Genomic DNA, 140,874 nt, shown 5'->3' with positions numbered 1-140,874 from the left:
TGGGCGGGGTATAAATAATAAATTATTATTATTATTATAAATGTCCTTGTCTGACAGCTGTGCACCCTCTCTTCCCCAGACGTTTACTCACCGTGAAACAGGTGCGAGGGAACCGTAGGCCCTCCAAATACTGCCTGAGCTACAACTCCCAAGAACCCCAGCACGTATGGCCAGGGCTGGAGAACAGTTGTAGTTCAACTGTGAAGCCCGAGGGCGGGGCCTGTATTTATTCCAGATCTCTGGGTTCTGTGATGAAAGCCATTGTGATGCAGTGGTTGACTAGCACCTTGGAAAACCAGGGTTGAAATACTCACATGGCCATGAAGCTTAGCTCAGCGCTGGTGACCTTGGGCCACTCGCTGCCTCTCAGCTAGAATCATAGAATTGTAGAGTTGGAAATGACCCCCGAGGGCCATCTAGTCCAACCCCCTGAAACGCAGGCATCTTGCCCACAGCCATCCCTGGGCTGGGCTTGAACCACCAACCTTCTGGTTACACACACTGACCCACACAGTGCACTGACTTAATGTTGTGGAGATGAAATGAGGAGGGTGGGCGCCTTGGAGAAAAAGGCGGGATATAAAACAAATAAGTAAATTATAGGTGCTTTATAAATTACCTATACTGAGCAAACAGAACGAGGGGGAGAGACGTGTAACCCAGAAGCAGCAGAAGTCACAGCGCCTGCAACATTTCCGTGCAAGTTGTGTTGGTCATAAGTGATGCTGCAATGTCAATTAACGCACCACCGCAAAATTAAGCGAGTCCCAGAACCATCTCCATTTTAGCAATTCAACCTGCTGGCTGGCAGTCCAGATGCCTTGCTTTGAAAGCTATGAATTTCTGAGCACGCCGTTCTCATCTTTCCGTTCCTCTCTGTCGTGCACATACACGCACACAAGGTGACCTGGATTGCTGCAGCTTCAAAAGTTGTTAATTCACACAAAAGTGTCAGTGGGGAAGAGAACAAAGGCGCATTCTCTCCCCTGCTGGCTCCCCTCAGAAAGGTGGCCCATCCTTCCTAAATGCCTCATTTGTTCACTCATTTGCTATTTTTGGCCCCTCACTGCTCCTTTAAGATAAAAGGGCTGGCAAATCCCAAGCTATCAAATGCGTACCTGGCAAGGGAAGCTGTGTAACTGCAGCTTCAGGGCTGCGTAAGACACAGAGTACACTTAAAACACACGGATTCCCCTGAATAATCCCAGGAACTGCAATTCCCAGTGCTAAAATTCCCAGTGTTCTTCGTGGGGGGAAGCAGTGTGCTTTAATACGCAAAAGCCTTTGACTGTGTCGACCACAGCAAACTATGGCAAGTTCTCAAAGAAATGGGAGTGCCTGATCACCTCATCTGTCTCCTGAGAAATCTCTATGTGGGACAAGAAGCTACAGTTAGAACTGGATATGGAACAACTGATTGGTTCAAAATTGGGAAAGGAGGACGACAAGGCAGTATATTGTCTCCCTGCTTATTTAACTTATATGCAGAATTCATCATGCGAAAGGCTGGGCTGGATGAATCCCAAGCTGGAATTAAGATTGCCGGAAGAAATGTCAATAACTCCAGATATGCAGATGACACAACCTTGATGGCAGAAAGTGAGGAGGAATTAAAGAACCTTTTAATGAGGGTGAAAGAGGAGAGCGCAAAATATGGTCTGAAGCTCAACATCCAAAAAACGAAGATCATGGCTACTGGTCCCACCACCTCCTGGGAAATAGAAGGGGAAGAAATGGAGGCAGTGAGAGATTTTACTTTCTTGGGCTCCGTGATCACTGCAGATGGTGACAGCAGTCACGAAATTAAAAGACACCTGCTTCTTGGGAGAAAAGCAATCTTAAAAAGTAGAGACATCACCTTGCCGACAAAGGTCTGTATAGTTAAAGCTATGGTTTTCCCAGTAGTGATGTATGGAAGTGAGAGCTGGACCATAAAGAAGGCTGATTGCAGAAGAATGGATGCTTTTGAATTCTGGTGCTGGAGGAGACTCTGGAGAGCCCCATGGACTGCAAGAAGATCCAACCTCTCCATTCTGAAGGAAATCAGCCCTGAGTGCTCACTGGAAGGACAGATCCTGAAGCTGAGGCTCCAAGACTTTGGCCACCTCATGAGAAGAGAAGACTCCCTGGAAAAGACCCTGATGTTGGGAAAGATGGAGGGCAGAAGGAGAAGGGGACGACAGAGGACGAGATGGTGGGACAGTGTTCTCGAAGCTGCCAGCATGAGTCTGACCAAACTGCAGGAGGCAGTGGAAGAAAGGAGTGCCTAGCGTGCTCTGGTCCAGGGGGTCACGAAGAGGCGGACACGACTAAATGATTAAACAACAACAAAATTCCCAGTGTTCTTTAGGGGGAAGCAGTGTGCTTTAAAGGGCATGGTGTGTATGCAAAGCAAGGGCCAGACCACCCGGCCCTCAGGAGGTCCCTCCTTACCTTGAACCTTTGCAGCTCTTTCTTGGAAATGGCATAGGACACCTGCGAGGAGTTTGGGGAGGCGGCCATCAGCTCGGCAGCCCACAGCCAGTCCTGGAAGCGGAAGAGCAAGTCTTGGAAGGCTTTCTGGAGTTGCCATGCCTGCTCCTCTCTGGTACAGGGAGAGGAATCGATCCGTCAATACACGAAACCAAGGCAGACTCTGGGAAGGAGGACCACCCCACCAACCACCTGCCAGAACTCCCATCTTGAATTTAAAAACATTTATACAGGGCGAGGCTTTTAAAAGAGACTCACCCTGTATACTCTGTATCCACGGGGCCTCTTTTAAAGGACTCACCCTGTAAATAGCTTTTTTTTAAAAAAAAACACCTCTAACTGTTATTTCAATTACTGTGGGAGGGAGTTCCACAGGTTAACTCTGTGTCAATCTTCCAACATTCAGCTTCGTTGCGCGTTAAGAGAGAGGGATAAAACCTCTTCTCTGTCCATTTTCTCTATCCTGCCATGCATAATATTATGAAATTCTGTCCTGTCACCTCCTGCTCTCCTTTTCTCTAAACTAAAAATATCCAAACACTGCAACCATTCTTCATATCAGCTAGTTCTCACCTGGCCTCCTCGCTGGCCCAAATAGGACTAACTTAGCCAGGTAGCCCTGGTGATCATCTAATGTTTATTGGATGGATTTCCCCCCTAAATTGATTTCTGAATTCTGAATTTATTGTTATTCACGTTTCATGCTGTTTTTTGTTGCATCAATTAAGTGTTTTAAATTTGTTGTTCACCACCCTGAGCCCAGTTTTCTGAACCGGGAAGGGCGGGGTATAAATAAAAAAATATTTTTTTTATTATTATTATAAAGAAATAAATGTTAAGTTTGCTTCCAGGTGGGCAAGGAAGCCTCTTTTGAGGGGCTGTGGGTCTTCACCCAAAGGCCTAGCCTAGTGCGCTAACCAAAAACAGGGAGATTTATTCAAGAGCTCACCTGATGCGTTTTTCCACGGACACCGTGGAAAGGTCGCAAGCAGCCATCTCTGGCACCAGCTGCTCTCCACGGAGCGTGGCACATCCGTGGCAGTTGCTGAAATCAAGGGGCATTTCCTGCCTCCAGCCAATTCTCTGCATCCCCAGCCCAGAGTTTTGGTGTGATGGCTTCAGTTGACTATCTCTGTGGCGGAGGATGCGTCAGCCCCGTCCGAGAGTTTGCAGATGGCGCGGGAAACAATGAATGCCACATGGCGGCCTGTCGGTTCGTGGAGTGAGTTCAGGATCTGCCTGCCAACTCTTTCTGAGAAGGAGCACAGTTAAATTTTAGAGAACGAAAGGAAAAGAGAGAAATTAGCCGTTGCAGATCTCGAGGAAGGGGGAACATCAACATCTATCTGAAGAAAAGACAAAGGGGTCAAATCCAATTTCTGACAGGCTTAGCCCAGGGATGGGGGAGCCGCAAGATAGGACTCTGGGCATGTGCAGAGTGCATTTACCTAAGCATCACCACGCTAAGAAATAAAAACTCTGAGGGCGAGGGCAAAGGCCTATTTATTGCAGAGAGATAAAATTCAGACACTGCAAAGAGTAACCTTCCTCATCCAAGTTTCCTTCTCCTTTAGTTTATCGCTTAGGTAGCCAAGTTCATAACGACATATCTGCTTCTAAGCAAATAAACACAGGGAGGTTTATTGCTCAGGGAACCCATTAATTAGTATTATCTTAAAGTCTGCTGAGAATTTCCCGCATCACCTACTGTGCACCATCAGTGATATAAAAGGAGATCAGTAACAGAGGCTCATGCAGTCCAGATTGGAAAATTTTCAGATGAGATTGATGGAAGTGAAGAAATTGTATAAAATGTTAAAATATGTTTAATTACTGTTGAAAATGATATGTTGAAAATTAACAAAAAAATTATATATATATAAAAAGAACTAGATGATTCTAGTCCCTTCCAACTCTACGATTCTCCACTCCACCCCCATTTTGATCATTTTGGTCGCCCTTTTCTGAGCTTTTGCCAACAAGACAATATCCCTTTGAGCAGAACTCTGCAAAGCACAGCAAAAATGGCAATCAAGGCAGGAAGAAGAGCAGAAAAAGAAATGTCAGGTTTAGCAAGAAAGCTGCAAAGCCAGATTACACACACACACACACACACACACACACACACACACACACACACACTTCTTCTGTGGTGGTTTTCACAATTAACGTATACTGCTCTGAGGTGCTGGATTGAGGGCGGGAGGGATGGCATTTCAAACTGGCATCCAAGAAAGAAAGAAAGAAAGAAAGAAAGAAAGAAAGAAAGAAAGAAAGAAAAGGACTCAGTCCTTTTGTTAGAAGGAAAAGACCAAGTGGGTTTTGTTGCGAAGGTAGCAATTTAGCCAAGATTCGCAAGAGGCAGGAAAATCACTGTCTGAGCAGAGGCTGTTAAAAGAAAAGAACAGGAGGGGGAACGATAGAAGCATAGAATTGGGGAGTTGAAAAGGGAACCCAAATGGTTATTTGGTCCAACACCCTGCAGTGCAGGAATCACAGCTGAAGAATCCCTGACACATGGCTTAGCCAGGATTTTTGTTTGGGGGGGGGCAGGCCTTTTGTTAGCAGAACGTTTCCAAGCACAATTCAAAGTGTTGGCGCTGACCTTTAAAGCCCTAAACGGCCTCGGTCCAGTATACCTGAAGGAGCGTCTCCACCCCCATCATTCTGCCCGGACGCTGAAGTCCAGCTCCGAGGGCAGTGAGGGAACTGCCAGAGGACCTTCGGAGCTGGAACTCGGTGTCCAGGCAGAATGATGGGGCTGGAGACGCTCATTCAGATATACTGGACTGAGGCCATTTAGGGCTTTCAAGGTCAACACCAACACTTTGAATTGTGCTTGGAAATGTCCTGAGAGCCAATGTAGGTCTTTCAAGACTGGTGTTATGTGGTCCTGGCGGCCACTCCCAGTCCCCAGTCTAGCTGCCACATTCTGGATTAGTTGCAGTTTCCAGGTCACCTTCAAAGGTAGCCCCACGTAGAGCGCATTGCAGTAGTCCAAGCGGGAGATAACCAGAGCTTGCACCACTCTGGCAAGACAGTCTGCGGGCAGGGAGGGTCTCATCCTGCATACCAGCCTGAGGTCTGCAATTGTCAGATAGGTTTGAGATCACCCTGGCCGCTCCCTCTCTCTTTAGGCCTGCCCAAAATTTAATACAACTTCCCTATATAGATCCAGACAATTGGTACAACTAGCTCAGTCTTGTCTACTGGCAGCTGCTCTTCAGGGCTTGAGACCGTGGTTCTCTCTCTGACCTACCTGGGTGTGCTGCTAAGTTTTGAAGCTGGGACATTCTGCATGCATTATGCTTGATAGCACTGAGCAACAGCCATTGCTCTCAACATAAACAGGAAGCTACAACATCAACCCCTCAGGGATGCCCAACACATCTGAAAACCAGGCTCCGTCAATTTCTCCTAATCTTTAGTAAGAAAGAAAGAAAGAAGATACTTTGCCCATTCTCAAAGGTACTTTTGTCCTTATGATTAGCCCTGGAAAAAAAGAATTAACGCCTAACAAAATTAAGCTCCACCTGGCTCTCTTTACCTCCCAAAAGGCCACGGAAATGGTTGGGAACAATGCCAGCCTCCTTCCCTTTTATGCTCAGGCCAGAAGATGCCCCCCTCTCTGTGCCCTGCCTTATCAGCCCTTGTGACTTTTTCAAATATTGCAAATATTCTCACTGCAGCTAAAACAAACACCGTGTTTCCCTGATGGCCCTTGCAGAATTATTGCGGCACCAAAGCAAGCACAGCGGCAGCTTCCCTTGGGTCGTCTGCGGCGTCCCCTGCCAAAAGACTTGGCAAACACGTATCGGTGTACGCAGAGGTTTGCTTGGCTTCTCTTTTGGCACGTAGCTGAGGCCAGGCACCTTGCAAAGGGGCTGGCCAGGGCGCTCCAGCCAGGGATCTGTTATCCAGAGTTTGTGGGGTGCAACAGTAAACAGGACAGTGGCTCTAAGCATACACAGAATTCATTCTTTCCCCCACAGGTGTCCACGCCTGCCTGGGATCAGGGAGCACAGAATCCGTGCCAAAAGCTGTGGTCTCTAGGTAGATCGGAGGCATCTCGTTTTCCAAAATTGAGTGTCCAAGCTACTGAAGGTGCCAGAGGAAATACCGTATATGGTTTGATTAGCCAGAGTGAGAAAAAGGCATTCCTCAAAGTTGAAACGGCACCACAGACACACAGGCAGGAAACTCTCTTCAAATATAGGGCTTTGGTCCAGCTAGCTTAGTGTTGTCTACACTGACCGCAAGCAGCTCTTCAGGGTTTCAGAGTGTCTCTGGACAATGTTTTGCTGTGGTTCTTCTGCATGAAAACTTTTGCACATGGTGCTGTTGCCGTCAAAATGCGAGCCTGCATTCCTCATCCACCTTTAATCTTGATGCAACCTTTCTGGTGAAAATCCGCTCCTATAAAAATAAACCTCTTGCCAAAATGACTTTGCAAACTATCCCCGGTAACTGTGTGCCGTGTCGATCCCATAATTTAGCAGCAAGAGAGAGTGTGCCACACCTGCAGGACTGCTGTCTGCGATTTCACATAGGTCAAACAGCCACCAAGAAGTCCAACAAACATATTGTTCTAGCATATTTTGATTTCCCAAGATGGAACAGGTTGTGTCTCTCTGCCTCACCCCATCATTGTAGTTTTCCAAACTGGTCCCAGTCCCCTCACTAGGCACAGTAGTTAGATACACCCCCAATATTTGCATGCTTTCAAATGGCAGAAATTGATCAAAGGTTCGGGTTTTGTCTGTTTCTCCAGACCTACACAAACCTCCAGTACTATGGCTCAGCTTTAGAAACTGCTTTCAGGAACGCCAGCATGCCAATACCTGAGATTGTGAGATAGCCCACAAGCATGCACAGAGTGTGATTCATTTGCCATTGAGTAAACACTGCCTCTCTATAATTATCTGACATTTTGAGAAGCGTGCTTCTCCCCCCCCCCAAAAAAAAAAGCTGAAGGAACTGCAAGAAGCAAATAATTTAATACCCAAAATTTAATAAAACACAAATTGCTGCTCCTTTATTATTTTCATTGCCTATTTACTCTTAATGCACTGAAACCAAAACAGCCCCAAATGTGCTCTTAAGGTGCCATCCTACTAGCCTGATTCGGACTCCTTAATAAACTGCATTTCACATCATCCAATCCAGCAATTTAGGCTGCAATCCTCACCCCGCTTCCCTGAGAGGTGAGAGCAAGCTGCGTTGAATTCAACAGGATTTCCTCCCAAGTAGACGCGGCTGGGCTTGCACTGTAAGACTGCAGTCTGACATCATGCAAACCGAGACTGAAACGCTGCCAAGTTTTAGGGCACTTCACTCTCACCCTGACAGCAATTTAAGGAGCAGGTAGAAGGTTTCACTTCACGCCGGGGGCCAATAAGCCTCAGCCTGGAAAGCTGGCACGGGCAGGTGGCGACTTACCTGAACTGCCTTTCTAGAGAGTCACGCAAAGCAGCCCAGCTCAGCGATCCCCGCCAGATCGAAACCCAGTGTCTGCGGGAAGCTTGGAGGCTGCATCGACAGCCTGACCTTTTGCATTTCTCCCGCGCGCCTGTCAATCATTAAACAGGTGTCCTAGCGCGGTTGCCACATCACCCAGAGAGGGGGACGCGCAACAGGCGCAGCTGACTCCATCCTTTCCTCTGCAGGGCGCGCACACCTTGATGGATGGAGACCTAGAAGCGACGCGGTGAGAAAGGGGATGGACTTTGCAAGCGAAGGGTTGAAAAGGGCAACCCCAAAATCGTCTGCCCCAAACCTCTGCCGCTCCTCCTCCTACTTCCGCCCTCCCTCCTCAACAGGTGAGCTGTGTTCTCTCTCTCTGCAGATACCTGCACAAAGAGAAACCAGGAGCAGGGAGGGTTGCCAGGTAATTTGATTCTCCAACGGTAACACGGGGGTGTGGGGAGGGAGCCCAACCCATCGGTGCACTCCCTCGGACAAGCCAGGTGCTTCTTCTCCCTTTGCAACGAACAAAAAATAAAGCACACACTCTGCGCCGTGCAAACAAGGGCTGCAGTGACCAAGGAAGAGGCGAGAGAGAGGGAATAAAGTACATCTTCACGCAGCAAATAAGGAGAAATGGTGGCCTTCTCTTCCCCATTCATGTGAATGGCTGTACAAAGAAGATGAGGCAAATCTGTGGAGGAGGAAGCTATCAGTGACTGCCAAGGGACCTGCCTAAGCTAGATGGCTTCCAGGCAAAATTTCTAAGATCTCTGCTGCAGGTACCCAACTGTGCCCCCAACTCCATGTGTCTGTCAGAAGCTGGTGAAAGCCTAACAACTTTGGGTGGCCCTCATGGCCATTCACTTAATCAAATCTGGCCCTCTTTGGAAAAAAGTTTGGACACCACTGTGCAGCATTGCGCATTAAATGCATGGCGTTAAAAGTGGCTTGGGACTGGAAGGGAAGAAAGCAGAGAGAGCCAACCTTAGGTGCAGCCAGAGCCAGTGACATCCCATCTTCCTCCTTGTACCAGGGCAACCCTGAGGAGGAAGTTCACAGCCAGTGCCACCCCCTGGACTGGAACCAGGCAGCTGGGGACCAGGGCTGGGTGAGCTGGGGTGGAGCAGTGCCAAATTTCCTCCAAAGGACCAGCCTCCACTGACAACAGTACAATTAACGCACAACAGCAGAAACACGCAATAAAATATTGGGCAACCGAGGCCAGTAAATGCTTGTTTGAATAAAACTGTTTTTAACTGCTAGCAAAGGCAGAATAAATAAATAGGCACCTTTTCGTTTGTGTACATTTTAAAGGCCTCCTAGTCTAGTGCACTTTAACCCACAGCCCAGATGCAGAAGGCAACAAAGTCATAGGTGCACGGTGGCTCCTTGTTTTGCCAGACAGGATAAGCCGCATGAACAGTATGCCATAAACTTAATCAAGTGGAATAATCAACGTCGTGAAGTTATGAACCAGGATGGAACTGGCTGTTTCCATTTCTTGATAGCAAACAACACCAGACCATAGGATATCAGAAGGAAGTGACCTGGAAATGGGCATTTTCTGCTGTTGCCCCTGCACTGTGGAAGGTCCTTTTCGCTACCACATTTGAAGCATTGCCCAACAATTGCATCAGACCTCTTGTAAAGACGGCGTATCTTTTGCCCAGGCTTTCCCTGACACATAATATTGAACCCTGTTATTAGTGAATTCCTGTTTTTATGCTGTAACTGTTTAAAACACTGTTTCATTGTCCATGTCTTCTCTTTTTGCATATAGTTTGGAGATTTCAAAATATTAAGCAGCTTAGAAATGTGTTTAATTAGTAAACAGGCTCTCTCAGGAGCCCACCCTGTTTATTCCCACAAAACCTTGCACACAGTTGCCTCAGACGCTGTTGCATCTGCTGCAGATTTTGCAATGGCCCCGTTGTGTCCCAGTCGCACCACAAGATGCTTTGAATCCGGACAGCTTTGTTTTGAATGCAAGGCAACAGTCCATACAGAAATATATGTATTTTTAATTCATTGTATGTTGAAAAACGCCCCAAATTTTAAGCCTTTGAAGTTCTCTGGTTTCCTACGTGTACAAAAATGTACAGCTGCAGAAGCCCTACTGGTTCTTCTCCCCTCAAGACAAGCCCCAGAAGCAAAGGGCTGGTGGCCATTGGAGCTGGTAGGGCAGAAGCCAGGGAGACGGACAGTAGGGGGAGCCAGAGTCAATGACAGGCAGAGCCAACTCCTTCTAGGCTTGGCCCCATCCTCCTCCCTGCTCAGTTCTACAAGGGCAACACTGAGGCTAAGGAAGAAGAATCTGATAGGCATTGCTCCCATGGACTGGACGTAATAAAGAACTGAGGCAGGTGGGGCCTGGTGGAGGGCAAGCTGAGGTTACTGGGGCCCAATCCATCCCCATGGACCTGCTTCCTTTTCTTATGGGTTCCCTATCAGAATCCTTTGAGTAGGGGTTTTGGTGTGGGTTGCCACAAACGAAGACGAGGCCAGTAGCTCAGCCTTGGCCAAATAACATTGAAAGCCCATAATATTCAGGTGACGTCCTTCCGATCGCTGTTTCATGGGCCCAACAAACATGTCCAACCTAAACCTCTTTTATTACAGTATTTCTATTGATTGCACCTGGCCAAATTGCAGCCCCGACACATTCACGGTCCTGGCAATGGAAGGTATTAACGTCTGATGATTCTCTGTGTTTTTATATTATGCTGGAATGGCTGGGGCAACAAAGTCAGATGGGCGGGGTGTAAGTAATAAATTATTATTATTATGGAAGACTTTGAAACGCTTGACTCTCCTAGCTTGCCAGGCTGGTACAATAATATTTACCCATAACTGGACAAAAAATTACCCATAACATACGCCTATTAAAAGGGAATTTCTTATTTGGTGGAACTTTATTTTGTATTCCAGTGCATCAGACATACAGTTCTCTAGGTCAGCAGTATATCTGGATGTTGTAAGATTTCCTCCTTTGTCTCATTGTAGATGGACTTTCTCTTTTCTTCTACTGTTTTATCTCAGTAACCTCTTCACCCCATAGCTATCTTTAAATCTGACTTCACATTTATTTTTCGCCACTTGACTGCGATGTGCTGAAGTCAGCCTTGCAAACGATGCTTTGACATGCCCCGACGGAAGACTGGAAATGTACCCTGGGATTCAGGGCATCTTTGGAGTGCTAAGTTCAGGCACAATAGTGTGGATTTAGTCTTTGGGGCAAAACACAAGGAGCTCATTTGATCTCAAAGGTTTTCAGAACCACAAGGGTTTTGCAAGAACCACACACAAAACCTTTATGACGTTAGCACATGCCCGGCAAGTCATTTATTTTAATGTCCCAGCTTCAAAGCTAGCACTTCCTCATAAAATATTTCCAAGAGTGGAAATGTGCCTTACTTGAAACGGTCTTTTGAGCCAGAACTAGCATGGATAAGGAGCAATGTAGGGCAACATGTTAAAACCAGGAGATGGAAACCTATCCAATAGCCCAGATTTGCAGTTCTACAGGCCAGGCACTGGACTTCTGTCCTGTATAGCAGGGCCAGGATAGATCTCCCTCACTGCTTGCTTGTAAGTCACCTGGCACCACAATGTTTGCACCCTTGCGGTTTGCAATCAGACCATGAAAGCAAAAAGACCCTTTGCAAGCCCTCACTATGACATGATCCTTGTGGGCTTGCAAAGTGCAGGGCTTTGCAGGCCCCGGCAATCAGTTGACCGTCAGTGCCTGCAAACTCCCTTGTGGCATCCATCAGCATCTTTATCTGCCTCCGGGTCTGGTCCTGACCGGATGGATACTAGAATCAGCAAGGGATACCCACATGACCTGAAGGTGCTGCTGTGCAATGCCAGGTCAATGATTCATAAGACCACTGCCATCCATGACTTGATCATGGATGGAGGATTTGACCTGGCATGTGTAACAGAGACTTGGTTGGATGAAGCAGATGGGCCTGTCCTTGCCGCTGCTTGTCCACCAGGTTTCTCTAATGCACAGCAACCCAGGTCATGTGGGCGGGGAGGGGGGGTTGCAGTGATTTTTAGGAAGTCATTAGTTTGCACCAGGCGTCCTATTGGGAAGACCCAGTTTTCTGAGTGCATGTTCTGGAAGTTGGGCAATAGGGGCAGTACAGGATTCCTTTTGGTGTACCGACCTCCCCGCTGCGCCAAGGATTCCCTGCCCGAGCTGCTTCAGGTCGTGGCGGATGTTCTCCTGGAGACACCTAGCTTGGTCGTCCTAGGGGATTTTAACATCCATGCCGACACGACCTTACAAGGGGCCGCTCGGGACTTCGTGGAAAGCATGGCCTCCATGGGGCTGTCCCTGAATAAGTCTGGCCCAACCCATAGCCGTGGACATGCCTTGGACCTGGTGTTTACCTCTATGGATGTTGGTGATCTGACACTAAGTAAAAGCGAAACGAAAGAAGTGCCATGGTCAGATCACTTCCTGGTGCAACTGGACTTCTCTGCGACCCATCCCCTCTGCAGGGAGGTGGGACCAATTCGGATGGTCCGCCCCCGCCACTTAATGGATCCAAATGGTTTCCAGAGAGTGGTAGGGGATGCTTTATCCCATGTTGATGGCCTTTCAGCTGATTCCCTGGTGGCCCGCTGGAATGTGGAGTTAACCAGGGCTATTGACTGTTTGGCTCCGAAGCGCCCTCTCCGATTGCATGGAGCCCGGACAGCCCCGTGGTTTTCCACGGATCTGAGGGCAATGAAACAATCGTTGAGACGGCTAGAGCGCCGGTGGCGGATAACTCATTCCGAATCTGACCGGACACAGGTTAGAGCTCAACGTCGAGCCTACCAAGTGGCGATAGCGACGGCGAAGAAGAATTTCTTCACCGCCTCTATTGCATCTGCAGAAAACAGCAGCAGGAGACTTTTTCAGGTGGTTCACAATTTAGCGGAACCACCTGCAACATCAGGGCCCAGTACGGGCCACATGTTCTCCTGCAATGATTTTGCAAAGTTTTTTGCAGATAAAATCGCTCAGATTCGGGAAGAAGTAGACTCCACCGTGGGAGCAGGGCCGGGGCGGGAGAGTGCTAGAGTTCTGTCTAGTCAAGTTGAGTGGGATCAATTCCAATCTGTTACCTCCGAGGATGTGGACAGGCTGCTTGGACGAGTGAAACCAACCACCTGTCTCCTGGATCCTTGCCCATCCTGGCTTATAAAAGCTAGCCGGGAAGGACTGGGCGATGGGCTTCGTGGGGTGGTGAATGCTTCCCTCCGTGAGGGAGCCTTCCCAGACCCGCTGAAAGAGGCGGTTATTAAACCGCTTCTTAAAAAACCATCTTTAGATGCGGCCACGATGGCCAACTATCGCCCAGTCTCAAATCTTCCATTCCTGGGCAAGGTGATTGAGCGAGCGGTTGCCGAACAACTCCAGGCACGCCTGGAAGAAGCGGACCATTTGGATCCCTTCCAGTCGGGATTCAGGCCTCATCATGGGACTGAAACTGCCTTGGTCGCACTGGTTGATGATCTCCGGCGGGCTAGGGACAAAGGTGAGAGCTGTTTCCTAGTTCTGCTGGATCTCTCAGCGGCGTTCGATACCATCGACCATAGCATCCTTCTGGACCGTCTTGAGGGGCTGGGAGCTGGGGGCACTGTTATACAGTGGTTCCGCTCCTTCCTCCTGGGCCGTGTTCAGAAAGTGGTGGTGGGGGATGAGTGTTCAGACCCCTGGGCTCTCACTTGTGGGGTGCCTCAGGGTTCTGTCCTCTCCCCCATGCTTTTCAACATCTACATGCGGCCGCTGGGAGAGATCATCAGGAGGTTTGGGCTGGGTGTTCATCAGTATGCGGATGATACCCAGCTCTACCTCTCTTTTAAATCAGAACCAGTGAAGGCAGTGAAGGTCCTGTGTGAGTGTCTGGAGGCGGTTGGAGGATGGATGGCGGCTAACAGATTGAGGTTGAATCCTGACAAGACAGAAGTACTGTTTTTGGGGGACAGGAGGCGGGCAGGTGTGGAGGATTCCCTGGTCCTGAATGGGGTAACTGTGCCCCTGAAGGACCAGGTGCGCAGCCTGGGAGTCATTTTGGACTCACAGCTGTCCATGGAGGCACAGGTTAAATCTGTGTCCAGGGCGGCTGTTTACCAGCTCCATCTGGTACGTAGGCTGAGACCCTATCTGCCTGCGGACTGTCTCGCCAGAGTGGTGCATGCTTTGGTTATCTCCCGCTTGGACTACTGCAATGCACTCTACGTGGGGCTACCTTTGAAGGTGACTCGGAAACTACAACTAATCCAGAATGCGGCAGCTAGACTGGTGACTGGGAGCGGCCGCCGAGACCATATAACACCGGTCTTGAAAGACCTGCATTGGCTCCCAGTACGTTTCCGAGCACAATTCAAAGTGTTGGTGCTGACCTTTAAAGCCCTAAACGGCCTCGGTCCAGTATACCTGAAGGAGCGTCTCCACCCCCATCATTCTGCCCGGACGCTGAGGTCCAGCGCCGAGGGCCTTCTGGCGGTTCCCTCATTGCGAGAAGCAAAGCTACAGGGAACCAGGCAGAGGGCCTTCTCGGTAGTGGCGCCCGCCCTGTGGAACGCCCTTCCAGCAGATGTCAAAGCGATAAACAACTACCTGACATTCAGGAGACATCTTAAGGCAGCCCTGTTCAGGGAAGTTTTTAACGTGTGATATTTTATTGTATTTTTGGTTTTTATGGAAGCCGCCCAGAGTGGCTGGGGAGGCCCAGCCAGATGGGCGGGGTATAAATAATAAATTATTATTATTATTATTATTATTTATCTGTAGGACAGGTGGGCATGGCTTGACAGAAGCAGCCTTGTGGGCCAAACAGGGAGGTCTGGAGGCCTAAGGACATGCCCACAGAGCAAGCCAGAGGCTCTCTGCCATGGCTATGTGGGCATGTGAGTCAAACCCAGGCATCCAGTCTCCTGCTAGCAAAGTCAGACACGGTTCTTTGCTGGGAAGAGAATGAGGATGGCCTGACTTTCTGGCTTTGCTGGAAGGACAAGCATCTATTCCATCTGCCAGGCCACATTGCACGCTGCGTGTTATAGAACATGTTACGCACCAGAGCGCAGCCTCATCCTCTCCTCTGCCTCCAGGCCTTACTATTCTCGTCTCTCTCTTCACTCCCCCCCCCCGCCCCCGCTTAATAGCTCATGCAAATTTGCAGTCTACAGCGGCTGCTCTTTCTCTCCTGCAATTCACAGTCTTTCTCTGTGTTAAGATTCACTCTCTCAAACATCAGAAAAGGAGGTCAAGCATGGACTACAACACTTCGGACTACAAGGAGGAATACTCTTCCATGCTAAAGAAACAAAGAACCACCACAAACTCTCTGTACGCAGAAACATTCCTTGCATCCCAGGGGGAGAGAGAGAGAGAGAGAGAGAGAAAGAGAGAGAGAGAAGTCTAGGCTAGAACCCTTCTCCCTGAGATGCTGGTTCTCTGCATGCAGGGAGCTGCTTGTGGACAGAAAAGCGTTCCAGTGCGTGGGCCACCACAATGCAAAACGGTCACTTCCGTCTGCCCAGGAAAATAGAGGTTTTCAGCACTTTGGGGACGTGACGGATGGTGAGCGACACCCGTGTCCCCCGCTGCAACGAGTCCCCAAGTTCAGCATCACACATGTCTGCGTTGGCCACTTTCTCTGTGACAGTGTCCTCTGCAACCGGGCGGATGCCGTGAAGGTAATGGCAGTACATGTCCTCCCGCAAGACCAAGAGGCTACGAGGCTTCAGTAGCAAGGACATGAAGTGGCGCTGATCTTCAGTCTGAGGGATGGGCCCCTGGAAAGGGAAACAAAAACCCTTAGCTGTGATGTTTCCGAGCTCAATCCAAAGTGCTGGTGCTGACCTTGAAAGCCCTAAACGGCCTCAGCCCAGTATACCTGAAGGAGTGTCTCCACACCCATCGTTCAGCCTGGACACTGAGGTCCAGCGCCAAGGGCCTTCTGGCGGTTTCCTCGATGTGAGGAGCCAAGTTACAGGAAACCAGGCAGAGGGCCTTCTCGGTGGTGGCACCCGCCCTGTGGAACGCCCTCCCACCAGATGTCAAAGAGAAGAACAACTACTAGACTTTCAGAAGACATCTGAAGGCAGCCCTGTTTAGGGAAGCTTTTAATGTTTAATAGGTTATTGTATTTTAATATTCTGTTGGAAGTCGCTCAGAGTGGCTGGGGAAACCCAGCCAGATGGGCGGGGCATAAATAATAAATTATTATTATTATTATTATTATTATTATTATTATTAAGATGTGCGCAGCCTGAGAGCAATACATTTTCGCATGCAGGCAGAAATGGAAGTGTGCTTTTTATAGCAGTGCTCATCAAATTATTGTGCCACACAACTCCATCCCCTGGGTTTGCCGCTTGGGGGATCCCCCCCCCGCATATCCCGATATATCTGTTGCTTCTTACTGCTAAATGGTACCCAAATTCCATGCACCCACATTTCCAAAATATGCCCAAGCAAAGTCAGTAGCATTGCAATTGCCTGGTGACACCTGTAAGTGGGTTCTGACTGTCCTTTTTACACGGTGTAAGCACAGCTAGGATCAGGGCAACAGCAGCTACCTAGAACAGCGGAGAAAGATGCAATATTTTTTTTGGGGGGGGAGTGGGAAAACAGGCAGATAATGTGCATGGTTAACGTGGCAAGCAGGCTACCAATGGGGGATCAAACAGCCATAGGTTATTGACAGGGCATTTATTTTGCGTGCAGAAGGCCAGATCTCCAGGTTAAGGCTGGGAGACTCTCTTTTGCTTGAACCCCTGGAGAGCTGCTGCCAGTCCGTGCAGACTGCACTGAATTAGATGGATGAATGACCTGGCTTGGTAATGAGCCACCTTCCTATGTTCCTCTAAATGGCAATTATTACTGGGCCTCCCTTGAACTCCTGATCCTCACCTCCAGCAGAAACTGAGCTGCCCATATCTGAGTGGCAGTGCCAACCAACACTCCCCACAGCTCTGGCCAGAACCAAGCGGCTCAAATGGGACTGGACTACGTGAAAATGATTTACAGATGGCATTTAACTCTGAGTAGGTTTGCTAAGATGTATAAAACTGAATCAGGTAAGTGCTGGAGATGCAATGAGGTTGAGAGTACATTCTTTCATAGGTGGTGGACCTGTAAAAGGGTAAAAGAGTACTGGGAAATAATTCACAATGAATTGAAAAAAATGTTTAAAAGTACTTTTCCCCAAAAAAACCCAGAGTCCTTTTAGTTGGGGATAATTCAAACGGAAACTCCCAGGTGTCAAAAAAGGTTATATATGTACGCCACTACCGCGGCCCGTGTTTTGTTAGCCCCAAAATGGAAAACGAGCGAGGTCCCAACTAACGAAGAATGACAACTTAAGCTGATGGAATATGCGCAGCTTGTGGACTTAACATATAGAATAAGAGAACAAAAAGAACGTACGTTTAGAGAAGATCTGGAAATGTTTATTGACTATATGGGGGAAATTGTGTACACTTGAAAATGCTGGCAGCATTAACATGAATTCAACAGTGCAAATAAGTTTTGATGGATGTAATAATGGAATACTGAATGGTTTCGTTTATGTAAAATATGTAGGGATTCATGACTTGCAAAATGAACCATGGAAAGAGAAGAAGGGAAGTCATTCACATTTTAAGGATGTTTAAAGGAGGATTCTAAATTGCACAACAGAAAAATTAATAAAAATTATATTTAAAAAATAAATAAAATAAAATGGGACTAGAGGAGAACGTCCTCTTGCCCAGTATTATTTACCTCTCCGCCTTCCGATTGCTGCCTTCTGCTGATGGGATAGTAGAAGTCGAGGAGGGTGTGAGACCCCAGGTTGATGGTTGTGACGGTGGGGAAATAGAGGGGACCGTCCTCGTGAGGCTAGGGGGAAAACAGACCCAACGTCAGACAGGGGAAAGGAGATATTTGGGCCAGATTTACGTATAAGCTAAACAAGCTCTAGCTCAGGGCCCCACTCTCTTGCGGCCCCCCCCAAAATTTAAAGGCAAAAAAATCGGCCAATTGGTGTCAAAGAAAGATAGATTTTTTTAATGTATGCTACTACAGCAGCAAGAATACTCATCGCAAAGCATTGGAAGACTCAAGATCTACCCACCCTGGAAGAATGGCAGATGAAGGTGATAGACTACATGGCATTGGCTGAAATGACCGGCAGAATCCGTGACCAGGGGAAAGAGACGGCGGATGAAGATTGGAAAAAATTTAAAATCCATCTTAAGAAATATTACAAAATTAATGAATGCTAAAATGTTGAGGTTTTAGAAAAAACGGAGATTACAGCGGCAAAAGATTAAGTAAAAGAAAAGAATAAATAAGGGACAAATTTGTTTAAAAAAATAAGTTTAGGATTTGCTGAAATAATTTTGGAAATTGGGATGTAGAAAGGGGAGGTTTGGGGGAGTCGGAGAAGTGAAGTTTATGAAAAAAGGATACGAAATTATACATGTTTGTTTGTTTCTTTATTTGTTTGTATTGTCTATAAAAAATTTTGTAAAACCAATAATTAAAAAAAAAATAAATCCTGAATGTACATTTCCAAAATACAGTGGTACCTTGGGTTAATAACTTAATTCATTCCGGAGATCTGTACTTAACCTGAAACTGTTCTTAACCTGAAGCACCACTTTAGCTAATGGGGCCTCCTGCTGCTGCCGGAGCACAATTTCTATTCTCATCCTGAAGCAAAGTTCTTAACCTGAAGCACTATTTCTGGGATAGCGGAGTCTGTAACCTGAAGCATATGTAACCTGAAGCGTATATAACCCAAGGTACCACTGTATAAGATAAAAAACAAATAAAATAAAACCTATGTACAGCAAGAGTGTTTTGTGTTGTGTTGGCTCCTATTTAAACAATTTATTCAACTAAAGCAATAACATTATAGCAATATGTATCCATGTTTGTTAACCGATGTGGTTAAACGTTTTGGGTATTTTTTTTTTTAAAAATAAAAACTTAGACTGAGTTTTAGCACACATGAAAAACTTTAAACAAATCCTTATTTCCTGATGAAAAGCCTTTGGACTATAACGTAACTTAAATAGAAAACGATCTTTAGAAAGGTTTTTCCTCCAGAGGAATTTTTTTTTAAAAAATCCGATTTAAATTAAAAAAAATCCAATTTAAATTTTAAAAACCATTTTTTTTGTTTTTTTTTTAAAAAAACATCGTTGATTTTTATCCACCCTGCCACCATGTCACCTCTTATTTGCCATTTTCTCTGAACTAAAAAGTCCCTTGACTGCCGCTTTCCCCCTCACAACCACAATTGCGCCATCCCTGGGGCCATTTTGTTTTCCCCATTTCCGACCCTTTCCCAACGTTAGCGCCAGCCTTTTCTGAGGCGAGGCTGCCAGAAGAATGGCGCACGCTTTTTCCCAGACATGCCACAGATGTGTACAAAGAGCCTTTGGGATGTCTCAGTGGTTTTATCCCGGGCGCCATGATACCATGATGCCCTGGCCAGGGCGGTACTCGTTGACCAGGACGTGGTTCGCCATTTTCCCTCCGAAAACGCCGAGGGAGGAGACTTTGTCGGCGCAGGGCTGGAGCCAGGCGGGCAAATTCTCCAAAACCATCCCTCTGGGGTGAGGCAGCCCTCCTGAGGGGGAAAAAGAAGCATAAAACGCCACAGATATTTAAAATACCGTCTACAGTTTCTTTTCTTTTTAAAAAAAATAATATTTATTGAGAATTTTAAAGTTACAAAGAAAAAAAGAAGGAAAAAACAAGAGAAAAAGAAAGAAAAAAGGAGATAAAAGTAACAATTAGACAATACAAATCAATAAAAATCAAAAAGAAAAAACAAAACACACAATCAAAAAGCAAAAATAAACAAAAAAATTACAAACAAATCCAATATTCCCAAATCCTTAACTTTCGTTAACTTATTTCATCGACCTCCTCACACCTCCCTTTTTTGTATTCTAGTTGTTAATTATCTCAGCAAATCCTTTCCATCTTTCACAATATTCTGTCATTAAATTACCTTAGTCTATTTTAACCTTATCTTACCATCAAAAACCCTAAAACTTATTTATACCGAATTCTTTTAACCATAACATAGTCTTACATAATTATTTTTAACATTTCTGCTAAAGCCAAATACTTTCATTCCAACATTTTTCTAATACTCTAATACTTCTAATAAATACTCTAATACTTCTAATAAATAAAATTAATATTTTACGACACTTTTCTAAATAAAATTTTAAAACTTTCTTCCAAGTCTTTTCCATGTCCCCCAGTTTCTTTTGGTAGTCATACGTATCAAAGATCATCATACTCAAGACTAAATAAATATTGCCTCAGTCCTTCTCTCTCACATATATCTGTATTTTATTCTGAATTTATGTTACGGGTCTTTGGACCGCAATAAAGATTTATTATTAAACTACTGTCTATAGGGCACGAGATTTAGGGCATCTGAAAGCAGCCCTGTTTGGGGAAGCTTTTTAATTACAGTATTTTAATATTTTTCCGGAAGCCGCCCAGAGTGGCTGGGGTATAAATAAATTAATTATTATTAATTATTATTATTATTATTAGATACAAATGGAGGGTTGGGGGAAGCTGTGGAAAGTGAATTTAAAATTCGCTGATTGTAGAACTTTGAAAAGAGAATTATACGAATTATACAATGGTATATCACCCCGTATTAGAAAAATGTTGGAATGAAAGTATTTGGCTTTAGCAGAAATGTTAAAAAGAATTATGTAAGACTATGTGATATTTTTTGCCCAAAATGGCAAAAAACGTACAGAACAAACTCCGATAAGGGTTGGAAGTGTAAAGAGAAAGAAGGCCCTGGGGTGGGATTGTAAAATAATCAAAATAATCAAAAGCTATTGGGAAATGATTTATAATGAAATGAAAATAATGTTTAAGACCTTTTTGAAAAGTCCAGAAGCTTTTTTGTTAGGTATTATAGGCCATGAAATGGCAAAAGAGCGGAAGAAATTATTGATATATGCTACAACAGGGGCTAGGATATTACTATCCCCAAAATGGAAAGACGACAAGATACCAATGAAAGAAGAATGGTAAAAAAAGCTGGTGGAATATGCTGAAATGGCGAAACTGACCGGGAAACTAAAAGACAAGGACAAAGAGACTTTAAAAAGGATTGGGAATAAATAAAAAAAAATTTTAAAAAGAATTGGGAATTGTTTCTGTTGTATCTACAGAAATATTGTAAAGAAATGGACTCACTAGCAGGATTTGAGTCAACACTTATGATTAAGAAAATAAATATAAAGTTAAGACGTTATAACTGGGAAAATAATAAAATGTAAGATGTGATTTGGGAAGCCTGGTCCGAAAATGATCAGGATATAATATTTATGTAAAAGGTTACAAAATTAAGGTAGAATAAAACAGGCAGGAAAAACAAATATTGAAAGAACCAGAAGTTGAGGGAAGTCAGGGGAGGCGATTGAGACTCATATATGTGGGGTTTTTTTGTGATATTGATGATTGTGCGGTATATAAAATAGTAAAACTCAATAAAATGGTTTAAAAAAATAAAATAAAATATTAGGGGCTTTAGCAACAAAGTAAAATGCAAGATCGAAATAATAATAGACAAATTGTTAGACTATGAATTTGCTGAATAAATTTCTAAAAAGGGATACAAGAACGGGAGACGTGAGGAAGTCGGGAAAATAAGTTAATTGAAGATGAAAATTAAGAAAGAGGGAATTTTGTGTGTGTGTTTTTTGTCTTTTGTCTTTTTTCTTTTTTCTTCTTTCGCTGTGTTCGGTGTTTGTATTTCTGTATTGTATTTTGTGATTTTGTCTTTTTCTTGTTTTTGTGTTTTTCTTGAAATTTCTTTTGTTGTCAAAACTTAATAAAATATTTATAAATATAAAAATAAAATAAAATGCTGTCTGTAACAGGGGTAGAGGGTGGTGATGTCAAGGCTGATGGCAGCCACATTCCAACCAACATGTCTCCTAACCCAAAACATAGTGATTTTCCACATGTTTCTTGTCAACTTTTCCGTTTTCTTGTGAGGAATCCTCTTCGGAATAAGGGAATTTCCCTTAAAAAAAGGGAAAAGTTGACAGCTATGTGAATTTCTCGACAGTTTCCCTCAGAAACTGTTTACCTCACAAAACAGAGGCCTACAGTTCAGCAAAGACTTGCAGGCTGAGTCATTCACAAATCTGTGGAGATTTCCACTGTCAAGAGACGAGTTGGGCCAGGAAAGCAAATTTGTTTTGGCAGGCTCTGAAGGTTTCACAGATCAAAAATATGCCGTTACCTCAGCTTCACTGTCGTTTGTGACTGTGTGTGTGTTTTTCAAGCGTTTTAGCTGCCATTGGTTTAATTCAGTGGTGTCCAAACCTGTTTCAAAGAGGGCCAGATTTGATGAAGTGAAGGGCCATGGGGGCCAACCAAAATGGTTGACCTTTTTTAAGGATTAACAACAACAACAACTGTTTATTCGGCTTTACGCCCATCATAAAAACACGACACGACAAAACAAATCAAACAAAACAACGGGCTCGTACAAGCCGCAAGTAATATAACACAATTCACAGCTCACAAGGACAGATATTAACAATTCAAAAGAAAAAATTAAGATTAAAATTTAGGCACTACACTAAAATCAATGTCTGATGTCACTGTAGAAAATTCTTATAACTATCAATAATCGGCTAACATTCCTTTCCGTCTCTTGTACGAGAGGACGGCTGTTAGGAATTTAGCAACCTGTAAAGTAATATAAGGGACGCGGGTGGCGCTGGGACGCGGGTGGCGCTGTGGGCTAAAGCCTCAGCGCCTAGGACTTGCCGATCGTATGGTCGGCGGTTCGAATCCCCGCGGCGGGGTGCGCTCCCGTCATTCGGTCCCAGCGCCTGCCCACCTAGCAGTTCGAAAGCACATCAAAGTGCAAGTAGATAAGTAGGTACCACTCCAGCGGGAAGGTAAACGGCGTTCCGTGTGCGGCTCTGGCTCGCCAGAGCAGCGATGTCACGCTGGCCACGTGACCCGGAAGTGTCCCCGGACAGCGCTGGCCCCCGGCCAATAGATGTGAGATGGGCGCACAAACCCCAGAGTCTGTCAAGACTGGCCCGTTCGGGCAGGGGTACCTTTACCTTTACCTTTACCTTTAAGGTAATATAGGGATCCACATCTTGGAGAACCCAGGCAAGGTGTAGGTCTACTGCAGTGTTTCCCAACCTTTTTTGGGCAACGGCACACCTGTTTAATGAAAAAAATCTCGCGCACACCACCATTACAGCCCCGTGACGTCAGCGCGCAGCGTCACGCCGGGAGGGACGCACAAAAGTGTAAGTTTTCAATTTTTTCCCCTCCCCCTTGCCGGGGAACCTCCAAGCTTTTTTTGGGGGGGGGAGAGGAGGCAGCAAAGCGAGGCAGGAAGGAGAGCGCGGCTTGGCTGAGTGAGCTTTGGCAGGGGCAGGGAATGAGAGCCGCGAGGCGGGCGCTGCGGACGGAGGCGCTTCCCCCCGAGCTCGCAGCTCGCCCGTCGAAGCCTGCACGATCAGCCGCCGCGGGGAGCCAGGGGCGGCGGCGCGGTTGCCGGGCAGCGGCGGGGGTGGTGGTGGCTGCTTGCCGCCCTCCTGGGCGGAGGCGGGCACGGTGGGCACCGGCCCGGCCAAGGGCCCCTGCTTGGTGCCGTCGGATGTGGGAGCTCGCTCGCTCGCTCGCCGCCCCGCGTGTGCTCGCCGAGCGGCGATAGGATGTAGCGAGCGGCGATGGGGCTAGCCGGAGAAGAGAGGGCGAGCCCCCTCCGCTCCGGCCCTAAAAAGGGCAAGCCACGCCCCCTCCAGCCAGCCAGGAGGCGTGGCCGGACGGGATTCCCCTGCTCTCGCGGGGGCTGAGATGGGATTCCCCGCTCACGTGGGGGCGGATGGGATTCCCCGCTCACGTGGGGAAGGGCGTGATGCCCGCAACCCCACCTCCTGGGGCAGGCCCAGCGGCGAGCAGATGCGCAGGCCCAGTAGCGAGCGGCGATGGGATGTGGGAGCTCGCTCGCTCGCCGCCCCGCGTGTGCTCGCCGCCGCCGCCCCGCCTCTCACCGCCCGACTCGCCCGCCTCCACGGAACACAAGGCAAAGTTCCACGGCACACTAGTGTGCCGCGGAACACCGGTTGGGAAACACTGGTCTACTGGTTTGTCAGCCATAGGCTGGATTATGGAGTTTAGTATGCTAGCATGAGCTGAACTGTACATGGGGCAGATAAACATAACATGATGTAGAGATTCAGGTGTTTTCATCTCACAAGCACACTTTGAAGGGACTTGGCCCTTGGTGAATCTATGTCTCAGCACGTTTGTTGGAAAAACATTGAACCTAGCTCTAATGAAAGCATATCGGTGAGACGCTGCCATAAGCGATGCTAAGTAGGACGGAACACAATAGATAGGGGTTATGCCAAAATTTTTAAGGATTAAAGTTATTGAGCTTTTTTGGGGACTGATGTTGTTGATTATTTTTTTAGGATTTTACCCCAGGAAATAAACTGCCATTGGGGCTGGATTAGGCCCCCGAAACGGACTTTGGACATATTTTTGTGTGTGTTCTGGTCCAGATTTAGGCACTCCCAAAAGGGTGGATTTGATTTAAATCAAATCGAGTTAAATCACTAGTCAGTAAGACTTGATTCAAATCTTTTCTTTTTTACAGAAAGGTTGAGCCTCGCCAGCATCCTCTTAATATTTACAACCAGATGAAGCTTTCATTTTTGGAATCATGAATTTTCAGAGCAGTTTTTACAGTTATATCAAAAATCACTGATTTGGTTATACTGTCAGAAATACATAGACAGATAATTGTGAAATTGTTGTTTATATTTGGACAACTTTTCTGCAGTATATTATTGGAAGGAGAAAAATAATCATTTCCTTAATAACAATTTATTTAACATATGTATCCATGTTTGTTAACTTAGACTGCTTTTTAACACGTATGAAAAACTTTAAAGAAATCTTTATTTCCTGATGAATAGCCTTTGGACTATAATGTAACTTAAACAGAAAACTATCTTTAGAAAGGTTTTTCCTCCAGAAGCATTTTATTTTAAAAATCTGATTTAAATAAAAAATCTTATTTAAGTAAAAAAAGTATGTTTTTTTATTTTTAAAATTATTGATTTTTATCCACCCTGACTCCCAGCTGGGTGAACGAACAAGCAAGTCCAGCTTTCTCAAAAAAATAATATTTATATCCTGCTCTTCTGTCAAGAAAGTCAGGATGAGGCAGGGGGTTCCTCATTTCCCCCCCTGGCAAAATGGTGTTTCATAAGCTTCACAGCAAACAATGGATGCACCTCTCCAAGTCCACATCTAACGCTCTTAACCGCTAAACTAGCTTTTCGGGTGAGGAGAGGCCTATACGGTGGGACCTCAGTTGTCAAACGTAATCCGTTCCAGAAGACTGTTTGACTTCCAAAAATGTTCCAATAACTGAGGCGCAAAGGGCTGGCTGCAAAGATTTTTCTTTTTCTTTTTACTGCTTTATTGGCTGAAAATTACATTACATAACAAAGAAGATCAGTTGATGATAAAAACCAAAGTATACAATCTTTCATTCCCTAATTGATCCTTGCTTTGTACATCGTTTTGTAATTCAATTTAACTTGACCTCCAATCCTCCCCTTGCGTTCCCCGATTAAATTCTTTAAATACGCACTTGCCTAAGACTTCTCCTTGTTGTCTGACTTTGAGTTTCATCAAATTTTCCTATTTTACACACAGAAGTTCAGTCAAAACCTGCCAAACGGATTGGTAATTTGACAGTGTTCTTTGTACATAAACTCTGTATATATGTCCCATTCTCTGATAATTTTTTCATCTGCAACGTCTCTCAACCTTGGTGATATCATCTCGCTAGTTCAGCGCATTCCCTTAAATTGTTTTGCCAATCTGATTTAGATGGGATATCCTCTCCTTTCCAGTCTTTTGCAAAGGGCTGGCTGCAAAGTCAATGGAGAAAACTGGGGGGGGGGAACGCAGCGGACGCCGTTCAGCTTCCGAGGCGCGTTCAAAAACGGAAGCAATTACTTCCGGGATTTTGGCGTTCAGAAACCAAAACGCTTGGCTTCCGAGACGCTCAAAAACCAAAATATCGCTCTACAGTGGTACCTCTGGTTGCGAACGGGATCTTTTCCAGAAGCCCGTTCACAACATGAAAAGAACGCAACCTGAAGCGCTGTATCTGTGAAGGTGCGTGGTGCGATTTAGCCCATGCGCGAGCAGCGAAGCCCAGAAGTACCCTTTCCGGCACTTCCGGGTCACCGCGGGACATAACCTGAAAGAACGTACAGTGGTGCCCCGCAAGACAAATGCCTCGCAAGACGGAAAACTCACTAGACGAAAGAGTTTTCCGTTTTGGAGGTGCTTCGCAAAACGAATCTCCTATGGGCTTGCTTCGCAAGACGAAAAGGTCTTGCGAGTTCCTGCGGGGTTTTTTTCCTTTCCCCCCCTTTTTCTAAGCCACTAAGCCGCTTATCAGCTGATCCGATAAGCTGATAAGCCGCTAAAAGCCGCTAATAGCGCTAATCCGCTAATCCGTCAATGGGCTTGCTTCGCAAGACGAAAAAACCGCCAGACGAAGAGAATCACAGAACGGATTCTTTTCGTCTTGCGAGGCACCACTGTAACATGAAGTAAACGTAACATGAGGTATGACTGTATATCACCCTGCAGAGCGGGGATTTTTTCACAGATTAGGGGCAGATGCGTGGCAAAATGGCTGCCTGAGCCCAGTGGCGTTGCAACGGGTGGGGGGCAGTGCGCCCCGGGTGCCATGTCTGGGGGGGGGTGACAATAAGGCACCCCGTGGGGGCTCGTGGCGGCGCAAGCAGCCATCGCGCCTCCACAGCCGCATGTGGAGGATCCTGTTTGCAGCTGCAGCCGCGAGCAGAGGATCCCGGCTCCAGCAGCAAACCGCTATATACAGTGCATGTGCGGCGTTGCACGCATGCGCTGTATGTAACAACGCTGCACATGCGCTGTACATAGGGGTTTGCTGCCGGCACCGCTCAAGCGCAGTACGGATGGGGGTGGGATCCCTCCGTCGCCGCTACAGTAGTGGATCCTCTATTCGCGGCTGTAGCGGCGATGTAGGGATCCCGGCACTGTCCGTATGGTGCTGGAGTGGCGCAGCTGGCAAACCGCTATGTACAGCGCATGTGCGGCGTTGCACGTGCGCCCTACGTAGTGATGTCCCGCCCCGGGTGTCACGATGCCTTCGTTCACCCCTGCCTGAGCCTCCTTCATGCCCTTGAAGAAAACTGACCCCAATGTACAATGGCCTTCTGAGCCTCCTTTGTGCGCTATAGGAGTGAATGGGGATCCACACAATTAAGGGGGGCAGTGAGGTTCCCTTCCAGCGTCCGCACGCAACATTTACCCCAGTTCTGCAGCCTCCTCCCCGACAGCTGAGTCCACTTGGGCTTGGGGGCGTCATAAACCTGGAGGTGGGGGAAAAGAAAGCAAGATACTTACATGGAAACCGCAGGCATCCGAAGTAGTACCCAGAAAATAATTAAAAATACATTTGTGAAAAACCCAGAAGCATTTCTGTAAGGTATAGTAGGGAATGAGATCCCAAAGAGAGATATAAAAGGGTTTATGCATGTGACAACAGCAGCAAGAACTCTTTTAGCCCCAAAATGGAAGCAACGGGAAATCTCATTGCTGGAAGTGTGGCAGGCGAAGGTGATGGACTTTGTGGAATTGGCAAGGCTGACCGGGAAAATCGGAAATCAGCGCGATCCAGCTTTCCAAAAGGACTAGAGTAAATTTGTACAATATCTGAAGGACAATCGCAAACAATTAACAAGACTAGCAGGGTTGTCAACATGCAATGCTAAGGATCTGTACCTTTTAATATTTATTTTAAAAATTGTGATTAACGGAAGGAGTGAAATGTAAATAGGAAAATGTATAAAATGCTAAGAGGTGATAATGAATTATGGAAACCATGAGATGAGAGGGAAGTCGAAGCTCGATTGAGCAAATATGTAATGAGTACAATAAGGATTTTTTAAAATGTGATAAAATGGAAACTTATGGAAATTAATTGGAATGGAAAATGGAAAAATGGAAATTAATATTTATTAATATTAAAAACAAAACAGAAGTACCTAGGGGCAGCTCAGCCTTCTTCCAACGCATTGGATAGATTCCCCCAGATAGGAACATTTATGTTCTCTTCTTTTTTTGTATATAATTTTTCTTAAATTTAAAATACTCATTTTCCATCCTTAAGATACCAATGACTCCCTTTCTTCTCTTTCCATGGCTCATTTTACCTATCACAAATCCCTGTGTATTTTACAAAAGCCATACCATTCAGTATTCCATTACTGCAGCCATCAAAATTATTTACGCTGTTGAATTTAATGCTGCCAGCGTTTTCAGCTGTACACCTTTATTTCACAGATATTCAATGAACATTTTCCAATCTTCTCTAAATGCATTTTCTTTTTGTTCTCTTGTTCTATATGTTAAGTCTGTAAGTTGGAACATTTATGTTCTCCATCACAATATTGCCAAGAACGACAGGGAGGCGTGGAAAGTGAATTCTGACTATCCTAATGTTGCACAGAAATTATCGCTGGTGATCTAAGACTGGAAATCAGTCATAATAAATAATAATAATAAATAATAATAATAATAATAATAATAATAATAATAATAATTTATTACTTATACCCCACCCATCTGGCCAGCTCTCCCCAGCCACTCTGGGAGGCTCCCAACAGAATATTAAAAATACGCTAAAACATCAAACATTAAAAACTTCCCTAAACAGTCATTATAGAGAGAGAGAAAGAGGGAAAGAGAAAGAAAGGAGGAAGAGAACTGAGCTCTGTGTACAGTGGTGCCCCGCAAGACGAATGCCTCGCAAGACGGAAAACCCGCTAGACAAAAGGGTTTTCCGTTTTGGAGGTGCTTCGCAAAACGAATTTCCTATGGGCTTGCTTCGCAAGACGACAATGTCTTGCGAGTTCCTGCTGTTTTGTTTTTTTTTTGGTTTTTTTTTTTTTTGCATTTTAACATTTTATTAGTTTCCAACCAGTTATACATTTTATCCATATCACAACATTCTTATCCATTTTAGACTTCCTTCAACGTTACTGACAATCATTCGTAGTTATTCCTTTCATACACATTCCATTCTTACATATTGCCATTTTTCCTCCCTTCTTTCATTATTTCTAATAGACAATACTTATTAATTCTTTACAGTGCCTCTTTAAAACCCACTAGCGTTGTATTTACATCACAGTTATTTTCCAGATAACCCACAAATTTCCCCCAGTCTTGAATAAACTTTTGATCTTTAGTATATCTGATTTTCCCTGTTAATTTATCCAATTCTACATATTCCGTCAATTTTTCTCTCCACTCTTCTACCGTTGGGGTTTCCTCCTGCTTCCATCTCTGAGCTAACACAATTCTAGCAGCCGTTACCGCGTACTGGAAAAGTTTACGGTCCTTTCTTTCAATATCCTTTCCTACAATACCCAATAGGAAGGTTTCTGGTCTTTTAGCAAAGGTGTATCTCAGCATCTTTTTCATTTCATTGTAAATCTCCTCCCAAAAACTTTTAATTTTTTTGCATTCCCACCACTGATGATAAAATGTCCCCTCTTTCTGTCTGCATTTCCAACATTTATTGTCTACCTTGTACATCTTTGCCAGCTTCACTGGTGTCATATACCACCTGTAAAGCATCTTCATCATATTTTCTTTCAATAGCGTACACGCCGTAAATTTTATGTTCACCTTCCATAACCTTTCCCAGTCTTCCAATTGGATATTGTATCCGAAGTCCCTTGCCCACTGAACCATCACTGATTTCACTTCTTCATCCTTCGTATTCCATTCCAGCAGTATTTTATACATTTTCGACAGATTTTTATGTTCATTGTTTATTATCTCTTTTTGGTATCTAGATTCTTTTTCCTCATAACCCCTTTCCTTCACCTCTTTTTTAAACATTTCATTAATCTGAAAATAGTGCAGCCAGTCGTATGTAAAGACTTTGACCTGGTCATATGATTTTATTTTCCACTTTCCTCCTTCCTTGGTCACCATTTCTTCATACTTTCCCCACTTTCCTCTCATGTTGATTTTCTTTACCCCCATTATCTCTAACGGGGATAGCCAGTGGGGAGTTTTTGGTTCTAGTATGTTTTTATATCTATCCCAGACATCTATTAATGCACCTCTGAAAACATGGTTACCGAACCCCTTATGGACCCTCTTTTTGTCGCACTATAGGTACGCGTGCCACCCAAATTTGTTGTTAAATCCTTCCAGATCTAGAAGTTCTTTATTATCCAACTTTACCCACTCTTTTAACCAGCACAAACATGCTGCCTCATAATACAATCTCATGTCTGGTAGGGAGAAGCCACCTCTTTCTTTTATATCTGTCAATAATTTGAATTTAATTCTGGGCTTCTTCCCTTCCCAGACATATCTTGAGATCACCTTTTGCTAATCTTTAAAATCTTTTGTGCCTTTTATTATGGGTATAGTTTGAAACAAAAATAACAACTTAGGGAGCACCATCATTTTAACCATTGATATTCGTCCCCAGAATGATAGTTTCATTCTGGCCCAGGTCTCCAAATCTTTTTTTATTCTATTCCAAACTGGGGTGTAGTTGTTTTGGTACAAATCAATGTTCTTTCCAGAAAGCCATATTCTCAAGTACTTAACCTTTCTAACTGCCTCAATCCCTGTTCTTTGCTGTAATAGTTCGATCTTATCTTGATCCAAATTTTTGACAATCATTTTTGTTTCCCCTTTATTCAGTTTAAATCCTGCTATATTTCCAAATTTTCCCATCTCATCCAAAATCTCCTTTGTACTTTCTATCGGCTCTTCCACAGTCAGAACCACATCGTCTGCGTAAGCTTTGACTTTATACTCATTGGCACCTAGTGTAACCCCTTTAATTTGTTTGTTTTGTCTTATTGCATTTAATAAGGTTTCCAGGATCACTATAAATAGCAGTGGCGAAAGCGGGCACCCCTGTCTTGTTCCTTTGGCTATTTTGATATCTTCAGAAATAACATTGTTGACTATCAGTCTTGCTTTCTGTTCTGTGTAGATTGCCCTTATACCATTCAAGAATTCCTGGCCCACCTCCATAACCTCCAAGAGTTCCTGCTAGTTTTTTCCCTCCCCCCCCCCTTTTTCCCAAGCCGCTAAGCTGCTTATCAACTGATCCTAAGCCGCTAAGCCGCTTAACAGCTGATCCGCTAAGGCGCTTATCAGCTGATCTGCTAAGCCGCTTAACAGCTGATCCACTAAGCCGCTTATCAGCTGATCCGCTAAGCCGCTTATCAGCTGATCCGCTAAGCCGCTAATAAGCGCTAATCCGCTAAGTCACTAATGGGCTTGCTTCGCAAGACGAAAAAACCGCAAGACGAAGAGAATCACAGAACGGATTCTTTTCGTCTTGCGAGGCACCACTGTATATCATTGGAAACACCATGTGCAACCTGATAGCTGTTCCTGGCAAATTTGATATTGATAGCTGTTAAGAGTATACTATATGGCTGCTTTAACTGCTGTACCACTTTGATGTCTGCTGCCTCGGGGAGGAAAATGTGAAATACAAATTTAACATCAACAATGGCAAGAGAAGCAGATTTTTAAAAAGATTAGCTCAGAAGGACATGTCTGTCAACAGCCCGGATCCAGGAATCCTACAGGGGTCACAATACAAGATGGACCTTGGCAGTTTGCCCAGCTTTTGGGCCACCCAGAGGCATCTGGCTGCTTATTGCTGAAGACATTCTGGGGTGAGGAACCCCTGGTTTGAAGGCCAGTTTTGGCTCAGCAGGCTGATTTTCTGCAAAGCCTGGGCACATCAGTTGGCATCACCATTGACACCGGCTGATGTACTGGCGGCACAAACCTGTTCCCAGGATTGCACAGCCTAGACAGCAGGATTTGATCTCTGCTCATCGGCCTTTGTGAGTCTCCCTTTAAGATCACACTGAAAGGGATTTCATCAAATTTGGCCCATGGGGCAGATCCTGATATGGATGTGAGCCATGGAGGCCAAAAGGTCCTGTCCCCCCGGTTCAAGTTCAACGAGACAGTTCTTAAAACACCGCACAAAGGGGAACATAAATGTGCAAGCACCTGTTGCAAAAGGTACGCCTCCTCTGCCTCTGTGATGAAATCTGGAACATAGTAAGCGGCTGGTGGAGACTGCATACAAAAGAGAAAATGTGAAAAGTACAAAAATGCAGATCTAAGGAACCCCCCCCCCCAAAAAAATATCCCAGCCGCTGCAATGTGAATTAGGGAACTTTGCATGCTCCTCAGTCAGAATCATGGCTCTCTGTATGAAAAACGAATAACATCTATAAAATGAAGACTCCCCCTCTGTACAAAATATCTGGCATTTAATATTTGGTGGTTTTGAGAATGTTGCTCATTAGCCAGGCCTTTGGCTAATCAAACAACAGTTGATAATGTTGGCTAATTAAAGAACCGATGGCCTTTTAAACTGGGTGGGGGGAGTATTGTTTGGTTTTCTTACTACGGTATGTATTTTCGCATTTTTAATATTGCAAACCACCTTGTGGATGAAGGGCGGTATAGAAATTTAATAAAGAAGAAAAAGAAGAGGAAGGGGATCAAATTCTGGGGTGGTTTTTGTCTGCTTCCCCTTCTTTGGGATAATTATTCTGTTTCTTCTCTCTAGCCGCCACCCTAGTCTATACTGGTCATAGACATGTGCAGCACATTTCATTAGTGTGCACACAGGTTTGTTTTTAAAATGGCAAACTTTTATTGAATATGTACTCATACTCAAATCATAAAGGATATCATTTTCATTCATCAAACTAAACAAATTAAAACCTGACTTAGGGTTTTTTTTAAAATTAGCAAACAACATTTTACTTAAAAATACAAAATTGAAAAAATGAGATGCAAAACAGGTGCATGATCTTTATTGTAGAGTTGGAAGGGACCCCTGAGGGTCATCTAGTCCAACCCGCGGCAATCTTTAACCATCTTTAATCTTTATCATTACTATTATCTTTAACCAGATAACAAGCAGCCCCAGAATGACCAAATTGTGTTCAAGTTTCTTTCATCTTCCTGTCCTAGAGAATGAGACGTCGCTCACCAGGTGTGAGCGGAAAGGTGTGGCATCACCTGTAACTTAACTATGGCTTGATATATAGCATTAAAAGTAGATTGTGCTCATCTGCTTCCTGGGAAAACCTTCACCAACTCTAGACAAATCTATGACTGCTTAATTCACTTCTGTGTGTGTGTGTGTGTGTGTGTGTCTGTGAACAAGTGTATTCCTATCACTGAACATAATACAGTGGTGCCTTGGTTCTCAAACGCCTTGGTACTCAAACAACTTGGAACCCAAACAATGCAAACCTGGAAAGAAAGCGTTCCGGTTTGTGAACTTTTTTCAGAAGCCAAACATGCTCCGTTTTGAGTGTTACACTTCCAATTTGAGTGCCACACTTCTGTTTTGAGTGTTATGCTGAGGTCTGTCTGTTTTTGCTATTTATTTTGCGTTTTTGTTTTTGCAGCTCTTTTTTTGTGACTGTGTGGAACCCGGTTCAGCTACTGATTGATTGATTGATTGTGTGATTGCAGTACATTGTTTACTGCCTTCATTTTATGGATCCATGGTCTCGTTAAGATACTAAAATTAATGTTAAATTGCTGTTTTAGGGGTTGTTTTTAAAAGTCTGGAACAGATTAGTCCATTCTGCAGTACTTTCTATGGGAAAGCGCGCCTCGGTTTTGGAACGCTTTGATTTTGGAAAGGACTTGCGGAACGGATTAAGTTAGAGAACCGAGGTACCACTGTACAAAGCTTCCTAATCGATAGTGAAGACGTTCCAATAACCCTCTAGGAAAAAGCATCCCTCCCACAAGACGGTACCTGTGTCACACGACACGGCTCCAGAGCCATGATCCCATCAGAAGTCGCCGACATCTCAGAACGGAGAGCTGAGCTTTCTTTGTTTCTTCTCACTCCATCACAAATCCCTGAGCCTCACCAAGAAGGGTGAACTCCCAGTCGCTCACCTGAGAAAGACAAAAGCAGCAGCACATCAGCCATGGGAAATGAGCTACTTTCAAGAAAGGCCTTTTCCTACTGGAGACATTTGCTCACATCTGGCCCTTGCTACTCTTGCCTCCCCCAGCCTCTTATATCCCCCCTTCCCCTTTATCCGCTGCTTCTCTGAATTGCCTACCCTTGGTTTGGAAGCTCCTTGGGGCAGCGACCTCTCTGTGGCTTTGCTTCACCTTGACTTATAATTGCCACTTTATCCTGAGACTTTTAAACAGTGCTTTAAAGGACTTTCGTATATCTCCCTTCTCCCCAACCGCCCCCCAAATTAGAGATGCTTTTTACAACAGTTTTAATGCCTTCGTTGCATTTTTTGCATATTATTTTTTCATTTGCACATGGCCTTGAAAATTGATGTTAGAAAGGCGGCAAGGGAATTCTTTGGAAAAAAACGACGAAGCACCACGTGGCTGTTGTGGCTGTTGCGTAGATACTACCTGGAATAACAGCTTCACCTGCTGAACTTTCACCTGCCATGCAGCTGGTTGTTGTTGTTTAGTCGTGTCCAACTCTTCGTGACCCCCTGGACCAGAGCACGCCAGGCACTCCTGTCTTCCACTGCCTCCCGCAGTTTAGTCAAACTCATGCTGGTAGCTTCGAGAACACTGTCCCACCATCTCGTCCTCTGTCATCCCCTTCTCCTTGTGCCCTCCATCTTTCCCAACATCAGGGTCTTTTCCAGGGAGTCTTCCCTTCTCCTGAGGTGGCCAAAGTCTTGGAGCCTCAGCTTCAGGATCTGTCCTTCCAGGGAGCACTCAGGGCTGATTTCCTTCAGAAAGGATCGGTTTGATCTTCTTGCAGTCCATGGGACTCCCAAGAGTCTCCTCCAGCACCATAATTCAAAAGCATCCATTCTTCGGCGATCAGCCTTCTTTATGGTCCAGCTCTCACTTCCATACATCACTACTGGGAAAACCAGAGCTTGAACTATACGGACCTTTGTTGGCAAGGTGATGTCTCTGCTTTTTAAGATGCTGTCTAGGTTTGTCATTGCTTTTCTCCCAAGAAGCAGGTGTCTTTTAATTTTGTGGTTGCTTTCACCATCTGCAGTGATCATGGAACTCAAGAAAGTAAAATCTCTCACTGCCTCCATTTCTTCCCCTTCTATTTGCCAGCAGGTGATGGGACCAGTGGCCATGATCTTCGTTTTTTTGATGACATTCTTGCAAATGGGAATAAGGGGTGCAATGGAAGCCTCCCCCATTCCAGCTGAGCCCAGCCTCGCCAGGACGCCTAAGCCCTCTAGCAGGCCTCCCAAGGGCAGGAAAAGGAACCCAGGAGTCCTGAGCCGCCCCCTCCCCATTGCAAACTCCCCCCGCCCTTTTGCTCCACGCATACTCACTCTTTCCAGCAGGCAGCAAGATATTTCCGGGTAGCTCGTTGACTGACAGCTGCATCCATCCAATGAGAGAAAGCGGGGAAAGCCTCCCGCGGGAAAGATCAGCAAACAGCTGAGCTTTGTAGGTCCCGCCTTCCTTCAGTCTAGTGAACCAATCAATTGTCTGCGGGCTGGTCAAAATGAGTCTTTGGTGGGGAGGGGGCGGGGGTGTTCTTGAAGAGCAAAGGATGCTGGGAGCCAGGACACCTGGGTTCCTTTAAAGGGCTGGTGAAAGGAGACTACTGGGTTGTTTTGATTGTCTGGGGGAAAGAGAGGGGCCAGGACTCCTGGGTCCCTTTGGGGGCCTGGAGGAAAGAGAGGGGCCAGGACTCCTGGGTCCCTTTGGGGGTGGGGGAGAAGGATGACTTGCTATGAGGTTTTCTTGGGGAAGTTGAGTGAACTCTAACCCTGCTCTGACCCAGCCCTGTTAGAAAGGCAACCCCCCACCCCCGTTTCTTTCTGAAACTTTATAATGCTTCCAGTTACAGGTAGGTAGCCGTGTTGGTCTGCCATAGTCAAGATAAAATTCCTTCCAGTAGCACCTTAAAGACCAACTAAGTTAGTTCTTGGTATGAGCTTTCGTGTGCATGCACACTTCTTCAGATACCTTCAGATACCTTCTTCAGGTATCTGAAGAAGTGTGCATGCACACGAAAGCTCATACCAAGAACTAACTTAGTTGGTCTTTAAGGTGCTACTGGAAGGAATTTTTTTATTTTGTATAATGCTTTGTTCAGTAATTTTTTCTTTCTGTTCTCCATCTGCTTTGTTCTTTGCCTTTGCTCTTAATTCCAGTGTGGTGTAGTGGTTAAGTGTCAGATTAGGACCTAGGAAACCAGAGTCCAAAACCCCATTCATCCACATAAATATCGCTGGGTGACCTTGGGAGAATCACCGTCTCTTAGCCTAACCTACCTTGCAGGGTGGCTGTGAGGAAAAAAATGGGGAAAACTATGCATGTCCCCTGGAGGTCCTAGGAGGGAAGGTGGGTTCTAAATGTGGTACAATAAACAACCAATTTGGGATACGCGTTTTGAACTGCGGCTTTTCGCTATATTTCTGGAGTGAGCTCTTGTTTGTAGGTAGCTAATATGGTGCACTTCTGATGTTCTACCTAGACTACATCTCCCATCATCCCTGACCATTGGTGCTAATGTGAGCTGGAGTCTACAGATCTGGAGGCTGCCAGCTTGGCTGTCGTTGAGCAGGATCAGCCTTTCTTGACCTTGGGTACCCAGATGTTGGACTACAGTTCCCATCATCCTTAGCCGTGTCCAGGACAGCTGTCTACTAGCTCCACCTGGTATGCAGGCTGAGACCCTATTTGCCCGCTGACTGTCTGGCCAGAGTGGTGCATGCTGTGGTTATCTCCCGCTTGGACTACTGCAATGAGCTCTATGTGGGGCTACCTTTGAAGGTGACCCGGAAACTGCAATTAATCCAGAATGCGGAAGCTAGACTGGTTACTGGGAGCGGCCGCCGAGACCACATAACACCGGTCCTGAGAGATCTACATTGGCTCCCAGTATGTTTCAGAGCACAATTCAAAGTGTTGCTGCTGACCTTGAAAGCCCTTAAACGGCCTTGGCCCAGGATACCTGAAGGAGCGTCTCCACCCCCATCGTTCTGCCCCGACACTGAGATCCAGCTCCGAGGGCCTTCTGGCGGTTCCCTCACTGCGAGATGTGAGGCTACAGGGAACCAGGCAGAGGGCCTTCTCGGTGGTGGCACCCGCCCTGTGGAACACCCTCCCACCAGATGTCAAAGAGAAAAACAACTCCCAGACTTTTAGAAGACATTTGAAGGCAGCCCTGTTCAGGGAAGCTTTTAATGTTTAACAGACTATTGTATTTTAATACTTTGTTGGAAGCCGCCCAGAGTGCCTGGGGAAACCCAGCCAGATGGGCGGGGTATAAATAGTAAAATAATATTATTATTATTATTATTATTATTATTATTATTATTATTATTATTATTATTATTATTATAGCTAGCAAGATAAGGGATGGAGTTGTAGTCCAACATCTTTGGGCCAAAGGCTAGATTATTCCCCGAATCCATCTCAGAGAGAAAGAGAGAGAGAGAGAGCAGAAAGGAAGAGCTCTGCACACCATGCACATAGAAACACTTTTTATTCATTTGTTAATAACAGATAAGCAATAGCATAGTGATATTTTCGTCATGCTAAGGCCCCCGCCCCCCGCTTTTTCCCTTCTTCCAGTGTGCCTGGGCGGACGAGGGGGTCAGGGAGGACAGAAATCATGCAAGATTCAACAGAGAGCTCAGCAGAGGGCACGGCAAGCCATCTCACTCGACAGTTTACAAAGTTATTTGTTTCGTTTAAAAAATAAAGAATATACATGGAGGCAGAAAGAACACAATCCAGTGTGGTTTCTACATAAAAAGGAAGGGAATCTCACAGGAAGCCACGGGGAAGGCCTGCGACTGAGATCCGGCAAGTTGTCATTGCTATGTTTGGGGAAGACTACGTACTCCCGGTTCGGACAAGGGAGGTGGAAGGACAGGCCTAGGTTCTTTCCCCTAGTGGCCAAACGCGAAGCTGAAATCAACTGAAAGGTTTATTTATTGCTGGTCAGTGAAAGTTTGCAGAGTGATAAGGAAGTTACAAGAACAAGTGAAGGATGAGGAGGTCGTGTATTTACAGCTGAGAGATGGCAAGCTGATGGCCAAAGGATGGCGCAAGATTGGGGGTACCTTGGCATCTTGAAACAAAAGAGAAAATGGAGGGGATTTAGCATGGAGGGGAAGGTGAAAGGCGAGAGGCTTGGACTGCAATCTTTGCATACCAGACTTTCCTCAAGACCCCAAATGTTTCTCCAGGTTTGAGTCTTTATGCTGGAATGCAAACATCCTCTCCGGACGTGGCTGTCCAAGCTGCCCTAATTCAACAGGTGCGGCGTTATCATCACTGGGAGCCTGTGCTCCCCCCCCCAAAAAAAAAGGCTGCACCTGTTGCATTTCTGCACAGGCTGAAGGCAGAAGACTTCTGAATGTGGCATTCGTAGTCCTCTTCCCAAAGCCCTTTGGCCTGTTTTTTCTCAGGATTGCTTTCTGCAGTCTCCAAACGGACCTTGCAGGTGTGATAAGGAAGGAAACGGGAGCACATGCAGAGAGATGAGCAAGGAAGGAATTTGCTCAGGAGGTGGGGAAAGGAGGCCTTGTCCTTACTCCTCTCCCAAGCTGGGAGGAAGTCTGGAAACTTTGGCTTGGCCTGGAATGAAATCACGCACACTACTGTATTTTTCGCTCTATAAGACGCACCAGACCACAAGACGCACCTAGTTTTTGGAAGAGGAACACAAGAAAAAAAATATATTCTGAAAGCAGCAATCCCTCTTGCTGTTCTGGCTTCTGGGATAGCTGCGCAGCCTGCATTCGCTCCATAAGACGCACATACATTCCCCCTTGCTTTTTAGGAGGGGAAAAGTGAGTCTTATAGAGCAAAAAATACGGTACTTTGTTTTCTAACTGTGTGCTCTCTGACTGCGGGTGCCACCCGGTTTGCACCCACAATCTCAAAACGTTTAAAGCGCTGATGCAGAGATTCCTCCACCAAAACTTCAAAAGGGTGACTGGATTTGAAGGTTTTGCTTTCCCAGCTCACTTTGACAGTCGTCCTGATCAATTCTGCTGATCTGCAGCAATATTTGAACCCAGGAACTCTCCACCTTGCCAGCCTCAGGAACTGCCCCGATAGGCAGATACCATGTGCTCTCTTGCTGTCCCAATATTTCGATTAAACCCTCTCCAAGTGAGCTAAAATGTAGGGACCTCTGAGCAAAAGCCGTATGTTTAAAATGTTAACTGAGATGGATTATAATAGCTAACATGCTGCAGCTAATGAATGATGGAGTTGAAGTGACAGTGAGTTATAGCAGCTTTTGCAAACCTGGGTCCCTCCAGATGTTTCGGAAGGGAGCTTCCATCAGCCAACCAAAACATCTGGAAGGTAGCAGGCTGGCAAAAGGAAAGTTATTGTATTTCTTTATTCTCTCCCACCCACCACCCACCCCCATTTTTTTAATAGGAAAAAGTGACTTCTGGAAATATATGCTCAATATACACACAGAGATACACATACTACAAACCATCACAGGCTGTTACTGGGTGGTTTCCTCCTCCCTGTTGGCTAACTCACACAAATGCTAAGCACAGCTGCTAACACACACTAGGTTTTAGATGAGACTTGCATCTGCACCCCACAGGTCGCTATTCTTCAACTGCAAAGAAAACTAATTTGTCTGAGGAGTCAGTGTGCTCAGATGCTACAAGTCGGGCCCCTGGACGCTGCAGACTTTATCTCCTGCTCCTGTCTGTGTGCATGAGGCCGGCAAGAATGCCTTGCCAGAGCCAGCCTTCGCTTCCAAGACATTTTGGACTACGACTCCCATCAGCCCCGGCGGGCTCAGCTGTGCTCCCATTGGCCACAGCAGTCCTACGGCCAGTGCTGGAGCTGATGGGAGTTGTAGTCCAAAGCATCTGGAAGGACTCGACTTGGAGAAGGCTTCATTGCTGTTTCGAGCTGCCATCCTGCACTGCTTTTGTGTCCTTCTGAGGTCTTGGGAGGGCTTCCTCCTGTTTCCTGAGCCTCTTCGATACCTCTTCGATGAAGACGCTGTCCCCAAGAGAGAAGGGACCCTTTGGGTAAAGGTGAAAAGGGGTGATATCCCCTCTCCCTGCTTGCTGGAAACCTCCCTGCTCTCATAAGCATCAGAAGCCCTGCTGGATCAAGCCAAAAGGGAGCCCGGGCAACTTGGGTACCCCAGTGGCCAAGCAGAGTCCCTGACGTGAAGTCCATAAACAGGCCATGAACACAGCAACGCTCTTCCCCACCTGCAATTGCCAGCAACTGGGGTTCAAAGGCAGGTTTTTGCCTTTTGTGCAATGTCGGGACTCATCAGCACTACCCGCCTGTCTGGGGAGCAGAGGGAAAGAAGCCAGTTGCTCTGTGGGGGCCACCAGAAATTGCTGGGGGAGGTGGATGCGGACATTGCCCACAGGCCATGGGTTAGCCGCTCCTGCTGAACACACTTACCTGCAAATAGTGAACTCAGTGGGGCTCACTTCGGAGCAGCCCCTGAACAGGCCTGCAGCGCAAGCGACCAGGCTGCCCAGGGCACCCTCTTTTTAGGGGAAAGCTAGAACGAGGAGAGGGCAGAACCGGGAGCATAGCAGAGGGAAGATAACATTAATCTCGTCTCAGGCAACAGGCTTCAGCTTCTACCAAGGCAATCTGCTCTGCACGTGTGATTTTCCAGCAGGCATAATGAGAAATTCCGCGAGTTTGGGATCTTTTGCGACACGCACCAGGCGAGTGGGGAGGAAGCCAGAGATTTATCTCCAAACCATAGCTCCTAGGGCTCTGTCCTCCATTTAAAGACGTCTGAGCCGACTAAGCGCGTGAGCTTTTAGGTGCCAATTAATAGGCTGGAAAACGAAGAGGTGCCAGAAGAGACCTGCTTTAGCCGAAATCCCATGGGTACGAGTGCCAGGAAACGGGGGACGGAAGGTATAAGTATAGCATTTCTCACAAACTACTAGAGGGGTGGTGTTAATATGTTTTAACAAGGCACTGGGGTTCACTAGAACGGCAATCAGGGGAGGAGAGATGAGGGCAAAAAATAACCGAAGAGCAGTCTTTGATTACTTGGAGAGCGAAGAAACAGCAGGGGAAAAGGGAAGAGGGAGCCGCAGGTAGGTTTACGACTGCATTTCTGCACGGAGCATCCACGGAAACCAACAGCAGAAAAGTAACCTGCAGAAGACAAAGGGAAGGGGAGAGAGAGTTTGCAAAATGACTATTGATGAAGCTCTGGAGGAGGACAGGAAGCAACAGAAGAGGAAACATGTTACATTGTATGAACTGCCCTTTAATCTTCGGGTGAAGGTTGGCATGGAAATGTACCATATTTTTCGCTCTATTAGATGCACTTTGTCCCTCCTAAGAAGTAAGGGGGAATGTGTGTGCGTCTTATGGAGTGAATGCAGGCTGCACAGCTATCCCAGAAACCGGAACAGCAAGAGGGATTGCTCCTTTCGCTGCGCAGCGATCCTTCTTGCTGTTCTGGCTTCTGAGATTCAGAATATTTTTTTTCTTGTTTTCCTCCTCCAAAAACTAGGTGCGTCTTGTGGTCTGGTGCGTCTTATAGAGCGAAAAATACGGGTAATTATGAAATAAATTAACCCGGAAGTGAAAGGTCCACTTCCTAGAACCACTAAACGATTCCCGGTTTCTCCATGTGCATCTCAACAATCAATGCTCTGGACGTCCCTTAAACCAACCTTCTCCAACTTGTTGCGTTCCAGATGTGCTGGCTGGGGCTGGTGGGTTGTGATTCCAAAACATCTGGAGGGCACGTCATGGTTGCAAGTCGCTTTGCGCTGCCTTGCAAAAGATGAAGCGACTAACAAATTTTATAAATAACAATAACGAATATTGAGGTTGGAGAAGGCGGGTTTAAAGTAATTCCTCTCAATGTAAAGCTTAGGCACTTTCATTGGTAAGGCAAGGCCCAAGCCAGCTGTACTGTATATACAGTGGTGCCTCGCAAGACGAAAATAATCCGTTCTGTGATTCTCTTCGTCTAGCGTTTTTTTTGTCTTGCTCTTGCGAAGCAAGCCCATTGACGGATTAGCGGATTAGCGCTTTTAGCGGCTTTTAGCGGCTTATCTGCTGATCGGATCAGCTGATAAGCGGCTTAGAAAAAGGGGGGGGAGGAAAAAACCCCCGCAGGAACTCGCAAGACATTGTCGTCTTGCGAAGCAAGCCCATAGGAAATTCGTTTTGCGAAGCACCTCCAAAACGGAAAACTCTTTCGTCTAGCGAGTTTTCCGTCTTGCGAGGCATTCGTCTTGCGGGGCACCACTGTATATGCTAGGGTGGATTTGAAAGTCAGGTTACGGATCCAGAAGGGAAATCCGGCTTCTGCTCTGAAGGCAATGGGATGGCTTTGAGCAAATGTATTTGCAGAATTCATTCAAACCATGTTTATGTTCTCTGCACTCAGAGAGACTTGGAAACAATTCATAGTTCAGATCATAAGACACAATATTGGAGAGGGGAGAGAGAGGGGAGAGACCCAGAAACAGGCAACAACATCCATCACTAAGTTACTGGGGCAGTTAAGAAAATAAAGTACTAAAGGAATATGATTGTATAAATGAGTACAAGGGAGTCTTGGGTTTGCACATTAGCCGTTCATCTCAATAAGGTTGCAATCATCCATTTTGTTTCTAACACTAACCACAGTTTATTGTTATGTCCAAAAAGGTGTAACTGTGTATAAATGCCAGCAATTGGGAAACACTGGCCTGTGAGCACTCCAGTTGGAGAACAGCCTTTACCAAAGGTGTCATGGGCTTTGAAAACACTCGAACTCAGGTAAAGGTAAAGGGACCCCTGACCGTTAGGTCCAGTTGCGGACTCTGGGGTTGCGGCGCTCATCTCGCTTTACTGGCCGAGGAACCCAGCTTCTGGGTCATGTGGCCAGCATGACTGAGCGCACGGAAACGCCATTTACCTTCCCGCCGGAGCAGTACCTATTTATCTACTTGCACTTTGACGTGCTTTCAAACTGCTAGGTTGGCAGGAGCAGGGACTGAGCAATGGGAGCTCACCCCGTCGCAGGGATTCGAACCACTGACCTTTTGATCGTCCTAGGCTCTGTGGTTTAACCCACAGCGCCACTTGGGTCTACTCAAACTCAAGATGCAAGGGAGAAATGTGCTAAGAGGAAGGCATGCTTGGCAAATCCACACCATGATCAACTCCCACCCAGAAACCAATGTCCCCACTGTGGAAAGACATGTGGATCCAGAATTGGCCTCCACAGTCACTTTTAAAACCATGTTTATGGAAGACAATCTTACTCAGCTACAAGTGATCACCAAAGAAGAAGAAGAAAGAAGCAGCAGCAGCAGCTATGTATTATTGAAACAAGACAGGATCAAACCATGGTTTCTGAACCTGGCTTGTTTGTGGTTCATCGTTTACCCTCCCCACCGTTTGTCCTTTCGAACCTTACAATAATTTGTGGTTAAGTGTGAATTAGGAAATGGATGTTTCCAACTTCTTCCTTGTAGCAACAACTCCCATCATCCATGACCTCAGCTGGCTGGGGCTGATGGGAGTTGTAGTCCAACAACATCAGGAAGGCAACCAGTTACCCATCCCTGCTCTAGGTTAGGCCCCGGACCTGCCCAAATCTGCTAGGCTTCACCCCAGACCTGCTCAAGCCCCCCAAAATCCACCTCAGTGGTCAGGCTGAGCAGCAAAATCCTCAGTAGGCCTCCCCCAAGGGGTGCTCCAAACTGGTCCTTGGCTCCCCTCCTTGGTCCACTCAAGTTCCTCCCACTTACTTCGCTACTTAGCGTGGGAGGAGGACAGGAGTCTATGTAGGTCAGGCATGTCCAACCGGTCCACCACGATCTACCGGTTGATCACGGGGTGTCCCTGGTCGATCACGTGATCCTGATTGACACCCTCCCAAAAAACTCAACAACTTTGGTCAATCCAATGGGTAGATCACTGTCAGTTTTTTTTATAGTGGGAGTAGATCCAGTGGCGTAGCGTGGGTTATCAGCACCCGGGGCAAGGCAAGTAATTTGCGCCCCCTAACCCATGGATTTGCGCCCCCTAACACTAACCCCCAGATGTTGCGCCCGGTGCAGCCGGCCCCCCCTGCACCCCCCACGCTACGCCACTGAGTAGATCACAGGCTCTTGGGAGCTGGAACATGCCTGATGTTTGTGAATTGAAGAGATTTCAAAGGGAGGCAAACATAGGTTGTCCTTACCTAGAGATGGAGTTTTCCGATGTGATATCTTTTGGGGTTCTGACTGCTGTGAAGTTGCGCTTTGGCTGTGAGACTGCAGGAGAGGGAAAAGGAAGAGGTGGTCCTTTTAAGAACGGAGAAAGGGTGGCAAAAATGTATAAAAACAAAAAGAAAGAGTGTTGGAGATGTGAAACAGAAGGTACCTTCTATCATATGTGGTGGGATTGTAAGAAGGTAAAATCCTACTGGGAAATGATATATAATGAATTGAAGAAAATGTTAAAAATAACTTTTGTAAAAAAACCAGAAGCCTTTTTATTAGGTATTTTATGTCAAGACATACCAAAAGAAATGAGGACTTTATTTATGTATGCCACTACAGCAGCAAGAATATTGATTGCACAAAATTGAAAGATTGGAGAAATACCAACTAAGGAACAATGGCAAGAAAAGTTGATTAACTATGCAGAACTGGCAAAAATGACAGAAAGACTAAGAGAAAAAGACAACAGAGACTTTGAAAAAGACTGGGAACCATTCATATTATGTTTGCAGAAACAAAGAAAGGCTATAGACTTGATGGCAGGATTTAAATAAACATTCACATTATAAGCATCAGTTTAGGTTTGGAAGATAGCGAAATAAGATGATGTATTTAATTTCATTTTTATGTTTTTAAGGTTTGATGTTATATTATTAATAACTTATTTTGTTGAAGGACAGCAAAGCGGGCAAAAATAGAAACAAACCAGAAACGCAAGTTGGGGGAAGTCGTGGAGGGGAGGGAGGGAGGAATATATAGTAAATGTTAGGAAATTGAGGTGTATGTAATGAATGAAAATGAAAATGAATAAAAAAAAATTAAAAAAAAGAATGGAGAAAGGGGGGCACTTTCAGTTAATGATGCCTCTTTCTTGCCCCACCTTCTGAGGGTTCCTATCTCTGCCCCAGGTAAGATGCCATTCCCAGACCCTCCAAGTGCCCCTATTTTCCAGGGACGTCCCCGATTTAGAGATGACGTCCCAGTTTCTTATTAGATCTCAGAATGTCCCACTTTTCCTTAGGACGTCCTAATTTTCATTGGAGAAATGTTGGAGGGTATGGTGTTATCCGACTCCCTGAGCCGTCTGAAGGCAATCCTGTATAAAGGTAAAGGTAAAGGTACCCCTGCCCGAACGGGCCAGTCTTGACAGACTCTGGGGTTTGTGCGCCCATCTCACATCTATAGGCCGGGGGCCAGCGCTGTCCGGAGACACTTCCGGGTCACGTGGCCAGCGTGACAACGCTGCTCTGGCGAGCCAGCGCAGCACACGGAACGCCGTTTACCTTCCCGCTGGTAAGCGGTACCTATTTATCTACTTGCACCCGGGGGTGCTTTCGAACTGCTAGGTGGGCAGGCGCTGGGACCGAGCAGCGGGAGCGCACCCCGCCGCGGGGATTCGAACCGCCGACCTTTCGATCGGCAAGCCCTAGGCGCTGAGGCTTTAGCCCACAGCGCCACCCGCGTCCCTGCAATCCTGTATAGGGAAGTTTTAATAATAATAATAATAATAATAATAATAATAATAATAATAATAATAATTATTATTATTATTTACCATTTATACCCCGCCTATCTGCCTGGGTTTCCCCAGCCACTCTGGGCGGCTTCCAACAAAATATTAAAATACAATAGTCTGTTAAACATTAAAAGTTTCTTTAATGTTCTATTATGTTTTTATATATGTTGGGAGCTGCCCAGAGTGGCTGGGGGAACCCAGTAAGGTGTGTGGGGTATAAATAGTAAAATTATCATTATGGAATGGGACGTCCCTATTTCCATCAGAGAAAGAAGGGAATGGGCAAAGGAAATCCAGAAGAGGAGGAAAATATGATCCATGCCACTCCTGAAGATTAAGTGAAATGGGTCTCTCAGATTGCCCTAATTCTTCTTTTTTTAAAACTTTATTCCAAAACCGAAAAAAATTACAAAATTACAAACATCAAATTCAAAATCCATATTCGTTTTGTAACATAAGCCTGCTACATAATTGACTAAATTAAAATATACCTAATTGCTATAGACTTCCCTTTGCTATTTATAAATGCAACACAATTAGAAATATTATATTAGAAATTTTTATAATTTTTATAAATTCCCCTATGCCCCCTATGTGTGATCTCAATATTTTTTAAACTTCTTCCTTCTTGTTGTGTTGTTGTAGTTTAATAATTATTCAGTTGATTCTTTTATTATTTCCTTGCTTACCCCTGCACGTTTTACACATTATCTATTAATATTCCAATTCCGGAACCATATTTTTTCATGTATTCCTCCACTCCATCCTGCTCTTTAATTATTCTCTGGTTTGAATGGCCTCTAATAGTTGCCGTCAACTTTGCTATTTCCACAGACTCACAGAGCTTGCTTTCCCATTCTAATAATGATGGCATTTTCTCCCCCTTCCAGTTCTTTGTGATCAATATTCTGGCCGCTGTTGTTGCAAAACAAACAAACAAACAACAAACCCACCCACAGGTGTATATTCTCGTAAAATAATTTCTTCTTTTTACACAAATATGTCCTGTTATGAAATCCTGTCCTACAACGTGCATGAGACAATTCAGCCCTTTGCTTCCCGGTTCTTGCATAGGGTTGCAAACGGTTGTTTTTTAGGAGGGGCTCCTGTACCTGAAATCTGGTAATTTTTAAAATCCATTTAGCAAGATCCATGTACCATTTAATCAACAAAAAGAAACTCTAAGTGGTTTGCATAAAATAATATAAAATATTTTAAAAGAGCAATGAAATCAAGTATTTTTTTTTTAAAAAACGACGATTTAACATAAAATTCATCAAAACATGTGAATGTCAGCAGTTTTAAAACAAAAGTACGTGTCTAGGTAGGCATGTGATAAAAGTTCTTAATGCAGCCTGCATCTACTGTATTGGCCTGAAAACAAGCCTCGCTTTTTTCCCCAAATTCCGACCGTGAAAAGTTAAAGTGCGGCTTAAATTTCCGACCTTACAAAAACGAGCTTTTACGATATCTGCCGAAACAGACATACGGTAAAACGGAACGGGTGTGAGTGCCTGCCGAATTTTAAGGGAGCGGCTTATATTCGGGTATTGTCTTTTCTTCTTCCCTCCCCCTTGGATTTTAAAGCTGCAGATTATATCCGGGTGCGGCTTATATCCGGGCCAATACGGTATATGGGACAACATCGCCTGCTGAACTTGTCAGGCGGCATTAAAAAGCACAGGAGGCCTACAAAAGTGGGAAACAGATATTTGGAAACTTTGCATCTTTGCTCATGTGGGAGGAAACAGGGGACAAAACCCAGGGTGTACCTACTAGTGACTTGGTGGACTTTCTTTGCCGAAGTGCCATCTCCCTGGGAATCTTTGGGGCCTCCGATTCTGCGGCAGAGAGACGGCCACAATTAATTCACAGTCAAGAACAATGCAAGCATAAAAACCAGATTAATTGCCAGGAGATCAAAGAATTTTAGATTTGGAAGGGTCATAGAATCATAGAATCCTAGAGTTGGAAAAGACCACAAGGGCCATCGAGTCCCAACCCCCTGCCAAGCAGGAAACACCATCAGAGCACTCCTGACATATGGTTGTCAAGCCTCTGCTTAAAGACCTCCAAAGTAGGAGACTCCACCACACTCCTTGGCAGCAAATTCCACTGTCGAACAGCTCTTACTGTCAGGAAGTTCTTCCTCATGTTTAGGTGGAATCTTCTTTCTTGTAGTTTGGATCCATTGCTCCGTGTCCGCTTCTCTGGAGCAGCAGAAAACAACCTTTCTCCCTCCTCTAGGTGACATCCTTTTATATATTTGAACATGGCTACCATATCACCCCTTAACCTCCTCTTCTCCAGGCTAAACATGCCCAGCTCCCTTAGCCGTTCCTCATAAGGCATCGTTTGCAGGCCTTTGACCATTTTGGTTGCCCTCCTCTGGACACGTTCCAGTTTGTCAGTGTCCTTCTTGAACTGTGGTGCCCAGCAGTGGCGTAGCATGGGGGGTGCCAGGGGTGCCAGCCGCACCGGGCGCAACTTCTGGGGGGGGCACGCTCGCTGCCTCCAGAGTCGCCGAATTGCCTCGGGCGCAGGCTGTAGCGGAGCCGCATGTCTCGCGGCGCCCGGCTGAAGGCGCCCGGCAGGCAGCGGCTCTCAGCGCTCGCCGCGGAGGACGCGCCAGGCAGCCCCTCCTCACAGCCCCGCCTCCACCGCTGCTGCTGCAGCTGCTGGGCCGTTGCATTTTCCTCACCTCTCTGCCCCCCCCTCCTCCGGGCAAGCGGCGTCGTATGGGCAGCAGCGCCAGCGGCAACTCGCAGGTTAGGGGTTAGGGGGGGCGCAAATTACGTGCCTTGCCCCGGGTTAGAGGGCGCAAATTACTTGTGTTGCCCCGGGTGCTGACAACTCATGCTACGCCACTGGTGCCCAGAACTGGACACAGTACTCCTGGTGAGGTCTGAACAGAGCACAATACAGTGGCACTATTACTTCCCTTGATCTAGATCAGGGGTCTGCAACCTTTAAGACAAAAAGAGCAACTTGGACCCGTTTCCGAAGAAAAAACAACAACTGGGAGCCGCAAAACCATTGTGACATTTAAAACAAATATATCTCCGGAGCCACGATCTGACAGCGGGCGGGAAGGTGACGTCGGGACGGTGCGTGACTAATGCACGCACCGCCCCCATGCGACGTCACAGCCAGTACAGCGCCCGCCACAGTGAGGAGTGTCGGGGCGCACAATGCGCCTCCTCCCCTCGCTAGTATCCGCCCCGGAGCCGCAGCAAAGATGTAAAAGAGCCACATGCGGCTCCGGAGCCGCGGGTTGCAGACCCCTGATCTAGATGCTATACTCCTATTGATGCAGCCCAGAATTGCATTGGCTTTTTTAGCTGCCGCATCACACTGCCATTGGAATTCCCCCCCTGATTTTCCCCCTGAATCTCCTTCCTTGTCATTTGAAGCCACTGTTTGGGTTCTGCCCTCTGGAGCAGCAGAAAAGAACCTTGCTCCGTCTTCCTTTCAGATTTTTGAAGGTGGCTCTCATTTCTCCTCTTTCCCAGGCTAAATGTACCCAGCTCCTTCAACCGTTCCTCATCAGGCTTAGTTTCCAGGCTTTTGATCGTCTTGGTCACCCTCCTCTGCACACCTTCCAGCTTCTCAACATCCTTCTCAACATGGTGTCTTCCCACATGCCCCCTTTGGAACTCTGGGGTTTGTAGTAGTGGCTATGATTATTTTAAAATGTTCAGGGAGGCAGGAGAGGATATATTGTTTATTGATATCCTTCCTAACCTGTGCTAGCAAGTTTCTTTACTTAGCAGAGTTTACATTCCCCTTTTAAATGCACAGCAGATAACTGGTTGCAGGCTTGTTTAAGCCTCTCACTATTAAGTTCCCTTATATCCCTCTTAAAAGAATAAACACGCCACAATCTTGTGTAAAGTACAGTCATACCTCGGGTTACAGACGCTTCAGGCTGCGTTTTTTTCAGGTTACGGACCGCCAAAACCCAGAAGTACCAGAACGGGTTACTTCTGGGTTTCGGCAGTCGCGCATGCGCAGAAGCGCTAAATCATGCTTTGCGCATGCGCAGAAGTGCCGAATCGCAACCCGTGCGTGCACAGACGCGCTGCTGCGGATTGCGAACACTGTGGGTTGCGAACGTGCATCCTGCACAGATCACATTCGTAACTGAACGTCCACTGTATATAAAAAAAGTTTACTCACATTCAGTTCACAGTTGAATCCCTGAAGGCAGACTTAGTTACAAAGTTATACATGTGGATCTATCCCATATGGAGATAATCCCAGTGTCCTCTGTTGGCTAGAAGCCAACAGAGCATTTCTAGCTAAAAAGCTGCTCCAATGATAGAGGAAGTGAAAAACAGAGAGAGTGCTGGGTGCCTTGCCCCTTTTGTTATCTGGACAGGTAAGTCACGCCCACCTCTAGTCACATGCAAAGGAAGTATGTCCCAGCCAGGAGGAAACAGGAAGTTTTTGACTGGCTGGACCAAACATCCCCTTGCATCTTCACTCTAGGAAAACAAGGAATGTTGTACTTGACTGCTGCTTATGTATCACATCCCACAATATAGGTAAAGGTAAAGGGACCCCTGACCATTAGGTCCAGTCGTGGCCGACTCTGGGGTTGCGGCGCTCATCTCGCTTTATTGGCCGAGGGAGCCGGCGTACAGCTTCCAGGTCAAGTGTCCAGCATGACTAAGCCACTTCTGGCGAACCAGAGCAGCGCACGGAAATGCCGTTTACCTTCCCACCGGAGCGGTACCTATTTATCTACTTGCACTTTGACGTGCTTTCGAACTGCTAGGTTGGCAGGAGCAGGGACTGAGCAAGGGGAGCTCACCCCGTCGCGGGGATTCGAACCGCCGACCTTCTGATTGGCAAGCCCTAGGCTCTGTGGTTTAACCCACAGCGCCACCCACGTCCCTTATCCCGCAATATATACCGCCTAATTTTCAAGTAAAGGCAGCAAACGAATCAGCAGCTTCTCTCCAGAATATGCTCCCCAAATTAGAACAGGATCACTCTTAGCTATGTTAAAAGCTATTTTAGCATTTTGTTAAATCACGCCAAATATAAATCCCACACACCTCTGCACTCTGGAAGGAGGGGCAAAGACTCCATGCTTAGGGGCGCAGGTGAAATAGCGAACTCCAAAGACAGAGCCATCGTGTTTTCCTGTGGGCTTGTCAAGTTCAATGCCAAACCAGTAGCCTGGAGAGAAAGAGAGAAAGGGAAAGAAAAACATGCAAATTAGACAGAAATGCAGATTTTTAAATTGCTGTTGCTAGTTCCAACAGAGACTAGGAATTCGTCTCACAGATTTCAAAGGGGACTCCCTTCCACATTAGTAACGCTGAGGACTACAACCTTAATCCCGCAGAATGCTTTGGAATCAGCGTCCTCATTTGCACTCTCCCAAAAGAACAACACCGGAGGTAGACCACTATTACTCCGATTGTCAGAGGGGTGAAACTGAAAATGATCTGAGGCCATGCAGGGACATCACAGTAGAGTCAGGACTTGAACTCAGGACCTTGAGCTCGAATCAGGACTCCTGGGGTTATTTTTCTAATGGTACCGATCCAAAGTCTGCACGTCGGTCTCAATGCTCTGCCCCATCCCCTAGACAGGATCTTAACTCCTCCAATGGAAATGGATTCCCAGATCACCTGCTCTTGGCTTACCTGGGGCAAAATCTGTCTTCCCATAGAAACGAATGATGCCTTGCTTCTGACCTGCCACCAGGACGTGATCCCCAATCTCAATCTTCAGTCCTTCACGGTCCAGGCTGCCAACAGATAAGGACTTCTTCCTGAGAGCTGGACAGAGCAGACGGGTAGGGAGAAGCGAGATCTGAATGTTTTAGTTTGCTGCATGTTATGTACTGAGTTGAATAGGATCCAAAATGCAGCAGTCTGATTGGTCCTAGAACAATAGGATCCAGAATGCAGCAGTCTGATTGGTCCTAGAACAATAAGATCCAAAATGCAGCAGTCTGATTGGTCCTAGAACAATAGGACGCAGAATGCAGCAGTCTGATTGGTCCTAGAACAATAGGACGCAGAATGCAGCAGTCTGATTGGTCCACAGGAGCCACCCAATCCAGCTCCAGGTGGAAGGGAATCCGCAACCTGATTGGCCTACAGGAGAATCCCTGAATTAGCCAATCACCTGGGGCCCATTGTGTAAATAATGTATATAAAGCAGACCTTCTGGGGGAACTCCCATTCCTCCTCACCACTATGAGCTGAATAAAGAGCATGAAATCCACTATCGATTCCGAGTATATTTCACTACATAACTTATTTATCTTGTTTTATTTATCAAATTTCTATCTCGATTAAAATAAAGCGCATTTAAAAGCATCCAAAAACATGGTGAACACCTGAAAACAATTGCGGGGGATTCCTAAGACACATCCAGGTCTATAATTTTATTATGTCTGTTGTTTGTAAAACTATCTGTATAGAATCATAGACCTGTAGAGTTGGAAGTGTCAGGAGGTCCTACGCATGAGTAGGAAGCTGGCAGAGACACATGAGACTCCATTTCCTCAGGGTCTTGCGAAAGAACATTGTCAAACAAAAACTGAGGATCTCCTTCTACTGGTCCACAATAGAAAGTGCCCTTTCATGCTGGTTTGACAGCCATGGACAGGAAATCCCTACAGAGGGTGGTGAATACAGCAGATGACATCATGGGCTGTCCCCGGAGTTCGCTAGATGAAATAATAATAATAATAATAATAATAATAATAATAATAATAATAATTTATTATTTATACCCCGCCCATCTGACTTGGTTTCCCCAGCCACTCTGGGCGGCTTCCAACAAAATACAGTGGTGCCTCGCAAGACGAAATTAATTCGTTCCGCGAGTTTTTTCGTCTAGCGAATTTTTCGTCTTGCGAAGCACGGTGTCGGAAAAGTTTTGGAAAAGCTTCAAAAATCACCAAAAAACTCAAAAAAGGCTACCACACTGCGTTCTATGAGTTGCTCCTTGAAGTCAAGTCGCAACTGTATTAACGGTGTTAAGAAAAAGGAAACAAGCTTGCAAAAAACGCAAGACGTTTTCGTCTTGCGAAGCAAGCCCATAGGGAAATTCGTCTTGCGAAGCAGCTCAAAAACCGCAAAACCCTTTCGTCTAGCGAGTTTTTCGTCTTGCGAGGCATTCGTGTTGCGGGGCACCACTGTATTAAAATACAATAACCTATTAAACATTAAAAGCTTCCCTAAACAAGGCTGCCTTCAGATGTCTTCTAAAAGTCTGGTAGTTGTTGTTCTCTTTGACATCTGGCGGGAGGGCGTTCCACAGGGCGGGTGCCACCACCGAGAAGGCCCTCGCGGGAGACCGCTGCCTCAAGAGAGCGAGGAAAATTCTTAGAGGCGACTCACACCCTGAGCCGCACCTCTTTAGTCTCCTACCTTCAGGCAGGAGATATAGAAGTATAGTTAGCCGCACTAACAGGTTAAAGAACAGCTTTTATCCGTGGGCTATTGTGCTGCTGAATGGGAAAAAAGAGTGGTGCAATTGACTTCCGACAAGCACACAGAGATCGAACAAGACTGAGTGGGGCTCGTTTAATTTCACTGCACATAGGTGGTATAGTGACGATAAAGGTTTATTTATTTATTTGCATGCCTGACTGGCACGTTCTCTCCCTCCTGGTCGTTCTTTCAGGAGATTCAAAAGCTTTCTCCAGCCCGAACATCACAGCGACCGATACCAAGAACTATCAGCACACTTCAGGATCAGAAGTATAGGCAGACTCAGTAGCGCAGCTTTTTGGCGAAACTACATTTATTTACGTATACACGTATACTCGGAGCATCGCAAGTCCGCTCCTTCCTCTTGCTCATCAGACAGCAAAGAGAGAGAACACAAGGACAAATGTCCTACATCACGGAAACACAGTAATAAAAACATCCTGTCTCCGTCGCTTCCCACAATGTGGAATGGAAACATACACTGTCGTGGGATAAAAACAATCCCGTGACTGCAACACGGGAAAAGAATCCTAACAGGAAGGGACCACAAGAGTCCTCTAGTCTGACGTCCTGAAATTCAGGAGTCTCAAGTAAAGCATCCACAACAGGGGCCCCTCCAACCTCTGCTTAAAAGGAGAGACCACAATGGAAGAGAGTCCAGCTTACCTTTCTTGTCCTTGTCTTTTTCCTTCCGGCCCTTTGCGGTCATGCGGGAAAAGTCCATGCGGGGGGTTCGTGGGGTGGAGGTCACCGACGAAGGCGTCTGATCAGCGGCTTTGGTGATCTTGGACACAGAAGCAAACACTCCTGGGAAGGGCAAAGGGGAAGGAAAACCGGAAGCCCAAAGCTTACATGGCGGGTAAGAACTGTGCAAACAACAACAACAACAACAATTTATACACCGCCCGTCTGCCTGGGTTTCCCCAGCCACTCTGGGCAGCTCCCAGCCAGATATTAAAAACACAATACAGAGGTTAGAATAGAATAGAATTTATTATTCATACCCCACCCATCTGGTTGGGTATCCCCAGGCACTCTGGGCAGCTTCCAACAAAGTATTAAAATACAGTAATGCATTAAACATTAAAAGCTTCCCTAAACAGGGCTGCCTTCAGATGTCTCCTAAACGTCATAGTTGTTTATTCCTTTGACATCTGATGGGAGGGTATTCCACAGGGCAGGTGCCACTACTGAAAAGGCCCTCTGCCTGGTTCCATGTAACATGGTTTCTCGCAGTTAGGGAACTGCCAGAAGGCCCTCGGCGCTGGACCTCAGTGTCTGGGCTGAACGATGGGGGTGGAGATGCTCCTTCAGGTATACTGGACCGAGGCCATTTAGGGCTTTCAAGGTCAGCACCAACACTTTGAATTGTGCTCGGAAACGTCCAATTAGAACCATTTAGTTTAATCAATTCAAAAAAACTTGGTGATGCCAGCTTTTCAAAATGGCAGTCATTTATGTCAGGAGCTCAGCATACACTCGAGTAGGACCCTGGCAGAGACATCCCGACTGGCATGTTCTCTCCCTCCTGGTCGATCGTTCAGGAGCTTCAAAAGCTTTCTTCTGCCCGAACATCACAGCGACCGATGCCAAGCAACACCAGCGCACTTAGGGATCCGCAGTCTTCGCAGTTGTGTAACAGACCTCAGCAACTCAGCATTTTGGCTAATCGACTTTATTTACATATAAACACACACAGAGCACTGCAACATGGCTCCCTCTCTCTCTAGCATCAGACAGCAAAGAGAAAAAGAACAAAGGACAATAGTCCTACTTCGCGGAGCACAGGAACACAAACATCCTGTCTCCGTCACTTCCCACTCCGTGGAGTCAAAATATATACCGTCGTGTGATAGACAACAGTCCCATGACTGCAATCACGGAGTGGGAATTCTAACAATTTATACTTCCAGTGACCCCCTGGCACCCCCTTCTTAGCATCCCGCTAGGAAATCCCGCTCCCCCAGGGGGCAGAACCACCCCCTTTGGGAGCCCCTGGCCTAAAAGGCGTGTGCTGGGGGAAACCCAGGAGTTGCACTCTTCTACAGATTTGATATTTGTGTAGTTGACTTGGGCGGCTGCTGGATTTGACGGCAGAGGAGTGCTGGTGTCAAGGGGGCATAACCCCGCTTTAGATTACCGTGTTTCGGAGGGCAGATAAAGTAACGGATTCCTCCCACGCTGCCGTCGTTCTTGCCGTCCGGCTCGTCCAGCTCCACGCCCACCCACTGGCCGCTGGCAAATTCCGTTGTGCCGCAGAAACGCAAGGTGCCCAACTGCGGGGAGGCAAGGCGAGATTGGGGAAACAAGATGCAACAGAGGGAGTCACTTTATAAAAATGAATCGGACCACTGACCCATCTAAATTAATATTGTTGGCACAGGCTGGCAGCAGCTTCCCTCGCTTTCAAACTGTTGTGGAAATGACATGGTGGGCGCATCTGTAAAGTTGTTACAATGTTACAAATATTATGCCTGAATGTATCCCTTCAACTTGACAGCTCAGGGAAGATACCTATAAATTTGTAGAAAATCCATTTTTTAACCGACTCTCCTCATTCCAACACCATTTTAATGCTGAAAGAAAAGTGAGTTTAGGCTCCACCTCCCTCCACGAACCAAGAAGCAGGAACAGGGCATCCCGCCATAATTCCCCAAGCGTGGGAGCACAGACACGGCCCCCCACCCAGGGAGTGACCAAGGGTCAACAACGGACATTCGCAGAGGCAGTTGAGCAAGTCCGGTGTTCTGAAAGCCCATCTCCAGACCAGTCCTGAGGGCAAGGAGATGTCAGGAGTTTCACTGCTCTTCCGGTGATGGGTACTTAAGAAGTGTTGGGAAAGGTGTCTGATAAAGCGACCTAATGTTGAACTCATGTAACCCTTGTGTAAAAAGGTAAAGGGACCCCTGACCGTTAAGTCCAGTCGCAGACGACTCTGGGATTGCGGCGCTCATCTTGCTTCATTGGCCGAGGGAACCAACATATGTCTGCACAGGTTGGCAGGAGCAGGGACCGAGCAACGGGAGCTCACCCCGTCACGGGGATTGGAACCGCCGACCTTCTGATCAGCAAGCCCTAGGCTCTGTGATTTAGAGCACAGCGGCACCTGTGTCCCTTGTGTACCCCTCCCCATTTGTGACATGCTAGTGATGTAGTGATGATGTATCCATGATGCCTCTCAAAGTGTATTCTGGGGGAAAGAGGGAAGGTTTAAAAGAGGGTTCTTACTCCTGGGGGGACCTGCTGTACAACAATAAAAATCATGGTCTACTGACCGCTATTTTCCTCCAAATTACCGTATTTTTTGCACCATAACACTCACTTTTTTCCTCCTAGAAAGTAAGGGGAAATGTCTGTGCGTGTTATGGAGCGAATGCCTGCGGGTGACGGGGGGGATCTGCTGCAGTCGTGAGCAGAGGATCCATGGTTCCCCTTCCTTCTCTCCTCCGTGGATACAAAGCATGGATCCACATGGATCCTCAGGATTTTTGCATTGGGCTACTCCAAACTCACTGTCAGATCACATGTCTGTGGCCACAGCATGAACCACAAAAATCATATATCCACTATTTCGTTTAGAATATTTTTTTTCTTGTTTTCCTCCTCTAAAAACTACGTGCGTGTTATGGTCTGGTGCGTGTTATAGAGCGAAAAATACGGTACTTGGCTGCAACTTCCTTCTTATACTGACCGCATGGACTCTCTGGGGACTTGCACCCCGACAAGCTGGGCTGTTGGATAATCTCCCACCCCAGAATTTTCCTTAACACGAACAGTACAGTCATACCTCATGTTACGTCTGCTTCATGTTACGTTCTTTCAGGCTATGGCGTGGAAGTCCCGGAAAGGGTTACTTCCAGGTTTTGCCACTCGCGCATGCGCAGACACGCAAAACGACGTCACGCGCATGCGCAGAAGCGACAAATCGCAACCCGTGCGTGCGCAGACGCACTGCTGCGGGTTGCGCTCTTTTCATGTTGCGAACGGGCCTCCGGAATGGATCCTATTCGCAACCAGAGGTACCACTGTATTGATTTAGTGGGTCAACTCTGAGTAGGACTAGCACTGGACACAAACTTGACATGAGCCAACAGTGTGACGCGGCAGCTAAAAAAGCCAATGCAATTCTGGGCTGCATCAATAGGAGTATAGCATCTAGATCAAGGGAAGTAATAGTGCCACTGTATTCTGCTCTGGTCAGACCACACCTGGAGTACTGTGTCCAGTTCTGGGCACCACAGTTCAAGAAGGACACTGACAAACTGGAACGTGTCCAGAGGAGGGCAACCAAAATGGTCAAAGGCCTGGAAACGATGCCTTATGAGGAACGGCTAAGGGAGCTGGGCATGTTTAGCCTGGAGAAGAGGAGGTTAAGGGGTGATATGATAGCCATGTTCAAATATATAAAAGGATGTCACATAGAGGAGGGAGAAAGGTTGTTTTCTGCTGCTCCGGAGAAGCGGACACGGAGCAATGGATCCAAACTACAAGAAAGAAGATTCCACCTAAACATGAGGAAGAACTTCCTGACAGTAAGAGCTGTTCGACAGTGGAATTTGCTGCCAAGGAGTGTGGTGGAGTCTCCTCCTTTGGAGGTCTTTAAGCAGAGGCTTGACAACCATATGTCAGGAGTGCTCTGATGGTGTTTCCTGCTTGGCAGGGGGTTGGACTCGATGGCCCTTGTGGTCTCTTCCAACTCTAGGATTCTATGATTCTATTCTATGATTCTAACCCATTGGATGTATCACTGTGGGCTTTTCAGTCCTTGCCAAGAGACACTGGTGATGGGGGTCCCAAACGCACCTGCCATGATGAGGGGCACCTTGGCCTTACCTTCAGCCCGTCCACCATGACGCGGTCGCCGAGCTTGAGGCCGAGGGAGATGAGCATGAGGTTGCCCGGGATGTTGTCGTAGTTGGGCAGAGTGACCTTGGGGAGGTTGCAGCTCAAGGGCACGGCGTCCAGCAGCAGCTGCTTCAGCTCCTTGGCGATCATGGCCGCCTCGGCTTTGTCCAAGGTCATGTCCATGGGGTCTGGGACCACGTCGGACGGCGCCTGGCCTTTGCTGTTCTGTTGGGAGAGAGAGCATTGCGCAGGGAGGGCATTGAGCTAGAGGAGACGTCATGGGAGTCGGGGGGGGGGGAGGAATCCTCCACACCCCATGAACCGTAAACCCCAGACTACCAGATTTCAGTGGAAAGGGAGAGGAAGCTTATAGCATTTGTAGAAGAAGAGATGGGAGGCAAAATGTACAGGTGCTGTTCTTATATTTGTGTCTGTGTTAAAGACTAGATTGCTCCTCCAGCCTTTCAGTCTCTCTCTCTCTCTCTCTCTCTCTCTCTCTCTCACACACACACACACACACACACACACACACACACAAATAAAAATAGGGACACTTCCCACTCTCTTCCTTTCCCCAAAAGGACCCTCCTCAACCCCCCATTTTTTGTCCCTCCCTCCCTCCTACAAAGCATTTCCTATCAGCCGTCCAGAGTGGGTGGGGAAACCCCGCCAGATGGGTGGGTAATAATAATAACAACAACAGAAGAAGAGCAAGTGCCAGGGCAGCTGTCTCCCAGCTCCATCTGGTACGCAGGATGAGACCCTCCCTGCCCATGGACTGTCTCATCAGAGTGGTGCATGCTCTGGTTATCTCCCGCTTGGACTATTGCAATGCGCTCTACGTGGGGCTACCTTTGAAGGTGACCCGGAAACTACGATTAATCCATAATGTGGCAGCTAGACTGGTGACTGGGATCGGCCGCCGAGACCACATAACACCGGTCCTGAAAGACCTACACTGGCTCCCAGTACGTTTCCGGGCACAATTCAAAGTGTTGGTGCTGACCTTGAAAGCCCTAAACGGCCTCAAAGGCCCAGTATACCTGAAGGAGCGTCTCCTCCCCATCGTTCTGCCCGGACACTGAGGTCCAGCGCCGAGGGCCTTCTGGCGGTTCCCTCATTGTGAAAAGCCAAGTTACAGGGAACCAGGCAGAGGGCCTTCTCGGTGGTGGCACCTGCCCTGTGGAATGCCCTCCCATCAGATGTCAAGGAAATAAACAACTATCTGACTTTTAAAAGACATCTGAAGGCAGCCCTGTTTAGGGAAGCTTTTTAATGTCTGATGTTTCATCGTGTTTTTAATATTCTTTTGGGAGCCGCCCAGAGTGGATGGGGAGGCCCAGCCAGATGGGCGGGGTATAAGTAATAAATAATAATATATGACTACTATCATCATCATCATCATCAATACGTTTATCCACCACAGCTTCCCTTGCTTACCCTGACGGCAGGGTTGGCACCATGTTCCAGGAGACATTTCACGGCCCCAAGGCACAGGTTGGAAGCAGCAATGTGGAGGGCTGTTCCGTGGTTGAAGTCGCTACACGTCGAGTTCAGAACTGAAGGGGGAAGGAATACACAGGTTGTGCAGGTATTAGAACCAACTTGCCACTGTTAGCATTTCGCACTTACTCGCAGCGATGAGCCAAACCATGGTTTAGTGAGAATGGGCAAGCGTGCAGGCAACCAGAGAGGAAACTGAGGCTGCTGCATCCCTCCTCCAGCTCTCCTTTCGCCATGCTACCCAGAACTAAGCCATGGTTCGCCTTAGTCTCCTTCAAACCTAGGCTCATGGTTTGTCTCCCCCAAACAAACGACGAGCGGCGAAGCAGGAACAACTTTGGTTGCAACTCATGGTTTGTTGGGAGAAACAAACTATAACTTAGCTCCAAGTAGCCTGGCAGCAGGCAGACTGGGAGAAGGGTAAAATAACCACTGTTGTTTGGCTTAGTATTATGTGCAAACCAGGCCACAGCATGCGAGGCTGTTTATGGGACAAGGTCAAAGGACGTGAAGGCCATGGGAAGCTACAAAAATTCCAGAAGGGTTGCTCTTACAGCAAAAATGAGTTTTGTGTCACCTTAAAGACTAACCAGCAATGGCAAACCTAGAGAGCATCTTAAAAAGCAGAGACATCACCTTGCCAACAAAGGTCCGTATAGTTAAAGCTCTGGTTTTCCCTGTAGTGATGTATGGAAGTGAGAGCTGGACCATAAAGAAGGCTGATCGCCGAAGAATGGATGCTTTTGAATTCTGGTGCTGGAGGAGACTCTTGAGGGTCCCATGGACGGCAAGAAGATCAAACGTATCCATTCTTAAGGAAATCAGCCCTGAGTACTCACTGGAAGGACAGATCCTGAAGTGACCAGCAAGATGAAGATTGGAAGAAAATTTATAAAGAAAAAAATTTTCCCCCCTAGGGAATTAGCCTAAAATTAATGAATATTAGGGGAAATGTTGGAATGAAACTATTTGACTCTAGTAGAAATGATATCAGGAGTTATGTATAATCGAGTATTAAGCTTTAAGTTCTAAAGTATTTTACGGTAAGATAAGGTTAAATAAATTAAGGTAATTTGAATAACAGAATATGGGGAAAAGATGGAAAGGATTTGTTGAGTTAATTAATAGGTTAAATTGTTAAGATAAATTATTTAATAAAAATTGAGAAAGATGGAAAGAATTTGCTGAAATAACTAATCAAACTAGAATACAAAAAGGGAGGTGTGAGGAGGTCAATGAAACAAGCAAATGGAAGTTAAAGATATGTAATATGGGATTTGTGTCTTTTTTTCTGTCTTTTTTATCTTTTTGCTGTATTGTTGCATTGGTTTTTATGTTTTGCTTTTTTTCTTCTTCTTTATGTATTTTTTAACTTTTTCTTTTTTTTCTGTAATTTTGAAACTATTAATAAATATTATTTTTTTTAAAAAAAAAAAAAAGATCATGGACCACGCTGGCAAGGGCTGACTTGTATTTCAGAGCTGAGTCTACCCATTAATTTTTTCCCCCTTAATAATAATAAAAAGGAACACAACAAACATGGGTGGATGGCTGGAAATTCCTCACACAGTGCTGCGATTCTTGATGAAGAAGGTTGCCTAGGAGTGCCAACTCTCAGGAGATGAAGAGGAAAAAGCAGATGACTGGTGTTGTTTTGTTTTGTTTTTTGCAGCTGCTGCTGTGATGCTCAATATTATCAGTCAGAGCTTCTTAGGAAGGAAGCAGGGAATTAATCCGAGCCAACACCTCTGGCACTTTTGCAAACCTCTCCTTACAGAGGACTACTCATTATTTATTTCGTGAAATTTTTTACACCAATTGTGGGGCAAAAACAAAACAAAACCTCCAAGCCGTTTACAAAGCGAACAGAACAATAAAATGATAGGCGAAAACTATTCAAAGCCTGCAAAGAATAAAGGCCAGCGATAAACTAAAAAGTGATTAAAATGCACACCAACATTCTGTGTTATCTGGGCAGGCTCGCCTAAACAAAGTTTTGTGTTTTTTTAGCAGGTGCTGAAAAGAATATAGCAAAGGAGCCTGCCTGGCGTCAATCGGCAGGGAGTTCCAGAGGGCAGGTCTTACAAATGCGGAAATGGTATTACGTGACGCCGGTAATGGTGTCAGCTCTGCAGATCAGAGCAGTTGATGGGGCATATAAGGGGCAAGGTGATCTCACAGGTAAACTGGCCCCAAGTTATTAAGGGCTTTGTGTTGTCAAGGTGAGCTCTGAGGTGAGACGCAGGGGATGCAGGAAGTCCCGCCCTCTTCTGGGCAGGCTCTGCCCCCCCCCTCCGTCCAAACCCACCTTTCGGCTTGGAGGCCTTCAGCAGGATGCGGATGAGTTCCGGGACGTCAAAGTAAGCCGCGTAGTGCAGGGCGTTCATGTTGGTCCAGCGGCTGCGCAGGGTCACATCCGCGCCCAAAGCCAAGAGCTGGTTGGAGAGGCGCACAGCAGCGGCTGGGTCACCTGGGAAGGAGGACCACAGCGATCAACTGGATTACCCAACAGGCAGACTGAGCATAAGCGTAGGGCACCAGCAAAGCAGGAGCACACACACAAAAAATACATTTATTCAAAAAAGGGTTTGACACTTGATACTTAAATAAAAGTATGGAAGTAGTCATTTAATTTCAGAACACATGTACGTTTTGTCTCCTTTGGGGGGGGTCTTTTATGGTTTAGCATTGTTTTATTTTGAATTATGAATCTGGGGGGTAGGGGCATCACAATCTTTCCAGTGCTCGGGGCCTCTAAAAGTCTAAATCCGGCCCTGGATAAACCCAAAACTTCTGTGATGTCAGAGGCAGCTCAGCCAATCACCACCAGAGACTTCTTCATCCATATTTTCAAACTCCTTAGTGCAGTGATGGCCAAACTCAGCCCTCCAGCTGTTTTGGGACTACAGCTCCCATCATCCTTAGCTAACAGGACCAGTGGTCAGGGATGATGGGAATTGCAGTCCCAAAACAGCTGGAGGGCCAAGTTTGGCCATCACTGCCTTAGTGTATTACAGTGCAGATATTGCCGTGAATGCAAAATTGACTAAAACCCACAGGCGGTTTCAGGGAGTCCAATTTTAAAAGCAAGTTGGAAGACCAGACGGGAGCGTGGTTTCTCCTGAGAGAGCTGGCAGGGCTCTGAGGCCCAGGAGGGACAACCAGGGGCGCGCGCCAAGAATAGAGAGTAACCCCCCCCCACTGGCTTCCTTACCGACACCATGGGCACCAGCCTTGCAGGCATAATGCAGCAGCGTCATGTCTGTCAGCCCATCGCGGTCGTTGACGTGGCAGCCTCGCTTCAAGATCTGCGGGATGCAAGAAGGGTGTCAGTCAGAGGTGTAAACGGATCCATCTCCCCTGCACCATGTGATGGCCCGGGACTCGGGCTCAGAACCAGAGGAGACTCAGTCTGCACCGGATCCTTTGCCTCAGGCATCATCTGAACAAAGTCTGGGGCCTGATCCTGAAGAGTCCCAGTCTTCCCAGGTTCTCCCGCAACAAACACCATCTGGGCCGAGTCAGGGGCCTGATCCTGCCCTGGCTCCAGATGCGGGGATGACCTCCTTGCCTCCAGCAGGGCTGTCACTTACAGCTGCTCCACTACCAGTTGGGTCAGGGGAGGCTGAGGCGGCCCCTGGGTCTAGTCACCCACCGACGTCTCCCGAGCTGCAGAGACTGAGGTCTGAGAGAAGGAGAGACCTGAGTACTTGCAGGAGGAGTGCTCGCCTTAGGGAGAGACAGGGAGGTGAGTCGCTGGGGGATCAGGACCAGCTGTTACTCCGACAGAGATAAAAGGCTGCCGGACCCTGGTCCAGATTGCGGGAGCAACATTGCTGTTTGCTAGATCCTGTGCCTGACCTTGCCTGGTTCCCTGCCTTGTGTCCTGCCTTGGCCCTGTCAGACTGACTCCTAGCGGAACCTACGGATTCTGGACCGGTCCTGGACTGCGTTTCATGAGTTACCCCCAGGCCCAGCACACACCACCCACATCAGTTGATCTGCTGAGCATGCAAGGCTGGGCATCGCCAAGGATGAGTTTAAGCTGGAAGGGGCGTCAGAGGTCATCAAGCGCAACCTACCCCCTGCCAGCAACAAGAACCCCCACCTAAATCTGGAGCTGATCTGCAAGCGCATCTAAAAGTGGGGCAGAGCATCTTTTCCAGCCTGAAAGCCACATTCCCTGAGAGATGACTTTCTTAGGGTCAATTGCCAGGATCGGATGGGTGAGGGCAGAACCAAAGGGTATTTGGCTCGAGGCAAGAGTTGGGCTGAGGAGTGGATCTGATGCTTAACTTTGTACAGGAAGCTGTACTCCAGCCACACAAAAGCCAGAGGCTTCTACACCTCCTTTCGGCCAAGGGAGAAGAATTCTCGCAGTTCAAAGACCCATTCCATCCAGTCGAAAGCCTTCTCGGAGGGCTTGTCACAGAGTCTGTGAAGGATGTGGCCAGAGGAGAGAAGGACAGGGGGCAGGTGGTCTCAGGAGGGTCCCATAGGCCAAACAGCAAGGACAGGGAGGCCATATTTGGCCCCTGGGGGGCTCCCCACCTGCGATCTAAAAAAACCTCAGGCCTCTTACACACATTCCCCAATGATATAGCACCTACAGTCATACCTTGGGTTAAAGTCGCTTCAGGTTGAGCATTTTCAGGTTGCGCTCCGCGGCGACACAGAAGTAATGGAACAGGTTACTTCCGGGTTTCACCACTCACGCATGCGCAGACGCTCAAAATGACGTCACACGCATGTGCAGAAGTGGAAATTGCGACCCACACATGCACAGATTGTGTTCTGCTCAGGATGCTTACAGGGCTCCAGAATGGATTCTGTTCACATCCAGAGGTACCACTGTATTGCACATTATATTATGAGGAATGGGTGGGGGGTCTCTATGCTGCTCCCTTTCTGCAGACTGACCGCGGCTGGGATTTCTGGGCCTTCCCCCCTTCACCTCTTGGCTCCTAGCTACAGACCTGCAAGAGGGGGGAGTGCCAGCGCTTGCAGAAACTACCCTACCCGCACGACGGGGCCATTTTAGTGGTGGTCCCATGGTTGTGGAATACACCCCCTAGGAAGGAGCAGCACAGCAGGGCATACCCAGGTTCCAACGCCCCCCTCCTCCCCCCCTCAGCCCACGATCCCCCAAGAGACGCCCATCACTCGCCTCACTGCCGATGATATCGATCTTGTGCTGCACTTGGGGTACCCACTGGCGGATGATGGCAAACAACTCCGGGACGGTGGTGATGGGGTCGTAGAGGATTTCCTGACACGCCGGGTCGTTTGGGTCGAAGAAAGTGAAAGCTGCAGAGGATGGGAGGGTAAAATGGCGGAAGGCCCGAGAAAACGAAAAACAAAAGTGGCTTTTCAAAAGATCGCCTCACCCTTACGGACCCAACCAGATGTGCCTCAAGGTCCCTTTACAATTCTATGAACACCACTTGCTGGAAACTGCAGGAGGGGAAAAGCTCTTTTGCTCAGATTGTGTTTGCGGGATTCCCATATGGGTATCTGCAGGCATAGGCAAACTCTGGCCCTCCAGATGTTTTGGGACTACAACTCCCATGATCCCTAGCTAGCAGGACCAGTGGTCAGGGATGATGGGAATTGTAGTCTCAAAACATCTGGAGGGCCGAGGTTGAGGAAGCCTGATCTAGCTCCTCCACTTTCATACTTTCTTAAGCCAATTTTTTTTTTACTAAATAACCACATTATATTCACTACTAAGCTTCTGGAGAATTAAAGAGCCCATAATCTGCTCTTTCAAATCTTTCCTAAGCTTGTACTATAAGCATAATCATAGAGGTGTGTATTTCACAAATAAAACCATTGCCACGTTACCCTGTCTCTCCTCCCACTCAAAAAAAGAGACACTGATCCCAGGTTTTTAATAACTAAAAGTTGTGCCTCTCTCCCTCTCACCTTCTCTCAGACAAAAAAGAAAAAGGGAAAAAAAGTTTCTTATTTATGCACAGTCAATTTATGGGAACAGCAGCCTGCAAGGAGAGATTCTGTATATCACTACATTCAGTGACTCATCGCTTCTGCTTGTATTCCTGAGTCACCACCAAAGCAATATTATTTTAGAAACAGGTCATCTGCCAGTTTGGCTCTCTCTGCCAACGTCAGCCGAGTCCAGTTCCTTATTATGCACATATTGAAAGACTTTGGGTATTCATTGGGCTTGGAGCCAGGGGGAGCCAACCGGGTATCGATCTTATTGCAAGTTTATCAATTCTGCACAGTCGTCTCAAAGCGATGTACAATCAAAGCTGCAGAAAGCAGTTAAAAACACCAAAAAAGAAAGAAAAAGAGAAATCTGGGGTGAAAGGATCTGGGAGGCTTTGACCGTGATAGCAACGAAACGGGACGGGAGGTTATTATATGTGGTGGCAATGCAAAATTATTTAAAAGGCCTGGGAGAAGATATACAAAGATTGGAAAGGAATGTGGAAAAATGAATGTTGTTAAAAAAAACTGAAGTTATGACACTGAGATGTACAGACTTTGATGGACTTATTGAACGAAAGACTTTGTTCCCGTACCCAAGAGGCCAAGATCAGCCCATCCTTATAGAAGCAAGAAGCCCCCGCCAAAGAAGATTGTTAAAATAAACTATTGAACTATGCGGGACAAATTATTTATTTGTAACCCAAGAAAGAAAGGACTCAACATTTTCTTTTCTTACTTTCTTTTTCATCTTAGGGGATAAACGGCTGCATATTTTTCATAAGCTTTGTGTACGGATTCTGAAATACGCTCAGAGTCGAGTAGTAATTTCGGTGTTATGTACTAAGCTTGGACCCTGGAACAGATTCTCCTCACATTAGGAAAACCTCTACATGTCACTTGTAATAAGATGAAGAAGATTTCAAATCGAAACAGAAAGAATATAAGGTTTTAAGAACGTGCGTGGAAAAAGTATTCAGTAATGAAACCAAGGGGGGGGGAAGTCAATCAAAACTATGGTTTAAAAAAAAATTGTAGATGTTTTTGTTTGTTTTAATTGGAAAGTGAATAAATAGTTATGCGAAAAAACAACCCCCAAAAAAGCCAAGACATTTAAAAAACATAAACTAAAACTAAACTAAAACAATCCAAAATAGACATGGCCAAGACCCATTGACTACTGCCATGCGCTCTACATGGGGCTGCCTTTGAAGGTGACCTGGAAACTGCAATTGATCCAGAATGCAGCAGCTAGACTGGGGACTGGGAGTGGCCGCCGAGACCACATAACACCGGTCCTGAGAGATCTGCGTTGGCTCCCAGGACGTTTCTGAGCACAATTTAAAGTGTTGGTGCTGACCTTTAAATCCCTAAACGGCCTCAAAGGCCCAGTATCCCTGAAGGAGCGTCTCCACCCCCATCGTTCTGCCCGGACACTGAGGTCCAGCTCCGAGGGCCTTCTGGCAGTTCCCTCACTGCGAGAAGTGAGGTTACAGGGAACCAGGCAGAGGGCCTTCTCGGTGGTGGCGCCCGCCCTGTGGAACTCCCTCCCACCAGATGTCAAAGAGAAAAATAAGTACCAAATTTTTAGAAGACATCTGAAGGCAGCCCTATTTAGGGAAGATTTTAATGTGTAATGTTTTAATATATTTTTAATCTTTTGTTGGTCGCCGCCCAGAATGGCTGGGGAAACTCAGCCAGGTGGGAAGGGTATAAATAATAAATTACAGTATTATAATACCTCGACGGGAATGCTATTTCACAGAACAGGGGCAGCTAAATTAAAAGCCCCCCTCCGCGTTATGGCAGAGCGGCTTCTTAGATCAGTGTTTCCCAAACGTTTTTGGGCAACGGCACACCTGTTTACCGGAAAAAAATCTCGCGGCACACCACCATTAAAGCCCCGCCCCGTGACGTCAGCGCGCAGCGTCACGCCGGGAGGGACGCACAAAAGTGAACGTTTTTTCCCTTCCCCTTGCCGGGGTGGGAGGAGGCAGCAGAGCGAGGGACTGAGGGACGGCGGCAGCTGAGGCGGCGGCGGCTGTTGTGGTGGTGGCAGCGATAGCGGGCGGAGGAGGAGCCGTCGCCGGGAGTTGCTGCTGCTGCTGTTGCTGCTGCTGCCCGGACATGCCGGCCTCCTCCTCCTCCGCTGTCTCGCGCTCCTCCCTTTTGCGCGCGCTGCCCCGCCGCTCGGCACCACCACCGCGGAGCCGCCCCCGGCTCGACGCGGATCCTCGCCGCCGCCGCCTCTCGCCGCCCGACTCGCCCGCCTCCCTCCCACGGCACACCAGCCGGTGTCTCACGGAACACTAGTGTGCCGCGGAACACCGGTTGGGAAACACTGCCTTAGATATTGGCTGGGGCTGATGGGAATCGGTAGCCCACAGTTATCTGGAGGGGCTTGGCTACCCCTGCAATTCATCTCTGTATGATAAACCAACTATAAATTCAACCTGCCGGGCCGTTCCTTTGTGCTAAGCTCACTGCAGGAGAAGAGCAGCTCCAATTTCCATCAAGGCCCTTCTTGACCGGATGAATGCACTGCAGTCTATTAATCACCTGGCCTTTTGCTGATTAACCAATTCAATTTAATCAGCACACTATTCCCAAACTCGATAAAGCCGTTTCCTCAAAGGGAACTCTTCCTTCAGTCCTGGAGCACAGGATAATTTACGGTTTAATCAACAAACGCTATGATACACAGTGTTAGAAAACAAGGCCTCATATATATATGTGTGTGTGTATATATATCTATATTTCCTAGGACAATAACACCTCAGAACCAAACAATTTAAATACAAACTCCCCAAAACTGATTTGCAGCCCCATTGATTAAAATATGCCTTCCCTGATTACATATGGATTCTGTCCCTTAATCAAACTGAAGATTTAGTTGGTTGCGGCTGCAGCCCTAACCATATCTGTAGGGACTGACTGCTAGTGACCCGCTGGGCCAAATCCACAGTATTAATGCAAATAAAGTCCTAAATTGCTCGAGACCCAAAGATTGCCTTCTTAATACCCACAGCAGGCGAGGCCTTGGCGGTGGTGGTGCTGTTGGGGGTCTCCTGGTTGCCGCTGCCCCATGACAGGGGCTTTTCAGTGGTGGCTCCCTGATTGTGGCATGCCCTCCCTATCAAGGTGTGTCTGTCTCTGTCGCTAAATTTATATACCTCCATCCAAGGATCGCAGGGCGGTGTGTGGTATAAAAACGTAACAAAATAACAAACGAAACCATAACACACAAAGGCCAGAGGTTGTTTAAGGCCTGGAAGAAGAGCAGTGATTTCACCTGGCACCTAACAGGAGTGTTTTCTATAGGAGAGCATCCCACGAATGGGGAGCCACCACAAAAAAGGCCCTGCTCTCATGTTTCTGCGCTTCAGACCTCCAGAAGAAAGACCTCAGATTACGATCACAGGGTTGGGACTGGTTCATATGGGGGAGACATATTGGGGGGAGACTATAAGATAGCTGCATATTGGAGGGGTGGCTAACACCCCAGAGGACAGGATCACACTTCGAAACGACCTTGACAGATTAGAGAACTGGGCAAAAACAAACAAGATGAATTTTAACAGGGAGAAATGTAAAGTATTGCACTTGGGCAAAAAAAATGAGAGGCACAAATACAAGATGGGGGACACCTGGCTTGAGAGCAGTACATGTGAAAAGGATCCAGGAGTCTTGGTTGACCACAAACTTGACATGAGCCAACAGTGTGACGCGGCAGCTAAAAAAGCCAATGCAATTCTGGGCTGCATCAATAGGAGTATAGCATCTAGATCAAGGGAAGTAATAGTGCCACTGTATTCTGCTCTGGTCAGACCTCACCTGGAGTACTGTGTCCAGTTCTGGGCACCACAGTTCAAGAAGGACACTGACAAACTGGAACGTGTCCAGAGGAGGGCAACCAAAATGGTCAAAGGCCTGGAAACGATGCCTGATGAGGAACGGCTAAGGGAGCTGGGCATGTTTAGCCTGGAGAAGAGGAGGTTAAGGGGTGATATGATAGCCATGTTCAAATATATAAAAGGATGTCACATAGAGGAGGGAGAAAGGTTGTTTTCTGCTGCTCCAGAGAAGCGGACACGGAGCAATGGATCCAAACTACAAGAAAGAAGATTCCACCTAAACATTAGGAAGAACTTCCTGACAGTAAGAGCTGTTTGACAGTGGAATTTGCTGCCAAGGAGTGTGGTGGAGTCTCCTCCTTTGGAGGTCTTTAAGCAGAGGCTTGACAACCATATGTCAGGAGTGCTCTGATGGTGTTTCCTGCTTGGCAGGGGGTTGGACTCGATGGCCCTTGTGGTCTCTTCCAACTCTAGGATTCTATGATTCTATGAGTCCTTGAGGTGTTGCGGTCCTGAGCTGTTTAAGGCTTTATAGATCAAAACCAGTACTGTTAATGGGGCCTGGAAATTAATTGGCAGCCCCTGCAGTCAGGCTAGGATTGGTGTAATATGTTCAGACCTTCTTGCCCCGGTGAGCAACTTGCCCACCAATTTCTGCACCCGCTGAAGTTTCTGAACCGTCTTCAGAGGCCGCCCCACGTATAATATGCTGCAGTAATCTATCCTAGATGTTACCAGAGCATAAACGACAGAAGTTCAGCTATCCCTGTCCAGAATGGGGCTGAAGCTGATGGAAGGCAGTCCATCATTATGAACTCAAAAACATTCCTGTTTATTCAGGCATTTTGGGGGCAGGATGAAATAATGTCTTAAACAACGTTCTCCAGCTGTAATTGCTTTTAGATATTTTCCACTGTAATTGCATTTACCGTGTTTTAACTGTTTAGTTTTTGCATTTGAGGCGCTTGTCACCCTGGGCTCCTTTGGGACGATGCAAATTCAACCCATCGATCAACCAGGACGATACGGATAGCTAAGGGGGTCAGCGAGGGCTTTGCATGGGCGTGATGTATTGCGAGGGATCTGCCCAGGGCCAGATTTCGGTTTGATGAGGCCCTAAGCTACTGATGAGGCCCTTTATATGTCCAGCTTTCCTTTGTCCACAACAAATTGTCACTGTTTTTTGTGTTGAATATATGCTAGGTGGTCATTTATGGACCCCATTGGTATCTCAAGCCATTTGCACATGTTGCCATGCAGGCGGTCCATGCAGAATGTAGGCACCCTATATATTGAAAGGAGCAAAGCAGGGATATTTGAGGGAGCAGGCAGGGCCCATGACTTACAGAGTGGTGCATGCTCTAGTTATCTCCCACTTGGACTACTGCCATGCACTCTACGTGGGGCTACCTTTGGAGGTGACCCGGAAACGACAACTAATCCAGAATGCGGCAGCTAGACTGGTGATTGGGTGCGGCCGCCGAGACCATATAACACCAGTCTTGAAAGTCCTACATTGGCTCCCAGTACATTTCTGAGCACAATTCAAAGTGTTGGTGCTGACCTTTCAAGCCCTAAACGGCCCAGTATCCCTGAAGGAGCGTCTCCACCCCCATCGTTCTGCCCGGACACTGAGGTCCGGCTCCAAAGGCCATCTGGCAGTTCCTTTGTGAGAAGCAAAGCTACAGGGAACCAGACAGAGGGCCTTTTCGGTGGTGGCGCCCTCTCTGTAGAACGCCCTCCCACCAGGTGTCAAAGAGATAAACAACTACCTGACATTTAGAGGACATCTGAAGGCAGCCCTGTTCAGGGAAGTTTTTAATGTGTGACATTTTAATGTAATTTTAATCTTTGTTGGAAGCCACCCAGAGTGGCCGGATGGGTGGGGTACAAATAAATTATTATTATTATTATTATTATTATTATTATTATTATTATTATTATTACATCCTAGGAGCCAACACAACACAAAACACTATTGCTGTACGTAGGTTTTATTTTATTGGTTTTTTATCTTATATTTTGGAAATGTACGTCCAGTTTTCCTTTAATTTTGGGGGGCCCCCAAGAGAGTGGGGCCTCTAGCTTGTTTAGCTTATACGTAAATCCGGCGCTGGAGCTGCCTCTGTGTCACATTTGAAGTGGCTCTTGTTCTCGTCCCTTGCAGTCAAGAGGAAAGCCACAATAGCCCTCGCCGTCTCCAGGGCAACCTCCCCAAAGCCTCCACAACGGCTCCCTTGTCCCTTTCTCAGCCTCTGCTGACCGAAGGAGCCCTCGATCGTGCCCAGGGCTTCCAATTCCCCTTCCTCCTCTCCCTCGCCCCAGACCTCCTCAACTCACTCGTTTTTATGGCTTTTCTCCGCGGGCAGCGCCAAAAACGCAATACAAAAAAAGCCTGTTTTGAGCCGAGGTCCGGCCGGCATCAGAGGGACCGGGCGAAACTGCGCACCCCACAACCGTTGCGTATTTGCATCTGGCCGTCCCCAAATGCTTGAATTCTTTGCTTCTCACCAGGGTTCGGCCTCAGAACCTGCCACACACACACACACACACACACACACGCCGCAGGCACATGCCACGGTGATCCTTGCCAACACGCCAGGGCTGGTTTTAGGGTCTAGCGTTCCAGGAAACCACTTGGGGGGGCACCCTCTCATCTAGGAACAGGGCAAACAGCTGATTTGCGCAGCTTAGACCCCGAACTCCATACAGGAACAACAGATTATTGCTTTTAATTTGTGGGGGACAGGGCCAGATTGAGGTTTGATGCGGCCCTCAGCTCCTGAAGGTAATGGGGCCCTTGATATGTCCAGCTGTCAGGTATCTCAAGCCATTTGCATGTGTTTCCTTGCAACCAGTTCATGCAGAATGTGGGCACCCTATATACAGAAAGGAGCAAATTGGTGATATTTTGGGGAGCAGGCTAGCAGGCGGGGCCCAGGACTTACACCATAAGAGCTGACACAACACAAAACATGGTTGCTGTATGTAGGTTTTATTTTATTTGCTTTTTTTTAATTTGCTACACAGCGACCCGAAAGTAACGGAACATGTTACTTCCGGGTTTCGCCACTCGCGCATGTGCAGACAGTCAAAATTATGTCACGCGCATGCGCAGAAGCGGCAAATCGCGACCCATAGACACAGGTTGTGTTCGCTTCAGGATGTGAACGGGGCTCCGGAACGGATCCCATTCGCATCCAGAGGTACCACTGTATTTTGGAAATGTATATCCAGTTTTTTCCCCTTTAATTTTTTTTGGGGGGGCCCCAAGAGAGTGGGGCCCTACACTAGAGTTTGTTTAGCTTGTACGTAAATCCGGCACTGGTGGGGAAATTTATGCTTATTAAGCATCTGTGCCCACTTGGCTATTTATGCTTTTAACAAGAAGAGGGAGAGTGTTTGGATGAAAAGAGTTTTGGGGATGCTGTGTACAGATACGTTTATTTCCGCTCACGTCCTGGAATGTTCTGGAGCTGCTCATGGAACCTTCCAGACTTTCCCAAATTAAGTTCCTTAAATACATGCTTAAACTTTACTTCTTCTATGTTTTTTGACTATAAATTTTATTTTATATTAACATTATCCTACCTACTCTCTCAGTCAAGACCTGCCAACGGACTGATCTTTTGACCGTGTTCTTTTACATATATATCCCACTCTCTGATAAATTTTTCACCTGTAACGGCTCTTAACCTTGCTCTTAATCTCACCTGTTTGGCATACTTTCTTATCCTGTTTTGCCAATCTAATTTAGAGGGGATATCCTCTCCCTTCCAGCCTTTTGCGATTAGAATTCTGGCAGCGACTGTAACATACATAAAGACTCTCCTGAACTTTTTTGGGGATTTCATTACCCATAATTCCTTACAGGAAGGTTTTTTTAGGGAAGGAGCATTTGAACATTTATTTGCCTGTTTCTCTCATGTTGCAGATAAACACGTGGTTGGCGTATATTCTATGATAAATAAAGGCCTAGAATTCTGCACATTAGGAGCAACCGGAATAAACAATCTATTTGTCCTCTCCGGCTTTGTTTTGCCTTTGGTTTCCTTTTAACCAACTATTAGATGGCAAGCAAACAAAAATTGCAACCAGGGCCCTGCACTTTCGAACTTGACAAGGATGGTTAAAAAATAATAATATCCTGATAAATCTTTTTCCTGCCCACCACCATCTCAACAGGTTGCGCCACAGTGTCCTGGGGACCTTCCAGACACAACCCGTTTGATCAGCATTCACCCTGATTTATTTTCAGAGAGATGAGATGCCGTTGGCCATTTCGTGAACATTCATTTTTTATTTGTTGGCAAGGAGGTTAATATGACGTTGCATTGAAGCGAGTGCCCTCCCTTTCCTTATCACACACAAAAAGAGCCTGGTCTCTGGGAGAAAGAAGGATTGTATTTCTGCTTATTTTATTCCATCCATGACGATTATTGTGATTTATTATTTATACGATATGATGAGGGGAAGGAAAAACTTGCACCTCCATAATCTCTGCTTTCATTTCTTTCTTTTTTTAAAAGCAATTTTTAACCCTTGCAGATTCAAAGAGAGGGATTAAAAAGCAGGGACGGGATGCCTGTGAACTCCCATCAGCTCCATCCAACATGGCCAACTGTCACGCATAATGTAAAGGAAAAAACCCCTGGATGTATATTTCCAAAATAAAAGATAAAAAATAAAATAAAACCTACATGCAGCAACCGTGTTTTGTGTTGTGTAGGCTCCTAGGATACAAGTCACGGTCCTCGCCTGCTAGCCTGCTCCCTAAAATATCACCAATTTGCTCATTTCTATACATAGGGTGCCGGCATTCCGCTGTTTATCACTATTAGTTGTTGTTGTTGTTTAGTCGTTTAGTGGTGTCTGTCAGCATCGCCCTTGAGCCAGTGCACCAACTGGACTCATGCACCTCAACCGCGACTGGGCTAGGCGAGCTGGGTAGCACCGCCAGAGACCTCCTTTCCCACAGGAACAGGTCACAGTGCTGTGGACTCACAGCTTAGAGCTGGGAGCACCGGATTCACTGTCTCAATAATACAGTCGTTGCGCAGCAGAGTTTTGCAGAGTCTTGCAGAGTATAAACCACTTGGAGAGCAGCTCTGTAGAATATCTTCCTTTTATTCTATAACTACAACTATGATACAAAGCTATATACAGAGCTGAATATTCTAAGCATAAATCAATGCTACACTGAGAGTCTGCAGCTGCTCTTAGCAGCAATCTTATCTCTAGGATCTCTGACACTCTCACTCTCTCCGATACACTGACTGACGGACTCTCTCTCACACACACACAGAGATGTTGCTGGGCAGAATAAGTAGATAGGCAGGACACGCCTCCTCTTCTCTGTGGAGAGTCAGCAGAGACCATCAGGAGATGATCAGGAGATTCTTGGGTATGGGAGGGGTGAAATCTCCTCAGTGTCCGCCTCTTTGTGACCCCCTGGACCAGAGCACGCCAGGCCCTCCTGTCTTCCACTGCCTCCCGCAGTTTGGTCAGACTCATGTTGGTAGCTTCGAGAACACTATTAGTAGTTTGCATCATATATTTACACCTCTTATTATTTCATGTTCTAGCAAGTTTCTAGAGACTAGATTATGAGTCTTTGTAAACTGTGTTTCTAAGGGAACTTTTGTTCTTGCCAAATGCAAATGTGTTTGCATTATTCAGTTTGTTATGAATCAAAAATAATTTTAAGTTAGAGCTTAATAATTATTCCACCATTAATCTACTTCCTCCTCACTGTATTTCACTATTAATAGACTTCTTCTTAGCTGTATTTCAGTTCAACAATTACTTTGATAAAATACATCTTTTGTGATGTGCAAATGGCTTTGGATATCTATGAGGTCCATCAATTACCATCTAGCATATATTCAACACCAAAAACAGCAACCGTTTGTTGTGGACAAAGGACAGCTGGACATAGAAAGGGCCCCGTTACCTTCAGGAGCTGAGGGCCACATCAAACCTCAATCTGGCCCTGATCCCATGCAACCACTTAATTTGTGACCCGTTGACCGCCCAGCTCCAGCCTTATCAAAATATGCAGAGATTTTGTGCATCTTTCCAACTTTGGAACGATGGAATTCAAGGCAAATGACGGACTTCAAGGAAGGGACTCACCATAATCTTTGGGGAGTGGGGCTGGGGCAGAAGGATGGACCATCGCTTTCTTCCTCCGCTCCAGGACAGGGCTCTGGAATTCCAGCGGCTGGTGGTCCTCCTCCGAAGGGAGGTCCGTTGAGTCGTCTTTGGTCATGGCTCCTGGAAGATGTTTCCCTCTGCTAAAGAGGAGAAGCAGAGGAGAATAGGAATGGAGCTGAACAGCAGAATTTGAAAATTCCAGATATACGGACCTATCTTAGGGCAAGCTTGAGATCTTCACACTGTGCAAACTTGGCTTTTAGATAGTCATAAAGGTAAAGGTAAAGGGACCCCTGACCATTAGGTCCAGTCGTGATGCAGCGCTCATCTCGCTTTATTGGCCGAGGGAGCCGGCGTACAGCTTCCGGGTCATGTGGCTGGCATGACTAAGCCGCTTCTGGCGAACCAGAGCAGCGCACGGAAACGCCGTTTACCTTCCTGCCGGAGCGGTACCTATTTATCTACTTACACTTTGAGGTGTTTTCAAACTGCTAGGTTGGCAGGAGCAGGGACCGAGCAACGGGAGCTCACCCCGTCGCGGGGATTCGAACCGCCGACCTTCTGATCAGCAAGTCCTAGGCTCTGTGGTTTAACCCACAGCGCCACCTGCATCCCTTTAGATAGTCATAGAGAATATTTAAAACTTAGAATAGCTTTGGAAGTGGATATAGGCTGTAGGGTTAGAAGTAGAAAATAGCGTATTTTAAAATAGTATTATTTGTAAGTAATAAAATGTGAAGATTTTTATGGTTAAAGTAAGCATGGTGAAAAAATTATGATATATGTAACTGCTAAAGATGAGGTAAGATGAAAATCAGATGGGGGGGGGGACTTGGAGAAGCTCACCTAACAATGTTTAGAAAAATAAGGATATGACAAGAATTTGTTCGTATTGTTTATTTTCCTGTTTGTGTTCTTTATTTGTGTTATAAAATGAATAAATTTTTTGAAATAAATTAATTAATAAATAGTCGTAGAGAATGGGGTTGTGAGTTCGAGTCCCACCCTGGGTAAAAGACTCCTGCCTTGCAGGGGGTTGGAATGGATGACCCTGGGGGTCCCCTCCACCTCCACAGTTATTCTATTGATTCTATGAAAAGCATTATCAGGCAGACGCCTTCAGGAAAGGGTGCGAGCACTGCTTTTTTATTGGGGGTACGCAGGGGTACGCATACCCCTAAACATTTTGTGAATGTTTGGCCTCATTGAGAAGCAGTATTTCAATATGAGTAGGAAAATGAGAATACCCCCTAAATTTTTTTTTTGGGGGGGAAGCACTGGTTGCAAGTATTTAATAATAATAATAATAATAATAAATTTTATTTGTACCCCGCTGCCCCTGGCCAGAGCTAGGCTCAGGGCGGCTAACACCAATAAAATTACAGTAAAAACATAATAGGGGGGGGAGCAATTTAAAATACAGGTTAAAATGCAATTTAAAATGCAGCCTCATTTTAAAAGTAGCCGATAAATCAAGACCCTAAGGGGAGGGAAACATAAGGGTCGGACTGAGTCCAAACCAAAGGCCAGGCGGAACAGCTCCGTCTTGCAGGCCCTGCGGAAAGATGTCAAGTCCCGCAGGGCGCTGGTCTCTTGGGACAGAGTGTTCCACCAAGTTGGGGCCAGTACTGAAAAGGCCCTGGCCCTAGTTGAGACCATTCTAACCACCTTGCGACTTGGGACCTCCAAAATGTTGTCATTTGTGGACCTCCAGGTCTTCCGCGGGGCAGACCATTTATTTAGCAGTGCGGCGACAGATAGGACCTGTGAGCCATTCCAGATTTGAGATGATAAAGAACAGGAGAGAGGCCTGCCCCGTAACCCCTGCGCTGTCGCAGCAAAACAGCACCGCAAACACTATTTTGATCCAGAACTTTAAAAAGTCCCGCGGGAGCTTCAAGTCTTTTGTGGCGTAAGCTTTCATAGGCTGAACCCATCAGGTGCACGGTGGGGTTTATCCCGCAAAAGCTTGTGCCACAATAGAGCGGACAGTAACAGATTAATGCGGCTATACCTCTGAAATTCATTGTATGCTTCGGAACACTGTGCTGGAAGACTCAACCCATTACTATGACGGTCATATCGAGGCTCTAAGCATATCTTCAATCCAGTCACTAAAGGGAGACACAAACTTGCTACACTTGAGCAAGTTGTGTACAAACGTAGACTTGCCATGGACAAATTTAATGATATTTGGAATTGATTTTTATATATACAGTATATATACAGTATATTTTATAATGTTGCACTATTTTAGTGTTGTTAGCCGCCCTGAGCCCGGCTTCGGCTGGGGAGGGCGGGATATAAATAAAATTTATTATTATTATTATTATTATTATTATTATTATTATTATTATTATTATATTGCAGAATATTACAGTATGTATGTATAGATAGATATAGATATATATACAGTATATAGATATGCAGGTTTTGGTGTCTTCGGGTGTCTTCCCGTGTAAGAGTCGGGGTGTCTGTGCGACGTTTCGACGAGGTCTCACTCGTCATCTTCAGGCTGGTGCTTTCGGCTTCTTGTTACTGGAACAGAGCAGAGTTTGGTGTTTGAGTTCCTATAAATACTGTTGAGGGGTGTGGTGTATAGCCTCCAACGTTCTGGGCAGAGAGGAAGTTCCTAGATTAGTGTGCCTTTTCTTCTTTTGTTCCTTAATTACTTGAGGGATATCTTGGGTGATTTCATGAGTGATATTCTGAATATCACTGGGTGGGTCATTAAGTGTAGATTAGTTGCTACACTTAATGACCCACCCAGTGATATTCAGAATATCACTCATGAAATCACCCAAGATATCCCTCAAGTAATTAAGGAACAAAAGAAGAAAAGGCACACTAATCTAGGAACTTCCTCTCTGCCCAGAACGTTGGAGGCTATACACCACACCCCTCAACAGTATTTATAGGAACTCAAACACCAAACTCTGCTCTGTTCCAGTAACAAGAAGCCGAAAGCACCAGCCTGAAGATGACGAGTGAGACCTCGTCGAAACGTCGCACAGACACCCCGACTCTTACACGGGAAGACACCCGAAGACACCAAAACCTGCATTCCTGTACCCGTGAAAATCTACGAAAGCAGTATATAGATATATATATATGGAATTGATTTTTATAAATACCATATTAGATTAAGGTCTGGTTAACTACAACAACAACCCTCCCCCCCCCCTTTTATGTTCTGTACACAATATCTTTTTTCTGTTATGTTTTCTTCCATGGGTACTATTTCTTCTTTTTTATGTCTTATCTTACTCTGTGCACTTGTACTTTTGTATTTTTTATTTTCCAGTAAATAATATTTTTTTGAAAAAAATCAGGCTTGTCTTCTTAACAACTGAGGATTTTGTAAAATTCATGTTCCTCTTCCTTCAAAAGGCACATTGGTGTTATTGATGTTAATCAGGATAACGATGATGTGCTCAAAATCTGTTTCAGGTGCTTAGTCACAATTTAGAAACAAGATTGTCCCTGCCTGCAGGTTTACAGTCTAAGCACTTTTAAAACACATTCGCAGCACGTTATTTGCCTCAAAGAATTCTGGGCACTGTAGTTTAACCCCCACAGAGTTAAAGCTCCTAGCAAGCCTTAACGGACTACAGTGCCCAGAATTCTTTGAGGGGAAGGTTATTTGAATGTGCTTTAAAGTTATAGCATGTACACAGCCTAAGACGGGCCAAATTTTCAGTTTAAGGGGCTGCTTGATTTGGCAGCTCTCAACTAGAGATATAAAACTGCGTCCCCAAATACTGACTAGGATATACCATACAAACGTAATATCACATCCTATTACAGCACCGCTTTCAGGAGATACCGTGATCTCTGGTTCCATATGGAGTGCCCAATGGGCACTTTGAAGTCCCTAAAATTGACTGCTCTCTTGCAAAACTGCTATTCCCAAGCCTCCTTTGGAACATTAAAAAAACCCACAACTCATATCCACACATACACTTGATCTTAGCCAAAAGGCTATATCCAGAGGTAGAAACATGAGCAAGTCTTCCTTTCTGAGCACAAAGAGCTGTCGGGAAGGATCAATGGACGGCGTAGGAAAGAACGTCAATCATTTTTCGGCGCATCCAGATGGGGGCTTGATATTGCAAACAGATCGTTCAGATATCACAGATGCTTCTTTGGCAACAGGTTCTGTTTTAACTTATCAAGTATTCCCCAGAAAGGGTAAATCCTGATTAAATTTGTGTGGGCCGGTGGGGGGGGGTGGGAGGTTATGGGCTGGCATTTAGATGCCAAAGATGCTGTGCAGACTCTGCAAAATTGTCCACATATGAGGAGCATCCATCCCATAATAAACACATGCCCAGAAGCACCCTTTATTTGCCAAGGATTTTTTTTAAAAAAAAAATTCCTGTCTTTAAGGGTTTATAGAGGAAGTTTGGCTGCATGTGCCCTAGGTATCTTCCTGGGTTTCACAGATTAAAACAGAGACATGTTTGTGTACTGGTGATTCTCAATCAACTCCCCTTCCACATTTATCCATTTGTTTGAATTAATGATTACCTATATTCCTTTCCTTCCAAGGAGCTCACAGTACTTACATACACGGTCCTTCTCCTCCCCATTTTATCCTCACACAACCCCCCTGTGAGGTAGGATAGGCTGAGACACAGTATGCGGCCCAAGGATCAGCCTTCGTGGCTTAACAAGGATTCGAATCCAGGCCTCCCAGTTCCTCGTCTGAAGGAACCATTACACAACACTTCCCCACACCCAGCTGGGGCCTGGCTTTCTTCATTTACTATGCAAGAGACCCGGCCCCATGCCAAAGCAAAATATACAACCAAGCTCACAGAAACTGTTTAAAATAGCATCTTGAGAATGTGTTGGGACAGTGTTTAGCTGCAGCATGGTTGTATAATTGATTGTGCAACACACTTACTGGGGAGCAAGCCCTGCTGGAGAGAGCGGAGCCTACTTCTGAGTAAGCATGCAAGGGATTAACGTAGGAACACTGCCTTTTATTCCTCCATCTAGCTAGGACCTGCGGCCTTCAGAGGCTGTCAAAGATATTCAGGGATGCTTCGCCCGTCTTGACAGGCAGTTCTAGGGGGTGGGGACAGAAGGGAAATGGCCGTGTTGTTTTTAGGCAAGCAAATATCTGGAAGGAAAAGGAATGCCAGGAGGCGGCCTAGAAAGCCGCTGGGGGGAGAGAGGGTGGCAAATACAGGAGGGAAATGGGGTGCTTTGGGTGGGGACCCCACTGGAAGGTGCTGTTTACAAGGAGTGGAAGATGGGTGTGAGCGAGGCAGAGGGCAGACCAGAGGGATTATGGGGGATATGGCAATATGTCAGTTGCAGATGCCCGTCGAATAGTGGTAGTAGTAATAATAATAATAAATAATAATAATAGGGTGTGGACTCTACCCCAGGTGATGGAAACGGGTGTAATTCTGGAGCCACAAATAGGTGTGTTGTGTGTTGTGGAGAAGGGCAGGGTGCTGGAATACGGAGGGTGGGGTGTCAGGATGGGGTCTACAGCGATGGATGCGATCCACTGAGAGGTGCAAGGAAAGGGAGGAGGGTTGGGCAGATTAGAGATGGAGGGGGTTCAGGTGTGCGTGGCTGGGAAGGAGGGCTGGATACAGGGTTGCGTTGGGGGGGGGTCTAAGGAGAACAGGTAGCCGTGAGGATGAGGGGCGCAGCTTGTATTTTTTTTTGGGGGGGAAGGATGGAGATGGGGAGCATCTGGACTTGGTGGCGCAGGTGCGGGGTTTGCATCTTTGAAGGTCTGGATGGAGGGGCCGGGCCCGAGATCTCCCCCCGCCCAGAGATGGCTGCCTGCCTCTCCCTCCGGGAGGGAGGGATGGATAGGGCTCCCCCCACAGCCCCCCATCACCTACCTTGTGGGAGGCTGGCGTCCCCTCCGAGGGGGCCTTTGCTGCGCGCCCTCCGGCCTCTGGGGCGACGGGGATGGAGACGGGGATGGAGACGCGCGCAGAGCGGAATGGAGGCAGCAGCAACGCTCAGGCGCCGCCTCCCGCGCGCAGCATCAGCACCAGACGGAGGGATGCTCGGCCCGCCTCCTTGGCGGAGGGGGGGGGGCAGGGGGAAAGGGGAAAGTCCCGGGGTCGGATCCCTTCACTGCTGCAAGCTCAGGCAACCTCCCAGGGTGGCCAGCCTCCCAGGGCTGGTTTATTTTGTTGTTGTTTCTTTTTTAATCATCTTTATTGATTAAAATACAAATATATATATACAGTCCACTAACCCAGAAATCTTGCCAACCAAGGTCCGTATAGTTCAAGCTCTGGTTTTCCCAGTAGTGATGTATGGAAGTGAGAGCTGGACCATCAAGAAGGCTGATGGCCGAAGAATGGACGCTTTTGGATTATGGTGCTGGAGGAGACTCTTGAGAGTCCCATGGACTGCAAGAAGGTCAAACGCATCCATTCTTAAAGAAATCAGCCCTGAGTGCTCACTGGAAGGACAGATCGATCCTGAAGCTGAGGCTCCAAGACTTTGGCCACCTCCTGAGAAGAGAAGACTCCCTGGAAAAGACCCTGATGTTGGGAAAGATGGAAGGCACAAGGAGAAGGGGACGACAGAGGACGAGATGGTGGGATAGTGTTCTCGAAGCCACAAAAATGAGGGAGGCAGTGGAAGACAGGAGGGCCTGGCGTGCTCTGGTCCAGGGGGTCATGGAGAGGCGGACACGACTAAACAACAACAACAACCCAGAAATAGTGCTTCAGGTTAAGAACTTTGCTTCAGGATGAGAACAGAAATTGCATGGCCCCATTAGCTAAAGTGGTGCTTCAGGTTAAGTACAGTTTCAGGTTAAGAACGGACCTCCGGAACGAATTAAGTTCTTAACCCGAGGTACCACTGTACATACATAAAGAGAAAAAAGAGAAATGATTAAGACAAGAAAAGAAGGGGGGACACACACCTACAAAACAAGAATTTGCATTATTTACAATCGTTCATTAGAGACACGGGTGGCGCTGTGGGTTAAACCACAGAGCCTAGGACTTGCCGATCAGAAGGTCGGCGGTTCGAATCCCCACAACGGAGTAAGCTCCCATTGCTTGGTCCCTGCTCCTGCCCACCTAGCAGTTCAAAAGCACACCAAAGTGCAAGTAGATAAATAGGTACCACTCCGGCGGGAAGGTAAATGGCGTTTCCGTGCGCTGCTCTGGTTCGCCAGAAGCGGCTCAGTCATGCTGGCCACAGGACCCGGAAGGAAGCTGTATGCCGGCTCCCTCGGCCAATAAAGCAAGATGAGCACCGCAACCCCAGAGTCGGTCACGACTGGACCTAATGGTCAGGGGTCCCTTTACCTTTACAATTGTCCATTAATAATAATAATAATATTTTTTATTTATCCCCTGCCCTCCCCGGTCAGAGCCGGGCTCAGGCCGGCTAACGCCTGCAAAATTACAGTAAAATCATAATAGGGGGGGGGGACCCACCAATTTAAATTACAGCTTAAAATGAAATTTAAAATGCAGCCTCGTTTTAAAGTAGCCAATAAATCAAGACCACAAGGGGAGGGAAACATAAGGGTCAGACTGAGTCCAAACCAAAGACCAGGCGGAACAGCTCTGTCTTGCAGGCCCTGCGGAAAGATGTCAAGTCCCGCAGGGCCCTAGTCTCTTATGACAGAGCGTTCCACCAAGTCGGGGCCAGTACTGAAAAGGCCCTGGCCCTAGTTGAGACCAACGTAACCACCTTGTGACCTGGGACCTCCAAAATGTTGTCATTTGTGGACCTTAAGGTCCTCCGTGGGACATACCAGGAGAGGTGGTCCTGTAGGTATGTGGGTTCTAGGCCACATTGAATTTCTAAATAAAAGACTTCCAATTCTTCTCATTGTACTTGTATTGTAATTTACGTTTAATGCACAGCCTTCTATTACCGCAATTTGTTTTCGTGTACTCTAACCAATTAACATTTGCACATTGTATTTTACAAGGATGTGTTGTAAGGATGCACACAGTGTCCTGGAGCGCTCCAACATGCCATCCGCTTCTCACTTCATACTGGGCTGTAGTACTGGGGCTTGTGGGTTTAACTGTCTGCATTTTAATATACTTAAAAAAAAATGTTTCATTCCATAGGAAACCAATCTACCTTAGAATCATCCTCATTTATTTCTAGCCTTGTATTATCTGTATTTCTTTTTATTTTTGCAGACCGGCTTGTATGCTGATTCTGGAGGAAAAGTGGGATTATATCAGGGCCCGATTTTGGTTTGATGAGGCCCTAAACTACTGAAGGTAATGGGGCCCTTTGTACGTCCAACTGTCCTTTGCCAAGAACAAATTGTCAGTTTTTTGTGTTGAATACATGCTGTATAGTAATTTATGGACCTCATAGGGATCTAAAGCCATTTGCCACTGTTGCTGTATGAATATCTTGTTTTATTTTTTATCTTGTATTTTGGAAATGTACATCCAGATTTTCCCCCCTTTAATTTTTTTTGGACCCCCCCCAAGAGAGTGGGGCCCTAAACTATAGCTTGCTTAGCTTATACATAAATCCGGCACTGGATTATATATATGAATAACATTCATGTGCGCATGTTCCCCAGTGGTACAGCTATGGCTGAACCTCAGGGTCGCTGTCCAAGGTCTCTAATTACCACCGACAGGCTACAGATCAGGGGTCAGCAAACATTTTCAGCAGGGGGCCAGTCCACTGTTCCACAGACCTTGTGGGGGTCCAGACTATATTTTTTGGGGGGAAGTGAACGAATTCCTATGCCCCACAAATAACCCAGAGATGCATTTTAAATAAAAGGACACTTTCTACTCATGTAAAAACACACTGATTCCCGGACCGTCCGCGGGCCGGATTTAGAAGGCGATTGGGCCGGATCCGGCCCCTGGGCCTTAGTTTGCCTACCCATGCTACAGATGTTGAGAGCAGTGGCAAAGTGGCCCCATCTGAAGACTCTGCCCAAACACATCCGTTTCCCCTCCAGCTGGGACGACAGTCAAGGTTTTGCCAGGAATTCAGTTGGCAGCGAAGGAGCCATTACCACAAATCAACTTCAGAAACCTCTACTCAAAGTCTCCAACCTTTTTACGCTTGCCGTATCTATAAAATGGTATGCCAGTAATTAAAACGGGAATGGCATGGAGAAACGGATACGAAAGATGTTGAGTGTGCAGCCGTTCAGGGATCCATCAGGCTCTTTTGAGTAGCCGAAAAGGGAGCAATTAAATGCCAAGCTTCCCTAAGAGGGCTTCCTTGCTTGTAGTGCGTGAACGTAAGTGAAATCATCACAACCCGACAGTGGTTTGCGGAGGGAGCAGCGAGAGGCAGGGCTTCCTGCCCATCAGAACAGCCTCTTCACCAACCTGAGGCTCCCTCCAGATAGAATCGTAGAATTGAGGAGCTGGAAGGGACCCCCAGAGGCTATCTAGGCCAACCCCGCTCATTTAAAAAGCGTCCGGCTTGTTTTAAAGTGAAGGCAAGTTCCCTGAGTGTCAGTGTGATATAGTGGTCAGCGTGCTAGACCAGGACCTGGGAGACCGGGGCTCAAATCCACCCACCCCACCCCCAGCCATGAAGCTCAATGGGTGAGATGCTCTCAGTCTAACCTCGCAGGATTGTTTTGGGGGCTAATTGCAGAAGAGGACAGCCATGCAAGCCACCGAGTGCTCCTTGGGGGAAAGATGGGATATAAATAAAATATTAAAAAAATAAGATCCAGGCATTCTGTACTCTCCCAAAGAATTCTAACATCCAACACAACTTGGGCCACCAATTCCAACCTTTCCTTTGGGATTTTTTTTTTGGGGGGGATATCCAAGGACAGGCATTCAATTCTTCCAAGTTCTAACACAGCCAAAGCTTCCACTTACAGAAGGATTCTCAACCGTTGCCCCGTTTTTCCAATATTCCATTTATTAGGGAATTTTTTTTTGTATTACAGCACTGTTATCACCCCCACCACCCCCAGTGAGGTTCTTCCCACCGTCAGTTTCTGCCCCTCACCAAGATCTACAATCACATTGTCGTGTTTTATTTTTCAGCCTTTCCTCCTACTCCTGGATTAACTTTCAATTACAGAGACCCGTGTTGTTGTTTTTTAAAAAAGCAAAACCTTAATAACATTTTTTTTTAAAAGGAGGATTTACCAGAACACCCACTCACTCACAAACTCAAAACAACTCTTTATTGGGCTGGCTATGGGACAAAAATACTGTATGAAAAGAAAACCTAAGATGGTAGCCGCAAGAGGACATCCTCAAAGAAACGATGAAAGGAGTCTAGATAGAAGACAGAGGGAACCCATGGAGCAGCAGACATTCTTGTAAAGCCTTCCGCTATCATCCCTGATGACATGAGAGTGACTTAGGGAAGCAACATCTGCTAATGGGAGAATCTGCCACTGAGCACTGGTTGTGGGGCAGGGGGACTATTTACCTTCAAGCCCCACTGGCAGCCTGGCAAGTCACCGCGGGAAGCATGACGAAGGACGAGAGGGGATCTTCCATCTGAACCAGAAAGGATGTAGAACGCATTCAGCGAAGCAATGGGTCCTTAGCAGGAAACCAGCTACGCTTCCTGCCAAAGCTTCTCCCTACCCTGCTGGCAGCATCACGTGAGGGGGAGGACGGGATGGGGCCATGGGGATAGTGCCCTCCATCATGTTCCCTGCAGCTGGCACTATTGCCTTCCACGTGCTGGAAGGCTTTCTGTGGATTCTAGAATCCTGGTCTTCCAGGGTTCTAGATCTCCGGAAAAAGGGGGGGTTTACATAAGCAGAACAGGCTCCCTGCTGCAGATGTTTGGCTCTCCACCCTGTGGGGAGGCAATGGGGGTGGAGATCCTCAACCTCCTCGCCCATGCGAGGAATTTAAATACCCAAGTGGGGCTCAAGAATAGGTAGACCTCCGTGGTTGTGCTGTAAGTTATGGAGGCTTTGTTGTCAAATGCAGGCCTTCAACGTTTTGAAGTGCACCATGCTGGGACTTCCCTGAAGTTTGCAAGATTAAGACGGTTGAGACAGGCTGCTCCCTACAATCTCCCTACTGAGCCTTCACCTTCAGTCAGACGTGGCCTGTCTGAACTACTCGACTGAACAGAATCGCTTTTCAAGAGATCGCAAGGAGCTGCAATAGGTCGACGCAAGCAAAAGCGTTGGGTCTGAAACGATTCCGTTACTGCGCAATCTGTCAAGCAGCTGAAAAGATGGAAATGAGTCTCTTGGAATGCTCAAAACACTTTCGCAGCTCAGCTCTCTCATGTTCTCATGTACTGATCTGGTTTCAATCTCGCTTTTGTAGCAGGCGCGCATGTGGGATTGCCATTCATCACGGCCTCTTGCTAACAGCTTCCACTACATGTTCTCCACAAAGGGTGTGTGTGAGAGACTCCTTTCTGCTCCTCTCTCAACCCCCTCCTTGTATGGATACCACCAGCTCCCAGGCACTGGGTGGCCTGATGATTCCACAAGTGCCCAGGTATGAAAAGGTCTATGGGGACAAGTAGCAAATACTTTTGCCTTCAGATTAGTGTGGAGACTGCAGAGATACCAGCCGTCTGTGCACTCAGTTCTGCTGGAAGCAGGAAGAGAGAGGGGGCAATTCTCTCTCACACAGAGAGAGAGAAAGAGAGAAAGACAGAGATGCCCTGAAGCTGAGCCCTTTAGAAAGGCACCTAGGCAAGCCCAACCTCAAAGTGTGGCAATTTCAGGCGCCCAAAAAGCAGCGCAGCAGTTCAGCCGCCAAGATGGGCCTGTCCGCCCTTGCCTGTGCCTTGCTAGCAAAGCAAGCTGGCGAGGGCCGTCCGGCTCACACCAAGCAGCGGTTATCACGACGAACGAGGCAGCGGCGGCAGCAGCTTCGAGGCTCAAGCGCAGAAGAGGAGGCAAACACGCACGCACGCACACAGTGGCTCAATTCCCCCCCACCCAGACAATTTTTATGTACAATTATTTCAGGCAACTTTCCCGCAAAATAAGGTGCCGTCGCAATAAGGCCATCGGGTTAGGCAGCTGAGATCAGAACAGGCCTGGTGGCCCCAGGCCTGAGATTCTTGCAGCCGAAAGACGTAGGCGCCGGCCGGGACCCTCCCTGACGGGTGCCTTTGGCCAAATGGAACGCAACGAGGGTTGGCTCCCGACTGCCCTCTGCCGCCTCCGAGATTACTGCTCCTCCACGTGGATGATGGTCTCGTTCCCTTCTTCTGGGAGCTGGGGCACGGCGTAGACCAGCGCCTGGTCATTGTCCTGGCAGATGATGGCCACAGCAGCGCCGGCTTCAGGCACAAGAGTGCTGGACTGTAGGCAGGCCTGAGTGAGGGGAAGAACAGAGTGGGAGAGGTTAAGAGGGTCCCCGAAAGAAGCTTCTGGAATATAGTATATGGCGAGCTTAAAAACATGTTTAACTTTATGAAAAATACAGAAGCTTTTCTACTAGGGATAACGGACACAGGTATAGCAAGGGAAGATCAGAAAATATTCCTCTATGCCACAGGAGCAGGAAGGATCCTAATTGCTAAAAACTGGAAAAAAGAAACCGTGCCAACAAAAAAGGAATGGCAAGACAAACTGTTAGAGTATATTGAACTGGCTAGATTAACAGAGGCAATGAGAGATCACACTAGACAAGAGTTTCGAAAAGCACGCGGGAAATGCAGAGAATACTTCGCAAAACAGGGCCCTAAAATACATACCTGGACTTGTTTCGATTAATGTCTGCAGGAGACTTTGTGGATATTAAAGTTATAATTAGAAAAATCTTAATAATTATTCATAAAGGAAACAGCTTATAAGGAGTAAATAAGGAGGCCAGATACAGGATAAAGGAAGTCTTTTATTTGGTTGTTTGTATTGTTTTATGTTATGCTCACTGTATGTTATGTTCACGTTTAATGAGGGTGGATTTCTGTATTGGGGGGGTTTATGTTATGTTGTAAATAAAACTTCCAATAAAAAATAAAAAAAATAAGAGGTTCCCCGACACCTTGTTGGTTTATTCATTTAGGAAAATATCTGCATATCACTGTGTCACTAGATAAATATTCATTTAATAATAATAATAATAATAATAATAATAATTTATTATTTATACCCCGCCCATCTGGCTGGGTTTCCCCAGCGACTCTGGGCGGCTTCCAAAAGAATATTAAAATACTGTACTATGATACATCAAACATTAAAAGCTTCCCTAAACAGGGCTGCCTTCAGATGTCTTCTAAAACTCTGGTAGTTGTTCTTCTCTTTGACATCTGGTGGGAGGGCGTTCCACAGGGAGGGCGCCACCACCGAGAAGGCCCTCTGCCTGGTTCCCTGTAACTTGGCTTCTCACAGTGAGGGAACTGCCAGAAGGCCCTCAGTGCTGGACCTCAGTGTCCAGGCAGAACGATGGGGGTGGAGACGCTCCTTCAGGTATACTGGGCCGAGGCCGTTTAGGGCTTTCAAGGTCAGCACCAACACTTTGAATTGTGCCTGGAAATGTACTGGGAGCCAATGTAGGTCTTTCAGGACCGGTGTTATATGGTCTCAGCAGCTGCTCCCAGTCACCAGTCTAGAAGGCGCATTCTGGATTAGTTGTAGTTTCCGGGTCACCTTCAAAGGAAGCCCAACGTAGAGCGCATTGCAGTAGTCCAAGCGGGAGATAACCAGCTGTTTACAGCAATAAAACTGTCAGACACAGCAGTGCTTCTGCAATCAGTTGCTGACCACAAGAGGGGAAAGGGCTCTCGCACCCGGGTCCTGCTTGCAGGCTTCCCATAATAGGCTTCTGATTGGGCGCTGTGATGCTGGACTAGGTGGGCCACTGGCCTGATCCAGAAGCGCTCTTCTGCAGGCAAAGCAGTTGCTCTACTGTGGAGCTATGGTTCATAGAATTACAGAACTGTAGACCTGGAAGGGCTCCAGAGGGTCATCTAGTCCAACCCTCTGCAATTATGTGGCCTGTAAGTTGTTGAAATGAATGTACAAGCCAAAACGAATCTCCTATGGGCTTGCTTCGCAAGACAACAATGTCTTGCGAGTTCCTGCTTTCCCCCCCCCCCTTTTTCTAAGCCGCTAAGCCGCTTATCAGCTGATCCGATCAGCAGATAAGCCACTAATAGCCTCTAAAAGCCTCTAATAGCGCTAATCCGCTAATCCTTCAATGGGCTTGCTTCGCAAGACGGGAAAAAACCGCTAGACGAAGAGAATCACAGAACGGATTCTTTTCGTCTTGCGAGGCACCACTGTATTTAAGCGAAACGGGCAGACCTTGCTAAAAATGCAAGGGTGGTTTTGCTGGAGCAGGCCAAAGGGGCTTCGTCTCGTCCGCCATCTTGCTTCTGGTTGCGACTGTGAGCTAGACTGCCCCTGAAACTGGAGGCTCTATCGTGGATAACAGCTGCAGAACCTTTAGCTCAAGGTTGGGCAGGGGAACAGGAGGACCATTCAACACATGCCCTCACCAAGGAAAGAACCCCCCACCAAAACCCATGGAAGAGAGACTATCTTTATTATGGTACTGGTACGTCGGAACGGGAAGAGGGGGTGAGCCTCCTTTGTTTCTTTTTGATATATTGCGTATTTGCTACTTTACTTGGCAAATCCCCCTGGAATGTCTGAAAGTTTGACTTTTAAAATGAGGCTTCATTTTAAATTGCATTTTAACCTGTATTTTAAATTTTTTTTTCTTTTTCTTTTTTTCCTTATTATGTTTTTACTGAAATTTTATTGATGTTAGCCACCCTGAGCCTGGCTCCGCCCAGGGAATAAATTATTTATTATTATTATTATTATTATTATTATTATTATTATTATTACCAATTGATTATGTACACAAGCGAGATGGTACTGTACTGTGATACTGATATAATTTTGATCTAATTATTAACTGTGTGGAAAAGATATATGAATTTGCAATTAATTTTGATGGACTGTTAAGAGCGGAAGATAGGAATTGAGGCTTCTAGCCAAAGTACAGGCTTATCTGTTCTGGTATGAGATGAAACGAAGAGGTTTGGACTTATGCCTGGAACAATGGGCAGAAAGCCAGATTTCCTCCATTTTGGGACGTGTCGTATTGGATAATACAGGCATGGAGAAGTGAAAGTGAAAGACATGGAAGAAAATAAACACCCACACAGAAACATACTGTTTTGATATAACTCGCTTGCGGGACGAACTCAGAGGCTGTGAAAACGAACAAAGGATTAACATCGGATTGATTTATAAGAACCGCATGGACTACCGTATTTTTCGCACCATAGGACGCACTTTTTCCCTCCTAAAAAGCAAGGGAAAATGTGTGTGCGTCCTATGGAACGAATGCAGGGGGGAAGCAGGCGGGAAAAGCCCCCAAGAGCCGCACACAAGCTCCGTGCGCTCTTGCGGGCTTTTCAACAGGAGTGAGAAGGGACTGACTGGCGGCATCAGTCCCTTCTCCCACCTCCCAGGAAAGCCAGGAGAAGCCGTGCAGCCCTTTTAAAAGGCGCGCGGCTTCTGCCGGTTTTGCGGGAGGTGGTGGAATCCCCCCGCCTCCCAGGAGAAGCCGTGCAGCCCTTTTAAAAGGCGCACAGCTTCTGCCAGTTTTGCGGGAGGTGGGGGAATCCCCCCGCCTCCCAGGAGAAGCCGTGCAGCCCTTTTAAAAGGCGCACGGCTGCTTCCAGTTTTGCGGGAGGTGGGGGAATCCCCCCGCCTCCCAGGAGAAGCCGTGCAGCCCTTTTAAAAGGCGCACGGCTGCTTCCAGTTTTGCGGGAGGTGGGGGAATCCCCCCGCCTCCCAGGAGAAGCCGTGCAGCCCTTTTAAAAGGCGCACGGCTGCTTCCAGTTTTGCGGGAGGTGGGGGAATCCCCCCGCCTCCCAGGAGAAGCCGTGCAGCCCTTTTAAAAGGCGCACGGCTGCTTCCAGTTTTGCGGGAGGTGGGGGAATCCCCCCGCCTCCCAGGAGAAGCCGTGCAGCCCTTTTAAAAGGCGCACGGCTGCTTCCAGTTTTGCGGGAGGTGGGGGAATCCCCCCGCCTCCCAGGAGAAGCCGTGCAGCCCTTTTAAAAGGCGCGCGGCTTCTGCCGGTTTTGCGGGAGGTGGGGGAATTTCCTCACCTCTCACAAAAGGCAGGAGAAGCCGCGATCCCTTTAAAGGGTTTGCACGGCTTCTGCGGGCTTTTGGGAGAGGTGAGGGAATCCCCCCACCTCCCAGTAAAGCCAGGAAAGCCCTGTGCAGCCCCTCCGCCAAGGAGAGGCTGCACGGAGCTAAAGGGGAAGCCAAAACAGCGAGCGGGATCCATCCCGTTCGCTGCCTTGGCTTCCTCCATAGCTGCGCGCAGCCCCTCTGCCAAGGAGAGGCTGCACGGGGCTATGGATTCTTTAGCCCCACGCAGCCTCTCCCGGGGAGGGAGAGGCTGCACGGAGCTAAAGGGGAAGCCAAAATAGCGAGCGGGATCCATCCCGCTCGCTACCTTGGCTTGATCCATAGCTGCACGCATCCCCTCCGGCAGGGAGAGGTTGTGTGCAGCCTGTACGCTGCTCTTTGGGGCTGCGGGGGGGGGGAATATTTTTTTTCTTGAATTCCCCCCCTAAAAACTGGGTGCGCCCTATGGTCCGGTGCGCCCTATGGTGCGAAAAATACGGTAATTAAGAAAGCAGCGCAAATGTGAGGGGATGGCAATCCTCCAGCCTCAGAGCGTAGGAAGTGAAACAAAGATTTATTATTTGGCTTAATATTTGGAATGCTTTATTATTTTATAATTCGGAATGTTTTTAATGTGGCCTTTATTGGATTAAACGGCCTCGGTCCTGTATACCTGAAGGAGCGTCTCCACCCCCATCGTTCAGCCCGGACAATAAGGTCCAGCACCGAGGGCCTTCTGGCAGTTCCCTCCCTGCGAGAAGTGAGGTTACAGGGAACCAGGCAGAGGGCCTTCTCGGTGGTGGCGCCAGCCCTGTGGAACGCCCTCCCATCAGATGTCAAGGAAATGATTATGCAACCTTTAGAAGACATCAGAAGGCAACCCTGTATAAGGAAGTTTTTGATGTTTGATGTATTTATTGTGTTTTTAATATTCTATTGGGAGTTGCCCAGAGTGGCTGGGGAAACGCAGCCAGATGGGCGGGGTATAAATATTATTATTATTATTATTATTATTATTATTATTATTATTATTATTATTATTAAATTGGAAAACTTATATGTGTGTGTTTTAAAAAGAACCCCCTGCCACAAAACCCATTACTTACCTTCCTCGATTATTTCCAGGTTCTTCCCTTTTATATATATTCCCAACCGCCCCTGTACAGTGGTGCCCCGCAAGACGAATGCCTCGCAAGACGGAAAACTCGCTAGACGAAAGAGTTTTCCGTTTTGGAGGTGCTTCGCAAAACGAATTTCCTATGGGCTTGCTTTGCAAGACGACAACGTCTTGCGAGTTCCTGCTGGTTTTATTTCCTCCCCCCCCCCCTTTCTAAGCCGCTAAGCCGCTTATCAGCTGATCCGATCAGCAGATAAGCCTCTAAAAGCCGCTAATAGCGCTAATCCTCTAATCCTTCAATGGGCTTGCTTCGCAAGACGAAAAAACCGCTGGACGAAGAGAATCACAGAACGGATTCTTTTCGTCTTGCGAGGCACCACTGTACTCATGAGGCCTAGAAGCTTCATGCTTAAAAAGGAAAACGCAGCAGCTGAGAAATCCCAGCGGACCTGATCTCCGACCCGTGCTTGCCTCTCTCCTGCAGCCCAAGGAGACCAGCCGCCCTGCAAAGCCAGCTTACCATTTCCAGCAGCTTCAGCTTCTCCTCGGACACCAGGTTCTCCTTCCGCAGCTGCTCCACCACCCCTTCCATGGCCTCCAGCTTGGCGCAGTGCCGGCGGTGCCTCTGCTGGAGAACCTTCACCTTCTTCTGAAGGCCCATCACCACCTCCACGAGCTCCGAGGCCGCCCCCTCGTGCTTGTGGTAGCGGTGCTCCTCCAGCTGCTCCTCCAAGGACTCGGCCGAGCTCAGCTCCTCCAGCTTCTCCTCCTCCGCCAGGGGGGCCTTCGGAGGCGCCTGGTTGGAGACGATGGGGACGGTGGAGACAATGGGGAGGCTCAGGGCGGAGGACAGCACCGTCTCTGGGGGGGTCACGCCGGAAGCGGCGGCGGCCGTGATGGGCGCCGTCGGGATGGTCTCGAAGTACGCCACCACTTCGGCGGGTGGCTCCTGCAGGGAGCGCAGGACGGCGGCGGCGGAGGGGTCAGTCTCCAGAAACGGCTCGATGGAGACATTCTCGATGATGAGCGCCCCTTGCTCCGGAGCCATGGCTGGGTTGGCCATCAGGGCCTGGAGCGGCGGCTGGTTGGCAGTCGCCACCACCTCACAGGGCACGGCCACCTCTGCACAAAAGGGCTCAGAGGCCCCCCTGGACGAGCCCGGCGTAGCTTCTAGGGTCGCCGGCGGCAGCGAGGCCAAGAAGTCAACCACCTGTTGCTCCACCCGGTCCGGGAGAGGCTGGCTGGCATCCACCGGGGAAGACACAGTCAGCGTCACGGCCTTGAGGGGCTCCACGATTTGGACCAAAGGCAGCAGGTTCACAGCCCCGACCAAGGGCCCTGAGAGGGCAGGAAAGTCTGAGGCGGAGGACTGGGTCTCCACGTAGATCGGGGCAGCTGCCACGCTGGGGTCAATGGCGATGGCAAGCGTTTCCAGGGCGTTGGGCTCAGGGTGGCTTATGGCTTGGGGTCCCGGCATGCTCCTCTCCCCTTGGCATTCAATGATGAGCTTCTTAGCTGGGACATCGGAGGAAGTCCGGGCCGGGTTTTCCCTCTTCTGCAAAAGCGAAAGCAGACAAATGAGCAGCTGTCCTTCCAAGACAATTAATAATAATAATAATAACAATAAATTATTCATACCCCGCCCATCGAGCTGGGTTTCCCCAGTCACTCTGGGTGGCTTCCAACAAAGCATTGAAATACAGTAGTCTGTTAAACATTAAAAATACCCATCTTGTATTTGTGCCTCTTACTTGGGCAAAAAAAATGAGAGGCACAAATACAAGATGGGGGACACCTGGCTTGAGAGCAGTACATGTGAAAAGGATCTAGGAGTCTTGGTTGACCACAAACTTGACATGAGCCAACAGTGTGACGCGGCAGCTAAAAAAGCCAATGCAATTCTGGGCTGCATCAATAGGAGCATAGCATCTAGATCAAGGGAAGTAATAGTGCCACTGTATTCTGCTCTGGTCAGACCTCACCTGGAGTACTGTGTCCAGTTCTGGGCACCACAATTCAAGAAGGACACTGACAAACTGGAACGTGTCCAGAGGAGGGCAACCAAAATGGTCAAAGGCCTGGAAACGATGCCTTATGAGGAACGGCTAAGGGAGCTGGGCATGTTTAGCCTGGAGAAGAGGAGGTTAAGGGGTGATATGATAGCCATGTTCCAATATATAAAAGGATGTCACATAGAGGAGGGAGAAAGGTTGTTTTCTGCTGCTCCAGAGAAGCGGACACAGAGCAATGGATCCAAACTACAAGAAAGAAGATTCCACCTAAACAGGAATCTTGCTTGGCAGGGGGTTGGACTCGATGGCCCTTGTGGTCTCTTCCAACTCTATGATTCTATGAAAAGGTTCTCTAAAGAGGGCTTCAGATGTCTTCTAAAAGTCTGGTAGTTGTTCTTCTCTTTGACATCTGTTGGGAGGGAGTTACACAGGGCGGGTGCCACTACCAAGAAGGCCCTGTGGTTCCATGTAACTTGGCTTCTCGCAATTAGGGAACCGCCAGAAGGCCCTCAGATCTGGACCTCAGTGTCCGGGCAGAACAATGGGGGTGGAGACACTCCTTCAGGTATAATGGACCGAGGCCGTTTAGGGCTTTAAAGGTCAGCACCAACACTTTGAATTATGCTCAGAAACGTCCTGGGAGCCAGGTAGGTCTTTCAAGACTGGTGTTACGTGGTCTTGGCAGCTGCTCCCAGTCCCCAGTCTAGCTGCCGCATTCTGGATTAGTTGTAGTTTCCAGGTCACCTTCAAAGGGAGCCCCACGTAGAGCGCATCTCTACCGATCCCCCCACAAGGTGAGCTAGACAAGACAAGGCCCTGAACCCCACACTGCATTCCTTCCCCTTGTTTTTAAAGTGCCTGATGTTTCCTATGAGCTGTGCAAAGATGGCAAGAACACCCCACAGCCTTTGCTCACAGGTTTGGTCTAAGAGGCAAGATACAGATTGAAAAAGAGATGAGAGAACAGGGGAAGAAGCACATTCAAGCACTAACCACAAAAAGTCTTGTGGTGCCTTAAAATAGACTAAACAGATTTATTGCGGCATTAAGACCGACGCAAGACAAACAACAACAACAACAAAAGCCCAATGTGTTGGGCCTGAAGGTACCACAAGACTCTCTGATGCAACAGACGAGCACTGCAGCCAACGAGGACGGCGTTAAGAGAAGGCTGATGGAGGAGGACAGGCCTAGTTCTGGCCACTAGCCATTATGGCTCTGCTGTGCCACCACAGCTGGGAGGCAGCAATGATTCTGAATATCAGTTGCTGGAAACAACAGGAGGGGAAAGTTCTCTTGTGCTTGAAATCCTGCTTGCATTTGGTTGGGCACCGTGAGAACAGGGGCCATCAGCCGGATCCAGAAGGCTCTTATGTTCTTTGGAAAGTCAAGGACTAGCTCAGGCATCCCCAAACTCAGCCCTTCAGCTGCTTGGGGACTACAATTCCCATCGTCCCCCGGCGGAAATGACTGGCAGAATCTGAGACCAGGGAGAAGAGTTGGTGGAAGAAGATTGGAGGAAATTTAAAACTTATTTACAGAAATATTGTAAAATTTTTGCATGCTGATGACATTGAAATGAATTGAAGGGGTTCTAGCAACAAGGTAAAATGTAAGATGGGATTGATAATAGATAAACTAATAGGATATGAATTTGCTGAACCAATTTTTAAAAGGGATACAAAAAAGGGAGACGTGAGGAAGTCAGGAAAATAAGTTAACTAAAGATGAGAAATCAAGAAAGAGGGAGTTTTGTTTTCTTTTATATGTGTTTTTTCTTCTTTTTTGTGTTTAATGTTTGTATTTTTGTATTTTGTAATTTTGTATTTTTCTGTTTTTGTATTTTTCTGAACTTGTCTATTGATAAAACCTAATAAAATATTAATAAAAAAAATACAATTCCCATCATCCCTGACCACTGGTCCTGCTAGCTAGGGATCATGGGAGTTGTAGTCCCCAAACAGCTGGAGGGCCAAGTCTGAGGAAGCCTGCACTAGCTCTACATAAAGCTACATCAACGCCTCATGCCCTGAATAGAATGGTTTCTGAGGAACCAAAGGGCGACTTATTCATGCGATTTCTTATCTGCCCTTTACCCAGGGGTAGGTTACGGTGATAAAGAGCCAATGGAGGGAGGGTCTCCCAGCCTTTCCTCTGCTGCTAGCAGACCATTCCCGACCACATCTAGGCTGCTGGATTGATGCACTGCTACAATGCCAGAGGGGTGGAGAACTTCGGTGTGAGCTGAGAAGCGCCCAGTCCAAATGCCACCAGAGCTACAAACTCAGCAGGCAGCCAATCCATTCTTATACATCGTACATTTAGAGCACACGACTTCTCCCAAAGAATCCTGGGCACCGTGGTCTGTTACAGGGGCTGGGAGTAGTAAACTGTGAGGGATAAACTACATTTCCCAGGATTCTTTGGCGCAGATAACGTGCTTTAAATATGTGGTGTGTCTGCAGCCCCAGTCATCCCATACTGTTTGAGGACAGTGACCAGGAATCCATGGGTTTTGTCTGGCCTTTGTTTGCCAGGAGACGAGTTTGCCACCACCTCCGTCCCAGTCAAATTCACGCTGTGCTTTTGCCTCTGAGGGCAGCATGACCACATGGGACAGAGCTGGTTCCCGCCTGTCATATGGTGCTTCAGAAAGCAAGACATCCAACTGACATCTGGGAGACGGCTTTGCCTTTCTTCTAGATAGTCAGTAAGGCCTTGACAATAATGCTCATATGTTGCAGAGGTTTTCATTAGGGATAGCTGAAAATGTGTACCTTAAGCACTGAAAGAGCACTATTTAGAGGCTAAGCATTATCAGCCAGATGATACTCCTCTCCAGTTTTAGGACTCTTACTCCAGGTCACCCAATACAGGAGCCCACAGAGGAATTGGGGGGACGGGGGGACAGGGGAGAGAGACCAAAACATTCCATCAGTCTGCAGCACAGGAAGAGATGAGAAAGCAGCGCCACTCAGTTAGCTCTGCTCGTCTCCCTCAGCCATTTTATATTTAAGCTGCTCATTTATAAGAACTGCGTAAACTTAAGAAGCAATGCCTCTTTGCTTCCCTACCCTAGCTCTTTTCCATTTTGTGTCCTGTTATTAAGATTGTAAGCCTGTGGGGCAGGGACCATTTTGTCCATCACTCATCTCACACGAGCCAAAGAGCCAGGTAAAAGTGTTTCAAATAAATGCAGACATATCTACAATGCTTCAGCATGTGGAGTGCAGAACTGAGTAACCAAGGAAAAGATCAGGGCATCATTCTACACTCAGGGCTTTGGTCCCTCTTCAGCCAGCCTTTGATCTTCCCCTGACATAGTCCAGTGTTTAGGACACGTGGAATTAACTGCTTTGCTGTGTGCACACAGCGGTTATTACCCTCAAAACATGCTCCCAGCAGTGGAACATACACAAATCCACCTCTTAACCCAATACTCTGCGGTGTTTATTATTCTGTGTTACAAATCACATGGCAAAGGTTTGTTTGCTCTCGGATCCAAGTCCAAGATGCTGCGCAGCTGAGATATATATATAGCAGCCACCAAGGGGGGGGGGGGAGTTCTAGAAAGCAGGCTGGATCTAACTAGTGCTATCAGCGTAAACAGTTTGTGAGAGCAAAGAGGCATGCAAGGATCCAGTACAGACTGAACTTCTGAAATTAGCAAGTGAATCTCCCAAACACAAAAGTGGAGAGATTTAACATGGGATAATAACATGACCAGGCCCACTCTGAAATTTAACCAGCCGTCTGCTGTGGGTTTGTCGGCTGCTAAATTTGAGCACACAACCAAAGTGACTTAACACCCATTGATATCAGGCTAGCACTTTCCCTTGCTAGAAACATTTGTGCTTAGACAAGCCTACCCAGATGTTTAGAAAGCTGGTGCAAGTTTTAATCTGTTTTTAGTTTCAACTCTTTGAAAATCTTACATTCTTTTCATTAATTTCAATACATTTTTTGTAAACTGCTTTGAGGATCCCCCCCTTTTACAATCAAGCAGTGTATACATTTTATGAAATACAACTGAAAAAAAACACTCTTCGGCTACTAACTCACTTTTTTCTTTCACTGCTGTAACCCAACCTGAGCACCTACTACAGAAAAGCCTCCAATTCCAAACAGATTTTATTTAAATGCTATGCTAGGGCTGAGGAACCTTTTCCAGCCCAGGGGCCATGTTGCTTAAGGAGTAGCCTCCTGGGGGGCCATGTGCCAGAGGCAGACATATCCAGAGGCAAACATGGGCACAGCTTTTGGCCAGAGGATCCCTGCTCCTCTGGTATGTATGTTCTTAAGCTACTGATACACCACCCAGCAAAAAACATCAGCTGGGAAAATGGCAATTCTCCAATTCTTCAACCACTCACCAGCGAGCCTTCTGAGGTCTGAAAGATGGTGGGAACAGCGTCAGGCTTCAGGAAGCGCGCCCCCCACCGGTATTCAAAACAGGACGGGGCAAAGTGCTCACTGCACAAGTGCTGGTGCTTCGTCGGGACCCAGTTTTCCTGCTTCATCTGGGAGAGCCATTGCTGGAGACGTTCAGGATTGTGCAGAGGAAACCTGTGTGGAGGAGTGAATAAATGCCAAAGTCTAGACACCTGTAGCTGAAATAAATGCATGTTCCTCCCCTGTTTGGCCCAGGCCTCCATTCCCCTCCAGGTCACCTGTGGTCTCCCTAATTTTTCCTCTAGCGTGTAAGTCTTTTGGGAAGGGACCTGTCCTTTCGCCAGGGGTGTCTGGTGTCTACCCGGACAGAAGGCAGGCAGAGGCAGAACCAATGACAGGCAGAGCTAAAAAATTCTGGTTTTGCCCCCATCCTCCTGGAGAAGCCTGGAAGAGGAGAGGTTAAGGGGTGATATGATAGCCATGTTCAAATATATAAAAGGATGTCACATAGAGGAGGGAGAAAGGTTGTTTTCTGCTGCTCCAGAGAAGCGGACACGGCGCAATGGATCCAAACTACAAGAAAGAAGATTCCACCTAAACATTAGGAAGAACTTCCTGACAGTAAGAGCTGTTCGACAGTGGAATTTGCTGCCAAGGAGTGTGGTGGAGTCTCCTCCTTTGGAGGTCTTTAAGCAGAGGCTTGACAACCATATGCCAGGAGTGCTCTGATGGTGTTTCCTGCTTGGCAGGGGGTTGGACTCGATGGCCCTTGTGGTCTCTTCCAACTCTAGGATTCCTCCCTGCTGAGTTTTACAAGGACAATGCTGAGACTAAAGAAGATGCAGTTGGCAAAGCAGTGCCACTCTACGGCTTGGATTTAAGCTAGAAGACAGGCAGATGATAGCTGGCTGGCTGAGGGCAGACTAAGGTTGGTGGGGCAAAACCATACTTTCCCTCTGCCTGCTGCCTTTTGGTCTTTTTAAGGCAGCACGTGCATGGCTGGTGCCAAATAAACAAATATATACTGACACACCTGGCCACCCTTTTGTCAAACACATACATAGTACGATGTGGGACACCCTCATTTTACAAGGGAGACATATACACACCTTAACAGTCAAATGAGACAAGCTGAGCGACTGAATATCCAATCTCTTTGCTTTTTATTTAAAAAGCAGCCACAGGGTGCGCAAGTGTGAATCAGATCGGAATCATAGGCCCTGCGCACACTATACCTTGAGAGAACACTCAAAACACATGCTTTCACCTGCAATTTGCGCTGCAATTCACCCCTCACAGAGTTACAGTTCTCAGCAACCCATAACAATCTACAATGCCCAGAATTCTTTGGGGGAAAGAATGTTCTCTCAATGTACTTTAAAGGCGTAGGTATGTACACAGCCTTAGTGCTAGGTGGGGGGGGGGGGAAGGCTACTCCTTTCCTGACCCTGCCCTGCTTCCAGCAAGGTAAATTCCCCCCTTACAATAGTCCCACTGGAAAAAAAGAGTATATCTGTGTATCTGAAGAAGTGTGCATGCACACGAAAGCTCATACCAAGAACTAACTTAGTTGGTCTTTAAGGTGCTACTGGAAGGAATTTTTTTATTTTGGAAAAAAGAGGTGGGAGGAAGATTTACACTGGGAAAATAGCAAGGTGGGGGCAGAGAGAGGATGATTAAACTATTCTTCCCCCAGGGCTAATGTCCATATTTAGTCCCACCCTGCACTTCCAAAAGAAATGCAAAAAGCAACAAGCACTCCACCCGCCAGGCTCTCCTATCACCAACGTCTGATCTAGTTTGGCTTGTCTCCTATTATCAAGGAGAGAGTGAATTAAGTAGCCTTAGCAACTACTGAGTGGCTTTAGAAACGCAGGATTTAAGAAGGAGGAAGATAACAGGAGGGTGAAGCAATCTGGAGGCTGCCTGAAAGAATCCTTTGAGAAGGGGGGGGGCTCCTCACTATCCATTCAAGAGCCAACCCCCCAAGGTTAACATTCCGTATCTGAAGCTCTAGAAATGAAAGACTAAATAATAATGGACTGATATCTTGTTTTTCTGCAAAAACGGACAACCAAAGCAGCTTGAGATGTATGCAACATGACCGTGTTACAAAGCATAACCACATATTCTGGTTCCTCTTTCTGGCTTCCTCAGGTTGGGTGAAAATAAATAAAACCAATGTGGTGGAAGTTGTGGACACTGCTTACTAGGAAGTGAAATTCGAGGAAAAGTACTGAGACGTCCTTCCTTCCAAGGACCACAGTCTTAAAAACAAATTATAATATACATGCCGGTGTTGACATGTTGAGCTTGGCAGGCCTGAGTTAAGCCAGTTACACCAACCTGGTGCCTGCGACGCCCCCCACGCAATTTTGGGCTACAATTCCTAATGGGGTTGTAGTCCAAAACACCTGAGGCTGGCACCTGGTTGGCAAAGGCGGGCTTAGCGTGATGTCATGCAAACAAGACGGCAAAGTATCTAGGCTACAGCCGGGAGTTCGATGCATGGTGGAAACGCCCTCTTATCAGATGTTAAGGAGGTGAGCAACCATATAACCATTAGAAGACATCTGAAGGCAGCCCTGTAGAGAGAAGCTTTTTAATATGCAATGTTTTTATATGTATGTTGGTAGGCGGGGTACAATTAACAAAATAATGATGATGATGATGATGATTTGAAGCACTGGTCTTCAACTGGTGGGCTGGAACCTATCAATGGGTCACGGCCTGATCCAGGGCGGGTGGAAACAGGGGCACCAACTAAAATATATGGAGAAAGATTAAGAAATGGGACCCCAAACGTGTGGCTCCTGGGTTCGGGAAAGTTGCCCGATTTAAAGCACCCACAACCAGGGGGGTCCCCCTATCCCCACCACCACCTTTAGGGGGGTGCCCTCCCCACTTCCTTGGCTTCCCCACGTGCAGGCAGGGCCAGATTGAGGTTTGATGCGGCCCTCAGCTCCTGAAGGAAATGGGGTCCTTTACATGTCCAGCTGTCCTTTGTCCACAACAAATTGCTGCTGTTTTTTGTGTTGAATATACGCTATACAGTGGTACCTCGGGTTAAGTACTTAATTCGTTCCGGAGGTCGAAAATGGTTTTGAGATTTTAAAATATTAAGCAGCTTAGAAATGTGTTTAATTAGTAAACAGGCTCTCTCAGCAGCCCACCCTGTTTATTCCCACAAAACTTTGCACACAGTTGCCTCAAACGTTGTTGCATCTGCTGCAGATTTTGCAATGGCCCCGTTGTGTCCCAGTCGCACTACAGCCGTACCTCGGGTTAAGAACTCATTCTGGAGGCCCATTCTTAACCCGAAACTGTTTTTAACCTGAGGTACCACTTTAGCTAATGGGGCCTCCTGCTGCCGCTGCGCCGCCAGAGCACGATTTCTGTTCTCATCCTGAAGCAAAGTTCTTAACCCGAGGTACTATTTCTGGATTAGTGGAGTCTGTAACCTGAAGCGTCTGTAACCCGAGGTACCACTGTATATGGTAATTTATGGACTTCATAGGCATCTCAAGCCATTGGCACATCACAAAATATGCATTTTACCAAAGTAACTGTTGAACTGAAATACAATTAAGTCTATTAACAGAGAAACACAATTAAGAAGTAGTATATTAATAGCGAAATTATTATTAAGCTCCAACTTAAAATGATTATTTTTGTTATTCCTAACAAACTGAATTATGCAAACGCATTAGCATTTGGCAATTAAATAAATAATAATAATAATAATAATAGTAATAATAATAATAACTTCATTGAGAAACACAATTTACAAAGACTCATAATTTGGGGGGGTGGGGGGGACAAATAAATCCAGCACTGGGTGCGCGCGCGCCCCGTTTCTCCCCCCGTGTCGCCACAACACTGCCCCGCGACGTCACAACCCCCCCGCGTTCTTGTTTTCCCCGGTGACGTCACGCCCCTCCCCCCAACTCCCCCCTTCCCCCCCCTTCCCGAAAGTTGACTGACTTGTAGAAACTGAGGCGCCGGTTGTCCGTCCGCGGCTCCCTGGCCGAGTTGCAGCAGTTGGGCGCCCGGCAGTACTTGGTCATGGCCGACGCCGACGCCGACGCCTCCTCTTCTCTCTCCGCGCTTCCCTCACGCGGCCTCGGCAGCACCTGTGGAGAAGAAGCAGCAGCGCCCGGCGGTTGTTGACGTCGCGGCGTCAGCGCCTCCCTCCTTCAGGTCCCTCCTCCCGACCCGTAGACCCCGCCCTCGCGCACGCGCAGACGGGGCCCGGGAAGCCGGCATCCGGGGGAATCGCGCCCGGAGTGGGAACGTAGAGATAGGAAAAAAAGCAGAGACCCTGCGGGTGGGGGAAACGCGGGTGAGACGGTAGAGATAGGGAAATGGTGGCCAATGGCAGGCTGGAAATATTTCACAGGGCAGCAGGTCTTCCTCCCTCCAATCAGTGGCTCTCAACCTGGGCACGTGTTGTTGGACTACAACTCCCATCATGCCTCAGCTCTGGCCTTGCTAGCTAGGGGTGATGGGAGTTGTAGTTCAACAATATCTGGGGTCCCACAGGTTGAGAGTCTAAGAAGCCAAGAGAGGAGCGGCTGTTTTCCCCCCACTTGGGATTTTATTTCGTATGGGGAAATTTATTATTATTATTATTATTATTATTATTATTATTATTATTATTATTATTTATGCCTCGCACATTTGGCTTTGTTTTCCCAGCCACTCTGAGCGGCTTCCAACAAAATATTTAAAATACATCAAACATTAAAAACTTCCCTTAACCGGAAACATGGGATTCACTTTTAATTCTCTTCACTCCACGTGCCCTTTCTGCCTATCGCTTTCCTATGCTCCTCTCTCTTGGTCTGAGTTGCAGAAAGCGGTTCTGAGAAGTTTGCCAACGTTTTCAAAATTAAAACGTTTGCCAACGTTTTCAAAGTTTTTAAACTGGTACATGGTCCTGCGTTAGAGAAAGAACTCCTGGTTTTTTTTGGGGGGGTAAGGTAGAAAGACCACTGCTCGGGTATTTTTGCAGAGGGTTGGACCAGATGACCCTCTGCACCTTTTCCAGCTCTACAATCCCATGATCCGATTCTGTAATTCCGATTTGTTTGGGCGTCCAAAGGCAACCCGGAAACTGGAAACCACGTGTGACTCGGATCCATTACAGTCCCAGGAGGCAACGTCATGAAATGCAGAGTAATGCACACGTGCGCTCGCGCATGCACACACTTTATAAAGCAAAAAAGAGGGTTTTTTCCTACTGAGAAGTGATTCCTGTTGAGTTCCGTGGGGCTGTCAGCTGGGAGCAAGCCCCGCTGATCTCAGTGGAAGTTACTTCTGAGTAGACACATTTCTTCCTTTCTTTTTAAATTCTAATTTCTAAACTTGCACTGTGAACAGGCGAGTTCTTTTATGGATGGGTGAGCAATTTGCCGCTTGTTCGCCGGATCTGTTTCATCCCATCAGATGTCAAAGAGATAAACAACTACCTAACATTTAGAAGACATCTGAAGGCAGCCCTTTTTCCCTGAAGGCAGGGAAGTTTTTAATGTGTGACATTTTCATGTATTTTTCATCTTTGTTGGAAGCCGCCCAGAGTCGCTGGGGAAACCCAGCCAGATGGGCGGGGTACAAATAATTTATTATTATTATTATTATTATTATTATTATTATTATTATTATTATTCTGAAATTTACACACTTCTGGATTGGAAAACAAACAAACAAACAAACAAACAAACCTCAAAGCAGTTTGCAGAAGACGGTGAAATAAAAATTTACAACCCTGCTTTGAAGCATATAAAAGTCAAAATGCTTTTAAACGGATTAAAGTTTGCATTGGCTTTCTGCGCATTTGGGGAGGCTTGTCTACACAGGAATGTTTTTCGCAGGCGCCCCAAAGAGCCCAGTGATGTCAAGAGGCGGGGAGTTCCAAGGGGTAGGTGCGGCTAGTTGTTACAAACACAGCAAGGGCTTTATGTCGCACCTGTAAGCAGTGTCAACTCCGCCGATCGAATAGATTAGGCGTCTCAGATGGGGTGGAAATGACATTTTAAAATTTTAATTAAATGAACACGCATCGTTGCTTGATGAGATTCGAACCCGCGAACTGGAAGAGGCGCGAGGGCGGGACGGCGCCGCCTCATTGGCTCAGCCGCACCCGGCGGGGAAAGGCGGCTGTTGCGGACACGCCTCGCCCTCCTCATTGGCTGCATTCAGGCGTGACTGACGGGATATCCGCCCAATAGCAGGGCAGAGGCGGTTTTCCGCGCGCTGTTTGGGACGGTTACGCCTGAGGCGGCGGCGGAGAAAAGAGAGGCCGCGGCGGGGCTCGGACAGGAGCTCCTAAGCCAGCGGGAAATGGCCGGCGGCGGCGGAGGAGGAGGTTTTTACGCGCGACCCTTGGCCTCCGGCGCGGACTCGCCGCCGCTCCTGAGCCTGAGGCGCCGGTCGAAACTCCAGGGGCCGGAGGAGGCGGTGAGGGGCGGGGCCAAGGGGCCGGTGGGCGGGGCCAAAGGCGGCTGCCTTTCGAGCGCGGGCGAGAGAGAAGAACGCTCGGGGGCGGAGCTTGCAGGGCTGTGGGCGGGGCCAAGGGGCCGGTGGGCGGGGGCCAAAGGCGGCTGCCTTTCCAGCGCCGGCGAGAGAGAAGAACGCTCGGGGGCGGAGCTTGGAGGGCTGTGGGCGGGGCCAGGGGACTGTGGGCGGGGCCAAAGGCGGCTGCCTTCGAACGCCGGCGAGAGGCGGGAGAGAAGAACGCTCGGGGGCGGAGCTTGGAGGGGCTGTGGGCGGGGCCAAAGGCGGCTGCCTTCGAACGCCGGCGAGAGGCGGGAGAGAAGAACGCTCGGGGCGGGGCTTGGGCTGTGGGCGGGGCGAAGGGCCGGTGGGCGGGGCCAAAGGTGGCTGCCTTTCGAGAGGCGGGAGGGAAGAACGCTCGGGGCGGAGCTTGGAGGGGTGTGGGCGGGGCTACATCGGTGGGCGGGGTTAAGGGGTTCATGCAGTAATCGAAGCATTTGAAATAGGTTAGTAACGAAGTGAATTTAAATCAGGGTTAAGAATCTCGGGTTATGTTAAAACATTTAGTCATAGCTGTCAACTTGTCCCTTTTCTTGCGAGGAATCCCATTTGGAATAAGGGAATTTCCCTTAAAAAAAGGGAAACGTTGACAGCTATGCATTTAGTCCATTTATTATAGTGCATAACTCAAGTTGTGTTTATAGTGTATAGACGTACTGCTTCTGGTGCGTGATCAGCTGATGTCAGTGCTTTTTTTCGGGGGGGGGACACAGGCAGTGCTGGATTTACGTAAAGTATAAGCTAAACAAGCTCTAGCTTAGGGCCCCATTCTCTTGGGAGCCCCTGAAAAATTTAAAGGGGAAAAAACTGGAGGTACAAATAAAAGAAAACCTACAAACAGCAACAGTGTTTTGTGTTGTGTAGGCTCCTGTGGTGCAAGTCATGGGCCCCGCCTGCTCGTCTGCCCCCTAAAATATCCCTGCTTTGCTCCTTTCTATATATAGGGTGCCAACACTCTGCATGGACTGGTTGCACGGCAACATGTGCAAATGGCTTGAGATACCTATGAGGTCCATAACTTACCATAAATACCATATAAAGGTAAAGGGACCTCTGACCATTAGGTCCAGTCGTGTCCGACTCTGGGGTTGCGGCACTCATCTTGCTTTATTAGCCGAGGGAGCCGGCGTCCAGCTTCCGGGTCATGTGGCCAGCATGACTGAGCCGCTTCTGGCAAACCAGAGCAGCGCACGGAAACGCCATTTACCTTCCCGCTGGAGCGGTACCTATTTATCTACTTGCACTTATATGTGTTTTCGAACTGCCAGGTTGGCAGGAGCAAGGACTGAGCAACGGGAACTCACCCCGTCGCAGGGATTTGAACCGCTGACCTTCTGATCACCAAGTCCTAGGCTCTGTGGTTTAACCCACAGCACCACCCACGTCCCTTTTAAATACCATATATTCAACACAAAAAACAGCGACCATTTGCTGTGGACAAAGGACAGCTGGACGTATAAAGGGCCCCATTACCTTCAGAAGCTGAGGGCCTCATCAAAACCTGGACGCATACCCCTAAACATTTTGTGAATCCAAGTTTGGCCTCATTGAGGGGCAGTATTTCAGTATGAGTAGGAAAATGAGAGTACCCGGTCCTAAACATTTTTAAAGAAAAAAAGCACTGGCTTATGTACTTTATTATTAAATTGCATGGAGCATTCAATCAATGAAGTTAAAGCATTCACAACTAAATTGACAGTACATTGCAGTAATTAACTTCATTTCAGCAGTAATTTTTAAACAAATAATGTTGCTCTTGCGGCAAAGATATTTTTTCTGGGGGAGGGGCTGCTGTTACAGCTCCTTGGCTCTGTATTTGAGGCCTCTTGCCTGGGGTTGTGTTTGGTGCATGTGTCATGTGACACATTCGTGTGTTACATACATTATATCAGGCCCTTGCTTTTTATTGTGAGCTGCACTTTTTGGTGGAAAGGCAGGATATTATTATTATTAATTACCTGCCCTTTGCCCCAAAGCGGGTTACAATGTTAAAGCACAATATTAAAAAGGGTGTAAAACAATATATGCAGCCACAAAAGGAAGGTGGGTTGTAAAATTGTACACAACAAGTGTCAAGAGCCAGCATAAAGACGCACCTCTGTGACTATAAAACTATATAGTGTTTACAATTGCTATATAATTTCTGCTGCCTAGTGGGAGACCTGTTCTTTTTAAAGAGACCCATGTTGGAAGCTGAGCTGCCAAGTCTGTTCAATATTTTCACAAACTTGTTATTTTAAAAATCTTTGACATCAATTATATTAGGTGCTTTAAGTTCTTCCCTTGAAAGGAAAGCGGGGAAAACATTTTTAAAATAGTACTTTATCTGTCAAGTTTCCACAACAATGAGTAATGTTTTATGATTGGGCAATATGTTTTAAATTGGGAGGGGAATGTACTGTTGAGCGAGAGAGGGGGGTGGATGGGGTTAAATGGCCTGGAAGCCACTTTGATGTGCCATTATTTTGTCAGAAAAGCAGCATATAAATACAGTCGCCCCTTGGTTCTCGAACGGAATCGGTTCTGGAAGTCCGTTTGACTTCAGAAAATGTCCAAAAACCAAGGCGCGGCTTCCCATTGGCTGCAGGAGCTTCCTGCACTCACTCGGAAGCCGCTTCGGACGTTTGGGCTCCAAAGAACGTTTGCAAACTGGAACACTCAATTACGGGTTTGCTGCGTTCAGGAGCCAAAACGTACGAGTACCAAGGCGTTCAGCAACCAAGGTACGACTGTACTGGAAGGAAGGAGGGAATTCCAGTTAAAAGCTGGTGAAAAGTAAGTATTGGGGTGCACCTACTATGCTTTAGGGCTGCCACGAAGGCTACTGCATCGTGAGCAGCAGAAATTCTGTAGTCCAAACTTATCACATCACTAAGAACATCAGATCCACTTAGTTCAACATCCACTTTAGCTTCCCCCTCCTTTTGCTCTCCAGCAAACTGGCATTCAGTCACATTCTTATTCTAAAGTTGGGACTTGAAAGTTTCCATAGTGACTGATGGAATGAGCATCTGAGAAAAGCCTCAGGCTGAGTTTCTGCTTGTTGTGAAACATGAAAAATGATAACTCTCCTAGAGGAGCAAAGGCCGAGGGAAAGTTCCTTCCTGGGTCACGGGGCTGCGGACATGACTTCTCCACTTGCATTCACGTTCAGTGGAAATCATGGCATTATTACGAATGGACATATGACACTGTTTTCTTTCTTCTTTCTTTGGACAGGTTATGCTAGAGAAAGTCTTGGGAATAACTACTCAAACCAGCAGTGCTTTAACTTGTGACCCAAACACGGGGCAGATAGCCTATCCAACAGGGTAGGTGCTTTGCTGTAGTCAGTGCAGCTAGATATTTTGGAACCTGATGCTCAGTGAAATGGGTGGTTTGAATAACTGCAATGAACTGCAATTAATCCAGAATGCGGCATGTAGACTGGTGACTGGGAGCGGCCGCCGAGACCATATAACACCGGTCCTGAAAGATCTTCATTGGCTCCCAGTACGTTTCCGAGCACAATTCAAAGTGTTGGTGCTGACCTTTAAAGCCCTAAACAGCCTTGGTCCAGCATAGCTGAAGGAGCGTCTCCATCCCCATCGTTCAGCCCAGACACTGAGATCCAGCACCGAGGGCCTTCTGGTGGTTCCCTCACTGCGAGAAGCAAAGCTACAGGGAACCAGGCAGAGGGCCTTCTTGGTGGTGGTGCCTGCCCTGTGGAACTCCTTCCCAGCAGATGTCAAAGCAATAAACGAATATTTTACTTTTAAAAGACAACTGATGGCGGCCCTCTTTAGGGAAGTTTTTAATGTCTGAGGCTGTATTGTTTTTAATATTCGGTTGGAAGTCGCCCAGAGTGGCTGGGGAAACCCAGCCAGATGGGCGGGGTATAAATAATAAATTATTATTATATTATTATAAATAAGCTGTACTATTAGAAGGGAAGTATGGATTTGTTTGCCAGTCTTTTGGAGGGCAGGGGGAGATCTCTGGGACCATCAATTAGACCCTTAGACAGATGTTGTTAGTCACTGTTGTGGTATTTGTTGATTGTCTTCTGCATGATCATCCACAAATATCCTATTTCCTGTTGTGTTGCTAGAGAGGAAGGGAGCTTGTGACCAGTCATACTGGCTTAATTTGCAAATAATACTAAATCATGGTGTGGGAATAAATCTGGACAAGCCTCAGGCCTGCCTGCTCTCCTTTCCCTCTCCTCGGGTATGACAAAGTGACTTGAAGCATTTGCTTCCATTTTTATTGAAGCACGGTTGCCATTATGCCTGAACCAGGAAGTGTGGTTGATTTTCACTATGGTTGATTTGATCAATCCAGGATAATAAACCACAGTTTTTGTAAATGAATGCTTCCCTCCCCTGAGTACATTTTTCCAGGCAGTAAAATTTAGTCACTTTCCCCTATTTAGAGTTGGGAAATTCTCCCTCATGTAAATGTTTTGATCTCTCTTTCCAGATGTGTGGTTGTGATTTTAAATCCTCGGCAGAATAAACAGAGGCATATTTTTAATACTGCTAGGTAATGTATATATTAGTTTTCATATCACTCTTGCTAATTGGAGTGTTTATAGTAAAATAAAAAATAAAAAATTGCTGCTTGCATGTGAATTCCTGGCCAAGTATGGGTGAAGCTTGTTGAAAGTGATTTCCCAGAGAACAGAACATTATTGTGGTGTTTATTTGATCAGTAAATCGTTTTAAATAATGGGGAACCTTTTCTTGCTAGCAGGCCAGATTCTTATCACACCAACGGAGAGCCAAATTTGACTGGAGGGCAGGGCCGTCTCATCATAGAATACTTCGCTTTGAAGTCCCAATTGTCTGGACCTTTAAGTGGAGCAGTGTGAATGGTGTTTTGCAGATAGCCCCACATTTCTCTTCAAACCTACAGCTTTTGGAGGTTTAAAGAGCAGCGCAAAAAAGCTCTGCACGGCACTTTGAACCTCCCAAAACCAGAGGTTTAAAGACCAGCATGCAGCGGTTTGTAAAAGGGCTTACAGTTAGCTCCATGTTTTGCTTCTACTGTGTGTGACATTCCTCCTACTCCTGACAGGAATGCACACCCAAACTAATCAGGATTTAACCCCTGCCCATCAGTTCATGAGTGGAAGGTTAAATCCTGCACGCTAGCTCTCAGCCAGTGCAGAAGCAAACCCCGTCCCCTTGCCCACCCATCAGCTGATGTCACTTCCATTAGAGTAACACCAGCAGGTAGCTATGATTTTTTAAAAAATGGCCCCCCACCACTGGTTTAAACAAATAATGAAGTGGGCTAATAATAATTTTAAGAAAGCACTCAGCTGGTTAACAATCAAGATGTGCAGATGACTTTAAAGCTCTTTGTTGTTTCCTGCGGAAACCCAGCAAGATGGGCGGGGTATAAATAATAAATTATTATTATTATTATTATTATTATTCCTTTCTATAATGACTCACAACTAGTTTGTGGCAAAAGCTTTTGTGGACTTGCACCCATTCCGTTTGGAGCAATGTCATCCTATGCACCTGAAAAGTGGGCTTTAGTCCACACACAGGTTTCTGCCGCAATAAATGTTTGTTGCTTTTCCTGTAACAGAGTTACATGACGTTTCTTTGGAATTCATTTTATGGAGAGATAAAATGTAAAGGCGTTCTCTTCCCACTTTTAGGAAAACAGTTAGTGCTCTGTCTTTCTCTCCTGATGGGAAATATATTGCAACTGGTGAGGTGAGTTTTTACTGAATGAATTTTCTTTAAAAATTATGCAAGGAGTACAAAGTATGGGTGTTTTTTTTAAAAAAAAAATCTTACGGATCTAAACATGCGAATTATACTAATACATTTTTGAAGCCTCCTTTTATCACTTGTAATTTGTGGCAATGCCTTGAACTCCCTTTGGCAAGAGACCTGCACCTCAGTCGTACCACTTTGAATCCCTGGCTGGTGACAGCAAAGTAATATAAAGGAGATACCTGTGTTATCTTAAATGCAGCAGTCACGGGCCATCACAAGCTACTGAAGTGAGAGTGTTTAGGATTAGAATGCCAATTGAAATCATAGGAATATTTTGTCTTGTGTTTTCAACGTTACTTAATCATGCCCTCTAGTGGTGTTCTAGCGCCGGATGATTCCAATGTGCTCCCTTTGACGTTCTAAACCAGCGGTTCCCAACCCCTTTTGGGCCATGCCCCCCTGTAGCATCTCTAAAATCATGATGCCCGCCCCCGACAGATAATTCTTATTATTCAAAAAGTGAAGTCCTATTCACGTGGAGGGCCAATCACTGTTAATAACTCATCATCGAATTGCCCCCTTTAAAAATCAAATTTCCTCCCTGTGGGGCATGTGCCCCACGTTGGGAACCACGGTTCTAAGCCGTTTCTCTTTTCTCTGAGCCCACCGTGGAGTGGCACGGACGGTGGCCGTGTGAGAATTATCAAGCGACGTGCCAGAGCTTAAGATGGCCTACACGTCACACCTTATGACCTGAAAAACCCATCTGCAAGTGAGCAAGAAGTGCTCTCTGCACATCCTTCAAGGAAGTCCCTTGGTGGTGGTTGGCAAAACAAAGTTCCCGAGCACCTTGCAAATATCAGTGAAAAGGTGGTCCCTCCTCTCAGTCTCACAATCTCAGAGTCAACAACACAGAAGGAAAAGAGAATAGGAGGGAGTAGGAAAAGAGCAAGCTCAGGCGTCGGCTCTCAGTGACGGAGACCTTGAAGTGAAGAGCAGAAATGGGGAAACGTGGAGAGAAGTTGCTGATTTTTCAGCAGAGCCAAGGGAGTCCCATCCCTCTCACCCTCTCCGCGGCAGGGAGGGGCCGGATCCAGCTGGTCTTTTAACAGAGCCAATGGAGAGGCCCTGCGATTTGGCTGCTCCCTCCCTCTCTAGTGGCCTGCTGGAATCAGCGTGGGCTGAGCACTGTCTAGCCATGGTCCCAGTGACCACACTTCTGGCCTTTCCTCCTGCAGAACGGGCACAGGCCGGCAGTCCGTGTGTGGGATGTCGAAGAGAAAACCCAGGTGTCGGAGCTGCACGGCCACAAGCACGGCGTGGCGTGTGTGGCCTTTTCCCCCAATATGAAATACCTGGTCTCAGTGGGATATCCGCATGACATGATTGTCAACGTGTGGGACTGGAAGGTAAGGCGCCGGAAGGTGGGGTCCAGGAGCAAGTAGCCACTGCCGTGTTTGAGGGCAGGGATGTCATCTGAGATGCTGGGGCCTCCAGGCTCTTTGGACTACAATTCCCATCAGGCCATGTTAGGGTGTCTCAGTGGGAGAAGATGGGCAAGGACCGGGAATGTGCAGGTTATTCAGTGTGAAGACTGGGTATGGGGAGAGGAATGCAATGGTGTGTGCTTTAATATACATTCTGTTGTAAACAAAAATGCCCTTTCCCCTTATGGGGTATCCGAGAGCCCATATAGAGTCCTTACATAGGTTCCCTATTGGTAGGAGAAGATAACAGAGGCCAACCAGAGAATATTGAGAAGCAAAGCAGCTAGTAAGCCTGATCTTTATTGATCTGTTGCAACAGGGTGCTCCCCTCACCCGCAGGAGAGAGGAGGGACCCAGAAAAATGGTGTGCAAAGCCTTAAAAAGACTTCTGAAATTCCCATCCTGTAGATCAAGACCACCCCCAGAAACATCATACATACATCACAGAAGGGGTGTAACCTAAGACCGCCCCCCAGATACATCGTACCTACATCACAGAAAAGGCGGTCTTAAAACAGAAATTTGAATGTTGTTTATCTCCTGTCTGGCAGGTTACTTGATTGGATCGCTTGGGTAGCCTGGCCAGTCTTTTGTAATGATAAATACTTAGTTCCTAAGCCAGGTCACAGGCTCACACCCTATTCAAACACAGACATACCCTGAAGACAGGATTTGTGAAGGAAAAGACAAGGGGGAGGTTTCCCACTTTGACCTTGCAGAGAAAACATTTGCTCAGTTTAGGAATCAAAATGGTTCCAGGTCGGTCTTCCTGTGCTGATCTATGTACATGCTTGGTTGGTACACTTATGAACATTTCCATATATCTAAGACCTCAAAATTCCTATCACACATTCTCACTGGGAAAAGATTGATGCATACTCTTAATGGGTTCTGTTCAAGGGCTATTCGTGCCATTTGCATCTCGTGCTGGAATGACTGGTGGGTATTCATGCTTCTGTTTTGCAGAAAGGCACACTCATTGCCTCCAATAAAATCTCCTCAAAGGTTATGGCCATCTCCTTCTCAGAGGACAGCTACTTTGTTACCGTCGGCCACCGGCACGTGAAGTTCTGGTTCTTGGATGAATCCAGGGAGTTTAAGGTAAACCTGTCTGCATCCTGTGACTGACAGCAAAACGGGAAGTTCTTTTCAAAATGGCTTCCTGGTTAAGCCCTCTGTATGGTACTTCCATAGCCCCTTCTATTGTTCATTCGTTTTTCCATTGTTTGTTGGAAACCCTTCTTGGTCAGTTAAATTACTTTGCAACTCTACGAACTGGCCCCATTTCCCCCAGAATTCTAAGCAAGCACCTTAGATTCTATATTTTAGCATCCTTTTGAATCCTCACTCTTTCGACCAAGTCAACAAATGTGTCTCACTGGCTGTTTTGAGACATTTAAAGAAGTAAATTAACCACTTTCACCAGGTTTGTGTTTGGTTGAAGAAATAAAATAAAATGAGACTCTGTTGCCTGTGAATGCAGAGAAGTTTTATTTGCATTTTATGAAGCCCCAGAGAGAAAATTAAAGTGGTACCTCAGTTTACGAACTTAATCTGTTCCGGAAGTCCGTTCTTAAACTGAAACGTTCTTAAACCGAGGCGTGCTTTCCCTAATGAGGCCTCCCGCCACTGGTGCCCTTCCACCATTTGGCTTCTGTTCTTAGACCGAGGTAAAGTTCGCAAACTGGGACACTACTTCCAGTTTTGCAGAGTTCGTAAACCAAATAGTTTGTAAACCAAATATTTCGTAAACAGGGCTGTTCTTAAACCGAGATACCACTGTAGTTGATGTCCTTCTGCTGTTGTTTTCAGTGCAAGACATAGGCTAGCTTAAACTGTTGAGCTTGAGTTGGTGTGTCATTTCAGATTAAACAGACCGTTCCACTCGTTGGTCGCTCTGGTCTTCTGGGAGAGCTTCACAACAACATCTTCTGTGACGTGGCATGTGGGCAGGGCAAAATGTCAGGTAGCACGTTCTGCATTTCTTATTCTGGCCTCCTCTGCCAGTTTAACGAGAAGCGCGTGCTGGAGAAGTGGATTGATCTGAAGGTACAAATGCCGTTTTTGTTTCTGGGGCGGTGGGTGGAAGACGAGAAGCCTCCTACTCTGCGATCTCACCGCACACACCTCCTTGCCTTTCTCAAGGTGTCTCTAGCCAACTGCATTTGCGTGAGCGAAGAGTTTATTTTCTGCGGCTGTGCAAATGGAACCGTGCGCATCTTCCACACCCACAACTTGCATTATCTCTCGGACTTGCCTAAGCCGCACCACCTGGGCATCGACGTGGCTGGGGAAGAAATGTTGAGGTACAAAGCTCTTGGGGCCCAGCAGGCGTGGGAGCTGGGCTGGAGAATGCGCAGGCTTGTGCTTAGGCAGAAGCCTGATTCTTTGATGCTGAAGAATGCGCAGTTAGTGGTGGTGTTTTAACCCAGCAAGCTCACAGCTCTGCAAGTGCATTTGCTTAGGCCAGAGGTTTTCAACCCTTTTGTGTCCACGGCTCCCTGGACCAACTGCATTCTTTCTGCGGCTCCCCTGTGGGGACATGCACTCCATAGAATCCTAGAATCCTAGAGTTGGAAGAGACCACAAGGGCCATCGAGTCCAACCCCCTGCCAAGCAGGAAACACCATCAGAGCACTCCTGACATATGGTTGTCAAGCCTCTGCTTAAAGACCTCCAAAGGAGGAGACTCCACCACACTCCTTGGCAGCAAATTCCACTGTCAAACAGCTCTTACTGTCAGGAAGTTCTTCCTGATGTTAAGGTGGAATCTTCTTTCTTGTAGTTTGGATCCATTGCTCCGTGTCCGCTTCTCTGGAGCAGCAGAAAACAACCTTTCTCCCTCCTCTATGTGACATCCTTTTATATATTTGAACATGGCTATCATATCACCCCTTAACCTCCTCTTCTCCAGGCTAAACATGCCCAGCTCCCTTAGCCGTTCCTCATAAGGCATCGTTTCCAGGCCTTTGACCATTTTGGTTGCCCTCCTCTGGACACGTTCCAGTTTGTCAGTGTCCTTCTTGAATTGTGGTGCCCAGAACTGGACACAGTACTCCAGGTGAGGTCTGACCAGAGCAGAATACAGTGGCACTATTACTTCCCTTGATCTAGATGCTATACTCCTATTGATGCAGCCCAGAATTGCATTGGCTTTTTTAGCTGCCGCGTCACACTGTTGGCTCATGTCAAGTTTGTGGTCAACCAAGACTCCTAGATCCTTTTCACATGTACTGCTCTCAAGCCAGGTGTCCCCCATCTTGTATTTGTGCCTCTCATTTTTTTTTGCCCAAGTGCAATACTTTACATTTCTCCCTGTTAAAATTCATCTTGTTTGTTTTGGCCCAGTTCTCTAATCTGTCAAGGTCGTTTTGAAGTGTGATCCTGTCCTCTGGGGTGTTAGCCACCCCTCCCACTTTGGTGTCATCTGCAAATTTGATCAGGATGCCCTTGAGTCCATCATCCAAGTCGTTGATAAAGATGTTGAATAAGACCTCCAAGTCTCAGGAGCTCAGTTATGTCACCCCTTGCCTGCAGAGCTGGCAGCCCCTCGCCCCTTTTCAAACACCCTCCTTTGTGGAGTGTTCCCTTAGCTTCCTCTCCTCTCTCCTTGGGATCCTCAGGGCAGCCGCCGCCACTGCCTGTGGTCTCTGAGAGCCAGTGTGGTGTAGTGGTTAAGAGCGGTGGACTCGTAATCTGGGGAACCGGGTTCGATTCCCCGCTCCTCCACCTGCAGCTGCTGGGTGACCTTGGGCTAGTCACACTTCTTTGAAGTCTCTCAGCCCCACTCACCCCACAGAGTGTTTGTTGTGGGGGAGGAAGGGAAAGGAGAATGTGAGCCGCTTTGAGACTCCTGAAGGGGAGTGATAAAGCGGGATATCAAATCCAAACTCCTGTTGTTGTTGTTGTTGTTGTTGTTGTTGTTGTTGTTGTTGTTCCTCTTCTTCTTCTTCTTCTTCTTCTTCTTCTTCTTCTTCTTCTTCTTCTTCTTCTTCTTCTTCTCCTCTGTCCCCCCTGCCCCAAAGAGAGGTGCCTCCTCATGCTACCCAACAGAGACTGGCCAAAGGCGAACGTGAGGCCATCTCACTCCCTTTGGGAGGTAGCAGGGCCAACAGTGAGTGCCGATGGGCCTGCATAGCAGAAAGGCTCCCAGGCAGGCAGCAAGCAGAAGAAAGGCCAATGGGGTGCCTGCCTGCCTGCCTGGCCTCCCTCTTGTCAGACCATTGCCAACAGCAAGGGCTGGCGGACTGGCTGGCTGGACTCCCTCAGCCATTTGCTTGCTTACTCCGAGGCCACTTCAGCTCCTGGCCAGCCCCAGAGGCACCATTAGCCTGGGGAGCTTGTAGCAACAAACAGCTGCTCCAGCCTTTGGGAGGGAGAGATGCAAGAGGGCATTGGAGGGAAGGAAAGAGGGACTTGGGCCAGTGTTGCCTGCGGCACCCCTGACCATCATTCAAGGCACCCCCGGGTGCCATGGCACACTGGTGGAAAACCACTGGCTTAGGCTATTGATTCCCAACTGCACTGGGACATGTCGTCCTGGCACAGTTTGGGCAAAATGCTGCTGTCTGGTGACTTTCAGCTTCTCTCGTGTTTCTGGTGGGAAGCAAGCGAGAGGTGCAGCTGGGAGACATCACACATTAGCAGGCTGCTGCTGCCCCTGCCTCCACATCAAGCTTAACTGTTCCCCATCGCCAGTGGCCCCTTTCTTTGGATTGTGTGTGTTCCCACTTCCCTTGCACTTAAGGTCTTTGCAGCTTATCTCAGCATCGGTGTGTAAAATGAAGCTCATCAGTTTGGTTCTTTTTGGTAACCAAGGAGCATGTTTCCCCCCTCCCCCTCCCCCCCCCCCCGATCTTTTCAAGCAGGCCAGGTGCCACCTACTCAGATACGATTGCCTTGGCCTTTGACCCCCGCCATCACTGGCTCTCCTGCGTTTACAAGGACCACAGTCTGTACATTTGGGATGTGAAGGACACCCGTCAAGTCGGGAAAGTGTGGTCTGACCTTTTCCACAGCTCCTTTGTGTGGAATGTTGAGGTGAGTGGATAGTGCTTCTTCTTTTCTAAAAAGGATGTGAAGGATTAAGAAAATAACGTTTATTTATTTCATTGATCTGTGTGCCACTCTTCAAAAAAATTCAGGAAGTAGCTGACACGATGAAAATGAAATAAAATGGGCCATTCCAATTTAAGGAAGTAATAATTAAAGCCCACACATTATTAATGGTGCTCGACAAACTAGGTCCATCATACGGCTTGGCTTTTGTGTCTTAATTCTTCTGTTTTTCCCCTTGGCTCTTTGTGGCTGCATCTTAGGTTTATCCTGAGTTTGAAGACCATAGAGGATGTTTACCCCCAGGGTCCTTTCTAACATGCTCATCGGACAATACTATACGGTTTTGGAACTTGGAAAATGGCACGCATGTGGATTTTCAGAAAAACATCTATAGTAATGTAAGCATTATTGCTTATTAAGAGGCTGGTTCAGACTTGATATGATGCCAGATTAAACCTGAGTAATTTATACCAATGCGTAGGTTGTGCATTTCAATGTCTGGAAGGCACACTAGTAATTAAAACTAATTGAGGTTTTGTTGACTTAGTTCCCTTCTGGTTTGTTACAAATTACTTTCCTTTTGATGAGTCTTCTTTTTAACAGAATGGGTGTCTGTGGAGAGAGAGAGATATCTCTTAAAACATTCTTTCCTCTATAAAGAACTTGCTGAAGATTATATATGTGGAAAATAACATCCAGCACCTGCAAGATTTAACAAATTTGCCAGACAGAGGTGAAAATGCCAACTACCTTGATGTGAAGTCTGGCGTCCGTGTGATGCAGGTCAGCCCTGATGGCCAGCACTTGGCCTCCGGGGACAGAGCGGGAAATCTCAGGTGGGTCTGTTTCATTCTCTATCGTCTGCCAGATTCTCTGTTTTCATATGATTGCATGATGAGTTGTAGCTAAGGCAGCACTGCGTATGCCAGTCACACGCAGTGGGTTTCTACAGCTTTGATTTCTCAGCAACAGCGATAATTGTATTATTTATATGCAGGCCATCTAACGGGGTTGCAGGCTCCTAAGGAACAACAGCCTTGGCAGGACTGTCTCCAAATACTTAAAAGTTATTAAAATGTGTGTGTTGTCTTACAGGATACACGAGCTAAAATATATGGATGAAGTCATTAAAGTGGAAGCTCACGATTCAGAAGTTCTCTGCTTACAATATTCTAAGCCAGAAACGGGTAAATTTCCAAATTTGAAAATGTGTGCAGTTAACATTTATTCCAGGCTCGTGCCTGGGGCTTTTTTTGTATGTGGATGTATATAGATACACACAAACTGGCTCCCATTGCTACAGGATTGGGACTATGGGTGGTATTCAACTCAGAGAAGACCCGCTGGAATGAATAGATCTAACTTCAGCATGTCCTGAGTGGGTCCGCTTGTTCTTTTCCATGGCTTTAAATCCCTTTGGAGTGGAGGCAGAGTTGCCCATCTTTTCTGCCTCCTGTAGGGATGGCCCTTCTGGCCTCAGCGAGCCGAGACAGGCTGATTCATGTGCTCAACGTGGAGGAAAATTATAAACTAGAGCAGACGTTGGACGACCATTCCTCAGCCATAACAGCTGTAAGGTTTGCTGGTAAGTTGCCCAACAATCTGCTCCAGCTGATTGTATTTCTGGGAGCCTTGCTCTTACCAGAATGGATATCAGTTCAAGTGCGGAACCTCTAGGTGCAGTTGTACAGATTAATTCACTTCTCCCTGTGTTCTCGCACCACTCCAGTTTCAGCTGGCTTGCAGAGGAGAAGTTTCCAGTGCAGTGTTTTCCTGGGGTTGATAGTGTTTTCTTGTAAGCCACCCCGGCTATTGTCTTTGAAGAGTGGGGTGTACATCTAAATCAGTGGGTTTTTTGGCCATGCCCCACCTAAGCATCTCTAAAATCCTGATGCCCCTTCTCCCCGTGACATATAATTCTTATTATTCAAAAAGTGAACTCCTATTCATGTGGAGGAAGCCTGTAAGGTCATTAACTTGGTCTAAACAAGCTTGGAAACAACGGAGCTAAGTAAATAGAAGGGGATTCTTTTACAGATTTCACTTACCTACAGATTTCTTCTTCTCACCTACAGGAAATGGAGAGATTCAAATGATCAGCTGTGGAGCCGACAAAAGCATCTATTTTCGCAGTGCACAAAAGGTGCTTACAATTCATTTACGGAATAAGCCACCAGGAGGTTTGGCGATAGCCACCGAATGCAGATGGCTTTCAAAAGAGGGTTGGATAAATCCACGAAGGAAAACAGCAGCAGGGAGGGCTCTTGCCTTTGCGGGCTTCCCAGAGGCATCCGGTTGTCCGCCATGGAAGCAGGATCCTGAGCCAGAGGAGGCAGCTTTGGCCTCATCCGGAAGTGCTGCTCCCATTTGAACTTGAGCAGCTTGTTTTCCTCTTCCAAAGACCCATTGCCAAATAATGAAAGGGGGACCTTTCCCCTTTTGTATCCAGATAAAAGTTGATCTGATTCGTTCATGCTTATGTGTGAGGCCGCTAAAGACCTGCTGCGCTGCTGTTGGGTAAAATTCCCGCACCAGTTCCGCTCTTAGTTGGGTCATTTTCACTCCGCAGGTGTCGGACGGAATTAACTTCATCAGAACTCACCACGTTGCTGAGAAAACGACCTTGTACGACATGGATATCGACATAACACAGAAGTATGTTGCAGTGGCCTGCCAGGACAGAAATGTCAGGTAAACTGTTGCGCATTTTCCACTGCAGAATTTTCGGCATTCCATGCAGTCGAATGCTGGAAAGAAGGAAGCTGTTGCCTTCCGTATTCCTCCTCCTGACCGCTAGCCTTCCTTGCACTTTTGTTGTTCTGCCTTGTTGCGTACGTCCATCCTGTCAATAGACTGTTAAGACTGTTGGTCTTTGAACCATAAAAGAATCAGGTCTGGCACGGTCGCTGTGTGTGCTAGTGGCCGTGAATCAACATTGTTGTGCACGTTCCTTCAAAGCGCATAGGCTCTCTAGCCCAGACACCAGAGAAGAAATAGATCATGGAAGCAATAAAGCTCAGACAAGTCATTACTCTTTACTTGTAGGTAATAAAATGTGTAAATGGTTCCTGCTATTAACAGGCTTTCACCACAGCTGCAGGTGAAGGTACAATTAAAGTTCTAAGGCCTTTCTCTCTTCCGAGCTGCAAAATCTCTCTCCCGCTCTCTACATGTGGTCAGTTCAGGAGATAACGCGGACTGGAAAAACGGTTTGCTGTGTTCTGTAGGAAACCACGTATGTCCAGAAAACGGTACCCTCAGAAAGTGTCCTTGGATAGTCTAAACAATCAGCACTTAGCTGCTCCTTCAAACTTTCTGTTTCTGGAAATGAATGAAACACTCTCACTTACCCTGACATCGACTGCCTCAAATCTCCGCGTTTTGCTTAGGTGCTTTTCTTGGGATACAGTTGCCTGTAAGGGGAAGAACAGGGTGAGAGCCTGGCTCCGTTGATGGGGCATCAGGCTCTTAATCCCAGGCTTGTGGGTTTGAGCCCCATGTTGGGCAAAAGATTCCTTGTGGTCCCTCCGAACTCTACATTTCTACGATTCTAAATCCTCTCAAATCTTTTGACATTCTCTGTAACAGTCCGTGCTCTTTAGATATATCCTCCAAGAAGCGGTGGAGTTGTGCCACTTTGGTTTGGCAGATCTTGATGTGGAGATAGAAGTAATAATAATAATAATAATAATAATAATAATAATAATTATTTATTCCCCGCCCATCTGGCTGTGTTTCCCCAGCCACTCTGGGTGGCTTCCAACAGAAGATTAAAAATACATTAAAACATCAGACATTAAAAACTTCCCTAAAAGAGGCTGCCTTCAGATGTCTTCTAAATGTCATATTGTTGGTTGTTTATTTATATAGTTAAGTGCTCTGTTTGTGGAACTATTATCGCTAGAGTGTTTCTGATTTAAAGTATTATTTATTCAATTTATTAATTGCATGCTCTGTAAAGAGTCTCTAAGCGACTTGCAAAACTTTAGCTGTTTTCAAGTTTTGCTTTTGAACATCCATAGTCACCAAAATCCGAGAGGGAAATTCTATGGAAAGAGCCAGGATTAAACATCTCAAGAATCACCAAACACCCGTGGCAGCTCTTGAGTCATGGACAGCTGAATTATTAATCTTCATCCTTTTATCATATGAGGACTTTAATCAACGGGATATTCTTACTCTTCTAAACAAAATATGAGAATTTCTTAAATATTTTGGCACTTTTTCTGAGAGTATGTCTGGGCTTTCACCTCCTGTTAAGGCTCGGTTGCTTTTATTGAGGGCTCTGCTGGTTCCTCAAAGGTCTGTAAACTGGTCTTGTATGAGTTGTAGTGGCTGGAAGGAGCCTGAGAGAGGAAATATATGAAGTTCTGGGTCGGGGAAAATCACTGCGAGTGTTGTTGTTTAGTCGTGTCCGCCTCTTCGTGACCCCCTGGACCAGAGCACGCCAGGCCCTCCTGTCTTCCACTGCCTCCCGCAGTTTGGTCAAACTCATGCTGGTAGCTTCTAGAACACTATCATACCATCTCGTCCTCTGTCATCCCCTTCTCCTTGTGCCCTCCATCTTTCCCAACATCAGGGTCTTTTCCAGGGAGTCTTCTCTTCTCATGAGGTGGCCAAAGTCTTGGAGCCTCAGCTTCAGGATCTGTCCTTCCAGTGAGCACTCAGGGCTGATTTCCTTCAGAATGGAGAGGTTGGATCTTCTTGCAGTCCATGGGACTCTCAAGAGTCTTCTCCAGCATCCATGGATTCAAAAGCATCCATTCTTCGGCGATCAGCCTTCTTTGTGGTCCAGCTCTCACTTCCATACATCACTACTGGGGAAACCAGAGCTTGAACTATACAGACCTTTGTTGGCAGGGTGATGTCTCTGCTTTTTAGGATGCTGTCTAGGTGTGCCCCAGGATGTTAAACACAGGAGTGATGGCCGCTCACCTAGATGGCTTTAAAATGTTGCTGTTTAGTTGTTTAGTCGTGTCCAACTCTTCGTGACCCCCTGGACCAGAGCACGCCAGGCCCTCCTGACTTCCACTGCCTCCCTCATGTTTGTAGCTTTGAGAACACTGTCCCACCATCTCATCCTCTTTCGTCCCCTTCTCCTTGTGCCCTCCATCTTTCCCAACATCAGGGTCTTTTCCAGGGAGTCTTCTCTTCTCCTGAGGTGGCCAAAGTCTTGGAGCCTCAGCTTCATGATCTGTCCTTCCAGTGAGCACTCAGGGCTGATTTCCTTATCACTGCAAGTACCACAGAGCAATTCCCTTACTGCTTGGCTAGAGCAGCAGATAGGAGCCAGACCAACCAGGGAATTCATCCTCATGTCTCATCCTCCAGCTCCAAGGCCCAGTTAGATGCCAAGAGCACAGTGGCTGTTGGAGAAGTGCTAGCCAGGAAGACTAGCTCATGCTTTGCATGCACGGGGCTCCGGGTTCAAATCCAGAGTACAGTGGTACCTCGGGTTACATACGCTTCAGGTTACAGACTCTGCTAACCCAGAAATAGTGCTTCAGGTTAAGAACTTTGCTTCAGGATAAGAACAGAAATCGGGCTCCAGCGGCGCGGCGGCAGCAGGAGGTTAAGAACAGTTTCAGGTTAAGTGCGGACCTGCGGAACGAATTAAGTACTTAACCCGAGGTACCACTGTACAGCCCCGCAATAGGAAAGATAGTAAGTCCTCTTACCAGTCAGGAGCAGCACCCCAGGGACTAGTAGTCTAGCTCTGTTTCATTTTGTGAAATGTTTGTTTCATTTTGATGAAATTGTTTCCCTGTGTATTTAGCTCACCAACTCCTTCAGATTAACTTTATGCTTGAAAACTGCCGTTTTGGCCAGTTTACGAGCATCTGCGCGCCCACAGTTGCAGCACAGTCACGTCTAGGAAGCCCGAGGCGTTGACTCAGGGACTGTGTGCGCTGAGAGTGCTTTTAATTCCCAGTGTTTGCATAATGAACCTGTTGCTCCGCTGCTCTTTCAAAGGCTTTGGGCACAGGACACAAAGCCCAGTATCAAAACGTAGCTCTTCAGTTGTGTCAAACCAGCAAGACTTTGCACACACCCAAATGTAACTTGACCTTCCTCCAGGGTATACAACACAGCCAGCGGGAAACAGAAGTGGTGCTACAAAGGCTCACAAGGCGATGACGGATCCCTTCTGAAGGTAACTGAGTAAATAATCTTTCCCCTGGTGCAACACTCTTGCCCACCCTTGGACCCAGGCCTCCTGGAATGTGGCCTAATATTCCTGTGGGCTGTTGCTTCCCACTAAACGCTGTAAGGAATGCCCAACACGCTTATTTTGTTGAACTGCGAATAAGTGGTTCGTTATTCAACCGACAACAATTAAAGTAAATCTGAAAGAGTGAAGCCTCTTTGTTTCCGATCCCTGCAGGTCCACCTGGATCCTTCTGGAACATTCTTGGCCACCAGTTGCTCAGACAAGAGCATTTCCATCATCGACTTCCACTCTGGGGAGTGTGTTGCCAAAATGTTTGGACACTCAGGTTTGTGGTGCTGTTGCTGCTTTTTTTGGTTCGGTTATTTTGCAAGCGCATATCTAGTACATAAGGGACGCGGGTGGCGCTGTGGGTTAAAACACAGAGCCTAGGACTTGCCGATCAGAAGGTCGGTGGTTCGAATCCCCGCAATGACGGGGTGAGCTCCCGTTGCTCGGTCTCTGCTCCTGCCAACCTAGCAGTTTGAAAGCACGTCATAGTACAAGTAGATAAATAGGCACCGCTCCGGCGGGAAGGTAAACGGCATTTCCGTGCGCTGCTCTGGTTCAGTAGAAGCGGCTTAGTCCTGCTGGCCACATGACCCGGAAGCTGTACGCCGGCTCCCTCGGCCAGTAAAGCGAGATGAGTGCCGCAACCCCAGAGTCAGCCACGACTGGACCTAATGGTACCTTTTCTCTAGTACAGAGTACAGCCTGCCCCCCCCCCAGCCTGGTGCCCTCTGCCTGTTTTGGATCCCATTAGCCCCAGACACTACAGTCTGTTTCTTATAAATTGTCGTGATAACTGATCCAACCAAACAACCAACGCATCTTTATCTTGCAGAAGTTGTTACGGGGATGAAATTCACCTTTGACTGCAAACATTTGATCACCGTCTCGGGAGACAGGTGGGCAACCTGAACTGCGAAAGATGCTTGCGTGAATTAGAAATTTGTCGACCTGAAAGTGGGGTCATTTAGTGTGCATTTGTTGTTCAGTTAGCTTTAAGGGAAGAGGACGTCTGGACGGGGTTCCCAGATGTGTGTGGCCTTTTCAGATCTAGGCAGGAGAGAGCAGGAAACACACCAGGGATGTGGAACGGTTCAGGCCACTGATTCGGCCTTCTTCCCTTTCTCCAGCTGCATCTTCATATGGCACCTGAGTCCTGAAATCACCACCTGCATGAAGCAGCATTTGATGGACCTGGATGAAGTCCAGCAGCAGAGGAAAGCCAGGGAGCCCGTGTGGCCTCATCAGGTCAGGTACTGGAACAGCTGGGGTCTTGGGGGGACGCTCTCTGCTCCCGATGGGGAGACCGGGGTGACTCTGTCGCTCTTGAGTCCTGAAAGGGATCCCTCTGACTCTTCCTTTCCTCCAGGAGGGAGCCCTACATTGCTCTGCCAGGCGAAAGGTCTCCCTGTGGGACTGAGCGCCTGACCGACTATGACACGGAGGAGGAGAGGGAAGAGGAAGACGCTGCTCTTCTGACGCCTCCCCAAGCTGTCCTGGATACAGGTATGGAGGCACGAGGCACTTCCCAAGGCAGCTGGAAGGGAGGGTGCCCAGGGGATGCGTGGGATTTGGCCAGAAGCCACAGAAAACCCATCAAACCTCAGGAGAGGCCCAGCGGGAGACCCTGGTGATGGGGGTCTTGTAAAGGCCTTTTTGTCCTCTCCGCCTCCCCCGCCCCCTATAAGATTTCTGGTAATGTTTTGTTGGGATGCAAAGAACATAAGAAGAGACTGGCTGGGTCAGGCCCATCTGGATCAGGCCCATCCTGTTCTCACAGGGGCCAGCCAGATGCCCCAGTGCGAAACCCAAGAGCGCTCTCTTTCAGTCTCCAGGGACTGGTATTCAGAAGCGTTGCTGAGAATCTGTACAGTGGTACCTCTGGATGCGAACGGGATCCATTCCGGAGCCCCGTTCGCATCCTGAAGCAAATGCAACCCACCTCTGCGGGTCGCGATTTGCCGCTTCTGCACATGCATGTGATGTAATTTGGAGTGTCTGCGCATGCGCAAACAGCGAAACCCGGAAGTAATGTGCTCCGTTACTTCCAGGTCGCCGCGGAGCGTAACCTGAAAACGCTCAACCTGAAGCACAAATAACCCGAGGTATGACTGTACTCTGCTTTACTTTGAAAAGCAAAACCCCTCTTATTTCTACAGTGGTACCTCGGGTTACACATGCTTCAGGTTACATACGCTTCAGGTTACAGACTCCGCTAACCCATAAATATTACCTCGGGTTAAGAACTTTACTTCAGGATGAGAACAGAAATCGTGCAGCAGCAGCGACAGGAGGCCCCATTAGCTAAATTGGTGCTTCAGGTTAAGAACAGTTTCAGGTTAAGAACGGACCTCCAGAACGAATTAAGTTCTTAACCCGAGGTACCACTGTACTTGCTTTGGTTTCTGAGAGTTGGTAGATAAAGTTTCCATGGGACCCAGTTCTGCTTTTCAGTGTTTTTTCGATTGCTCTGTGTTAAATGCAAAGGGGGGGATTTCTTCTTCCTATCTGTGCCTTGTAGGAAGAGTTTTAACTCTGCTTTCACGTTGCTCACCCCAATCTCCCTCCCCTGTTGCTCTCTCCAGCTCCTGCATGCGTCCTCACCAATGGTAAACTACCCATGTGGGCAAAAAGGCTGGTATGTAATGTGCTCTTACAAAAAAGGTATTTTTTATATATGGATTAATTCAGCCATTGCCAACCTTCTGCGTATTTTGGACTACAACTCCCATCAGCCCTGGCTGACACAGCTGGCGGGGGCTGATGGGAGTTGTAATCCAAAGCAGATGGATGACACCAGGTTAACCATGGCTGGATTATGAGGCGGAGAATCCCAGTAACCAACGTTCTTCCTGTTGTAATTAATTTCCTATATCTTGCCCAGGGCATCCAACAACCAAGGTGCAGCATTAAAAAGAAACGTAAAATCAAAAAGTACAGGCAAGTCAGCATTAAACAATACAAATGGTGTTGCTCGTATTATGCTCCAAAGCTCTGTCAGAACAACAAGGTCTTCGGTTGCCATCTGATAACGGGGAGGACCACCTGACCTCAGGAGAGAGGGACTTCCATAGCTAGAGTGCCACCATTGAGAAGGCCTTGTCTCATGTGACCTGCACCAGCACCGAAATCAAGTCACGTTCCCTGAGGGTGCCAAAACCCTGGCCTCTCTTGCAGATCTCCAAACAAGTGTTGGCTGAAAGAGCTCTTTTGGTCCTGAGCCAGGGCATGGGAAATAATAATGAAATAGGTGTTGTTTGCCAGGGCATGGGAAATAATAATGAAATAGGTGTTGTTTGCAGGGGTGGGTTTGTTCCACTCCTTGGGCCTTGGCTGCAGATGTGAAGGAGGGTGTCAGGTTGGGATGACCCACAAAGCCAAACCTTGGCTTAGCTTTTGTGCCGTGCCAGCCTGAAAAAGCTCTCATCCCCTCCACCGTGGTGTGGCTTAGCGTGACGTCCAAATGTGGCCACTGCCATGGTTAAGAGACAAAGGGTTCTCTCCATAGCTGTCAACCGTCCCTTATTTGGCGGGAAAGTCCCTTATCCCAGCGCCGTGTCCCGCTGCTGTCCCTTATTGATGATGTCCCTTGAATTTCCTGGGTTTCAAAGGAAGCGGCTCCTCTCCCTCCCTCCCTGCCGGCCAGGGAGGAGGGAGGCTCCAACTGGGTTGCTTGGCTGCGTTGCTCACCCAATAAGGAGTCAATAACAACTGGGGGGTGGAGCTTGCATGCCTTGTGCCGATCAAATCGGCCACCTTGCCTGGGGACTCGCCTTTGCTCAGCGCTTCCCAGCGGAGAGGGGACGGTGGTTTTCCTTGCTGCATCCCCTTTGCCGGGTTGCTGCGCTGTGCGAACCACCTCTTGAGGCTTCGTTTGGCTGCTGGCTGGGCTTTCTGCCTTTGGCTCGGAGGGGCTCAGAAGTTGAACCTCCTTGTGCTCTGAAAATCCCTTATTTTGGCTGCCGATCCCTTATTTTTGAGGCCGCTGGTCCCTTATTTTCATATCTGTAAGTTGACAGCTATGGTTCTCTCTATCCATCCGGGTTAGCATGAACTGCAGTTATTTTTGCATGCTTAATCACAGGCAGCAGAAACTGCTGGTCCAAAATTTAAAGGCGCTCCAGTCCTCCAGCTTTGACAGCTAAGCAGTTGAGTGTGTTGTTGGTGCAAGTTTTGCTTGGATAGGACGAAAACAAGAACCACTCTTGCTGGGTCCTGCAGAGAAGCAAATGCTCCTCTTCAATGTGCTGATAATCAAATGGGGGGGGGACTTCTACTGTGATCTGTGGGTCTCCAAATGTCTGCAAATCAAGGCAAAGGAGGCAAGTGAAGTACCTGAACCAGGCAGAGGGCCTTCTCGGTGGTGGCGCCCGCCCTGTGGAACACCCTCCCATCAGAGGTCAAGGAAATCAACAACTATCTGACTTTTAGAAGACATCTGAAGGCAGCCCTGTATCTGGAAGTTTTTAAAGTTCAATGTTTCATCATGTTTTTAATATTCTGTTGGGAGCCGCCCAGAGTGGCTAGGAAGGCCCGGCCAGATGGGCGGGGTAGAAAATGATAAATTATTATTATTAATTATTATTATTGTAGGTTAGGGGTGCGTTACAAAACACCAACTGCTAGCCATCAACCCATCCATGATTAGTTCTCTGATTTGGCGGTTTTTATCCCAACCACATGAGTGGCATGAAGAAAAACACACACACACTTCCTCTCAACTTTCCTCTCTCTAGCTTGGAGAGGCAGATAATGCGGACAGCGCCGCCTTCAACTCCAGGGTGAGTTATCAGCCGCAAGGGCGATGGGCAGAACGTGCCGCCAAAGAGCCCATTAAGACCATGCTGGATGCAGACCGGAATTACTTCACCCCAATTAAAAACAGCAGCCTGCATGACAGTGAGCTGGAACCACAGAATCTGAATCGGCTGCTCTCGGAGGTGAGAAAAGTTTACTTGGTACAAGGGGCTTAACTGAGGTCGACTTTGCTGTCCACCTGCACCCCCCGACCCTCTGTCTGAAAAACAGACCCCATGTCCTTTGAGTCCAGGGACAGAAGTCCAGGGTCAAGCCTTGGAACTCATTTTCAGGGGTGGTACTTATTCCTGGAGCATGCTATGTGTGTGCCTTTCCGTGTGGCTAGAGTTCCTCTCCTTTCACCAGTGAGCCCCCATCCACCTGGGAAGCAGGGAGAAATATTTCCCTGTGGGGCTGTACTTTGGACGTGCTTCCGTGGCTCCTGCTTGTGCCAGGAGGCTTGTGGCTTTTTGCAGCGGAAACCCCCCCCCCCAGCTTTTAACAGCACACAAACCAACCAATCAAGGCAGTTGCTCTCTTACAAAACCTGATTATTGGGGAGAGTGCGGCTGTCTTGGGTTTCCTCAAGGGGACAAGCAGATTTTCCAGTTAGCCTTTGTGATTTTTTTTTTAGTTTGATTGAACCTGGAGTCGATCCATTGATGAGAGCTTTCGTGCGCCTTTAAACTTATTTTGGAACCACTCTGCAGCCCTTGGATATTCCGGCTCCAGAACATTTCTTACTTCCATCTTTTCTGCTGTCTTTGAATCCTTTTAAAACGTTGGAAGGGAGAGTCACGGGGACTAATTCCCTTTTCGGGGGCGGGGGAAAAGGTCACAGGCTATTTTTGGTTTGCCCTCCAGGCCAAGGACTACCCCGGCAACATCATTGAAGATTTCCAGCAGTCAGATCTGTCCTCTGATGAGGAGGCAAAAGAAGAGCTTGAAATCAGTGGGGACAGCCTGTGCCCCGAACAGACTGGCAGCAAGACCCCTGAGAGCGAAAGGTCAGTCCTCGCTTGGACGCTCAGGGCGGCAGCCTGGGAGGCACTGGCCTCGAAGCCTGCAGGCTTACCGTCGAGTAAATGCGCTTAGGGTAGAGCTGCAGGACTTACAGAGGGGGAGAGCCTGACGTGGTTTGGATTTGGCTGGAGACATCCCAAGGGCACACCCCGTTCTGGTACCCTCTGCCCTTGAAGTTTTGAAAGAAGCTTGAACTGATGGATGGGCGCTGTTCTCTCCACCCCCCAAGAATCACAGGCACTTTTTACCTTTCTTTAAAGGAGCTACATGAAGGAGCTGCTCCTTCAGCCGGCGTACCAGAAGGAAGCGGCAAATACCAAGGAGAAGCTGCCAGACAAAATCTACTCTGTGACTTCCTTAGATTCAGAGGTCTCTGCTTTCAGCCACCAGCAAGAAGGTAGCCTGAAAGACGATTCCTGCTCACATCTGGGGTATTTTTTTGGTGCTTGAGCTGCAGAAGGGCTCTCTCCTCTCAGTTGGCCATTGTGCCCCCACCCCTGCCCAATTAGTGTCAGTTTCCAGGGCCCAGTGAAGCAGAAAGACCTGTCCCTTGAACCCCCAAGTGCATGTGAGGGGGGAGCTGTCTGCTGTGCCCAAGAAGAGATGATGGGGATGCAGCCTGCCTCGGCCTCTCCCCGCACCCGACAAATTGGGCTGGCAGAGGGGGCAGCAGGAAGGGAATCTGCTCTCATGGTTGTCGCAGCCCTCCCCAAAAAAGATCCCGCATGAAAGGCAGCAAGTGAGGAAAAAGGGACTTGCAGCTGCAGGATGAGACCTTCCCCCACCCTCTATAAATCAGCTATAGGGAATGAGGTGTGTGTTTGCAGGACAGGGAGAGTCAGGGACAGGAGAAGAAGCATAGAATCGTAGACTTGTAGGGACCGTGAGGGTCATCCAGTCCAACCCCCAGCCGTGCAGGAATCTTTTGCCCAATGTGAGTCTCGAACCCGCAGCCCTGAGCTGAAGCATCTCGCGCTCTGCGGACGGAGCCATCCCAAGTTCATTCCTGTGCCAGATGATCCAGGAGATTTGGGTGGGAGAAGAAGCCAGGGCTTGGCCCAGAATCCAGAATGGCTTTGTAGTCTGCAGACTGAGCTCTCCTCTGAGCTTCTTCTTCCTTTCCTCCCCGCCCCCCCGGCCCTGGCTTTGTACAATGTGCCAATCGGACGCTCTAGTTTCGGAGGCAGAAACGGAAATGACGGACGTGGAGGAGAACTTCCAGCAGACCAGCTCTTTGCCCCAAACCCCTGAGCAAGAGAAATACCTGCGGAATCACTTTGAGACGCTGGCTGATGCCCAGGCGGAAGGTAAGGCCGGAGCTGCGGCCCTGAGCCGAATGTTGATATTTTCACCCCCTCCCATTGCCAGAATCTCCTGATATGGTTGGTGTTTTGAGAAAGGAGGGGGCGGAAACTGCTCTTTGCTTCTTCCGCTCCTGCCTGACTGCCTGTCTCTGTGCGTTATCTATGTAGTGATTAGATGGCTGAGTGAGAGCTGTAACTCTCATGCAAGCCAGTAGTTTAGTTTGTAGTAGCTATTAGAAATAAAAGAAGTTATACTGCACAGCTAGCTTCCACGTTGTTTATACTCTGCTGAGTCTGGGGCTCACAATGCACAGTTGTGAGTCCAGTGCACTGAGACCTACTTTCCAGGATTGGAAGGTCTCTGGAAGTGCCCCGGTCGCCTAGCTCAGTCGGGGCAGAACCAGTTATTGAGCCCAGTCGCTGACACCGGTTGCAAGGCGTACTGACACCGAACGGCACAGCGGCTGTGCTCTTCCCATAAGCAAGAGCCCCTCGCCTAATAGGCACAGCCGGAGGTGCATGGGGCAGTTTCTCAGGGTGCGGTTCTTTTGATTCACTGACTAAGTAACAAACCCCTTGGCAGGCCATTGGCACTTTGACGGCGGATTGGAGGTCATTTGCCTCGGGTGTGTTTGTCAATATTCACTTTTCAGCTACTGTTTGTTGGTGATATTATTAGCTGTGTTTACCTTTTCCTCCAAGGAGCTGAAGGTGGGGTGAATGGTTCTCCCCCTCCTCATTTAACCCCCCCCCCAAACAACCCTGGGAGGTGGACTAGGCTGAGAAGCAGCGACTGGTCCAAGGCCACCCATTGAGCGTCCTGGCCGGGTGGGGATTTGAACCCTGCTCTCCCAGGTCCCAGTCCACACTGGCTGTGTCAAGAACTTGGGAAAAGCTCCCGCTTGCTCTCCCCTTTTTGATGCAGAAAAGTTTGATGGCTGCCTAAAGGATCTGAAGGCGCCCGAGGAGGAGGAGGAGGCGGCCTTGTTCCAGAACCCTCGCCTGAGCATATCTACCCGTTTTCTCTCCAGCTGCCAAAAAAATAGCAGGTGGGCAGATCTATATCTATATTTTCAACCCTCCATTCGTGAAAGAACCGTCTGAACGGCTGTGTTCCTTTCACACAGGTTTGCAGCTCCCTTTCTTCCGAGGCTCCGTCAGCACTCTCAGGCCGCTGCTGCAGACCACCTGGCGGAGGAGAGTCTCCTGTCGGGCGAGCCCAAGAAACCAGAGGCAAGTTGGCTGCCTGAGTGGAGGATGAGGCGCTGGGCTCAGCTGTTCCCTTTTGCATCTTGGCAGACGTCTTGTCTCCCAGCCCTTCTGTGAAGATTGGGCGCAGCCGCGACTCAGTGGCAGCGGAACAGGGGCTCTGCAGGCGGAAGGGAATTTCCAGTTAAAAGATCTCTGGTAGCCACAATGGAAAATAATAATGTAATAATAATAATTTATTATTTGTACCCCGCCCATCTGGTTGGGTTTCCCCAGCCACTCTGGGTGGCTTCCAACAGAAGATTAAAAATACATTAAAGCATCAGTCATTAAAAACTTCCCTAAACAGGGCTGCCTTCGGATGTCTTCTAAACGTCAGGTAGTTGTTTATTTCTTTGACATCTGATGGGAGGGCGTTCCACAGGGCAGGCACCACCACCAAGAAGGCCCTCTGCCTGGTTCCCTGTAGATTCACTTCTCACAGCGTGGGAACCGCCAGAAAGCCCTCAAAGGTGGATCTCAGTGTATGGGCTGAACGATGGGGGGGCGAGGGGACGGTCTGCCCCGGGTGCCACCCTGGGAGGGTGTGACAAGATGGCCCACTGCCTCCCCCCAGCTGTAGAGTGGCCGAGGGTACAGGCACCAAGTGCGCGGAAGCCTTAGCGGACAGCGCTTGAGTGGCAGCCCTGCCCCCGGTGCCCCACACTGGGTGACTTAGAGGCTTCCTCCGCCACTGCCTTTAGGTATACTGGACCGAGGCCATTTAGGGTTTCAAGGTCAGCACCAACACTTTGAACTGTGCTCGGAAACGTCCTGGGAGCCAATGTAGGTCTTTCAGGACCGGCGTTATACGGTCTCGGAAAAGACCCCACAAGGCTGTCGTCTAGACCAGGGATGTCCAACACGCTGATCGCGATGTACTGGTCCATCCCTGCAAGGTTTTGGTAGATCGCAGTCGATCGCTGGCCCCCTTCTGGCCCCGGCCCCTCTCCCTGCACCGGCCTCTATTGTTACAGAAGGGAAGCCGGAGTTTAGAAATGGAGGCCGTTATCTGGCCAGCGATCGTGAGGTCAGTGGCTGCTTCTGTTCCTCCCTTCCTCAGAAGAGCTGCAAAAAATCTCTAAACCCCCCCCCATGGGGCATATTCCCTCCCCCCAAAAAAGCTCCACAACTTTGATCTGAACCCCTAAAAAACGGAGGTCGGTCACTGCCAGATTTTAATTTTGAAAGTAGATCGCAGTCTCTCGGGAGTTGGCTACCCCTGGTCTAGACAAATTGATGTCCTCAAAGGCTACTTCATGAGATGTAAATAAGGCTTTTCTTTGATCCTTCCACATTTGCAAACGTAAATGACTTGAAAGCAGTTTAACTGGAACGTAACCCCCACATAAACTGGGAGTTGCTCGTAACCGTTTAGTGTGTGTGAAATTCCCAGTGCATTCCTTGTTACGCTAATGCAGCTGCGCTGGCTGTGGCTGATGGGAGTTTTAGTCTGGAACCTCCAGAGGGCACCAGATTGGCAAATGCTGCGCTGGCACCTCAATAGCCTGCTGAAATGCCCGAACTCTTGGCCTCAAAGTCGATGCATGTGAAATGGTGGCTAGGTATTTTGCAGGCAAGGAAGGGACCGAGACCTTGGGTTTGGGGCATCTGCAATGCTTTTAAACTTGCAGCCGGGGGATTTGGTTTCTAACGGTCTATGATGCAACTGCTTTAGAAACCTTCTGAAGAAACCAGCTGTGAGCTGAAGGAAAAGCTTGACGCCAGTGCGTTCATCGCCTCAGGTAGGAAACTTTCTGGAATGTTGTGTTTGCAGCAGGTTTGTCATGTCGCAGAGGCGGAAATTATTACCGTTCCCTGTTGCGGAGAAACATTGGCTGCTGCAGGGTGTAGATTTGACTCTGTCGCTGTGTAGGGTGGATTTCCAGAAACGCCAGTTGATGCAATCCGTTCTCGTTCTTCTGATACCTTTGGAAACGGAAGAATGCTGTTGGGTGTGTTCCCCTCTTCCCCTTCTGGGAAGGCTCCAAATGTAGAAATCTCTCTCTTCCCGCCCCCCTCCCTATGTTCTTAGAATCACAGGTCCTGGTCAAAAACTTTGAAATAAACCTGCAGACTTTGTGCACCAAGTTTCAAGAGACTTTGCAGCTTTACGATAAGGTAAGCTATAGGAAAAGGCAGCAACGTAAGAACTTTTTCAATTTATTATTATTATTATTATTTTTTTATAATATTTTATTAGGTTTAATCAATAAGGAGATTCAAAAGAATACAGAAACAGAAAAATACAAAGTTACAAAATACAAAAATACAAACATTAAACACAAAAAAGACAAGGAAAAAGGAAAAAAGAAGCACATAAAAAAGAAAACAAAACTCCCTCTTTTTAAATTTCTCTTTGGTTAACTTATTTTCCTGACTTCCTCACGCCTCCCTTTTTTGTATCCCTTTTTTAAAATTTAGTTCAGCAAATTCATATCCAATTTAACTTATCTATTATCAATCCCATCTTACATTTTACCTTGGTGCTAGAACCCCATCAGTTCATTTCAACGTCATCAGCATTCAAAAATTTTACAATGTTTCTGTAAATAAATTTTAAATTTCCTCCAATCTTCCTCCACGAGCTCTTCTCCCTGATCTCGAATTCTGCCAGTCATTTCCGCCATTTCCATGTAGTCTATTAGTTGCATTTGCCATTCTTCCAGGGTGGGTAGATCTTGTGTCTTCCAGTACTTTGCAATGAGCGTAAGAACTTTTTCTAAAAATTCTTCTCCATCTACATATTTTTTTGGGGGGGGTCATCAGATTATCCTGTCAGATGTCTAGGAGATGGCTTATATAGGGCTGTGGGGTACTGTTGTGGCAGTGTGGGTCCCTGGCATCCTTGTCCCAGCCCAGTTTCGGTCACGGGTGCGAATCCTGGGTGTGAAAGCGTTTGTCCTTTTGCTGTGCAGGTGACATCCTGCAGCGACTCCACGGAGGAGGAGCTTCTCCACGTTAAGAACCGGATGGTTAGCACTTTCTCCTGGATGAAAAGGGAGCTGGACTCCCGAGAGATCAAGAACAACGCAGACGCGGCAACAGCCACAGACAGCCCGTCGCCCTGGCAGAAGCGCCTGCAGGACAGCGAGACCCGCTCTCTCCTGAAGCATTACTCCGACTCGCTGCTGAACATGGTCCAGAAGAAGCTGGAGGAAACCCACAAGGCAGACGTCGCCTGAATCGCCCCAGGCAAGGGATACGTCTGCCCCGCCCCTAAACAAACTTTATTGTGGCGCTGAGCTCGAGAGAACGTGCCCATTAATTTCCGTGTGACTCCTGAGGAGTTAACAGCAGTCAAGAAAGGAACAGATTAGCGTTTATAACTCTAGTTTATAACTCTAATCTCTATTTTCTGTGTATCCACACACACACACACAAATACTGACAAGTTGTCGTTGTTTTTAGCTTTTCCCAGAGACCTCTTACGAAAAGCATTCTTTATAAGAATGAGGGAAGTAGGAGGAGAAGCAGGTGTTATAAGTTCTTATGGGTGCTCTGATATTCCTCCACGGTGCTTTCTTTGTCCGTCTGTGCGGGTGTGAACACTTCTTTGCAACAGCGGTTCTTCAACGTTTGCTGTTTTTTTCTTGGTTTTGAGAATTAATAAAATTGTATTAGATTTTGAAAAGTGTGTGTGTGTTGGGTGGGACCCATTGCTGAGTGCGCAGACTTCCTCTCATCCCCCTTCATGCTTCCCAGATCTGCTCCCAACCCTCTAGAAGAGATTTATGGGGGCACATAGAGAGCTGCGGAGGGACGCAGGTGGCGCTGTGGGTTAAACCACAGAGCCTAGGACTTGCCGATTAGAAGGTCGGTGGTTCGAATCCCCGCGACGGGGTGAACTCCCATTGCTCGGTCCCTGCTCCTGCCAACCTAGCAGTTCGAAGTGCAAGTAGATCAATAGGTACCACTCCGGCGGGAAGGGAAACAGCGTTTCCGTGCGCTGCTCTGGTTCTCCAGAAGCGGCTTAGTCCTGCTGGCCACATGACCCGGAAGCTGCACGCCGGCTCCCTCGGCCAATAAAGCGAGATGAGCGCCGCAACCCCAGAGTCGGCCACGACTGGACCTAATGGTCAGGGGTCCCTTTACCCTTTACCTTAGAGAGCTGTGGTTGGGGGGGGGAGGAAGGTGAAGTCCCGTTGCACAAGCAGAAGTCATTTCCTGCTTATGGACTTTATGTGAGTGTGTGGTTATGCACACGGAAGGGCCTGTATCTCAACGGTGGAGCATTGCAGAGCCAACTTCAGGCAAGTCTGGGAACTATCTTTGAAACCCTGGAGAACAGCTGCCAACTATGTCCACAGTACTGCGCTTGATGGAGGCATGGTCTGACTTGGTAGAAAAAAGACAGTCACGGAACCGAGAAATTGCACAAGACAAATGAAATACCATGGAAATCCCTGAAACAAGAAGGAATCGACTAGAAATATTACCTTATGGAAATAAAACTAAATAGTAAAAATCAAAAAGTTTAATGGGAAAATTAGAAAAACCTAAAAATTGAGCAAAGCCTTAACGGGATGCTGGCTACAAACCTCGTCTGACTGAACTATTATAATACTTCAGAATTTTTGGGAGTTCTACCCCCTTTTTTTTGAATTTTGGTCATTTAAGGTTTATGATTTTTCTATTTCCTTCTGAGGAAACTGAATAGTTCAGTGAAAAGAGTTTTGTAGCCAGCATCCCGTTAAGGTTTTGTTCAGTTTTAGGTTTTTCTAATTTTTTCCTTAAACTTTTTTCATTTTTACTATTTAGTTTATTTCCATAAGATAATATTACTAGCTGATTACTTCTCATTTCAGGGATTTTCACGGTACTTCATCTGTTTTGTGCAATGGTCTGACTTGGTAGCTTTCAACATTCCTAGCAGCTGACTAGGACTGGGCTCGGGGGGGCGGGGGGGCAATGATCCTACGCTTCCTACCGTGAAAAGAGAGATTGAGACTAGACGGATCTTTGGTGCGCCGCAGAGGAAAACATTTTTTTCTTTTATTTATTTCCGTTGCCTCTTAAAAACATATGAAAGCAGCTTACAACAAACATACATAAATCCATACAGTAAAGAAGTATTAAAAATTAAGATCGGATATCAATTCACTATTGAGGTACAATGTATTCTCAACTGCCTGCGTAAGCCTGCTGGGGGAAAAAATTTCAGTAAGCATTTAAAAGTCAAAACAGAAGTCTCCTGCTGAATCTCTAGTGGCAGAGAGTTCCACAGGACTGGGCCAACGACACTGAAGTCTCAGTTCCTTCTTGTTGTCAAATGAGCCTTGCCAACTCGGGGGAATGACCAGTTATGATCCTGCAGACGATTTCTGTGACTGAGCTGGGATATTAGGGTTCAGGCAATTCCCCCAGATTAGGCTTGGCCAAAGTTGTTCAGGGCTTTGTAAATTAATACAAGGCTCTTGCACCTAACTCGGTAGCAGATGGAAATATGGAATAGTTACGGAATAAATACGGAAATGGGAGGCATGAGGGACGGGATGGAATCTCCTGGGAGATGGCCGGGCTGTCTTGTCTGGAACCCTGATCAGGAGGACGTCCCACGGCCACTTTCGGCAGCAGCTCCCGGTTAGCGATACCGTCAAGGTAAGACCTCGGCTGAACTCTCCAGCATTGTTTGTTAATCAAAACCCGAGAGAGAGAGAGAGTCGGCGGCATAAAATCAAACTGCTCAGAAAGCTGTCCATGGAAACAGGTTTATTCAAATCTGAGCGAGACATGGAAATGGGGCTCTGTTTGAAAGGAGAGATTTGTTTGCTTGCGAGCATCCGGGCTGGAAAAACCCACCGGGAACCGGCTGCCCACACAACCCCACTCCCAGGCTTGCTCACAGAGTGGGTCTTTTCTGTGGTGGCAGGAAGGCATTTCTCTCTTTTTTTAAAAAAATAATAATTTTTATTAATAATTTCAACATAACAAATTATCAAAAGCATATTATCTTCATCCCCCCCTTTTCCCCCCTTCTCCCCTCCCCAAGAAAAAAACCCTACAATTACTTCCCTCAGCTCTTATCCCCAGTTTTTCAACACATATTATTCTCTGCATATTATAAAATTGTAAGGATCCTTAATCAAAATAAAAAAATTCCTTCCAGTAGCACCTTAAAGACCAACTAAGTTAGTTCTTGGTATGAGCTTTCGTGTGCATGCACACTTCTTCAGATACATATTTAAGGATCCTTAAATTATCTATCTATTACGTTCACAATAATAACTTTGTGTATGTTTATTCAAAACCTGCCGAGGAGTCCAATTCATTTTGTTGTTTTTTAAGTAATTTGTAAAAAGTTCCCATTCTTCTTTAAAGCCACCGTTGTCCTCGTATGTCAATTTTGCCAGTTCCGCATAGTCCATCCATTTCCCCTGCCACTGTTCTTTTGTCAGGATTTCCTCGTTCTTCCATCCTTGTGCTATTAGGGCTGCCGTTGTCGCATACATCAATATATTTCTGAATTTCCTTGGCAGGTCTTTTCCTGCAATCCCTAACAGAAGGCATTTCTCGTACCCAGCCTTTGCCAAGATGGTTCATTGCAGGAAATCAGAGCTTGAACATCCTGTATGGCAGAACCCACCATTCTCTCTTGGGCTTCAGTGTTGAACTGTTCCAACTGTTGTGTGTATGTCCTAAACTCTAGTTTATCACACAGTTATTTATTCTTACAGCACCTTGTTTCCCTAATAACTTGTCTATTTTGCAAAAATAAATTCCTTTCATACTGTGTCCAGTTCTGGGCACCACAGTTCAAGAAGGACACTGACAAACTGGATTGTGTCCAGAGGAGGGCAACCAAAATGGTCAAAGGCCTGGAAACGATGCCTTATGAGGAACGGCTAAGGGAGCTGGGCATGTTTAGCCTGGAGAAGAGGAGGTTAAGGGGTGATATGATAGCCATGCTCAAATATATAAAAGGATGTCACATAGAGGAGGGAGAAAGGTTGTTTTCTGCTGCTCCAGAGAAGCGGACATGGAGCAATGGCTCCAAACGACAAGAAAGAAGATTCCACCTAAACATGATTAGGAAGAACTTCCTGACAGTAAGAGCTGTTTGACAGTGGAATTTGCTGCCAAGGAGTGTGGTGGAGTCTCCTACTTTGGAGGTCTTTAAGCAGAGGCTTGACAACCATATGTCAGGAGTGCTCTGATGGTGTTTCCTGCTTGGCAGGGGGTTGGACCCGATGGCCCTTGGGGTCTCTTCCAACTCTAGGATTCTATGGTTCTATGATCATGGTGTAGCATTATAGATACATGATTACCCATGCTCTGGCCAGCACTCTGATCCCATTACAGTGGTACCTCAGGTTACAGACGCTTCAGGTTACAGACTCCACTAACCCAGAAATAGTACCTCGGGTTAAGAACTTTGCTTCAGGATGAGAACACAAATCGTGCAGCAGCGGCGTGGTGACATTAGCTAAAGTGGTACCTCAGGTTAAGAACAGTTTCAGGTTAAGAACGGACCTCCAGAACAAATTAAGTTCTTAACCCGAGGTACCACTGTATATCTCTCCTGACTGCAGTGTGACAAGATGCTAGAAGTGCTGGCTACTTAACATTTTTAGCTTGCGCTGAGTAGTATTAGTATCTTCTGCTGGTGGTGCTCCTCCAGTTGCAAGCGTTGGTTAGAGAACAGTCTTACATTGGGTCAGGTCATGGATCCATCTAGTCAAATGCCGCATGCCTTGACAGAGTAGATCTCTAGTATTATGGGTATAGGTTTATTCTGTGAACGCCCTGAGACCCCCAGGTATAGGGCAGTATATAAATTCAATTAATAATAATGATAATAACGGTGTACTCCTCTGAACACACTGGTGACGGGCAAAGATCTAAGAGTGGCGTGTTGCGTTAGTGTGCAAAGGTTACTTTTTTAAAAACCTGCCCAATTTTCCCCGGTCATTGAATCCGAGGCCAACTGATGGTGTTTTGGTGGTGAACAGGTTGGCCTTTTTCAACGTCCAGTTTGACGCATGTACGTGAGCATTGCTGCCATCGAGTATCGGGTGAATCCCCCATTTCCTGCAGCTGTCCTGTTCAAAGAGACAAGCCGGCTAACCGTCCTCGACTCTTCCCTCTATAGCAAAGTGCAGAATTTGCATAGAGAGGATGGAGATCTCTTGTTGCCTTTGCAGTTAGGAGCACAAAGTATGCAAAGGAGCTGGAATTCTGTTCGCATTCAGAACGCGCGCGCGCACACACACACACCTGCCCCGCAACACTCATTCAAATTGCGAGATATCCAGTGTCGCTCTTGTAAACAGCCCAAGCTCTTTCGCACTCGTCTCCAG

The 140,874-nt window shown here is 47.2% G+C and overlaps 5 protein-coding genes and 1 long non-coding RNA gene across 9 annotated transcripts in view; 1 reads left to right on the top strand and 5 right to left on the bottom strand.

Moving 5' to 3' along the window:
- SYNE4 (spectrin repeat containing nuclear envelope family member 4) overlaps positions 1-8,763 on the bottom strand; it is a 28,536-nt gene extending 19,773 nt beyond the window's left edge. The window contains exons 1-3 of one of the 2 annotated variants that reach the window (XM_082231142.1): positions 7,912-8,763; positions 3,422-3,724; positions 2,434-2,584 (exon numbers count right to left, since the gene is read on the bottom strand). In XM_082231142.1, coding sequence (XP_082087268.1) covers positions 2,434-2,584; positions 3,422-3,561 — 291 coding nt within the window. In that variant the 5' untranslated portion in view covers positions 3,562-3,724; positions 7,912-8,763. The remainder of the gene's footprint in view (positions 1-2,433; positions 2,585-3,421; positions 3,725-7,911) is intronic. The other variant, XM_082231143.1, reaches the window with a different exon arrangement.
- Positions 8,764-9,939: 1,176 nt separating this feature from the next.
- LOC309537047 lies at positions 9,940-11,717 on the bottom strand. Its single transcript, XR_014221789.1, has 2 exons — positions 10,231-11,717; positions 9,940-10,177 (listed from the first exon to the last, which is right to left on the bottom strand). It is a non-coding gene; the product is annotated as an uncharacterized lncRNA (long non-coding RNA).
- Positions 11,718-14,724: 3,007 nt separating this feature from the next.
- Positions 14,725-35,588, bottom strand: ALKBH6 (alkB homolog 6). Its single transcript, XM_082231351.1, has 7 exons — positions 35,425-35,588; positions 33,891-34,036; positions 32,111-32,179; positions 27,348-27,408; positions 19,414-19,565; positions 17,708-17,824; positions 14,725-15,735 (listed from the first exon to the last, which is right to left on the bottom strand). The coding sequence occupies exons 2-7, from the start codon at positions 33,942-33,944 to the stop codon at positions 15,463-15,465; spliced, it is 726 nt and encodes a 241-aa protein (XP_082087477.1). The 5' UTR covers positions 33,945-34,036; positions 35,425-35,588; the 3' UTR covers positions 14,725-15,462.
- Positions 35,589-37,575: 1,987 nt separating this feature from the next.
- CLIP3 (CAP-Gly domain containing linker protein 3) lies at positions 37,576-81,602 on the bottom strand. Of its 3 annotated transcripts, XR_014221721.1 has the most exons (15): positions 81,458-81,602; positions 75,567-75,727; positions 64,793-64,932; positions 62,840-62,933; positions 61,934-62,095; positions 59,563-59,681; positions 58,111-58,347; positions 55,418-55,553; positions 53,944-54,084; positions 51,475-51,609; positions 50,878-51,001; positions 47,591-47,655; positions 44,277-44,349; positions 38,951-41,236; positions 37,576-38,729 (listed from the first exon to the last, which is right to left on the bottom strand). XR_014221721.1 is itself a non-coding variant. In XM_082231168.1 (14 exons), exons 2-14 carry the CDS (start codon positions 75,700-75,702, stop codon positions 41,182-41,184), a joined length of 1,617 nt encoding a protein of 538 aa, XP_082087294.1. In that variant the 5' UTR covers positions 75,703-75,724; positions 81,458-81,602; the 3' UTR covers positions 37,576-41,181. The 3 variants fall into 3 exon arrangements, 2 of the variants coding, with proteins under 2 accessions (XP_082087294.1, XP_082087295.1); XM_082231168.1 differs by having other exon boundaries at positions 37,576-41,236; positions 75,567-75,724; XM_082231169.1 differs by having other exon boundaries at positions 37,576-41,236; positions 81,458-81,600.
- Positions 81,603-85,451: 3,849 nt separating this feature from the next.
- THAP8 (THAP domain containing 8) lies at positions 85,452-103,339 on the bottom strand. The gene is made up of 4 exons (XM_082231296.1): positions 103,153-103,339; positions 99,150-99,342; positions 93,285-94,319; positions 85,452-87,861 (listed from the first exon to the last, which is right to left on the bottom strand). Exons 1-4 carry the CDS (start codon positions 103,233-103,235, stop codon positions 87,715-87,717), a joined length of 1,458 nt encoding a protein of 485 aa, XP_082087422.1. The 5' UTR covers positions 103,236-103,339; the 3' UTR covers positions 85,452-87,714.
- A 2,041-nt stretch (positions 103,340-105,380) lies between these two features.
- WDR62 (WD repeat domain 62) lies at positions 105,381-136,208 on the top strand. Its single transcript, XM_082230959.1, has 30 exons — positions 105,381-105,627; positions 108,943-109,034; positions 110,185-110,247; positions 111,377-111,434; positions 112,679-112,849; positions 113,894-114,028; positions 114,794-114,976; positions 115,073-115,233; positions 117,793-117,967; positions 118,246-118,383; positions 118,646-118,821; positions 119,081-119,172; positions 119,445-119,570; positions 120,061-120,128; positions 120,555-120,676; positions 124,064-124,139; positions 124,371-124,482; positions 125,038-125,101; positions 125,333-125,455; positions 125,572-125,708; positions 126,788-126,840; positions 128,939-129,142; positions 129,864-130,006; positions 130,283-130,419; positions 131,198-131,329; positions 132,252-132,375; positions 132,454-132,559; positions 134,253-134,319; positions 134,610-134,695; positions 135,493-136,208. Exons 1-30 carry the CDS (start codon positions 105,511-105,513, stop codon positions 135,757-135,759), a joined length of 3,708 nt encoding a protein of 1,235 aa, XP_082087085.1. The 5' UTR covers positions 105,381-105,510; the 3' UTR covers positions 135,760-136,208.
- The last annotated feature ends 4,666 nt before the right edge of the window (positions 136,209-140,874 follow it).

Source organism: Podarcis vaucheri, assembly GCF_965113315.1.
Source record: "Podarcis vaucheri genome assembly, chromosome: 7".
Taxonomy (NCBI): Eukaryota; Metazoa; Chordata; class Lepidosauria; order Squamata; family Lacertidae; genus Podarcis; species Podarcis vaucheri.
Note: the sequence above shows the minus strand (reverse complement) of the source record. Positions and strands in the feature narration are given on the sequence as shown.

What these genes read in the sequence shown, in the direction of transcription:
- ALKBH6 (XM_082231351.1), bottom strand. Translation starts at nt 33,944, where the DNA reads ATGTCGGCGACTTCTGATGGGATCATGGCTCTGGAGCCGTGTCGTGTG. An exon ending in AGCCGTGTCGTGTGACACAG is followed by an intron (nt 32,180 to 33,890) that starts GTACCGTCTTGT and finishes TTTTGTATGCAG; the next exon opens with TCTCCACCAGCCGCTTACTA. An exon ending in GAGGAGGCTGCAGAACTGGG is followed by an intron (nt 19,566 to 27,347) that starts GTAAATGTTGCG and finishes TTTCCCCCTCAG; the next exon opens with GAGGGCTGCCTCACCCCAGA.
- CLIP3 (XM_082231168.1), bottom strand. Translation starts at nt 75,702, where the DNA reads ATGACCAAAGACGACTCAACGGACCTCCCTTCGGAGGAGGACCACCAG. An exon ending in GTGCCAACCCTGCCGTCAGG is followed by an intron (nt 58,348 to 59,562) that starts GTAAGCAAGGGA and finishes CTCTCCCAACAG; the next exon opens with AACAGCAAAGGCCAGGCGCC. An exon ending in TATCTGCCCTCCGAAACACG is followed by an intron (nt 54,085 to 55,417) that starts GTAATCTAAAGC and finishes TGCCCTTCCCAG; the next exon opens with GAGTGTTTGCTTCTGTGTCC.
- THAP8 (XM_082231296.1), bottom strand. Translation starts at nt 103,235, where the DNA reads ATGACCAAGTACTGCCGGGCGCCCAACTGCTGCAACTCGGCCAGGGAG. An exon ending in AGACCTCAGAAGGCTCGCTG is followed by an intron (nt 94,320 to 99,149) that starts GTGAGTGGTTGA and finishes TCGCTTTTGCAG; the next exon opens with AAGAGGGAAAACCCGGCCCG. An exon ending in AGCTGAAGCTGCTGGAAATG is followed by an intron (nt 87,862 to 93,284) that starts GTAAGCTGGCTT and finishes CCCCTCACTCAG; the next exon opens with GCCTGCCTACAGTCCAGCAC.
- WDR62 (XM_082230959.1), top strand. Translation starts at nt 105,511, where the DNA reads ATGGCCGGCGGCGGCGGAGGAGGAGGTTTTTACGCGCGACCCTTGGCC. An exon ending in GACAGAGCGGGAAATCTCAG is followed by an intron (nt 118,822 to 119,080) that starts GTGGGTCTGTTT and finishes GTTGTCTTACAG; the next exon opens with GATACACGAGCTAAAATATA. An exon ending in AAGACCCCTGAGAGCGAAAG is followed by an intron (nt 130,007 to 130,282) that starts GTCAGTCCTCGC and finishes CTTTCTTTAAAG; the next exon opens with GAGCTACATGAAGGAGCTGC.